This window comes from Mauremys mutica, chromosome 6 (assembly GCF_020497125.1).
Source record: "Mauremys mutica isolate MM-2020 ecotype Southern chromosome 6, ASM2049712v1, whole genome shotgun sequence".
Taxonomy (NCBI): domain Eukaryota; kingdom Metazoa; phylum Chordata; order Testudines; family Geoemydidae; genus Mauremys; species Mauremys mutica.
Genome location: NC_059077.1, coordinates 12,154,893 through 12,299,071, shown reverse-complemented (window position 1 = coordinate 12,299,071; position 144,179 = coordinate 12,154,893). Strand labels below are relative to the sequence as shown.

Sequence of the window (144,179 nt, the reverse complement as noted above, 5' to 3'; positions counted from 1 at the left end):
AGCTCCTAGGAGGATGGGCCAGGGGGCTCCATGCATTGCTGTTCCCGGCCAATGGGAGCTGTGGAGCTGGCGCTTGTGGCAGGAGCAGTGTGCAGAGCCCCCATGCCACCCCTCCCCCTAGGAGCTGCGGGAACATAACAGTCGGAGATGGGTAGGGAGCCTGCCAGCCCCGAGGGTCCTGGCCCCAGCACCCATGGGGGTCCCAGCCCAAGTTTTAGTTAGGGGTATTTTTAGTAAAAGTCATGGACAGGTCACGGGCTGTGAATTTTTGTTTCCTGCCTGTGACCTGTCCATGACTTTTACTAAAAATACCCGTGACTAAAATGTAGCCTTACACATTATCACTTGACTCCAGGAGCTGTGGCTTTAAAGAAAAACACCGGATATCATGAGACTCAAAATTGCAAGAGTTGGCAAGACTGCTGATGTAAGTGAGAGGAGACTCAGGCTCTAAAAGCTTGCTGCTGTTTAAACATCATACCTCCCAGTTTTCACTTGCATAAGGAAAGAACAGTAATACTTACTGCACTCAATATAAAACATACAATTTGGTTACTTTTCCTGTGGAGTCAACTCAGAGAATTTCAGAAACTATTGTCTCATTGTTTCCTGGTATGCTCCCATTGGTCTGCCTGTATCCATCTGGTATCTCATTTTATATTTACATTGTAAGTTCTTTGGGGCAGGCACCATCTTTTTGTTCTGTGTTTGTCCAGCACAATGAAGTCGCTGAATAAGTCTCCTAGGTGCAATGATAATCGAAATAACCACAAACACTATTTGCAGCATTCTCGAGGTAGCAGGGACAATCAAGCATCCGGGAAACACTTTTATTTAACCACTGTATCAACAACATGGTAATAGAAATACCCAAAACACAAGAAGAGGTTCTATAAATGCAGTAGGAGCAAGAGAAAGATGAAGGAAAGTGTTGGTCCACTACTTACTAGGGAAGCAGAGCTAATAACTCACAACATCAAGAAGGCTGAGGTGTTTAATGCCTATTTTGCTTCAGCTCTCACTAGAAAGGATAATTATATCTGACAATTAATATTAAAGGAAGGAACACAAACCAGGAGAGGAAAAGAACAGGGTAAAGAATATTTGGGTAAGTTAGATGTTCGTATTCAAGTTGGCAGGGCCTGATAAAATTCACTCTAGGGTATTTAAGGAACTATCTTCTGAAGCAATCTTGGAACCATTACCAATTATCTTTGAAAGCTCATGGAGGATGGGTGAAGTCCCAGAAGGGCAATTATAGTATCTACCTTTAAAAAGGGGAATAAAGAGGATCTGCGGAATTAAAGAGCCTGACTTCAATACTGAAAGGATTCTGGAACAAATAAACAATCAATCTGTAAGCACCTAGAGGATAATAGAATAATAAGGAATGGCCAGCATGGATCTGTCAAGAACAAATCATGCCAGACCAACCTGATTTCCTTGTTTGACAGGGTTACTGGCCTAACACATGGGGGGAGCAGTAAATGTGATTTATCTTGATTTTAGTAAGGCTTTTGACAGTCCCTCATCAGCAAACTAGGGAAATGTGGTCTAGATGAAATTACTATAAGGTGGGTGAACAGCTGGTTGAAAATCTGTACTCAAAAGAGTAGTTATCAATTATAAGAACATAAGAGAGAACTGGATAGATTCATGGTGGTTAAGTCCATAAATGGCTATTAGCCAGCATGGGTAAGGAATGGTGTCCCTAGTCTGTCTGTCAGAGGATGGAGATGGATAGCAGGAGAGAGATCACTTGATCATTGCTTGTTAGGTTCACCCCCTCTGGAGCATCTGGCATTGGCCACTGTCGGTACACAGGATATTGGGCTGGATGGAGCTTTGGTCTAACCCAGTACGGCTGTTCTTATGTTCTCTTGTCAGTGACGAATGCCAGTCTCTGCACTTCGGGGTGGTTTGTAGTATCCCAAGGTGTCCCAGTGACACCTTAAGGCAGTGGTGCCCAAACAGCTCCTGTCCTGCCACCTTCCTGTTATATCCTTGGGGGGGAGCCGGTTTAGGAAGAAATCAGTTGAGGCCAGAGAGCTGACAGCTAACAAAACCACCATTTTATTTACAGAGACAGAGAGCTCACTCAGCCGGCTGAAGCTGGCTGAGCTAACCCATAATAATCTAACTCAGTTGCCATAGCAACAAAAACCATGACAACCAAATACACAACACTTCCCAGTGATGGAATCTGTCCGCATCCCCACTCCATTGCTGCACAGTTGGCTCAGCAGAGGAGCTTGGGCTGAAGACAGAGCTGGGGACAAAACTGGGGATGGGGAAGGAGCTGAGGCTTCAGGCAGAGCTGGCCTGGGGGTTGGTCTGGGCCCTTCTGTGCACCCCCCAAACATTTCCCCAGGCTCCCTAGGGGGGGCCTGCCGCACGGGTTGGGAACCACTGCCTTAAGGCATAGGGTCCGCACAAGGTTGCGCCAGTTTACAGAAGGGGTGATGTTCCACTGATTTAGTTAAAGCAGCGGTGCTTTGCATGTAGGCACTTTGCCTTTGGTTTAAGCCTTGCTTTCATCAGATGAGCTGCAGGGGTTTAAGGCAGGAAATGGAAGTGAAGTATGTGTGCATATAGCCAGTCTGGCAAAGGCAACGTGTTCTGGCAAGAATGGGTATAGTATTTCTTTCCCCTTCCTGTACCTCAGCTTACCTCTCTGCTGGGGTGCAGACCAGAATCTGGTGTTTTCAGGAGTTTGAGGTTTAGATCTATCTAGATTAGACAGAGAAATCTCTGATGGCAGGAGAGTGACCAAACCTCAAAAGGAAAACATTTACAAAATCCCTCTTGGTCCATGTGACTACATGACAATGTACGTATAAACCAAGAAACAACTATAAATGTTGTCAGCAACAACTCTACAAATTAAACACTTTCAGGGGATTTCCCCCCAGGTTTTAGTACTTACTATAACACATTCAAATGCAGCCTATAATTACTCATGTACATACATATGCTTCCTCTTCTCTGGGAGGATTCACCCTGCTCAGTCTCTGAGAAATGGTGTCCAAACCCTCTGTATGGCACATCAGCTCCTTAAAGGTGGGAAGGAAGTGATAATCCCACAATCGCCTTCAAATTCCCCGTAAGACTTTGCACTGTCAGCCTACGATTTGCACAGCCTGCAGTCGATTCTAGTCCTCTTCTTCTCCAGGGGAGTGATGCAACCTGCAGTCTAAAGCCAACAGAATCGGCAGAGTTTCTGGACCACAATCCTTACAGTGGACTCGCCTGGGCTTTGTCAGGGCCGGATTTACACCTTATGCGCCCCTGTGCACAGTGTCTTCAGCGCCCTCCATGCCTACAGCTCACCTTCGTGTTTTCCATAAAAAATGAAACTTTTAACCCACTTTTAACTTTTAGGTGCCCCTAGGTACGTGCCTACTGTGCCTAATTGGAAATCCGGCCCTGGGCTTTGCGCTGTTCTACCACAGAGTGCTTCAGTTGGGCTCCCACTTCTATTTATAAACTCCTTGAGTTCCCATTGGTTCCACTCTCAGACAGTGACTTTGGGCATGTCCTGCCCAGCTGCATGCCCACAATGGAAATCACCCAAGTAACTTCAAACAGCCAATGAGCATGCCTAGTGCCTGCCACACCCAAGTTCTGGATGATTCTGGCCCACCCAGCAGAGTTGCCTCACCTAGCTCCACCAAGTCTGCAGGCACACAGAGCCTCTCAGAATAAAAACAAGAACTGTGTATGCTCACCATTGTTTCTTCCCTTATTTACACCACTAAATGCTTCAACGTAAGCCTGGGGTTATACACACATACACACACACACACAAAGCTGTATCAGTTTAACTTAACCAGTGCAGCTTCTTCGTCTCAAATAAGCCCTATCACCAGGCAGACACTGCAGGATGGAAACGTTCATTCCACTCTGCCCAATAATATCTCATGGCTAAACATCCCCATCCCATCTGTTGGTCTCCTGCTATGTTGCTGTGGGATTTTAGTTAGTGTGACAGGGTGGGGATACCCCATCCAGTGCGTGGTGAGTGCACCTCGTGAATACATCTGCTGGAATGGCCTTGGCCTCAGGGCTGTAAGGCCTACGGCCAGAGTAAAGAGAGTCACCCTTGCTCTCAGGGTTGTAAGGCCTGATGGCCAGAATCAATATGGCTGCCCCCTCTCTCAGGGCTGAGTGGTCCAGCAGCCAGTCGGGCACCAGCTAGAGGTGGGTGACAGCCAGGGTAGGGGGACCTGACTGTTCCTGGGCATGTGGCTGCCTCCTCCCTCTGGGCTACTTCATACCTTGTCCCTTGTAGTTGAGCACCACCAGGTGTCTCCCGGTGACCCTGGGTTCCCACAGACCTCTGCTGGTTTCTGGGTCTCTGCCTGGACTTCATTGTCCCTGGTTCCCACTGTCAGAGCCTCTGGCACTTCCCAGGCTGGAGTCCTCAGCAAGCATCCTTCCTTCTCAGCTGTCAAGTCAGACTGAGCTGAACTGCTCCCTTTTATACAACGGCTACACTTGGAGCATGCCCAGTAGGGTTGAGGGGGTGTGGCTTCCTCAGCCCACAATGCAGAGTTAACTCTTCCCCGTCCATTGGGGGGTGAGTGCACTCTGTCACAGGTAGGTTTAACTTTAAGCATGGGAATAGTCCCTTGATGGGGACCCCTTTGTGTTTGCATCAAACAAACACAAGCGACAGTCCCTGCCTCAAAGAGCTACCATCTAAATAGACAAGACACAATGGAAACAGAGAGACAGAGAGTTAAGGGACTTGCCCGCGGCCACAAAACAGCTCAGTGGCAGAGCCAACAACAGATCCCAGCCTTCCAGAGTCCCACCCCAGTGCCCTAAGCACTGGAGCAGCCTGCTACCCACAGTCTAGCATTGTTAGTTCTCATTTTCCACTGCAGATCCCTGTTTGGGCACTAAATGCAAAAAGGCTTTTACAATGATGCAGCAACATCCCTGCAACAGGGTGAGGCAAAGAGCTGCATTAAATGGGCCAGTATTTTTCTACAAGCTCATTGCTGTTGTACAGGCCATAAATAGGGCTCTCCCCGGCCCCTCCATGCATTAAACAGTTGCTTTGGAAAATGATCACTACCAGGGCTGGCCTTTAAGCAGTTTTCATTTCTTTTGATAGAAACAAAAAGATAGCCCTCTACTGGAAACACCTGTTACTGCACCAGGATTTAAACAGCTTCAGGAATTGAAGTCTGCATTTCATTTGCTAATTACAGCGATCTCAGTGGTTAGTTCAAAGATGCGCAAACTCAAGGTAGTTTTGGTTTTGCGAAGCCTCATTGGTAGGGTGACCCGATAGCAAATGTGAAAAAAATGGGACAGGGGTGGGGGGTAATACATACAAGAAAAAGTCCCCAAAAACGGGACTGTCCCTTTAAAAACAGGACATCTGGTCACCCTACTCATTGGAGCTGTTTGGCTTTTGAAAAACCAGAGTGTCTTGTCCCAATTTATCTCAACTGCGAAAGTCCAGGGCTGCTAGAGCTGGGTAAATGATCCTGGTTTTGCCTCAACTGTAGTTATTTTGGGATTACAGCAGAATCATTTCATGTTACTGTCAGAGTTGGCTGGGCAAGGTTATTTTCCTCCATTTATGGTTATTTTACATATCATATACTCTCCTACTCCAAATCGGTATAAAAACGTATGTGGGGGTTGGTCTCAAATTACTGTCCGAGTAAGGAGCGTTACTTGAGCAATAATGTGTCGAGTTTTCTATTTAAACGTGCCTTTTTGGTTTGGTTGGCAGCTGAACAGAGACTAGCCTATGCAGTCACATTTGGGTCTAGGGCCAGATTCCCAACATCCCACAGCTGCAGCTGTTTGGATTCTTTGACACAGCTGTTCAGGGAGCTCCTTGGGTGACCTTTTTGAGCATGTGGCTGTAAAGGGAACAAGATTTCTGACTGCCCTATCTTCTAGTAAGACGCTACTGCTAACACTTCCATCCTCAACTTTCTGTGTAACCTTGGGCAAGTCACTTAGCTGCTCGGAGTCTTGGTTCCGTATCTGCAAAAACAGGGGAAAACAGCACTTCCCTACCTCACAGGGGTGTTGTGGAGATAAATGCATTAAAAACTGTGAAGCGCTTTAAGATTTACGAATGAGCAGCACTATGTTAAAGCCAGGTATTATTATTACTAAGGTGAGATAGCTCAGGATTGTTATCCCCGTGTCACCAATGGGGAAACAGAGGCACAGGACAGTGACATGCCTTTCCCCAGGTCACAGTAGTAGAGCTGGGTTTGGAAGCCAGGAGTCCTGATCTCCAGTCCTGTGCACCATCCCCATCTTTGTTCCCACTGTTTTCTCTCCCCACCCCCCCAATCTCTCTCTTTGCCCCCACTTAGGCCTTTCTCCTTGCCTTTTCCCACTGGCTCCTCTGTTCTCAGTTGTCCGGTCTCCCACGCAGGCTGCTCTCTCCCTGAATTCCTTTGGCACCTGCCTCCCTCATAACATGACTGGCTAGTGAGGTGGGGATGCTGCTCGGGGCCAGGGGGAAGCAGGGTTGCCTGCTTCTTCCTCCTTACTGTGCTGCACTGAGAAGGACTGATCTGTGGGACAAGGGGGAATATCTGTGGGACAAGGGTCTGGCTGCCTGCAAGGAAGCCCCATGGAGTAGCCTCTCATAGCCAGGAGGAGAAGCTAATGGCAAAATCTTGCTTCCTGCCTGGATTTAAGCTGGCATGAGACAGAGTGAGTGACAGCAGAGATTACTGTGTGACTGTGAGGGACCCTTGGCAGCAATGCAGGGCTTTGGTTTGGCCCATCACAAAGCCACTTGCAAAACATAGGTTTGTGTTCATAAGAACATAGAATGGCCATAGTGGGTCAGACCAAAGGTCCATCCAGCCCAGTATCCTGTCTATCGACAGTGGCCAATGTTTGGTGTCCCAGAGGGAGTGAACCTAACAAGTAATGATCAAGTGATCTCTCTCCTGCCATCCATCTCCACCCTCTGACAAACAGTGGCTAGGGACACCATTCCTTACCCATCCTGGCTAATAGCCATTAATGGACTTAGCCACCATGAATTTATCTAGTTCTCTTTTAAACCCCGGTATAGTCCTAGCCTTCACAATCTCCTCAGGCAAGGAGTTCCACAGGTTGACTGTGCGCTGTGTGAAGAAGAACTTCCTTTTATTTGTTTTAAACCTGCTGCCCATTAATTTCATTTGGTGGCCCCTAGTTCTTATATTATGGGAACAAGTACATAAGTTTTCCTTATCCACTTTCTCCACATCACTCATGATTTTATATACTTCTATCATATCCCCCCTTTGTCTCCTCTTTTCCAAGCTGAAAAGTCCTAGCCTCTTTAATCTCTCCTCATATGGGACCTGTTCCAAACCCCTAATCATTTTAGTTGCCCTTCTCTGAATCTTTTCTAATGCCAGTATATCTTTTTTGAGATGAGGAGACCACATCTGTACGCAACATTCAAGATGTGGGCGTACCATGGATTTATATAAGGGCAATAAGATATTCTCTGTCTTATTCCCTATCCCTTTTTTAATGTTTCCTAATGTCCTGTTTGCTTTTTTGACTGCCTCTGCACACTGCGTGGACATCTTCAGAGAACTATCCACGATGACTCCAAGATTAGTTGTAGCTAAATTAGCCCCCATCATATTGTATGTATAGTTGGGGTTATTTTTTCCAATGTGCATTACTTTACATGTATCCAAAGTTCATTTATCCATCCAGTACATTTATCCATTTGATCAAAGGAACAGATGTCAGTGACAGAAACAGTATGTGTGAGAGAGCATGAGAGCAGGCTTTTCAATGTCCCCTTCCAAGCACCTACGCCTGGCAGCAGCAGGACTGAGAAGACTTGAAAAGAACAGGAGTACTTGTGGCACCTTAAAGACTAACAAATTTATTTTAGCATGAGCTTTCGTGAGCTGCAGCTCACTTCTTCAGATGCATAGAATGGAACACACAGACAGGGGATATTTATACATACAGAGAACATGAAAAGGTGGAAGTATGCATACCAACAGGCAGAGTCTAATCAATTGAGATGAGCTATGGTGAGCAGGAGGAAAAAAAACTTTTTGAAGTGATAATTAAGATGGCCCATAGAAGGTGTGAGAAGAACTTAACATAGGGAAATAGATTCAATTGGTGTAATGACCCAACCATTCCCAGTCTTTGTTTAGCCCACAGTTAATAGTATCTAGTTTGCATATTAATTCAAGTTCAGCATTTTCTCTTTGGAGTCTGTTTTTGAAGTTTTTTTGTTGCAAAATTGCCACCTTCAAGTCTGTCACTGAGTGGTTAGAGAGGTTGAAGTGTTCTCCCACTGGTTTTTGAATGTTATGATTCCTGATGTCAGATTTGTGTCCATTTATTCTTTTGCGTAGAGACTGTCCGGTTTGGCCAATGTACATGGCAGAGGGGCATTGCTGGCACATGATGGCATATATCACATTGGTAGATGTGCAGGTGTATGAGCCCCTGATGGCGTGTCTGATGTGATTAGGTCCTATGATGGTGTCACTTGAATGGATATGTGGACAGAGCTGGCATCGGGCTTTGTTGCAAGGATAGGTTCCTGGGTTAGTGTTAATGTTGTATGGTGTGCGGTTGCTGGTGAGTATTTGCTTCAGGTTGGGAGGCTGTCTATAAGCGAGGACTGGCCTGTCTCCCAAGATCTGTGAGAGTGAGGGATCATCTTTAAGGATAGGTTGTAAATCTTTGATGATGCGCTGGAGAGGTTTTAGTTGGGGGCTGTAGGTGATGGCTAGTGGTGTTCTGTTATTTTCTTTTTTAGGCCTGTCCTGTAGTAGGTGGCTCCTGGGTACTCTTCTGGCTCTGTCAATCTGTTTTTTCACTTCAGCAGGTGGGTATTACAGACTAACACGGCTGCTACTCTGAAACCGTGGTGTCACGGATCCACAGGATTAGTGCCACGTCCCCCAGCTTTGCAACAATCTCTTGGCGGAGCCCCTTCGATGTGCCAAACCCACAAGGGTTCTCGCCCTTCCTTCGGGCCGGCCACACGGCCTCCCTGCGTCCCAAGACGGAACGTTTGGGCCTCAGCTTGCCTTCTTCACACCGTGAGCTCCGTTCAGCGAGTCCAGCTGAGACGAGCTCCTGGGAGAGACTTGTACACGCCTCATGGATTAATGCACCTTACCCCCTATTTGCAGGGACACCCCAGCAGCCTTGTCAAAACAGTCGGGTTTATTAGTACACTGGAACACAGCATGGGAAGTCCTTAGGTGAGCAGAGAGAACTGAAGGTTCAGGTGAGCCCAGAGCTCCAGCCAAGCTGTGGTGAACACCACGTTCAGGCTCTGTGTCTCTCTCTCAATCCAACCCCCTTAGTTAGTTCCCAGGTGAGAGAGCTCCCAGCTTCCTGCAGAAGCCAGCACTTATCCCCCACTGCACATCTTCCAGTCCTTTGTTCCGGAGCTGGGGTCTTTGCTTAGCTTCCCTACCGAGAGGCAGGGAAATCCATTTCCCTCTATGTCAATGTCCTGGAGATTGGGGTTTCCATTTTCTTTTCTGATTTTCCATTGATATGTGGTCAGCCTAGGCAAGTTCTTTTTAATGACCCATTCAGGCTCAGAGAACTAGGCGACACCCTCTCCCCCATGTCTCTTAGCCTACTATGGGAGCCAACATAGTCCTGCCCCCTGCCCCCCACTGTAGCCATGCAAAATATCAGGGAAACTGAGGCACACATAGGCATCATAAACATCTTACCAAAAATTCCCACTTGGTCACACCAGGTTGTGGGAAGAAGGGCACAGGACACCTGCTTCAAGTTGAAGGGATGCACAGGGAATGTGATGGGCTGGAGGCCTGCATGGCTGAAGGATGGGGTGGAGGAGACCTGGGAGTGCATAACACAGCAGGCACGCAAGCAAAAAAGAGACTCAGAAAGGAGCAGAGGAGACCTGGATGGGTTGATGGGAAGAAAGACTCTGTCTAGGGGTAAAGTGTGCTCATGTGATCGAGACCTGCATTAAAGACCTGTAAAAGCAGCAAAGAGTCTTGTGGCACCTTATAGACTGAGGGCTGGTCCACACTAGCTCTTTAAATCGAATTTAGCAGCGTTAAATCGAATTAAGCGTGCACCCGTCCACACCAGGAAGCCATTTAATTCGACATAGAGGGCTCCTTAGTTCGACTTCGGTACTCCACCTCGACAAGGGGAGTAGCGCTAAATTCGACATGGCTATGTCGAAATAGGCTAGGTGTGGATGCTAATCGATCTTAGTAGCTCCGGGAGCTATCCCACAGTGCAACACTCTGTTGACGCTCTGGACGCCAGTCGGAGCTTGGATGCTCTGACCAGCCACACAGGAAATGCCCCGGGAAAATTTGAATTCCTTTTCCTGTCTGGACAGTTGGAATCCCATTTCCTGGTTGCTCATCGGGGCGAGCTCAGCAGCACCGGCAACGATGCAGAGCTCTCCAGCAGAGGAGTCCAGGCAATCTCAGACTAGAAAGAGGTCCCCAGCATGGACTGACCGGGAAGTCTCAGATCTGATTGCTGTGTGGGGCGATGTGTCTGTGCTTTCGGAGCTGCGCTCCAGCAAACGGAATGCAAAGACCTTCGAGAAGGTCTCCAAAGCAATGAGAGACAGAGGATACAGCCGGGATGCAACGCAGTGCCGCGTGAAAGTCAAGGAGCTGAGACAAGGCTACCAGAAACTCAGAGCGGCAAACGGACGCTCCGGAGCCCAGCCCCAGACATGCCGCTTCTACGAGGCACAGCATGCCATTCTCGGTGGGTCTGCTACCACTGCCCCACCAGTGTGCGCGGACTCTGAGGATGGGATAGTGTCGACGGACTGTTCCTCGGAGATGTTCGCGGACGGGGAAGATGAGGAGGACGAGGCAGTCGACGGCGCTTTCCCCGACAGCCAGGATCTCTTCCTCACCCTCACTGAGATCCCCTACCAACCCTCCCCAGCCGTTACCACGGACCCTGAATCGGGAGAAGGATCAGTCCGTAAGTGCTTTAAACAAGTTAACATTTATTTATTAAAAGCAGCTAAGACCAACGAGTTAACATTTTTTTAGTAATTAAACAGGGAGAGACATTAGGAGAACAGAAGGTCTACATACAGGGGGATGGAACTTTTATCTTCATAAGATATCTCCAGGAAACTCTCCTGGAGGTAATCTGAAAGTCTATGCAGGAGGTTCCTTGGCAGAGCTAGCTTATCGTGTGCCCCAAGGTAGCACACTTTGCCTTTCCATGCTATAAGCTGGAACTCCGGGACCATTGCCCTCACGAGCATGGCAGAGTAGGCCCCTGGGTTGTGGTGGCTTTCTTCCAGCATGCGCGCTCTCTCTGCCCGTGAGACTCTCCTCAGGGTGATCTCTCTCGCACACTCCTGCATGAAATTAGAGTAATTGGGGTACTATTAGTAATGGGAGCGCTTAACTGTTCCTTTGCATAACAAGAAGCCTCACTTAACAGCCACGTGCTGCAGTCTACAGAGTGGCAGCATACAGGGATCTTTCCCAGTGAACAGCCGCGAGGGGGTGCAACAGGGGCCGAGTTTATGCTTTCAGGATTGCCTGCATCAAGAGGACAGAGCTGTACATTCACTTCTATGAATCCAAAAGTGTTTGGCTTACCATGCCTTTCTGCTACATGAATTCTTCTTTCCTGCAAAGGTTCTCTGATCTGCAGCCCAATACCCCAGGCAATGAAAGCGCATTCAGAGAAATCGAACTTTCCATTAGTGAGTGCGCATGAGACAGGTATTGTGCATACTCTTGTTCACAGACACCGAGTAGACTATGTTTCTTTGTTTAAAAAATGTATCATTGTAAGAAATTCACTACCTTTTTGACATCACACAGGTGCAACTGTATCACGACCTGATGCACCATGCCCCTCACAGATGATGGCGCAAACTAGAAGGCGTAAGAAAAAGACAAGGGACGAGATGTTTGCTGAACTTATGGGCTGCTCCAGAGCCGAGGCGGACCAGCAGAGCCAGTGGAGGGAGAACCTCAGTCAGCAGCACCGCTCACTCTGCGAACGGGAGGACAGGTGGCGTCAGGAGGACCAGCAGGCGACTCAAACGCTGCTTGGACTAATGAGGGAGCAAACGGACACGCTCAGGCGCCTTGTCGATGTTCTGCAGGACCGCAGGCAGGAAGAAAGAGCCCCCCTGCACTGTATCTGCAACCACCCACCCCTGCCTCAAACTCCAATCCCCCCCTCATCAAAAATAACAAGAAGGAGGGTCACCAGGGGCCGTGAAAACTGTCACTGCACCACAGGACAGTGTTAAATTACCCAAAAGCTATCAGTCACTACATTTTGAAAAGTCCTTCCCTTACTGTGTTGTTGATTATTAAAAGTAGTTTTCTGTTACTTGCTTTTTCCGTCATGGTTTTTTACACAACGCTGTGTTAGATGTCTTGGGTGGGTCGTTGGGTGGTTGAGGGGGTAGTGTAATGCATGGGACAGTCACCTTTAGCAGGGTACAGAGACGGGGGCTGGATCAGCAGCATGTCACACACACAGTGCAGTCAGTAGGCGGTTAGCTGGTATGGGAGGTGGTTTGCAGGTTTTCTTTCGTTGGGGGTAGTACGTGCATTTGTAGCGGGGGAGGGGGGTTACAGATCTCATGCAACGGTCCCTGTAATGGACCACAGAGCCACGCAGCAGAGGAATCTGTATCCGTCCTCCCCCGCAACAAGGCCACATAGCCCCCGCACACAGAGTCCAAAAAAGGAGGGATGGCCGGATCCGTTGAAACAACCAGTCCGGCACTGCTGACCGGTCTGGGAGCGGGAGCATGTCAAACCTCGACTTTAGAGGCGGTCTTTACATGACCACACACCCTACCCAGCACAGTGTGCGTCCCAGTTTCAACCCTTTAACGCAAAGTCATCAATAAAGACATCGTTGTAAAGCTACAGTGGAGCACATACTTTAATTTTTAAATGTGTGTTAGAAGTTGGGGAAGCGGGGTGGACGGGGTATGTAACTGCAGAGGCTAGTCAACAGTAACTTGGTAAAGAAACAGGGGCAGGTTCAGCTTCTCTGTGAAGAAACTGAACAGTCACAGTTCACGCTGCTTGCTGGTACTTGAAGAGTTCCTTGTCGCTGTGCAAGGTGCCTGCATAGGGCGTGACGAGCCAGGGCATTAGCGGGTAGGCTGGGTCCCCTAAGATCAGTATGGGCATCTACACATCCCAAGCGTTATTTTGTGGTCCGGGAAGAAACTACCTTCCTGCAGGCATCTAAGCAGACCAGAGTTCCTGAAAACACGCGCGTCATGAACTTTGCCTGGCCACCCGACGTTGATGTTGGTAAAACGTCCCCCATGGTCCACCGCTGCTCGCAGCACCATTGAAAATTAGCCAAATTTCTCAGCAGCTGACTGCGGAAGAGGTGGACGATAAGTTGCAAGGAGCTGACAGCGGCCACAACTGCAGCGGGATCTGTGCTCGCAGTGCTGTGGCGCCCGCGCTGTCACTCAGAAGAAAAGTGCATGAACAGATTGCCAGCTGGCGCTTTCAGGGAGGGATGCTGGGCGTGATTGACAGTTCAATGATGACAGTTATCCAAAACCACCCTCCACACAATTTCCCCCCCCCCCCAGCATACATTGGTGGGAAATCCCAGCATTCCAATGGGCGGTGGGGAGTGCGGGAACTGTGGGATAGCTTCCCACAGTGCACCGCTTCCAAAGTCGACGCTTCGCCCGTTACTGTGGACTCACACAGTCGAATTAGTGTATTTATTGTGGATACACAACTTCGACTTCATTAGGTCGATTCCAGAAATTCGAATTAAGATGAATCGAAATAGTCTTGTAGTGTAGACGTACCCTAAAAGACGTTTTGGAGAATACGAAGTGGGTATTCACCGACAAAGTGGGTATTCACCCACGAAAGCTCATGCTCCAAAACGTCTGTTAGTCTATAAGGTGCCACAGGACTCTTTGCTGCTTTTACAGATCCAGACTAACACAGCTACCCCCCTCTGATATTAAAGACCTGGATGCTAATCCCAGCTCCCCAAACAACTGAGTGATTCAGGCTTACTGTCTGCAGCAAATGGATTCCTTATTTAGCTGCGGATGTCAGAGGAGAGTCTCCAGATTGGGCTCTGGAACCTGGCATTTGTTGCGGTTATTGCCATGCTACGCAGCAGAGCAGATGACAGGCAGGTATGTAACCAGCAAAACGCTAGGAAAAATCCCAACACATTAACAAAGCACTGTCGGCTGCATGCTACAAAGTCATGTCAGCACTGCACATGCCATTTGCTTTAAGAGCCGCTGACAGGACTGGCCAAGACTGAATCTTACTTTGTAGATTTCGCAGGAAGATTTGCACCTTGCTTTCCTACTTAGCCAGCAGTGTTAGGATCACGACAGCATTCGGCAGGGGAAACGTTTTCATGGTGCTGCAGCTCAAGTCTCATTGCACTTTCTAGCACTGTTCAGACCTCAACAACACCTATCATTCAATCAGCAGCTTATCCTGCCTGCCCATCGATAGACAAGAGGCATGACCACAGAACGCCTCTAGAAATGTCTGCAATGCATGTTTATTGGGTGTGGTTTTGAATTGGGTCCAAAAAAATGTAGCTAACTTTGGCGCCATCTAGTGACTTTCCAAGGTCTATTTCTCGTTGGAGACTTTTTGAGCAGAAATATTGGGAACACAAAGCTGTTGTGAGTAGTGTCAGAATTTGTTGATGATGAGTTCAAGAAGAAGACCTACTAACCCCCAGGCTGGGAGGTTAAACTAAATGAGAGGTGGAACCAGAGATCTTGGACTGTTCCCAACCTCCTAAGCTACCTAGCCCCAGCCTGCTAGCTCTCTTGTCATCAGACAGAGGGTGATACATGAGCAAGCGCAGATAACAGCCGTGTCTCTATCATGCACAGATTCCAGAACTGGATCTACTCAGATGACTTGTGGACAGGAGGGAAGTTGCATCACGTATATATTACATTGAGGAAAGTAGTTTGCTCAAAGGTCTCTTCTCCAATTGCAAATCATTGAGTAATAATTCTGTCGCACTGAAGGATTTCCCATTCACCCGCAAACGCTACCACTTGATGCAAAGCAGAATCCCTGTTATGTGTGCCAGTGTGAAGGCTCTGAGATGACCACTAGAGGGAAACACGCATACACACCTCCTTGGACAATCCGACATGTTAGTGAACAGAGGACACTACTGTATAGATACACTAGCCAGTATATTACAGCCCTGGCCTTCGATGGGACATTGGCTGGTGCTACCTTGGGTGTGGTACATTTATGACCTGAGAATTGATTCTCTTTCTTCAAAAGCAAAGAGTGCTCACGTGAAATCATTGCTTCATGTTTTTAATGGCAAGGATCTGATTCTGTTTTGTTAAAGGTGCAGTGATGCAATGAATTGATGAGGAGAGAGAGAGAGAGAACCTCCATTGACTGGCATCCAAACTCCGGTACATACTAGGGTTTTATATTTCTTGGATTAAAAATGGGTCCCGTAAGCACATACGTCGGCCAGAGCCTCTCCATTCCCTCCCAAATCAGAAGAAAAGAGAAAGGGGGCAGCTAAACTGGGATGGAAAGTAGTCTGAAGGTCTCCTTGTCCTTGATGTTTTCTGCCTCCTCAAAGAGCAAGGAGTCTCAGGCTTCAGTGAAATGCTTTTAGTTAACTCTTACGTCAGCGATGCAGAATTTGAGTGCAGAGTCAGTTGTACTCAGAGTCCCTCAACTCTATTTGGCTTCATGTCTCTCCACTAGATCTGGTTCCAATGAAAAATTTTGATGAAAGCAAAATCGTTTTTATTTTTGTGTTTTCTTTAATAGTTTTCAAGTTTTCATTAAAAATAAAATAAAATAAAATCCAGCATGCAGAAATGGATTTTTTTTTCAGTTTTTGGACAAATTTGTTTGGTTTTCATTGGAAGTCAGAAGAATTTCATTGAAAATGGTCATTTCCTGCTTAAATTTCTATTTTGACCAAGAAAAAAAAAAAGCTGTTTTTCATCTCCTCCCCGTCCCCCCCAAAAGTGTTTCAAATTAAAGTTTCAGCCTGTTCCACTTTTCAGGATGTTTTCACTTTCTTCTGCACAAATGGCCCACAAAGCTGGTGCCCCTGTGACTGCTTAGTGAAAAATCTAAAAGGGAACCTTCAAGAACCAGATCTTGTGGGCCCAGCTGGTGCTGAGAGAATGTAATTGGCATGTATATCAAAACATACTGATGATTGTGTGCCGTGCCATAATAATAGGAGATATACCCATCTCCTAGAACTGGAAGGGACCTTGAAAGGTCATCAAGTTCAGCCTCCTGCCTTCACTAGGAGGACACCAATTTTTGCCCCATCTCCCTAAGTAGCCCCCTCAAGGATTGAGCTCACAACCCTGGGTTTAGTAGGCCAATGCACAAACCACTGAGCTATCCCTCCTCCCATATTACCTATGGAGCTGGGAGAGCAAATCCTGGGGCAGCGGCAGTCAATGACGCTCAAGGAAAGGGATCCCCAGATGATTCTTCATTCACTGTTTCTATCTGGGTTTTGATCTGACGGAGTCAGATGTTGCACTCTGGTCAACAGAATGTTCTCTCTCTGATCATTGTATCCAAGGCATTCTCCCATAGCCTGCACTTGATGTTTTGTTTCTTTGCCAGATTCACACTGATACCATAGGCAGGTGCATGTGAGAGTTTACATCCTGCACATAAGGCGGCCAGGCCAGAGGAACAACATGAGAGCCATTATTTTGAGGTGAGAAATCTGAAGTACCATCCCACATCGATGTGTCAGTACAAGATGTTTTTAGAACAAACAGATACATTAAACAGTAATAAGTCCCTAGGACCCAGTAGTATTCAGCCAAGAGTTCTGAAGGAATTCAGATATGAAATTGCAGAACTACTAACTGTCCAGTATATAACCTATTGCTGAAACAAGCCTCCATGCTCGACGACTGGAAGGTAGCTGATGTAACACCAGAGGCAAACCCAGCAATTACAGGCTGGTAGAAGCCTAACTTCAGTACTGGGCAAATTGGTTGGAGCTATAGAAAAGAACAGAATTATCAGACACAGAGATGAACACCATTTGTTGGGGAAGAGTCAACATGGCTTTTGTAAAGGAAATCACGCCTCACCAATCTACTAGAATTCTTTGAGTTTATCAGTAAACATGTGGGCAAGGGTGATCCAGTGGATATAGTGTACTTGGCTATTCAGAAAGCCTTTGACAAGGTCCCTCGCCTGGTACTGATGCTAGGTTTACCAGTCTGTAATTTCTGGGATTACCACCGCTGGAGCCTTTTTAAAAAACCAGCATTACTTTAGCTATCCTCCAATCATCTGGTACAGAGGCCCCCACTCATTGTTGGGCAGGCTTCCTGCTTCTGATGTACTTAAACATTTTACACTTGACTTGCCATGGTGGCATTTTGTTTGTTTTATTTGGGGTATATATTTAGTTTGAGCCCCTGCTATGGTGTTTTGTAGTAGTTTCCATGCAGCTTGCAGGCACTTCACTCTTGTGACTGTTCCTTTTCATTTCTGTTTAACTAGCCTTCTCATTTTTGTGTAGTTCCCCTTTTTCAAGTTGTGACCAGAGTCCTAGGGGGGGCACACTGAGATTGCTCAGTTAGGGCAAACTGCAAAGAACGGGGCAGACAATCCCCAAAACTGTTGGCTATTCTAATACTTAGATTCATCAAGCCAGCAACAACACAGCTTCCACCATAGGTGCCAGCTTCCTCTGGGCACGGGAGGGTGCTCAGCCCCTCACCTTTCCCCCAAACCCCCACTCCATCTCGCCTCCTCCTGCTCCCATTCCACCCCGTGCCCCACCCCTTCCCCTCTGCACACTGCTCCTGCCCAGATCCACCCTCTCCTCCCAGCACGCCCCATCCCCGCTCTGCCCCTCCCTCCCAGAGCCTCCTGCATGCCACGAGACTGCTGATTGCGGCGGGCAGGGGGCTCTGGGCAGGAGGGGGAGACACTGGCCGGTGGGTGGGAGGCGCTGGGGTGGGGAAGAGGGAGCTGGGTGCCAATGGGTGCTAAAACCATGGGTGCCATGACTACCAAAACCTTAGTTCACTATAACAAAGGTACCTCTTCCCACTGAGATGAGTAGTGTTTAACCTCACTGTAGCTAGCTGAGGTCACCCATATACCCTCACCTGTGGCTGTCCTTGACTAGCTACTTGGAGTGCCCTGTCTCCACTAGGATTTCAGAGCTATCTCCATGTTAAAAAACACACTCTCTTTGCAGGTGTAACCCTTCTGCCCGTCTGAGTTGGCAGCAGCAAGGGCCAGGTTCAGTATCTAGGGGTTCTGTTTCAATAACGCAAAGCAACACCGGCTCGAGCCCCCAGCCAGTGACCTGGGACAATTACATACCACCCCCCGGGCGCCTCTAAGAGGCAATACTTCCTCTCTTGCAAGCATGGAGTCTGAGTGTAGCAAAATCCTTTTAATAAAGGAGGGAAACAATGTGGCATTATGTTGGGGAAACACCACAAACAGGATTCATAACACAAACCATGAGCAAAAGACCCACTCCCAAGTAAGTTTGGCAGTATCCTTTTTTCCTCAGGGTCTTAAGTCCAACACCCCAAAAGTCTCTTAAATCCAGCAACCCAAAAATCACTCAAAAGTCCAACAACCCAAAAGCCTGTGTCCCTGGTCAGAGCAGCCCCAGAGTTCAAAAGTTTATCTGCAGAGTTTTACACACACCCCCCAGCCTAGGTAGAAATGGAGGGGGGAGAGAAAGGAGCACGCGGGGTGTTATGGGGCACCTTACATGGTCCGAGGCCGACTGCCCCACCTCTCCGTGGGGTTCTGCTGCAGCCTTCACCATGAGCCTCTCCACTCCACCAGCCGTCCCGTGTGCCACTCCAGCCATCCCACAAACTGCTCCACTCTGCCCCGCTTCACTCCACTTGCCGTCCCGTGGGCCGCTCCAACCGTCCCACAACCTGCTCAGCTCCCCTCTGCTCCACTCGCCATCCGATGGGCCGCTCCAACCATCCCACAAACTGCTCTGCTTTGCTAGCCGCTTAGCAATATATCTTCAGGCTCCTCCACTAGTTAACACAGCACTTAGTGATCTCAGCTCTTAGTGATTTCTGCTTGTAGTAGGTGAGCCCAAGTGCTGGTGCACCATTAGCCAAAAGTAAATTAAGCACAGCAGCCTGTAACTAGACTCTTAATGAAATCAAAATTAGCTCTGCTATTCAACAGTGGAGAGAGGCAGCAGTACAATTGGTGTTTTAGACCCTCAAAGGGGACCCATACCATCAAATACCTATCCCCCCCGCTTTCTTCATTCACTGGCTTTTGGAACCCATGTCCCTTGTCTAGCAAGTGCTACTTAGCTGATGGTGAGTCTCTCTGTCATAAAACAGTTCCACTGGCCTTGAGTCACATAATCAGGGTAACACCACTTTATTCTTCCTGCCCCAATAACAGAGAAACTGGGGATCCCACAGCAGCCAAAGTGACCATTTGGGTGGGCTGTGGGCTCATGCTGGGCAAGGTGGGTGTGCCTATGCAAACAAGACCAGCCCCTGAAGTTCATTTCCACAACTCACCACAATTCACCACCAGATGTCAGGGTAGAGCTCATCCTGACTCTGCTTACACAGGATACACATAGCCAAAGTATTTTGATGCCACTTGGAGCAGCAATAACTCATTAGCAGCAAAAATCTGCATCTTCATAGATTTCAATGAAACTATGGACATTTCAGTGTCTATCTAGGCACACAGGGGCACTTTGCCAACAGTGGGTATATGCAGCTTCTTCTGAAACTAGAGGAGCCTTGGGAAAGTGTGCTGGACATTTCCCTGTGCTGTAGCTAGACTTTACAGACTTAGGTTTTATTATTTTTAGATATAATTTTTACTGATCTCATTCATTTTTAAGCCTGTTTTTCTATTTGGATCCATTTAAATTTCACAGTTGGGCAAAGTTCTAGGTTTTAAGGATTTTTTATTTATTTATTTATTTACATTTTCACGCTTGTGGGAAATTGGGGGGCAGACAATGGAGGGGATCAGACAATAATTCTTTAATAACAGACACTGAGTTTTTAAAAGTTAAAGCTCCATAATGGTTAAAACACAAATTGTCAACATCACATGTCAAAACAGACAAAGTAAATCTCCTGAAAGTAAACTCCACTGAGTTCTCAAGCCGCATTCTGCTTGCTTTGCCTAACTGTACATTTCAATCATCATCAATGGACGCATTTTTTTTCGTCGATTTGTCTGTGTTCAGTGAAATCAACAATTACCAGCAAAAGTCTAATCCTTCCAAGCCTAGCTGTAGTCCAATTTTATCAATGTCGCCCTTAATGGTATAAGAAGTGTTGTTGTAGCTGTGTTGGTCCCAGGATATTAGAGAGACAAGATGGGTGAGGTAATATCTTCTATTGGACCAACTTCTGTTGGTGAGAGGGATGAGTTTTCGAGCTTACACGGAGCTCTTCTTCAGGGGCAGTAACGCCACGTCTTCCCCAGCACAGTCTGCACAGTTTGCCATTCTCTTCACTAGGTGTCTCTAGCTGCACTCTCTGCTGGTTAGTAGTCTGAACTGAAGTGGGGGGAGCAGATGACTACGGGAGAGGCTCAGAAAAGGAGCTGGAAATGTGGGAAGAGAAAGGCACAAGGAGGAAGGGTCAAAAAAAGAGGAGGAAAATAGAGAGGCGAGGGAGAATTTCAAATCACTGTTTCCAGCAACAGCACTTACATAGCGCCCTACAAACTGCCACGGCCTTACTGCCACCCTGAGAGGTAGGCAAGCATTATCATCCCCATTTTAGGGAACCTATTGATTAGCAAAATCAGTCCCTGTAGTTTAGCAACTGTCAACCGTAGGACAGACACTGGGGATGATGCAGTGGGTGTGTTTACACTGTAGTTGGACGAGTAATTCCCAGCTGATCAAGGCAGCAGACTTGCAGCAGTGCAAGCGGTGGGATGGGCCAGTCTGAGACCCTAATGACCAGATGTCCCAATTTTATAAGGACAGTCCCAATATTCGGGGCTTTGTCTTATATAGGCACCTGTTACCCCCCACCCCGATTTTTCACACTTGCTATCTGGTCACCCTACCCTAAGTCTGTACTAAGGGCGGCTAGACCACCCTGTGCAGCCACAGCTACACTACTATTTTAGCACGCTAACTCAATCAAAGCTATCCCTTGTATATGTATCCAAGCTGGAAATTACACTTCCAGTGCCACTGTAGACGTACCCTGAGTCTGTGAGTGTTTGCCCCATTGCTGGAATACAGACACTCATTTTGCTCGTGTCGCACAAGCCTTACAAATGTAGAAACTGAGAGACACAGAGAGGTTAGTGACTTGCCCACAATTACACAGCAAGTCAGTGTTGAAGCCAAGATTGGAACACGGGTGTTCCAAGTTCCCATTCCTGTGGTCAGACCACTAAGCCAGGCCTCTCCAGAAATCTCATGTTTTCTAAACATCAGCTCATCACAAGTACGTGAGTTGGGTGGGGGTTGAAGGAGAGGGAGGACTCCCCCCAGGGATCTGATTTGCTGGACTGTGAACATCACTAGTTTAAAGGGGTATGCACAAGGGCATGGAGCCATAACAAGAGACTGTCCACTACTTGTCTTTCACTAGTAGCCTGTGGGTTTTGTCCTCTGCAGGTAACATGGTTGCCTTTCTTTACGACTCTGACCTTTGTCAGCTTGAAGGGGGCAGCTGGATCCTTCCCTCTGGCTCTATATAAACGGGCTCCCACCTACCACATGCATAGTTCCAGGCCACTGAGCTAGGCTCTGGCTGCTGATGCTTTAATGCGCACACGCTTTCTCTAGAGCAGAAGTGCTCAGTAAGCTCCAGGCTGTGAATCATATTGAGTTATTCCAAATAATGAGCTGTAACAACCAACACCGAGGCTGCAGTGGTTGCTCTTAAGGTTAGTCACAGCTGAGGTGAGAGGTCGTTTAAAACAGATCCATCAGAATCACCTAAGTCTGGAACAATCAGCTCCAGTGGAGAGGGTAGGGGAAACCTTGAAAGAGCAAAAAGCCCAGTGCGGCTCACAGCAGATCCATTGGGGGAAAGGAATTATGTCAACTTTCTGAGACCTTAGATGGCTTTTTAAACCTGATTTGGAGCTTTGAATAATCCCTAAACAGGTAATTCACCTCTGCCTCCAGATTTGCTTGCTTCCTTTTGTTTGTTAGTGTGTTTAAAGCGGCAGTGATGCAGACAGCCAACTCTAGCTCTGGATCTCTGCAAAGGGCAGCTTTTCCTTTAAAATCCATCCGGAGTACAGAAAAGAGCATCAGCCTCTGACAACAAGAGCTACAATTTTAAAATGAGAAACCATGACCAGCAGCTGGGAGGCTGAGCTATTGTTCACCTGAGAAGCCAAACTCCTGGATGAATGGAGAAGCATCACGTGGGTTAGGAATTCAAAAGCCGGGGGCCAGGATGGCTCATGTCATTGGGAACAGGCCTAATCTTGCTCTGCTAATTACTTTAATGGGTGACTCATCTGGTTGAGAGTAGTGACAAAAATCCACTGTACTATGAAGACTGTTCAGTAGCCTGTGTGAAATAATACAGGGAGCTTTTTGTGCATGGATCTCTAAGGACAATCCCAATTTCACAGGTAAGGAAATAGAGGCACAGAGATATTAAGCAAATTTATTAACATCACACAGCAAATCAGTGGCTGAACTGGGACTAGATCTGAGGTTCCTTATCAGCTGAGCTACATTGGCTGACCTCAGAGCAGCTTCCATTTGACAGGTGTTTGCATCATGAACACTAGCCCCATTCATTACACGACAGGATAGTCTCCAAAGGAAAGTGGTGGACGTTCCAGTTGCATGGCACATTGCTACACATAAAGCTTGCACTGGGTTTATATCTATTTAGCTTAATTATCCCCTGTGTAGCTACTCTGTGGCTGACGGTCACGTTGTCTGGTGATCTCCATGGAGGTTGTGAGGCCTCTCGTGCTGGAAGAGACAGCCTCCTCTCTTAAGGGAGTTTGTGCCACAGAGAGTCAAGCGCCATTCACCCTTGTAGGTTCAGATGCATTCTGCTGCTGTATCTTTGACTCCCTCTCAGCCAGTAGAGTTGTTGCAAATGTGCGTCTACTCAAGAGCTAGGCACCTTTTTTGAAGGATGTCAGCATCAGCAAAGGAGCAGAGGTCGGCTTAGATCATTGTCTTTGAGTGACCACGTTACAATTTATACTCAAAAAGATCACGAAGATGGACCAAAAGGCTGTTCTAGCGATAGGGAAGTTTGAGGACAAAGAAACACAGATCAGATTGCACTTAGCAACCATTCCAGGGTTCTACAGGACTAGGCTGATGAAAGTCTAGAAGACTGGAAAAGCAGTAGAACAGAGACCCTGGACTTCAGAAAAGCAGACTTCGACTCCCTCAGGGAACTGATGGGCAAGGTCCCCTGGGAGAATAACATGACGGGGAAGGGTGTCGAGGAAAGCTGGCTGTATTTTAAAGAAACCTTATTGAGGTTGCAGGAACAAACCATCCCGATGTGTAAGAAGAAAAGTAAATATGGCAGGCGACCAGCTTGGCTTAACAGTGAAATCCTTGCTCGTCTTAAACACAAAAAAACAGCTTACAAGAAGTGGAAGATTGGACAAATAACCAGGGAGGAATATAAAAGTATTGCTCAGGTATGCAGGTGTGAAATTAGGAAGGCCAAATCACACTTGGAGTTGCAGCTAGCTGAAGATGTTAAGAGTAACAAGAAGGGTTTCTTTAGGTATGTTAGCAACAGGAAGAAAGTCAAGGAAAGTGTGGGCCCCTTGCTGAATGAGGGAGGGAACCTAGTGACAGAGGATGTGGAGAAAGCTAGTGTACTCAATGCTTTTTTTGCCTCTGTCTTCACAGACAAGGTCAGCTCCCAGACAGCTGCACTCTGCAGCACGGTATGGGGAGGAGGTGACCAGCTCTCTGTGGAGAAAGAAATAGTTCGGGACTATTTAGGAAAGCTGGACGAGCACAAGTCCATGGGGCCGGATGCGCTGCATCCGAGGATGCTAAAGGAATTGGCCGATGAGATTGCAGTGCCATTGGCCATTATCTTTGAAAAATCTGGCGATCGGGGTAGGTCCCGGATGACTGGAAAAAAGCTAATGTAGTGCCCATCTTTAAAAAAGGGAAGAAGGAAGATCCAGGGAACTACAGGCCAGTCGGTCTCACCTCAGTCCCTGGAAAAATCATGGAACAGGTCCTCAAGGAATCAATCCTGAACCACTTAAAGGAGGGGAAAGTGATCAGGAACAGTCAGCATGGATTCACCAAGGGCAAGTCATGCCTGACTAACCTAATTGCCTTCTATGATGAGATAACCGGCTCTGTGGATGAGGGGAAAGCAGTGGATGTGCTATTTCTGGACTTTAGCAAAGCTTTTGATACAGTCTCCCACAGTATTCTTGCCAGCAAGTTAAAGAAGTATGGGCTGGATGAATGGACAGTAAGGTGGATAGAAAACTGGCTAGATGGTCGGGCTCAACGGGTAGTGATCAATGGTTCCATGTCTAGTTGGCAGCCGGTATCAAGTGGAGTGCCCCAAGGGTCGGTGCTGGGGCCGGTTTTATTCAATATCTTCATTAACGATCTGGAGGATGGTGTGGACTGCACCCTTAGCAAGTTTGCAGTTGACACTAAACTGGGAGGAGTGGTTGATACACTGGAGGGTAGGGATAGGATACAGAGGGACCTAGACAAATTAGAGGATTGGGCCAAAAGAAATCTGATGAGGTTCAACAAGGACAAGTGCAGAGTCCTGCACTTAGGACGGAAGAATCCCATGCACTGCTACAGACTAGGGACTGAATGGCTGGGCAGCAGTTCTGCAGAAAAGGACCTAGGGGTTACGGTGGACGAAAAGCTGAATATGAGTCAACAGTGTGCTCTTGTTGCCAAGAAGGCTAATGGCATTTTGGGTTGTATAAGTAGGGGCATTTCCAGCAGATCGAGGGATGTGATCATTCCCCTCTACTCAGCACTGGTGAGGCCTCATTTGGAGTACTGTGTCCAGTTTTGGGCCCCACACTACAAGAAGGATGTGGATAAATTGGAGAGAGTCCAGCGGAGGGCAACAAAAATGATTAGGGGGCTGGAGCACATGACTTATGAGGAGAGGCTGAGGGAACTGAGATTGTTTAGCCTGCAGAAGAGAAGAATGAGGGGGGATTTGATAGCTGCTTTCAACTACCTGAAAGGGGGTTCCAAAGAGGATGGATCTAGACTGTTCTGAGTGGTAGAAGATGACAGAACAAGTAATGGTCTCAAGTTGCAGAGGGGGAGGTTTAGGTTGGACATTAGGAAAAACTTTTTCACCAGTAGGGTGGTGAAGAACTGGAATGGGTTACCTAGGGAGGTAGTGGAATCTCCTTCCTTAGAGGTTTTTAAGGTCAGGCTTGACAAAGCCCTGGCTGGGATGATTTAGTTGGGTTTGGTCCTGCTTTGAGCAGGGGGTTGGACTAGATGACCTCCAGAGGTCCTTTCCAACCCTGAGATTCTATGATTCTATGACTGGTCAAACTGGAAGAAAACGGTATTGAAGACAGCATCGGAAGTAGCAGGGCTCCAAAGAGGGCAGAAGAAAGAAGCATGGATTCCATCTGGAGCATGGGCTGCAATTGACAAGCAGAAAGCTCTGAAGGCAAAAAAGGAAGAGTGTAAGACCCAGGCAGAACTCTTAGGCCTGGTCTACACTAAAAAGGGGGTTCGAATTAGGGTACGCAAATTCAGCTACGTGAATAGCGTAGCTGAATTCGAAGTACCCTAATTCGAACTACTCACCCGTCCAGACGCGGCGGGGTCGAACTCCACGGCTCCAAGGTCGACTCCGCCACCGCCGTTTGCAGTGGTGGAGTACTGGAGTCGACCGCGGCGCTTCCGGAGTTCGAACTATCGCGTCTAGATCAGTCGCGATAGTTCGAACTCCGAGAAGTCGAACTCACCACGTTGACCCGGATGGTAAGTGTAGACTAGCCCTTAGAGAGGTGGCTGTAAGTGTGATACTTCCTGGGGGCACCCAGGGCTATGAGGCACATCACTACCACCTGCCTTTAGCATGAGGAAGCTTTCTCTTGCATGACAGGGGTCGGCTCCCCAACTGCACCATCCATTGGCAACACGAGCACTCCCCTCTAGGCCAATGCAGGCCCTGCTGTTTCTCTAGGCGATAGGCACCCTCCAGTCTCCTGGGACAAGAGACAACAGTCTGTAACGGCATAAAAACCAAGGAGAGGGGACAAGATTTAATCCTTCACCGAGGAGGCAAAATGACAGTGTGGTTGTTTCATGAATAGAGGGCCACAACCAGCCTATTCTATAGGACAGCTCCATAGAATAGTGAATGGCATCTCAGGAAGACCCCGATCATCCCAGGTAATGCCCCTCAGAGACGCGCAGAGACAGATGTTGAAACCACATGAAGAACAAGCCAAACAATGAAAAGAACATTTTCCTCCTGTCCGGAGCTGATGACCACACACAAGTGTGAGAGAAAAGCTAATACTAATTTAGAAATAAAAGAGGGACCAATAACACTCAATGAGATTAAAGCTGCCATCAAATGCCTCGCGCAGGCTCCTGGAGGTGACACAATTCAAGCAGAGGAACTAAAGGCAGGAGGTGAAATTCTGACTGAGCCGCTAACAAAACTCTAACAAACTACAGGTGAAGGAACATGTGCTACAAGAGTGGAAAGTTGGTATCATCATGGCATTGACAAAAAAGGGAGATCTTACTCAGGCCTGGTCTATGCTACACAGTTAGGTCGACAAAAGCCGCCTTGTATCTAACACTTACATTTGTCTCCCACTGATCTAAGCTCTCCTTTACAGCAACACCATGTCCCCAAATGGCATTATGTCATAGTCAATGTTCTGAGGTCAACACAACACGAATATAGACACTGTGTTATCTATGTCAACCCTAACAGTCCTCCAGCAGCTGTCCCACAATGCCTGACACTGACTGCTCTGGTCACAACTGTGAACTTCACTACCCAGGGTTATGCAAACCAGAAGATTCCCACTTCCCTCACTTAAAGGCCCAAGAATTTTTTTAATGCCTTTTTCTGATTGTCCAGCTTGGCGAGCACACCCAACAGCATGCCATTGTTGTGTGCAACTGCCCAACTGCTCATACTAGAGGAGGAGACCGGAGATACTGGATCTCCTGGGCCTGTGGGAAGAAGAAGCTGTGCAAGCACAGCTACAGACCAGCTGTAGAAATGTGGACATCAATGAGCAGAGGGCACAGGGGATGCAGGAGAAGAGGTACACCATGGATCAGCAGTAAGGCTGCAGGAAATCAAAGGAGTTGTCAAGTATATCAGAAGGCCAGGGAGGCCAGTCGATCTTGTGCTAAGCTGCAGACCTGCTGAATGCAGTACTTAGCGGAGATGCTACCACTGACCCAAGCACCACCGTGGATACCTGCAAGAAGCCTGACTCACAGGCCCCTGGCATGAACAGCAAGGATGAGGAAAAGGAGGAGGATGGGGGACTCCAAAAAACATTTCCAACCTCAGTTAGTGAAATGGCTAGGGCCGCTCCTGCCCCAACACCTACCTGCGTGGGGTTCTTACACCCTCCTCTGAAACATCTGGTGCCGGCCTCAGTCAGAGATGGGTTACAGGTCTAGATGGACCTGGGTTCTGCTCCGAAGTTCTGGATGAATTGGGGCGACTAAGGGAAAGCTTCTCTATTCACTATTTGTCAATGTGTTCACATATAATGAGCATCTGTTTATATTGCACCAGTGCCCAGAGGCCAGTAACGGGTACAGTTTTCTAAATCAAGCACCTGAACAAGGGTAAATGCTCTCGCCTCTGAAGGGATCCCTAATGCAGAGGGACTCTCTCACTCATTTTGCTGAAACTTACCCTGTCCTCACACACATGAATTTTGAGGTCTTAGAGCAGTAGTTTTCAACCTTTTTTCATTTGCAGACCCCGAAAAAATTTCAAATGGAGGTGCGGACCTCTTCGTAAATCTTAGACATAGTCTGCAACCACCCCAGGGTTCGCGGACCACAGGTTGAAAACCACTGCCCTAGAGTCTCCTATCTCTCCCTTCTTTTTCATAGATAGCTGCACCATTTAGGCTCCAGAGTGCAGAGGGAGGGGCTGGACAACAGCACCAAGAGAGGGAAAGCTTTGGAGAGGGAAAGCTCTATATGTTATGCAGCCTTTTCATTCTGTCTGGGCCTGCCTGAGACTCCAGTTCATCTGTAGTACAGCCCCTCCCTCTCCACTGGGTCCTGGCCCAGTCGTGAGCATGGTCACCACCCAGTCACCAGGGATTCGTCCACAATACGCTGACTTCCCTCGGGTGCGAGGTACCACTCACTCCACACCCCGGGGCCACTTCCTATCGTGGGTCTTGAAGCCGGGGTCCATTCACCATCAGGGTCTCCAAGCTCTTTGGCGCAGGTAGCTTGTTGGGATTCCGACTCCTGTCAACTGGCTGTGGGCAACCGGTCTCTGGTCTCTGCTGTCAGGGGCTGAAGTGGCTCCCATGCTGGAGCCTCCATCAAGCGTCCTTCTTCCCTGGCAGCCAGCCCGGAATAAGCTGGGCTGCTTTTCTTTATACTAGTGCAGCATTTGGAGCATATCCAGTCTGGTCTAAGGGGTGGGATTTACACCACCCCTAGTATGAGATTAACACTTTCTTGCCTAGTGCGGGGTATGCATGTCCCATCACGGGGCTTTTTACATATATACTTAATGGCATGACCGCTCCTGAACTGCACTTCAGACAAATAAAAGGAAGTATTTCTTCACACAATGCAGTGTCAACTTGTGGAACTCATTGCCAGGGGATGTAAGGCCAAAAGTATAACCGAGTTTTTAAAAAACGGATTAGATAAGTTCAGTGTCTATTAGCCAAGATGGTGAGTGATGCAACCCCATGATCTGGGTGTCCCTGAGCCTCTGACTGCCAGAAGCTGGGACTGGACAACAAGGGATGGATCAATTGAAATTGCCCTGTGCTTTTCATTCCCTCTGAAGCATCTAGCACTGGACACTGTCAGAGATAGGCATCTGGACTAAACTGACCATTGGTCTGACTCACTATAGGTGTTCTTATTTGGTTTGGAATAAGACATTGAAACATTTCCACAGCATATGAATACATGTTATGCTTTTTTTTGGTGGGTGCGTGCTAAGTTTCTCAGCTGAAATACAAATTTATGCTAAACTGTTCTATAAGGAACTGTGCAACAGTCTTTTGAGTTGCTCCGCAGAGCATATGCCATAGGAAAAAGACACTGCTTCTTCAATTATTGAAGAGAAGGCATCTATTTACTCTCTCTAGTTTAAGTAATACATGATCATTCGAGCAGCACACACTGTCTTCCAAGCCAGCATACATCAAAAAGCTCAAGGCTTTGTATTTATTTATTTATGTATTTATTTGTTAAGGCAAAGGACTCTGTTAAAGTTATTTACCAGGCAATGCTGTCTCTCTGTGCAATGAGTACTTTGTCTATTTATTTAACATATTCCAGCATTGCCAACTCCAGAAGTTCCAAAATCAAGAGTCAGGCCCTGCAAAATCATGAGATTTTAAAACAGAAGAGTTGGGTTCTTTTTCTTTGCCTTCTCGTTCTGAGCCTTTTGGGAGTGCTCAGGCCAAGTTTTAAGGCTACTCTCCACAATGGTGAGGCCTAAAAATGCACCATGACAAGGCAGGGCTTCTCCCCAGCTTGCTGAGGATTCACTGCCACTCCCACAGTCTCTTTTAGACATGTTTAGTGTCCAAACAAAGGAGTTCCTCAGTGTCACCCTTTACATTTTAGGCTCACTGCCTTCCCTACCAGGGGACTCTGGTGGCATTGGCAGCAGCAGCAGTTGTGGTGGTGGTGATAGTTGTGTTGGTGCTGCCTCAGCCAGTTGTGACTCACTGGTGCTTTCTCTCCCTGTATTAGTTCCCAACATATGCTGCAGAATGGCTAGTGGTATTGAAAGCACTCGCTTTATAGCCCCAGGTGCAGCCCTGCCCCCTTAATTGCCCTGACTGGGAGCACCTGTTCTGGCACAGGACCTACTCCAGTTACAGGGGCCAGCCACCCTGTGACACTTACTTTTTACTTAAACTTGAAGCAGAGATTCTCACATAATCACATGACTCCAGGAGATGAGGATTTAAACAGAACATTGAATCTCATTAGCATAATTGGTGTTGCAGAGTCTTCCTCCTTTGGGCTCAATTCCCACTGATATCAATGGGAGCAGTATGAGGCCCTCAGTTATTTCTACCACCTTTCCCACGGGTTCAATCAACACGTAGCAATTTGCCACAAAAGCAAAATAAACTAATCTGTAGATGGCCGTGAACATAGGATCTAAAGGGATAAGATTTCCTACGTCATGAAGGAGGATACCAATAATATGAGTCTGTCCAATGAATGAAAGGCTCCCATTTCTGAAGCATCAGGCAGTTTTTAAGTCTGTTGGTAGCACTTTTTCAGCATACCTAACCTATCTGCTACCCCCCTTCACCCCAAACATCTAGCTACATTCACATGGCGATCTGGTACCTGCAGAGAACTGTACTGTCCAACAGGGTTGGAGGAGTCTCAGAAGGTCTGGAAGTTCATTTCAGCTGAGCACACAGAGATGTTTGCTGCCTCTTCAAATCTCTGCACTATCTGATCCTCCTAAATCTGCAGAATTAGGATGGAAATCTTGCTTGAACAGTCTTTCCTTGGCAACACTTACCTTTCCAGTGACAGATGGAGCCAGACGCCGTCCTAACAATAAAACATACTGGGAAATTAGTCCACCCTGCTGTCCCGCCTCTCTGAAACAATCCGGTTCAGGGATAGTTCCAGTTTTGAATTAAGCTTCAAGTTGATTATTAATTTAACTAAGTAGCCCATGGATGGTATCCAGAGTCTCTGGAGGGGGGAGGGAAGAGTCAGCCATCAACTTCCCATAGTCCCCATGGCCAGACTTTCATTGACACTCACTGGGGATTACATTTTCAAAACAGCCCAATATTCCCAGTGACAACCTGGCCATTTTATTTCCGTGCCTAATGCAGCATATGTAGACATCCCTCAGCTAGCTTTAAGCTAGCTACTGCCGGGTACTAATAGCAGCAAAGCGTGGGTTTCAGCATAGAGTCTACAAGCTTGGGCCCATGAGTGCATGCTCGGACAGCAGCTGGGCTGCCACAGCTTCACTGCTATTGGTACCCAGCAGAGCTAGATTAAAGCTAGCTCAGGTATGTCTACATGTACTTCAATCACTCTCTCTCTCTCTCACACCCCCCCACACCAATTGCAGTGTAAATTGACCTTAAGAAAAGAACTGCAGGGTCTCAATGCATGGATGAGACGATGGTGTAGGGAGGAGGGGTTTAGATTTATTAGGAACTGGGGTCAACCTTTTGGGAAATGTGGAGCCTATACAGGAAGGGTGGGCTCCACCAAAACGGAACCAGATTTCTGGCACTTAAAATGTAAAAGATTGTAGCGCTGTTTTTAAACGAAGGGTTGGGGGAAAGCCGACAGGTGCGGAGGAGCACGTGGTTTGGACAGAGACATTCCTTAGGGGAGGATCTATTAATGGACATTCTCTATGTCCTAGTAAGGAAGAGAGGATAGAAGATAAAATATGGGTAGGATCTGATGAAAAAAAGTCCCATTCAATTACATCACGTAATGGCAGACAGCTAAAAAGTAACAATTTTTTAAAACTGCTTATATACAAACACTAAATGTCTAAATAATAAGATGGGTGAACTAGAGTGCCTCGTATTAAATGAGGCTATTGATATAATAGGCATCACAGAAACTTGGTGGAAGGAGGATAATCAAAGGGACTCAGTAATACCAGGGCACAGAATGGAAGGACAGAACAGGTCGTGCTGGTGGGGGACTGGCACTATATGTGAAAGAAAACGTGGAGTCAAATGAAGTAAAAGTCTTAAATGAACTAACCTGTACCATAGAATCTCTATGAATAGTAATTCTGTGCTTGAATAATAAGAATATAGCAGGAGGGATATATTACAGACCCCCTGACTAGGATGGTGATAGTGACTGTGAAATGATCAGGGAGATTAAAGAGGCTATAAAAATAAAAAAACTCAATAATAATGGGGGATTTCAACTATCCCCCATATTGACTGGGTACACGTCACCTCAGGATGGGATGCAGAAATTAAGTTTCTTCACACCTTAAATGACGGCTTCTTGGAGCAGCTAGTCCTGGAACCCACAAGAGGAGAGACAATTCTTGATTTAGTCCTAAGTGGAGCACAGGATCAGGTCCAAGAGATGAATATAACTGAACCGCTTGGTAATAGTGACCACAATATAATTAAACTTAACATCTCTGTGGCGGGGAAAACATCACAGCAGCCCACCGGGTTAGCGTTTCATTTCAGAAAGGTACAGTGCCAAAAGGGAAATCTCTGCAAGCTGCATGGAAACTTTTTAAAGAAACTGTAATAGAAGCTCAACTTAAATGTATCCTCCAAATTAAAAACCAGTAAGAGGAACAAAAAAGTGCCACCGTGGCTAAACAACAAAGTAGAAGCAGCAGTGAGAGGCAAAAAGGCATCCTTGAAAAAGTGGAAGTTAAATCCTAGTGAGGAAAATAGAAAGGAGCATAAACTCTGGCAAATGAAGTGTAAAAAATATAATTAGGAAGGCCAAAAGAGAATGTGAAGAACAGCTAGCCAAAGATTCAAAAAGTAATAGCAAAAAAATTTTAAGTGGATCAGAAGCAGGAAGCCTGCTAAACAACCAGTGGGGTCACTGGATGATCGAGATGCTAGAGGAGCACTCAAGGACAATAAGACCATTGCAGAGAAACTAAATGAATTCTTTGCATTGGTCTTCATGGCTGAGAATGGGAGGGAGATTCCCAAACCTGAGCCATTCTTTTTAGGTGATAAATCTGAGGAACTGTCCCAGACTGAGGTGCCATTAGAGGTGGTTTTGGAACAAATGCATAAACTAAACAGTAATAAATCACCAGGACCAAATGATATTCACCCAAGAGTTCTGAAGGAACTCAAATGGGAAATGTTCAGAACTACTAACTGTGGTATGTAGCCTATCATTTAAATCAGCTTCTGTACTACATGACTGGAGGATAGCTACTGTGATGTCAATTTTAAAAAAAGGCTCCAGAGGCAATCCCAGCAGTTACAGGCCAGTAAGCCTGACTTCAGTACCAGGCAAACTGATAATTCTGTTCTTTACTATCGTTTCAACTAGACACATAGATTAACATGATTTGATGAGGAAGAGTCAACATGTTTTTTGTAAAGGGAAATCATGCCTCACCAATCTACTAGAGTTCTTTGAAGGGGGCAACAAGCATGTGGACAAAGGTGATCCAGTGGATACAGTGTACTTAGATTTTCAGAAAGCCTTTGACAAAAGGTCCCTCACTAAAGGCTTTTAAGCAAAGTAAACTGTCATGGGACAAGAGGGATCAGTAACTGACTGAAAGCTAGGAAACAAAGGGTAGGAATAAATGGTCAATTTTCAGAATGGAGAGAGGTAAATAGTGGTATCCCCCAGGGGTCTGTACTAGGACCAGTCCTAGTCAACATATTCATAAATGACCTGGAAAAAGGGGTAAACAGTGAGGTGACAAAATTTGCAGATGATACAAAACTACTCAAGATAGTGAAGTCCAAAGCAATGAAGAATTACAAAGGGATCACACAAAACTGGGTGACTGGGCAACAAAATGGCAGATGAAATTCAATGTTGATAAATGCAAAGTAATGCACATTGGAAAACATAATCCCAACTATATATATATAAAATGATGGGGTTTAAATGATCTGTAACCACTCAAGAAAGAGATCTTAGAATCATTGTGCATAGTTCTCTGAAAATATCCACTCAATGTGCAGCAGTAGTCAAAAAGCTAACAATGTTGGGAATCATTAAGAAAGGGATAGACAATAAAACAGAAAATACCATATTGCCTTTATATAAATCCATGGTACGCCCCAGATCTTGAATACTGCATGCAGATGTGGTCCCCCCATCTCAAAACACACACACACACACACACACATATATATATATATATATATATATATATAGGAATTGGAAAAGGTTCAGAAAAGGACAACAAAAACGATTAGGGGTATGGAACAGCTTCCATATGAGGAGAGATTAATAAGATTGGGAATTTTCAGCTTGGAAAACAGATGACTAAGGGGGGGTGGATATGAGAGAGGTCTATAAAATCATGACTGGTATGGAGAAAGTAAATAAGGAAATGTTATTTACTCCTTCTCATAACGCAAGAACTAGGGGTCACCAAATGAAATGAATAGACAGCAGGTTTAAAACAAAACAAACCAAGTATTTCTCCACACAATGCACAGTCAACCTATGGAACTCTTTGCCAGAGGATGGCCAGAGGAAGGCCAAGACTATAACAGGGTTCAAAAAAGAACTAGATAAATTCATGGAGGATAGGTCCATGAATGGCTATTAGCCAGGATGGGTAGGGATGGTGTCCCTAGCCTCTGTTTGCCAGAAGCTGGGAATGGGCAACGGGGGATGGATCACTTGATGATTACCTGTTCTGTTCATTCCCTCTGGGGGCACCTGGCATTGGCCACTGTCAGAAGACAGGATACGGAGCTAGATGGACCTTTGGTCTGACACAGTATGGCCATTCTCATGTTCTTAAGTGGGAGCCGAGATCTTCTGCAAATCTGCTCTGAAAAGTCTCCTGTGGGTACTGTCCTAACCCTCCCTCCCCCACCCCCTAGTCAAAACGTTCTCTAATGCCTTGTTTTCACTGGGGAACAAAAAGTGTATTTCAACGCTGGTTAGCTGGTAAACCCTAGGCTTCTGCTGCGGATTTACCTGGACCAGCTAACACATGTTAAAATGGCAACTGCTCTTGTCCACATGAGGCTTTTAACACTTGTTAGTTAACCTGTGTTAAAAATATACAGTTTTTCCTCATGTGGACATGGAATTATTCTTCATCTTGGGTTTTATCCCATCACTGCAACACCTAAGCACACTCCTCTGGATTCCCTTTTCCTTCCTTCACTTTGAAAAGCTTTCCTGGTGTTTCACTTTGAAAATCTGACCACCCTGTGTCTCCCTGACATTTAATATTCATTCTAGGATTGGAAAAGCTCACACTAGCAGCCCATTGCCAAGACCTTGATACACAGAAGAAAGGTGTTAAAAAGATGAGTGATTCGACAAAAAACACGGAGAGCTGTTATCTTTTTCTTCTTCGCTTGTTTCATTCAGCTTCATCACATACAGATGATGACGACTTCAAATACTACTTTTAATGCTAAGATCCCAGTTTTGCCACCCTAAGTCAGGGTGCGCTGCCCCCCACTCTGTGCATAAGCTCTGTTGATAATCCACAGGTGGGACACAATCATGAAGCTCCGAGAGGATGCAGTTGTGCCCTGCATCTCCTCATTCAACACTCCAATGATATTTACAGGTACTCCTCCTGTGTATAAAAGCTAGGTCATCCAATCAAAGAACAGAAACCAGAATCTAGCTGAAGCTTGACAAATTCAGACTAGAAATAAGGTGCAATTTTTTTTTAATCAGGGTGGGTCATTAATCACTAGAACAATTTACTAAGTCACAAAGTGGATGGTACCATGGTGGTCCATCACTTGTAGTCTTTAAATCAAGACTGGATGTCTTTCTAAATGATATGCTATAGCTCAAAGGGAAGTTAGGGGCTTGATACAGGAATTACTGAGTGAGTTTCTATGGCTTGCATTATGCAGGAGGTCAGATTAGATGAGCATAATGGTCCCTTCCAGCCTTAATGTATATGAGTCATGTGATTTAAATTACTAATCACACAGCTCAGTATCTAACCCCAGATACTCAGAAGAGTCCCCCGTGTGAACTGTTGGCCCAAATCATAGAATATCAGGGTTGAAAGGAACCCTCAGGAGGTCATCTAGTCCAACCCCCTGCTCAAAGAAGGACCAAGCCCCAGACAGATTTTTGCCCCAGATCCCTAAATGGCCCCCTCAAGGATTGAACTTACAACCCTGAGTTTAGGAGGCCAATGCTCAAACCACTGAGCTATCCCTCCCCCCAATCTATTCTGAATAATAAGCAAATAAGGAAGTCGTCACAATCTGTTCAGGGACAATGCACAACCAGAAGAAAACTCCACAAAGAAAATCGCTTGTAATGAGTAGTCAGCCAGTTGTCTGCATTGTTAAACAGGGCTCCTCTTTGGCTATTTGTGCAGGTTACAGAACCCATTAAAACTGTAAAATGTTGCCAGGACCAAGGTGTTACTAAGATGTCTGACAATAGACTGCCAGTGTTTAGCTTGTGATTTGTAGCTGGCTGCTCATATCCCGTCAAGGGGTATTTTTATTAGGTGTTTTTGTCACACAGATCTCAGGGAGAGTGTTAACAAAGGGCCCCAAATGGGAAGTGTAATCATGTGGAAAAGCAATACAATTATCCTTTCATGAATCCCTCTCATGTCCTGCACATCCGCTCGAGCAGGTGAGAGGAGCTTAGAGTAAGAACACATCTCATAAAGCAGTATAATAGCACCACATTGCTCATCCGGCTCTTAAAAGCATAACTCCAAGCCAAATATCTGACACTAACGCTCCCCTTTGGGTTCATATAATAATGAGGCCATCACCGGAGCATAATACAAAGGATAACAGAAACACATCCCAATATACTCCCGCTGGAGAATTTAAAATGTATACCTGCTGTTACAAAGTCAAAGTTAGTCCTCAGCCTTATCCTGGAGCTTACAATTTGCAGAGCTTTAGGGTGTTCCAAAGGATCATTAGGAGTACTGGGATTTAATCGGGCTATTTAAGGCTATCATTAAAATCTGAAAGATCTTCCCAAAAAATGGCAGGAAGACTATTGCTTACTCATTTAAAACATGCCTGACAACACATCATGAGGGGAACAATGGTTTTGTGATTAGGACGCTGGACTGGGATTCAGGTACAAATTTGTGGCTCCACCAAAAACTGCCTGTGTGATCTTGGGCAAGTCGCTTCATTTTTCTAGCTCTCAGGTCTCCGTCAGTTATGTAAAGACTTTGGGGCAGGGACTGTCTCCCTTAGGTGTATGTGCCATATCTGGCACAAAGGGGCCCGGATATTGAATGGAGCCCTTACGGCAACTACGGTAATACAAATTATCATCATCCAAACTAGAGGGGAAAGTTCTATTATGTTATCTGTCCATTTCCCCAAATAGCACCCAGAGTAAACCCAGGATTATTCTAGTATTTAAATAAGAGAGAATAAACTTGCAATGGGCAAGGGATATAACAGATGACGTTAGGCCTTTTCCACCTCTTTCAACTAACGAAGTGGAAGGGCTTGACATACTTATTTTAATAAGGTGAAGGCCAAATGAGTGAAAAGCTACATCTGCTGAACAGGAAGCGATCTATCTAGGTTTCTACATTACATTCATGGCCATAGTACGTGAATGCCTACTGGAATAGGTGAGCCCCTACACACAACTATAAACTAAGTGTGGAAACAGATGCTGTAATTTTCTGCATCTTCACTTGAGGATTATGGTTTAAAAAAAGAGGGAAGTGGAACTTCAGCAGGTCTGTGTGAGATTGGCGGCTGGGAGGATGAGGGAGTCTTGGAGAGAAAGCAGGGGGGTTGAACTGCCATGTATAATAAGCACCATTTTCCAACAGGCACCATCTATATATATATAAATAGATGCCTCAGTTTTAAACAGGGCTGATGCTTTTTTCATCATGGCCTTCAGCAGCTATGTTAGCTCTTGAATGTGTGTTTTTAATTTATTGTCTCAGACATACAGTGCTCATGAGAGGTATCCAATGGACATGCCTGCAGATCGAACTCCTTTATTTAGCTACAGCAGAGATACTGCCAGCTTCCTTACGTTGCCTCTCCCCTCTCCAAAACATGCCTCAATCCTGAGCTGGAGGGACCCACCGCAGAGAATGAGAAGATAATTTCATACCAACAGAGGTGCCTGCTGTGCTGCAGATACTTATCAGTTAGGAACTAGACGGAGACCGTAACTCCCTTCACATTGGCTGTCCAACAACCAGCAAAATGACTTTCAGTTACTACCACCCTAGTGGGATTCAAACAAGAATCTTAGGTAATAGGCTCCATATCCATTTACCTTTCCCTAGCCACTGAACACACAAGAAGCACCTTTAAATAAAATCTTTAGGCAGTAGGACAAAATAGAGGTCCCGGGAGGGCAGCAGTTTAAACATGATGGAAAGGACAGGACCTTCAGTAGGTAAGGAACGTGTAGCAACTCCCTGATGGATGTCACGCTGTGATGCTCCCTTTCTTAGTGTTCTGCAGAACTTTGCTTTCTAAACCTTCAGTCGAATCAGGGCTTCCCACTGGAAGCAATAGTATTTCAAACACTTAAGATTTTTCATCAGGAACTTAGGAAAAACAACATGTGTTCTAGTTCTTTTGCCCTTTCGTCTCTGGCATGGTTTCTCACTTGCCTCTTGCCAATTTCTCACGTGCTATCCCTAAATCGGCAAATCAAGGCAGTAACACGGGAGGTTTATCGGGGGTTAAATGAGTTCATTGGGTTTACCGCTGCCCATTTCACTCCTTTTGCCCCCTTAGATTTACCCTTTGAAAAATGCCATCCCCCCATCAGCAGCTGGCAGCCAATTTTAATTTTAAGCTGAATTGTAAATACAGCTGAATAACCATCTCCAAGAGAATGCAGGCAGGGTGTGCGGGGGTGTTTGCTACACATCAGTGTTCTCGAGTCTGTACAGAACACACCCATCTGCTCAGGAACACGTGAATTTTGCTCAGCCCTGGTCTCAAGACAGACTCAGGGCTCTGAACTCCTGGACTTTGCCATCTGATTTCAATATTAGATGGAGACTATTCTTCTCTTTACCTGTTCCAGACCACTTTAAATGCAGGACCTGTTAGTAGTAACCCAGCCTTTGGTGGAGTGCTATTCTTTTCCCAGTGTAAACTGTAGTCATAATTCATTGATGCTCTGGGAAACAAAGCGATAGCAATTGTCATTCAGCCTATGGTATTAAGGCGGCGGGAGGGAGGGGAACGGCATTTCACCAAAGGATACAGAGGTATTTACAAATGCTACTGTGAAAATAGACCACCTTTCAATCCATTTACTTTCAATTCCCATTTCATAGCAGATGGAACAGCTTTTCAGCCAAGAAATTAATTTGCATCCAGAAGATCCGGGGGGATGAGGGGGGCTGGGAGGGGGAGTGAGGAAGGGAAGGAAAATCAGGACCGATCTATTGGCTCTTGTGTTGTCCCAGGAATCATGATTTTCAAAAAGCAATTGGAAGTGGATCAGCTTGAGCCAGGAGAAAGAGGTAGGTGACTGGGGTGGAACTTCAGAGGCTGTATATTTCAATTTATGAAGGCTTAGTTTATGATACCTTCTGGGTGTGAAGAAAGCAGATTTTAAAAATATAAATGATAGAAAATGGTTAGAAACATATCCAGCCTGTTACTGAAATCTTTCAAAATAAGCATCAATATCAAAGCAGGAGCTGAATGACTTGCAGGTGCACCAGTTGTCCTCTCTAGCTTTACATCAAACTCTAAAGTGTCAAGCTCTCTTCTGATGCCCGATGTGAAATTAGTTGGAGTCCTCTACCAGTGTCCACCACACATCACCACCACCACAATTTGTAATTTCAATACTAAGGCGTGAATGGGTACGAAGAGTGAACTACCCTCAGCACCCCTCCCGATTTATCTTTGTATTTAGTATATATGGCACCTAGAGTAGTACCACCTTGCACTCTCATCTAACAAAAAGACTGATACTAAAACAAAACTCCTCCTCTACCCTCTTCTCCTGCAGGAATAGTTTGAAAGGTAGCAGATTTCTTTTCTTTCCCTTCACTTCCCTCCTATGCACAAGCAGACTGAAAGGTCATGGGAAAGTTTAGTCAAAGTAAGGAACTTTGCATTTAATTCTGAATGTGAAGAGGCCCATGTCATTCTTATCTACTGCAGGAGCAAGTTCCATAGTCTGGATCGGGGATCGCAACCTTTCGCATGCGGCCCGGCCGAGCCGGTTTGTTTACCTGCCGCGTCCGAGGGTTCAGCCGATTGCGGATCCCACTGGCCTGGAGCCGCGAACCGCAATTGGCCAAACCTGCGGATGCGGCAGGTAAACAAACTGGCCCGGCCCACCAGGGTGCTTACCTTGGCAGGCCGCGTGCCAGAGGTTGCCAGTCCCTGGTCTAGATCCAACTCCAGGGGAAGTTTTGTCTCCCACATTCAGAAGTCTCCCCCTATTGGTCAGTTTCATGGTTCCAATAGAACATGGCTGACATGGGTGGTCACAGAGGAAGAGGTGTGACCCCCAGGTAGCTGGGGTGAATCCTATGGAAGGCTTTGAGTATCAGGACTGAGACTGAATTGGACATGGTATTCTCATCCCTACAGGTGGCCCCTGCTGGTAAGGCTTAAAGCACATGGTAGGAATAGTTTGTAGAAACCTGTCTTGCTGGTACCCATGGTGTACCTAGGTCCTATCAGTACTATAAATCCCATCCCATCAGTGCTGTAATCCAGAATTGTTGTGCTGGACCAAGTCTTTGAAATGCTGGATAAAGGAAAGCTTTTGTGGTGAAGAAAAAATATTTAACATACTAGACAAACTGAATGTCAGAGAAGGGAATAGTGCTGAATTCTAAAAGTATATAACCCACTCTCAGAGCTTAAAGGCTTTATTTTGGAGGCACTTCAAATATCACAGTATTAAATGGAAGTGGAAAAAAACTCCCACACAAGGTAATATTGTTTAAATAATACACTCTATTTTATTTTGTCTTAAAATAGTTTAACCTTTATGCTACAGACTTGTTTCAAAAAACAGAAGGTCTCATCTTGCACCAAAAATATATATATATATATTTATTTTTATATATATATCTATATAACACTCTTATTATTTTTTTCCTCCAAAGACCATTAAATACTAGATGGAAAATGAGAACTAAATAATGAGTGTCAAGAACCACCAATTTTTTTTAATTTTTTTTTACTAGAGTTGCACATTTTAAACATTAAATTCTAAGCAATGATTTGTCTCCACTGCAGAAGATTCCAAGTTCAAACGCTAGAACTGCTGAACCATAAAGGGCTTAAGACAGTGCTCAGTGAAGTCAATGGAAAGCCTCCGATTGCCTTCAGTGGGCTTTGGGATCAGGCCCCAAGTGCATTGGTTCTTAGCCATACAATGGCTAACATTTCACTTTCCTGTCGAAAAGAGCAAAATTGTCCAGGCACCTTTTGCTCTCTTAAAAAAAATCCCCCAAAACAAAAGAAGAAATACTTCCTAGCTATCCAGTGATTGTGGTTTTTAGATCACTACCCTTTAAAATTTGTTAAAAGAATAAAAGAAATGTGTAGTGTTTTAAATAAAAGAAAACCAGCATCAGACTAAAATACATGATTTGTTTAAAACAAACACAGTGCACAATTGAAGGAAGTTTGGTTAGGATGCAGTCATTTTTATATATACATGGAAGTCACATCATATACAAACTGAGAAACAGAAAGTCTGTTTGCAATTTTTTAAATGGAAGGACTACAAATGGGTCCCTGCAGCTTTCTTAGAAACTGATCTTTTAAAGACAACTTCATGAAACAGTAAAAAGCAGCCACACTAAATCATCTTTCCCAGTTAACCTACAGCATGGTGCTAATCTGCTAAAATGATGGATGAGTTATGTAATTAACCAATTAGGAAAAAAGATCAATAGTCACTATTAATATAGTGTACCAATATTACAGGACAGTTCTCTATTGCAATGAGTATGGATTCCATTCACTACACTCCCTCCCACCCCCAAACAAAGAGACCAATTACTAGAAGCACCAAATACATCTTACAGGTTATGGTCATGCAACACGCTGATCACCGTTTAATGTTTTAGAATCTTTTAAAACAGAACATAAATCCTTTACCTAGTTGCTCTTTAAAGTGCAGTCACAACCTTTCCACTTTTTGAAGCAAAGCAAACTGTTTACTATTAACATTAGAATCTTTTTTTTTTAAACAAATCTGTGCTACCAAAGGCAAAATTCTTATCCATACAGCAAATTTTTGGAAGCCACCCTGCACTCTTGCAAATTGACACCAAATCAACCAGATCAGGACTCATGGTGTCCTTTCTATTTGCTGTGTAACCCTAGCTGGTAAAAATTCTGTGTTGGAACTGTAGAAAAATTCCATTAAATGCATTTTGAATACAAAAGGACACATTTCAATTGCACAATAGAAATTTAAAGTGAACATCCTCTTGTTTTGAAGTTTAGTCTTTGGTTTTTACCTTGAACAGGAGCCAGTGTGAGTGATTAAGGGCTACTTCAATACTTACTATAGGTTACTAGAGTGTCTAGTCCAATTGATTTCACTGTGGTAAACACCCAGCTTTGGTAGGTAAGTGTTTGCAGGATCAGACCCTAAGAGAGGTTCAAACACAAGGATAGAAAACATGACCTAAGAATAGGCAAATGGGGCAGAACTACTTAAAACCAAAGGATAAGCGTAGGCCCTGATCCTGCAAAGTACTTAAGCACATTCACAGATTTAAGCATTTGAGTAGCCCCGTTGATTTCAATGGGGATACTCTGGTGCTTAAAATTACACATCTGCTTAAGTGCTGTGCTGGAATGGGGCCTGACAGAGTAAGTTTTTGGAGAAGATGACTGAAGGAAAGAGGTGAAGTACAAAAGGAACCTTTCAGAAGGAAGAAGATTGAGAGGCATGGTTTAAAATAAAAAGCAGGATCCTATAATGCAAGGGATTCAGATCCCTTTAAAATGGGCAGGGATGCTGGGTCTTTTTATTACTATTTTCTTATGCTTTTGTGCTGATCAGCTGCTATTAAGTCATTGCTATTTGGAAAAAAAATGTAACATGCTGTGGCAAATGACTAGTAAAACACTGTAGCCAAGAAAGACAGAAGACACAGCACTGAACAGAATGTAAACTATAAATTACATAGAAAACAACAAACCTTTAATTAAAAAGTCCAGTGCACATGTTATGGGCCTTTCTATAAAACGACAGTCCTGCTGGTGAAGAAACCAAATCAAATTGGGTAAATACTGTTGGTCCAATTTTCAGAAGGGCTGAGCACTTGCAGTTCCACTGAAATCAATGGAGGGGGCTCAACGCCTCTCAAGATCAGATCACTGTCTCTGATGCTCACACAGCAAAAACACTAGCTTCTACAAACAATAAATTTACTGGTAAATTAAAATAATTTTGATATCAGTGGTGGGAGAGGATGGGAGCGTGTATCTGTCTTCACAATTATTTCTTTAGATTAACACACACAATGCATAACGGTAGGTGTCATTTAAATTCAGTGCTATCAAGTTTTCATACTAGGAAAAATCCTCCTTTGAGAAGGTAAAATATTTGAAGCAATATTAAAATGACACTGCATTCTGATGGAAAAGGAAATTCTCCAGGAGTTTGAAGTCCACAGGCTGCTGAAGCTGAAGCTAAAACAATGAACTTCCGTGCCATAAAGAGGGGAAGGGATCGGGGGCAAAAACACAGTGACATTGCATTACAGTAGATATTTGCGTCTGGTATCCTCGTCCAAAGTGAGATCAACTACTTCTGGGGGTGAAGACCAATTCTGCTGGGGGGCCACCGCTGTCCATGACTGTGTTTGCCGAGTGCTAATGTACTGCGAGCCTGAGCCATGCTTCCAGGAAGAGACACTCTGAATCACACCTCCCCTAGGATGGGCACATCTGCAACAAAGAGCAAAAGCATAAACACTACTGTCAACTCCCCATACAAGATCCTTAGTTGCAATATTTCAAGGTGTTAATTTGCATCCGATTAACAGGTCTCTCTTCAAAATTTGCTCGTGCCTTTTCCATTTGTGGAGTCCATGAAGACCTGCCAACATGACTTACTACAGATTTTATACACACTGAACAGTAAACCCTTGAACTTGAGCTCACAAAATCACAAACAATGTAAAGCCTAGAATGAAATTTCCCTGCACTCAGTTACTGAAATACAAAGGATCAAATTCTGTCAGGGGAAGTGAGTGAAGCTCCCAGGAAGTCATGCGTCCCCGGCTCCCAATATTACAGGGAGAATATGCTCCATAATGTGTAGCATCATGTACTGTTGAGATAACTGCATTGTAGTGGGGGAAAATAGGGTATTTTTTCTGCTGGGAATTACAGCCATTAGTCTTTTTACAGAAGAAATTTTTCAATAGGAGAAACCTTCATGAAAAAAAAATTGTATGAGACCAGATTCCCATTAACAGAGGAGCTGATACGTGCCTTACAGCGATTATAGTAGACATCTACCTATATTTTGTACAATTTTTTTTTTAAATTAAGCCATTATACTTTATTTCCTTTGGAGCCCAGTGGGCCAGCATACCTGTATTATATTCACTGCTTTGTATTATATTCTGCTTTATTATATTCAACAGTATTGCAAGGAACCTACAGGATTGTATCTTGTAAGACATTGGCTTCAGCAGTTAGCATGAGGATTGAGGCCTACGAACTTTGGCATAGATAAATTTAGATAACTCGTTAGTTTTGGGGAACTGGCAGTAGAGAGTAGGGGGGGATTGGGTCTATAATGACATCAGCCAACAATAGAAACATGCACCAGCTTCTGGAAGGTTTTGGACAGAACATCCAACCGCAAGAATGCCATGGCAACAAACTGACCTACCTGATGAGTTAAAATCATAAATATACTAACCTATAGAACCTAACATTGGTAAGGGGAGGAAATACAAATAAAGAAGAGGGGAAAAACTCCTACTGAATATGCATTAGACATGGTAACATCAGCGTAACATTATAAAATTGGCATCCCAGCATGTGGTCAGTTGGGGGGGGGCGGGGGGGAAGAGATGTAGCCCTCGGGAGGGGCCAGAATGATGGCCACTGGTGAAGATGAAGAAGATGATGGTGATGAAGATAATGGCTAACATTTCAGGCTGTTCTGCAAGGGATGGTGTGAGTATGGATGTTCAGATTTACTTTCTGTATTATCTTTATTTACCTTACTGAGTTAGAGTGTGTGTGACTTTGATAAGTGTATTAATAGATTATTTATTTGTAAATATAAGAGTTCCTATAGTGTGAGTGTTGCACCTGTGCACATTGGGGTTCCCAATTATTACTAATTTTAATAATACAGGGCTTGATCTTGGGACAAGAACCTGTCTAACTTTAAGGTGATAACTGGGCATTCTTCTTCATAATCGATCGGATCAGGCTACAGATTGGCGCCCGAACAGGGACCCCAAGGGCATACAGCCATAATCTCTCTACCTGGCATAGGTAAACTCATCTCTGGTAAAATCTAAATTAAAATCTAGGTAAACTCTCAGTCACAATTTGGTTCCTGTCAAAAACGCTCATTGTAACTCACCAGGGACTTCCTCTTTTCCCCCTCAGCTATTGTTCCTCTTTTCTAGTTCTTTGCCTCTTGTCTACTATTTCTGCTTTTCTTAGCAAGAGGCGGGAGGGTATGCCCTCCAGGAGGACAGTAGTAACACACACTCACATCAAACAGAGGAGCACTCGATTTCTTGACCATCAGATTCACTTGGCATACCAGAGGCAATGTAGGACACTCATGGGTAACCACTTTTCTCCCACCATTAGATGCCCATGGAAACTAACTGTGTAAGGCTGCAAGTGGGTGATGCGGGACATCAGCCTGATTGCACTCCTCACTGGGTATTATTGACTAGTCACTGGGTTTAGAATCATGCAAGGAGGCGATTCCTTTATACACGTGTTAAGGGGGCTTTGTAAACTGGTTGTAATTTTGAGATATCTATAAGAGTTACAATGGCAATTGCATTTGGCCCAATGACCCACACTTTGAGGTGGTGCCAAGAGGCCATAGCGGCTCAGAACTTGTACAGTCCGGGATACCTTATTTTAGTCCCCGCAGCCTCCCCCTTGCTGCTTTGTAGGTCCCAACTGAGTAATTACCTCTCGATTAGCTAAAAGCACATTAGCCATCGAGGGAAGACAGAGGGAGCAGAACCTCCATCCCCTCCGCTTTTCTTGAGACTTGTTCAAGTAATTGTTCAAACCGGTTCAGGGGTTAATTATTTAAGGAGGGACGCTTCTACATCTGTACAGTGCTACGTGCTTATTGTGCAGAGTTAGGATGAAGCTAGCTAGTCAAATTTAACTGAGCTTCTTTGAAGTAGGAGTTGAAGGTAAGTGTGGTAGAGTCATCTCAGAAGTCTGGTTGTGGTCAACCAAAACATAGCATACAAACAAAGGTTATGGAGGAGGTTTCATACTAATGCAACATAGTCAGGCTATTTTTTAATCACCCTAACTTGTGGGTTCGTTCATCTGATCATATGTCTAATGTAACATAACTACTAATGCTTGTCAGTGGGCAATGACTCAAATGGAGAAATGAGAAGCAACAAGACAGTAAGCACAGCTGTAAGTACAAACCCAACTTCCACCAAAGCAGGGTGTTAAAATCCCAGCAGACTAAAACAAACAGTAATATAAAGGAATGGTTGAATAAGAAGCATCAAAGGAACAAGGAAAAAACCCTGACTTACCAGAAAGTACCGAAAGCTTCATTTTAGAGACCTTGTAACTATGCATTTAGCCCATACCCTGTAATCCACCAAGACAACAGGTTCTGTGCCTTTAACTTGTAATTTCTAAGTAACCCTCAGCAGCAAAATCACTCAGGCTTTGACCAGCAACTAACATGTTGCTGAAAGGGGGAGTACTTCTGCACTCTGCTTGGGAGGAAAAGGGGAAGTAGGAAAAGAAAATTGCTTCTAACTTGAATTTGGCAGAATATTAAAAAGTAGGGACCCATAAAACATCTAATTATATATATATTAAATATATATATCCCATAAATTAAGAGATAAGGTTCGGCATCCTTTAGACATGCTAGACATAACCTTGTCTAAATGTGCATGTACCAGGTAAAGCAAACTCTGTTTACTACTCCTCTAACCTGTAAGTGGTGGGGGAAGCAGTGCATAAGAATGGCCACACTTGTTCAGATCAAAGGTCCATCTAGCCCAGTTTCCTGTCTTCCAACAGTGGCCAATGCCAGGTGCCCCAGAGTGAATGAACAGAACAGGTAATCATCAAGCGATCCATCTCCTGTTGCCCATTCCCAGCTACTGGCAAACAGAGGCTAGGGACACCATCCCCACCCATCGTGGCTACTATCCATTGCTAGACCTATCCTCCATAAGAAAAAGTAGGGAAAGGAGTGAGGTAACGCCTTTAGGGAATAGTCAAGCATTAAGTATTTATACTGTTTTGTTACTTGCGTGTTTGTATTAGATATATTCCTAATTTAACTGATGGGTTGTGCATTATTATTCCAAAAATAGGTATCAAGAAAGCTGCAATTTCAGACTTACCCAAGATGGTAAAGGAAGTCAGCAACATATCCTTCTGCTTCACACAGGAATTATTCTTTTAAGGAACTATCAAAGCCTCTCACAAGTGACAGGTAGAAAACTTTGCTACCACAATATAAATCATGATTATTTTAGGTCCTAATTCACAAAAATAAAATGTTGAATTTATCTAATTGCAATTTCCCCTTTATATTTCCTAACTAAAGCATGTGTTAATATTTTTCTTTTTCGCTCATTTCTGTTTTAATCTAGGATCTAAAGATTAAAGAAAAGCAAGCTCCTGACTAAATCATTAAACTTATTTTATAGACAAACCAAGGATGTAAACCCAGGGCAATTAATAAATTTCAACCCTTAGGTTTCCTGGACCTGCTCTGAACAGCAATATTTAATCCATTGGTGGTATGGTTTGTGGTGTGTTGGGATTACTTGTTTGGATTTATTTTTTTGTTGTGTCACATGACTAGGTTATGATTTTTCATACTTTTGTTTTTATTGCAACAACAATCTTTTTGGTGCAAAGGTGTAAATAATAATAATATAATCAGTAACACATTTTTCTTTGTGGTACCACGCTATTTCAGTATTAGAATTAAAATCTAATTACAATGGGTGTGTCCCTATATGATAGCTGGGGTGGTTCAATCTTTGCAGAAATCAGTCAAAGATAGGTATGTTTGTCTCAATGAATAATTTAATTTTAATATATATACACACACACAATTTTGATTTGGAGTTTGTCAGGCAACGTGGCCAGTTTGGCAGAACCCAGATTGAAATTCAGAAGTTCATTGAGCAAACCACCATCATACTAATATAGGATCAATAGCTATCTTACAGCTACAATGCAGCAGTCTTACGTCCCGACAGTTTGTTCAGGGAAGCACCTGGCCAATCACATGCAGACTCTCAAGCTCCAGTGTTTGTACCATGTGAAGGAAGCAAAGAAAACAGACTTTGTTGTAAACCTCCAAATGATGACCTCTAACGCTGAAGTAACTATGATCCGGAGTCAATGGCAGCGGCCTGGTATAGGACACTCTTTGGTGCACTGGTATCATCTTCAAAGCCATATGACTTTGTCCCCAAATGGCAGTATACTGAACTTGGGGAGGACTAATTATCATGGAACAGTATTGAATTTATTGCCTGAACTGATGGTATCAATGTATATATGTACTAGAAAACAATATGTACAATAACTCCTCACTTAATGTAGTTATGTTACTGAAAAATGCGACTAAGCACTCAAGGTGGTTTTTCCATCAGTTCTCTCAAATCTTTAGGAGTTCTATATATCTACTAAAGGTTCATTATAAGAAGAAGTTTGGAGCTCTAGCTAAATCTAGGATTTTTTTTAAGAAATGCCTTTAATAATAATTTACAAGACAAGACAGTGGCCAAAGCAGAAAGTATCTCATGATGCTTGAGTCTGCAAGATCATAATAGTTATGGTGCATCGTTCCAGTGTAAAATGACAGTCCCCTGGGCTTGTCTATACTGAGTGCTAAATCGGCGCTGCTGCAACTGATGCAGCGGTGTCAATTTAGTGGGTCTGGTGAAGACACAATGAGTCAAAGGGCAAGTGTTCTCCCGTCAACTTCAGTACTTCACCTCTCCAAGAGGCGGAAGGTAAGTCAGCAGGAGAGCATCTCACATTGATATAGCGTGGTGTAGACACTGTGTTAGGTCGATGTAAGCTACATTGCTCGGGGTGTGTGTGATTTTTTCACACTCCAGAGCGACGTACCTTATATCTACTTAAGCGCCAATGTAGACCTGGCCTTTGGGACCTATGCAAAACTAAAAGGTAACTTTTCACCCTGAAGATAACAAAAATCTAGCTATAGATTACTACGTGGAAATGATTCCTAACAAAAATTCATATCCTTGAACAAATCACACACTTCTGCTAATTGCAGAAGGTTCAATCAAATATTAGCTCAAGAAACATGCTTGACAACCTGAGCATAAGGTGAATACATCATGAAGTAAATGTAACAAAACCAAAACAGAAAAGGAGAAACAGAGGAGGATTTATTTTTTAAATACATGCATGGTAGGAAATCCATTCAACAAAATTAAACAAAAAACAGCACATAACTACCAAAAGGATTCAGTGCTCTAAGTAAATGCCAAAGAGTTTCTAATAATGAAAAACGTAATCAAATCACTAGAATCTAAACTACCACAAATGAAAGACAAAAGACGGTTACTCACCGTAGTAACTGTTGTTCTTCGAGATGTGTTGCTCCTATCCATTCCAGTCAGGTGTGCGCGCCGCGCGCGCGCACGGCTCTCCGGAACATTTTTACCCTAGCAACTCCGGCGGGCCGGCTGGCGCCCCCTGGAGTGGCGCCGCTATGGCGCCTGTTATATACCCCAGCCGGCCCGTCTGCTCCTCAGTTCCTTCTTGCCGGCTACTCCGACAGTGGGGAAGGAGGGCGGGTCTGGAATGGATAGGAGCAACACATCTCGAAGAACAACAGTTACTACGGTGAGTAACCGTCTTTTCTTCTTCGAGTGATTGCTCCTATGCATTCCAGTCAGGTGAATCCCAAGCCTTACCTAGGCGGTGGGGTCGGAGTGAGACGTCGCGGAGTGTAATACTGCGGAGCCGAAGGCTGCATCGTCTCGTGATTGCTGCACCAACGCGTAGTGGGAGGCGAAGGTGTGGACAGAAGACCAGGTAGCCGCTCTACAGATGTCCTGGATGGGGACATGAGCCAGGAAGGCGGCCGACGAGGCATGCGCTCTCGTCGAGTGAGCAGTGAGTCGGCATGGTGGCACGCGAGCCAGCTCGTAGCACGTCCGAATACATGCCGTAACCCATGAGGAAATTCGTTGCGAGTAGACCGGCTCGCTCTTCATGCGGTCGGCGACTGCTATAAACAGCTGGGTCGAACGTCGGAAGGGCTTCGTCCGCTCGATGTAAAAAGCGAGGGCCCTGCGGACGTCCAGGGTGTGAAGCTGTTGCTCACGAGGTGAGGCATGCGGCTTCGGGAAAAAGACCGGGAGGAAGATCTCCTGGTTGAGGTGGAAGGCCGACACCACCTTAGGGAGGAAGGCCGGGTGTGGCCGAAGCTGCACCTTGTCTCCGTGGAAGACGGTGTATGGTGGAGCAACCGTTAGAGCACGGAGCTCAGAGACTCGTCTCGCTGATGTAATTGCGACGAGGAAGGCTGTCTTCCAGGAGAGGTAGAGCAGAGAGCACGTGGCTAGAGGCTCGAAGGGGGGGACCCATCAGCTTGGCCAGCACGAGGTTCAAATCCCAGGTCGGGGCAGGACGCCGCACCGGCGGATACAAGTGATCCAGGCCTTTAAGGAAGCGGGAAACCATCTGGTTGGAGAAGATGGACCGACCTTCCACAGATGGACGAAAGGCGGACACTGCTGCCAGGTGTACCCTCAGGGAGGAGACCGCAAGACCTTGCTCCTTAAGGTACCAGAGGTAGTCCAGGATGGTAGGGACAGGGACTACGAATGGATTGAGACCTCGTTGGTCACACCAGAGTGCGAATCGCTTCCATTTTGCAAGGTAGGTGGAGCGAGTGGAAGGCTTTCTGCTCTCTAGCAGGACGTGCTGTACTGCCGCCGAACAGCCCCGCTCTGCGTGGGTCAACCACGCAGGTACCAGGCTGTAAGATGGAGGGACTGCAGGTTCGGATGGCGGAGTCTGCCGAAGTCCTGTGTGATGAGGTCCGGCCACAACGGAAGGGGGATGGGATCCCGAACGGAGAGCTCTAGCAGCAGGGTGTACCAATGCTGCCTCGGCCAGGCCGGAGCTACGAGTATGACGTTGGCTCTGTCCCTCCGCAGCTTCTGTAGCACTCGGTGCACGAGCGGGAACGGAGGGAAGGCGTAGAGGAGGTGATCCTTCCAGGGATACAGGAAGGCGTCCGACAGGGAGCCCGGCGAGTGACCCCGGAACGAGCAAAACAGGTGGCACTTCCTGTTCGCCTTGGAGGCGAATAGGTCTATCCGGGGAAACCCCCACCTCCGGAAGATTGTGTGCACGACGTCGGGATGGAGAGACCACTCGTGGGAGAGGAACGACCTGCTGAGATGGTCGGCCAGCGTGTTCTGCACTCCCGGAAGAAAGGACGCTTCCAGGTGAATGGAGTAGGTCACGCAGAAGTCCCACAGGAGCATCGCTTCTTTGCAGAGGAGGGAGGAGCGGGCTCCGCCCTGCTTGTTCACGTAGAACATTGCCGTGGTGTTGTCCGTGAACACTGTCACACAGCGGCCTTGCAGGCGGGTGCGGAAGGTGTGACACGCCAAACGGATCGCTCGCAGCTCGCGGACGTTGATGTGTATGGCGAGCTCTTGGGGTGACCAAAGGCCTTGGGTGTGTAGGTCGCCCAGGTGAGCTCCCCAGCCGAGCGCTAAGGCATCTGTGGTCAGAGTGGCGGATGGACGAGGAGGGTGAAACGGGACTCCCGCACACACGACCACCGGGTCGAGCCACCAGCGGAGGGACTCGAGGGTCGGCTTGGTGATCGTGATCACCATGTCGATGGGATCTCGATGCGGCCGGTACACCGACGCGAGCCAAGACTGGAAAGGGCGGAGGTGGAGCCGCGCATACGCGGTGACATACGTACACGATGCCATGTGGCCCAGGAGGCGGAGGCAGGATCGCACCGTCGTGGTCGGGAAGGTGACTAGGTCCCGGATGATGGAGACCATCGTCTGGTGCTGAGATCGCGGTAGGCAGGCGCGGGCCAACGAGGAGTCGAGGACCGCTCCAATGAACTCCAGCCGCTGCGATGGAATCAAGGTGGACTTCTCGGCGTTGATGAGAAGACCGAGTCGCTGAAAGAGGGACAGGATTTCTGTCATCTGGCCCATTACCAGCTGTCGAGACTGTCCGCGGGTAGACGTGTATATGACGACGGCGGAGGGCTGCGGCAACCACTGCCATGCATTTGGTAAACACCCTCGGTGCGGTAGAGAGCCCGAATGGTAACACGGCGAACTGGTAGTGGGCGTTGTTGACCACAAACCGGAGGTAACGTCGATGAGGAGGATAGATCGCGACATGGAAGTAGGCGTCCTTCATGTCGAGGGCGGCAAACCAGTCTCCCGGATCCAGAGAGGGAATGATGGTCCCCAGGGTGACCATGCGAAACTTGGGCTTGAGCAGGTATTTGTTCAGCTCGCTTTGGGGATGAGAAAATAACGGGAATAGAATCCCCTGCCCCGCCTGTTGTGAGGCACTGCCTCTATGGCACCCACGCTCAACAGAGTCTGGACCTCTTGTAAGAGGAATTGCTCGTGAGAGGGGTCCCTGAAGAGGGACAGGGAGGGTGGGTGGGAAGGTGGGGGCGAAACAAATTGAAGGCGGTATCCCGACTGGACTGTTTGAAGCACCCAGTTGTCCATTGTTATTTGGGACCACGCCAAAAAGAAATAGGAGAGGCGGTTGTAGAAGAGAAGGGTAGGATCCGGTAGGGAGAGTGATGGGCCGTCCTCGGGCGTCCCATCAAAAGGCCTGCTTGGACCCCTGAGGGGCCTTGGAAGGGGCCTGGGTCTGGCTGCGCCTGCTGCCGGATGGTCGACGGCGATTCGGGCCTGGTCACCTGCTGTTGTACGGACGGTATCGTTGTTGAGGGAAAGACCGAGAGGGTTGCCGCCGGAAGGACCTGCGCTGTGGAGCCGGCGTGTGCATCCCGAGGGTGCGGATGGCGATGCGACCGTCCTTCACGGTCTGGATCCGGGAATCAGTTTTCTCGGAGAAAAGACCCTGGGTGTCAAAGGGCAGGTCCTGCAACGTATACTGCACCTCCGGTGGCAAGGTGGAGGACTGCAGCCAGGAGATGCGCCGCATCGTCACCCCTGAGGCCAAGGTCCGAGCTCCCGAGTCCGCAGAGTCAAGGGCGGCCTGGATGGAGGACCTGGACGATTTCTTCCCCTCCTCCAACAACGCAGAGAACTCCTGGCGGGAGGCTGTTGGTAGGAGCTCTGTAAATTTTGCCAGGGACGCCATGATGTCATACACATACCTGGCGAGGAGGACCATCTGGTTGGCGATGCGAAGTTGCAGGCCGCCAGCCGAGTAGACCTTGCGGCCTAACAGGTCCATTCGCCGTGCGTCCTTTGACTTTGGCGCAGGGGCGGGTTGACCATTCCTCTCCCTGTCGTTGACCGACTGGACGACCAACGAGTCCGGGGTTGGGCGAGTATACAGATACTCGTAGCCCGTGGGGGGGACTGAGTACTTGCGCTCAACCCCACGGGCCGTAGGAGGGATGGACACAGGTGTCTGCCAGAGCGTGGTGGTGTTCTTCTGTATCGTCCGAACGAACGGTAATGCCACGCGCACTGGAGCCTCCGCTCCAACGACATTGGTTATAGGGTCCTCGTCCTCCTGGACCTCTGCCACAGGGAGAGCCATGGCCGTCGCCACGCGGCGAAGCAGGTCTTGGTGCGCCCTTAAGTCTATCGGCGGAGGATCCTTGGCAGATGCTCCGGCCACCGCCTCGTCAGGTGAGGACGACGAGGACAAGCCCTGGACGACAGCCTCCGTCGATGGACCTGCTGACTGCTCGTCGGCTGGGTCGGGCTGCGTGTGCCTCTGGGGGCCAGGCAGTATGGAAACCGCGCCCGGTGGCGAAGGGGCCGGTCGGCTGACGGTCGCCTCTGGTACCCTGCGCTCGGAGGCAGGGGCTCTCGGAGGGAAGGGCACCCCCTGAGTCTCGTACTGGCTCCAGGGAACCCAGAAGCCCCACTGCTGTGCCCCCTGAGGTTGGCCTTGTGGGGTAGGTGGCAGGTGCCCGTTGCTGTCTGCCCCGGAAGCAACCGACGCGGGGCGGGATGGCCATGGAGGTGCCGAGGCGCTGACGGATTGCGCCGTCGAATGAGGCAGTCTGTCCCCGGACGGTGCCGAGGATCGGTGCCGGTCTGCACGGTACCGGGATGGTGACCGAGACCAACGTTCGCTGCGGTGCCGGGAGCTCGACCGGTGCCGGGAGCTCGACCGGGATCCGGACCTGCGGCGCCGGGAGCGGCTACGCGAGTCGCGGTGCCGGGAACGGTGCCGGGACACAGATCTCCGTCGGTGCCGACGCGAAGGCGATCGGGACCTGGAGCGACGCCAGGAGTGCGACCGGTACATCGATGTCGAACGGTACCGGGACTGCGACCGGCGTCGGGACGGCGACCGGTACCACGATGGCAAGTGGTGCCGAGATCTCGAGCGACGGGACGGTGACTTGCGGCGGGACCGGGAATGTGACCGGGACCGGGAGCACCGTCCATGCCGTCTGTCCGGAGAGGGGGGCCGTATCATCATTGCCGGCTTTCCCGCCGAAACGACAGCCCGCACCGGCGGTGCCGGAGGCTCGGTGCCTCTATGAGCTGTATAAGCTCGCGCGCCGAGGAGAATGTCTCCGGCGTAGATGGCAGCCGGAGCTCAACCGCGGTCCGTGCCGGGGAGCATGACGGTGCCGGACTCGACGGCCCTTGCGGCGCCAGAGTCAACGGCCCGGTGCACGTCCTGTGCACAGCCACAGCGGGGACCGCAGGTGGCGCAATTGTCTTGGCTGCTGGGCCCTCAGCGTGGGACTTGGTACCCGCTTTCGCCGGCTTGCGCTTCCTTAATGGCGAGAGGGAGCGGTGCCGGGCCTTCGGTGCCGGTGGCTGAGGTCGCGGAGTCTCGGTGCCGGAACGGCCCGGGGCCGGCGGTGCGCTCCGTACCGAGGAAGCCTGCGGCGCCGGCGCGGATGGTGCCGGGGGCTGGAGCGAAGCCTCCATGAGGAGCTGCTTTAATCTTATGTCCCGCTCCTTACGCGTCCGGGGTTTGAAAGAGGAACAGATAGGGCACTTATCTGCCCTGTGACTCTCGCAGAGGCAACGGAGGCAGGAGTCGTGCGGATCCCCTACTGGCATAGGCCGCTGGCAAGATGCACAGGGCTTAAAGCCCGGTGCCTTGGGCATGAGCCCGCACCGGGGGAGGAAAGGGAGGGGAAACCCCCCTTAACCTTATCCTAAAAACTAACTATCTATACTAATCACTAAACAAACTATATACACAAAAAAGTAGCGAGAGCTAGGGTTGTGGAGGACAGAGAGCACTCCACAGTTCCAACTGGCCGTCACGGGCGGTAAGAAGGAACTGAGGAGCGGACGGGCCGGCTGGGGTATATAACAGGCGCCATAGTGGCGCCACTCCAGGGGGCGCCAGCTGGCCCGCCGGAGTTGCTAGGGTAAACTTGTTCCGGAGAGCCGTGCACGCACGGCGCACACACCTGACTTGGATGCATAGGAGCAATCACTCGAAGAAGAAATTCAAGTTTCACAGCCCACACCAATCCAGCAACACTACAGAGTATGACGCAGAGAAATGTAGTGCGAACAACAGAACTGAATCCAATCATACAAACTAAGCATGCAAAAAAATACTGATCAAAAACCTAAAACCTTTTCAACATGACAACCCTGCCAGAAGCCCATCAATACTTCATAACGGCAAGCCTAGACCTGCAAGGGAAATAAAATTCTAAATAGGAAACAACCAACCAAAAGGTGCAAGTTTCAAACAGAACTGATGAGAGATGGTCTCCCCAAAGACGGCAAAATAGTTATAACCACAAAGGAAAACACAGCTGAGGATGACTTAAGAAAAACATGCTGGAAAAACAACATCCTCTCTCCTTCCTTTCTGAAGTGCAGGAAGTATTTCCACATTAGCAAGCCTATGTCCACTAAAACTAACTTTCCACTAGCAATTGTGCATTGAATTTAGAAAGGTTTGCATTTTAAGTATTACTGAGGCAAACAACTTAGAAAGTTAAAAAAAGAGAAAGGGATGAAAAATGAATGTAATTTGTGTTAGCATTTACACAAACAAGTAGTGGAGGACAAATAAATTTAATTTACAATGGAGGAGAAAGGTCTTCTAAATAGTAGGTCTGCAGTATATAGAAACCATGTATTCCAATGGCTCTCAAATGTTTTTACTGGTGACCCCTTTCACATAGCAAGCCTCTGAGTGTGACCCCCCCTTATAAATTAAAAACACTTAAATATATTTAACACCATTATAAATGCTAGAGGCAAAGCGGGGTTTGGGGTGGAGGTTGACAGTTCGTGATCCCCTAGGTAACAACCTCATGACCCCCTGAGGGATCCCGACCCCCAGTTTGAGAACCCCTGATGTATTCCAAGTGAGATCGTCTTTAAAAGAATTATCAATATTCCATAAGATAAGGCTCAACCTGCACACAAAATGTCATCCGTCTGTCATCATCCCCCAATCCCACAGGGCTAGGTTGTGCCTCAGTCCTACGGCGTCACACCGAGTAAGGCCTCCTGCATGACTACAAAGGACTGAGATCTTGGGTACTGCATACGTCATACGTCCCTCCTCCCACCAGTGCATAAGTGGTGAAGGAGCAAAAAGGGTGAAGAGTAGGTGGAGCCAGGATTCTACCGCCCCACCCCCAACATCAGACAGCAGAGCTATGCATGTTCCAAACGTAGCTTTGTGTGGACAACAACAACTGATTTGTTTTCCCAATTTAGCTTCCCAGAATACAGGAACGTCTCTATGTGGGCCTCAATCTGTTAATTACTTCATAATACCTGAGATTCCCCAAGCACTTCCAGCAAAACACACTGTTTTAGGTAAAAATATAAAACAAATTTATTAACTACCAAAAGGTAGATTTAAGTGATTATAAGGAATAATGTACAGTAGATTACCATAAGAAATAAAACAAAAATGCAGTCTAAGTTGTCTAAACTGGATAGGATTTGAATCTCACCCTGTTAGATAGTATAAACAGTTCACCAAGCTTCCATACACAGGCAGGCTTCCTTCTTTCCCGCCTGGGACCCCCTTCCCCAGTTCAGTCTTTGTTCCTCAGGTGTTTGTAGATGTTGTCTTGTAGGGGGAGGGAGGCCTAGTGGTCATGCCACCTTCCCCTTTTATAGCTTCTTCCATGTGGAGGAAACTTTTGTTTCAAGCCAAGCCCCAAAGTACAAGCAATGAGATGAAGTTCAGTATCACATGATTTAATCACATGCCCTTGCATGCTTGGATGAGTAGTGGCAGCCATTACCTATATTTTGACTGAAGCATCCACAGGAAAGCTTATCAGGTGAGGCCAAGCTTTTCCCATGGCTCACCATCTTCGCTGATGAGCCATTACCTTGGATGGCCCCTTCGCAATGTGCTAGCTAGACTGGATGTAACCAAACTTTGGGGGTGTTACCCAGGAGCAAACACATTTGAAATACAGATGCACGGTCAACTCCAGATACAAAAATGATACATGCATACAAATAGGAAAGTCATATTCAGCAAACCATAAACTTTTCCATTGACCCCTCATGACATATTTTGTACAAGATGCATCATAATTATATTATAACCATATCATAATCATATCACTATGGTGAATATGAAATGCAGTGTCATAGTGAGCATCCTGACATCTAGCACATTGACCATGCAAGTATTTAATGGTCAATGTTCTTAAAATGGGGAATTAAATCAAATATCCAAGAAACCATTTCAATACTGAAATGCAGTAAGTGCACATTTTTAAGGGCACTGTGTACATACATGGTGGAAGTCCTTAAAAACACCTATTTTTTGTAAGCCTATTAGTGTGTTCAGTTGCACATGGATTAAGCATGTGACATCAGTATCAAGTATACCTAGTGTATCAATATATTTGATATAGAAATCACATGCGTAATCTGTGTACATCTGAAAACATGAATAGGCTAAAAAAGATAGGCAACTCTGATATCCCAATGATAGGTAGAGCATAAGAACCTAAATAAAACAGTATATATTTTGCATGTTTGGCACTGGTCATGGCTGAAGAAATGTAACATCAGAAGTTAGGCAGCATTTTCCTTTTTCATTTATTTTGGCTATTTAAAGAAAAAATAGAATAAGTACCTTGCATGTTCTTGAACTCCCACAATCTCTACTTCACTGTCAGAAGAGGCAATATTAATTTCTTCATTGATCTGTGCATTGCCAGAAGAGGTTCTCTCACTTGCTAGGAAACCTGGATCCAGATGACCTGCATAGAAGAAAAAATGCAAACACAACCTGAGCCTAAATAACTCAGGAAACCAATGCTGAAAGATACTTCCCATCACACTAACCACAAATAATCAATGAATCTGAGAATCTATTAGATCATCTCATGCAACCCCCTCCTACTGCAGGACTAGTTGATACTGTATATTGAAGTGATTTGTTCAATCTTGTTTTGAATGACTCAAGTCATAGGGCTGTCGCACAAAAGGTCATACCCAATTACTGTTATGAGAGCTTTGTAACTCTAGAAATAATTAGATTCTTTACCTGTAGTACTTCAGAAGTGCCTTAAGAGGCAGACTGCTCCTGACCAACCCTGAGGTAAAGCCAAATGAAGGCCAAACTATGGCTTATCCTAGAGAAAAGTAAGTTCCTTCAAGTCTGTTACTGAAGTAGCAAGAAGGAAATTTACAATTGTTTTCCTTGTACCTTTTCTTAAGATTAAGCCATTTACTCTAAGAACTATTTTTTGAATGCAACTTCCAGCACAAGCAATGAATGCATGAAAATCACTAGACAAGGAATTAGCAGTGCCATAGTCATAAGCCCAAGCTAACCCATCACTCAGAAAAGGAAACATTACTGTCAATAAATCAAGAGTCACAGGTTAAGCAGAATAAAATCTTCTGTGGTGTTTCAGGTTTATTTTTTAAAAGCCGGGGAAGGGGAACGGGAAATCGTGCAATAAAAAAATATCAGCACAAACCATCAGTCCCTTCTTCATGCAGCTTAAACCCTTAAACTCCAACATGTACAAAAAGCAATGAATAAAAGTCGCTCTTCTGTCAGCAGAGTGCTCTCTCCCTGATTCTAGAAAACAAATTTATCTCTCACATGAAACTAGCCTAGCCCCTCTACAAGCTGACTGCCAGTACCTGATCAGTGAGGCCCTCTTAGGTGGGACTCTGAAACCCCTGCTAGGATTCCATCCCAGGGCCCTATGACATTGTCTTGCTGGACAGGACTTCCCCTAGGAGGCTGCTGGAGAGGGGCGTGTTATGGCAAAAGGCACTCTTCCAGGACATGCCAAATGTTCTGTTCACTGTCACAGACTAACAGGCAGTTACAGTATAAATAGTTTTTCTGGTGACTGATGAGTGAAAGGGTTGGAGAACAGGATACATTCTGCTACTTCTTGCCTATCAGTGAAATCCAGCCAAGGTCAGCAGAGGCTTTTTCCACGTGAGGCTGTCTGGTGGTTTAGGAAGTGAGTTGGTGATCTCTGTCTTTAACTCCCACTGGCCGCATCATAAAAACCATCATCACAATTGGCCCTTATTAGTATCAGCAGAGAGAATGGACATGAAAACGGAACTACTCTCTTGCCCACAGAGATGGTCTCTTTCCAACAGAGTCAAAGCAGAGGGGTTGGAAGTGTGGACAAACTTTTACTGCTATTATCTCTGTGTATCTGCTATGCGGATGATGAAAATTTTGGTCGAAAGGGTACCTTGTCCTTAGAACTGAATTCATTGGGAAAGGATTTGAGAGGAAACATGATGCTAAATACAAGAGGTAGTAGTTGTTGTTAATGATAATACTATTGTAGTTATCAATTTCAAGTTACAAAATTCAGATATTTAAAATACAGATGCCCCCTGAGAACATAAAATACAGTCTGAAAAATACAGAATTGGCAATGGACTCTCCTGAAATGCATCTCCTGTAAACAAACACTATCAGAGAATCTTTTAGAAAAACATTCATGAAAAGATCTGCAGGTGTATACTGTTTAAAGAACAACTTTTCTGTATCATTCACTGGACATTCACTTGAGTGGTTCACCAAACAAACAATAAGGATGTTTTAAAAGCTGTTTTACATACTGTGCCAGACACCACATTGAAGTGGAAAACACTAAATCTTTAGCATAATTTAGTGAAGAGGTGTTAGGTGTAGAGAACCACAAAAAATACCTAAAATAGATACCCCACCAAAAAAGCAGTCAGGTGCTCTGGTGATAAGTTCTCAAGAAAAGTCATCTACTACCAGTGAGTGCTCCAAGGAAAGTTAAAACCTGCATCTCTTTTTAAGCAGCAAAGAATCCTGTGGCACCTTATAGACTAACAGACGTTTTGCAGCATGAACTTTCGTGGGTGAATACCCACTTCTTCGGATGCAAGTAGTGGAAATTTCCAGGGGCAGGTATATATAAGCAAGCAAGAAGCAAGCTAGAGATAACGAGTTTAGATCAATCAGGGAGGATGAGGCCCTGTTCTAGCAGTTGAGGTGTGAAAACCAAGGGAGGAGAAACTGGTTCTGTAATTGGCAAGCCATTCACAGTCTTTGTTTAATCCTGAGTTGATGGTGTCAAATTTGCAGATGAACTGGAGCGCAGCAGTTTCTCTTTGAAGTCTTGTCCTAAAGTTTTTTTGCTGCAGGATGGCCACCTTAAGATCTGCTATTGTGTGGCCAGGGAGGTTGAAGTGTTCTCCTACAGGTTTTTGTATATTGCCATTCCTAATGTCTGATTTGTGTCCATTTATCCTTTTCCTTAGAGACTGTCCAGTTTGGCCGATGTACATAGCAGAGGGGCATTGCTGGCATATATTACATTGGTGGACGTGCAGGTGAATGAACCGGTGATGGTGTGGCTGATCTGGTTAGGTCCTGTGATGGTGTTGCTGGTGTAGATATGTGGGCAGAGTTGGCATCGAGGTTTGTTGCATGGATTGGTTCCTGAGCTAGAGTTACTCTGGTGCGGTGTGCAGTTGCTGGTGAGAATATGCTTCAGGTTGGCAGGTTGTCTGTGGGCGAGGACTGGCCTGCCACCCAAGGCCTGTGAAAGTGTGGGATCATTGTCCAGGATGGGTTGTAGATTCCTGATGATGCGTTGGAGGGGTTTTAGCTGGGGACTGTATGTGATGGCCAGTGGAGTCCTGTTGGTTTCTTTCTTGGGTTTGTCTTGCAGTGCATATTCTTTTTAGTGCATACTGGTGAGTTGGGAGAGGTTGGGCAGCCTTGAAGGAGACTGCTTGCTTTTCCAACTGCCTGAGGAAACAGCTGGTTGTTGCACTAGCTGCACTACACGGTGGGAGTGCCATTCACCCAGAGGAAAAGCACTCAGATAAGAAGGAAGGGGTGTGTTTCCATCTAGCTTGGCTGAACATCTGCTAAACGGACAGAGGAGGGGGAAGGGACATGATAACTTCTAGTATTTGAAAAGATCTTGAGAAATGGTTACACATTAGGGTGATGCAACAAAAGGGCGATTAGGAAGAGCAGGTTTAGGCTGCCCCTCTGCCATGTACATTGGCCAAACCAGACAGTCTCTACGCAAAAGAATAAATGGACACAAATCTGACATCAGGAATCATAACATTCAAAAACCAGTGGGAGAACACTTCAACCTCTCTAACCACTCAGTGACAGACTTGAAGGTAGCAATTTTGCAACAAAAAAACTTCAAAAACAGACTCCAAAGAGAAACTGCTGAACTCGAATTAATATGCAAATTAGATACAATGAACTCTGGCCTAAACAGAGACTGGGAATGGTTGGGTCATTACACTAATTGAATCATAGAATCTCAGGCTTGGAAGGGACCTCAGGAGGTCATCTAGTCCAACCCCCTGCTCAAAGCAGGGCCAAACCCAACTAAATCATCCCAGCCAGGGCTTTGTCAAGCCTGACCTTAAAAACCTCTAAGGAAGGAGATTCCACCACCTCCCTAGGTAACTCATTCCAGTTCTTCACCACCCTACTAGTGAAAAAGTTTTTCCTAATATCCAACCTAAACCTCCCCCTCTGCAACTTGAGACCATTATTCCTTGTTCTGTCATCTTCTACCACTGAGAACAGTCTAGATCCATCCTCTTTGGAACCCCATTTCAGGTAGTTGAAAGCAGCTATCAAATCCCCCCTCATTCTTCTCTTCTGCAGGCTAAACAATCCCAGTTCCCTCAGCCTCTCCTCATAAGTCATATGTTCCAGCCCCCTAATCATTTTTGTTGCCCTCCGCTGGACTCTCTCCAATTTGTCCACATCCTTCTTGTAGTGTGGGGCCCAAAACTGGACACAGTACTCCAGATGAGGCCTCACCAGTGCTGAGTAGAGGGGAATGATCACATCCCTCGATCTGCTGGAAATGCCCCTACTTATACAACCCAAAATGCCATTAGCCTTCTTGGCAACAAGGGCACACTGTTGACTCATATTCAGCTTTTCGTCCACCGTAACCCCTAGGTCCTTTTCTGCAGAACTGCTGCCCAGCCATTCGGTCCCTAGTCTGTAGCAGTGCATGGGATTCTTCCGTCCTAAGTGCAGGACTCTGCACTTGTCCTTGTTGAACCTCATCATATTTCTTTTGGCCCAATCCTCTAATTTGTCTAGGTCCCTCTGTATCCTATCCCTACCCTCCAGCGTATCAACCACTCCTCCCAGTTTAGTATCATCTGCAAACTTGCTAAGGGTGCAGTCCACACCATCCTCCAGATCGTTAATGAAGATATTGAATAAAACCAGCCCCAGCACCGACCCTTGGGGCACCCCACTTGATACCGGCTGCCAACTAGACATGGAACCATTGATCACTACCCGTTGAGCCCGACCATCTAGCCAGTTTTCTATCCACCTTACCGTCCATTCATCCAGCCCATACTTCTTTAACTTGCTGGCAAGAATACTGTGGGAGACTCTATCAAAAGCTTTGCTAAAGTCCAGAAATAGTACATCCACTGCTTTCCCCTCATCCACAGAGCCGGTTATCTCATCATAGAAGGCAATTAGGTTAGTCAGGCATGACTTGCCCTTGGTGAATCCATGCTGACTGTTCCTGATCACTTTCCCCTCCTTTAAGTGGTTCAGAATTGATTCCTTGAGGACCTGTTACATGATTTTTCCAGGGACTGAGGTGAGACTGACTGGCCTGTAGTTCCCTGGATCTTCCTTCTTCCCTTTTTTAAAGATGGGCACTACATTAGCCTTTTTCCAGTCATCCGAGACCTACCCAGATCGCCATGATTTTTCAAAGATAATGGCCAATGGCTCTGCAATCTCATCGGCCAACTCCTTTAGCACCCTCGGATGCAGCGCATCTGGCCCCATGGACTTGTGCTCATCCAGCTTTTCTAAATAGTCCCGAACTACTACTTTCCCCACAGAGAGCTGGTCACCTCCTCCCCATACCGTGCTGCAGAGTGCAGCTGTCTGGGAGCTGACCTTGTCTGTGAAGACAGAGGCAAAAAAAGCATTGAGTACACTAGCTTTCTCCACATCCTCTGTCACTAGGTTCCCTCCCTCATTCAGCAAGGGGCCCACACTTTCCTTGACATTCTTCTTGTTGCTAACATATCTGAAGAAACCCTTCTTGTTACTCCTAACATCTCCGGCTAGCTGCAACTCCAAGCGTGATTTGGCCTTCCTAATTTCACACCTGCATGCCTGAGCAATACTTTTATACTCCTCCCTGGTTATTTGTCCAATCTTCCACTTCTTGTAAGCTATTTTTTTGTGTTTAAGACGAGCAAGGATTTCACTGTTAAGCCAAGCTGGTCGCCTGCCATATTTACTTTTCTTCCTACACATCGGGATGGTTTGTTCCTGCAACCTCAATAAGGTTTCTTTAAAATACAGCCAGCTTCCCTCAACTCCTTTCCCCGTCATGTTATTCTCCCAGGGGACCTTGCCCATCAGTTCCCTGAGGGAATCGAAGTCTGCTTTTCTGAAGTCCAGGGTCTCTGTTCTACTGCTCTCCTTTTTTCCTTGTGTCAGGATCCTGAACTCGACCATCTCATGGTCACTGCCTCCCAGGTTCCCATCCACTATTGCTTCCTCTACTATTTCTTCCCTGTTTGTGAGCAACAGGTCAAGAAGAGCTTTTCCCCTAGTTGGTTCCTCCAGCACTTGCACCAGGAAATTGTCCCCTACACTTTCCAGAAACTTCCTGGATTGCCTGTGCACTGCTGTATTGCTCTCCCAGCAGATATCAGGGTGATTAAAGTCACCCATGAGAACCAGGGCCTGTGATCTAGCAACTTCTGTTAGTTGCTGGAAGAAAGCCTCGTCCACCTCATCCCCCTGGTCCGGTGGTCTGTAGCAGACTCCCACCACGACATTACCCTTGTTGTTCATACTTCTAAATTTAATCCAGAGACTCTCAGGTTTTTCTGCAGTTTCATACTGGAGCTCTGAGCAGTCATACTGCTCTCTTACGTACAACGCAACTCCCCCACCTTTTCTGCCCTGCCTGTCCTTCCTGAACAGTTTATATCCATCCATGACAGTACTCCAATCATGTGAGTTATCCCACCAAGTCTCTGTTATTCCAATTACATCATAATTCCTTGACTGTGCCAGGACTTCTAGCTCTCCCTGCTTGTTCCCCATGTTATTTCCCTATGTTAAGTTCTCCTCACACCTTCTATGGGCCATCTTAATTATCACTTCAAAAAGTTATTTTTCCTCCTGCTGATGATAGCTCATCTCATCTTAGACTTTTCCTGTTGTTATGCATACTTCCACCTTTTCATGTTCTCTGTATGTATAAATATCTCCTGTCTGTGTGTTCCATTCTATGCATCCGAAGAAGTGAGCTGTAGCTCATGAAAGCTCATGCTAAAATAAATTTGTTAGTCTTTAAGGTGCCACAAGTACTCCTGTTCTTTTTAGGTTTAGACTGGACACTAGAAAAACTTTCTAATGGGATTCTATTAATTGTAAAGATCTCCATTAGACGGTGGAATGACCCCTTGGGGAAGCACTGGAAGCAATATCACTTGAGATATTTAAAACTGTTTTAGACAAAGCACAACAGCAGAGAATACACTGAAGAAAACAACCCTGCACTGGGAACAGGGCTGACTTCACTAGATGACCTAATCAGTCTTTCATCCTCAACTTCTATGATGTTATTTGAATGTCCACTTTACCATACCCACTCTGATCCAACCTTCTTGATCACTGCTTTTGGGAAGTGAGGGCCGCCGCCTTGGCACAGCCTCTGATCATATCGGAAGGGGTATGAAAGCGCTGGGCTCAGATGTGGGGTGGGGCCTGCCACCTCACAAATAAAATATGAAGATAAAAGAAAGATGACTTGTCAGCTGAACTTTAAAGGAATAGCAGCTAAGGCCAACTACTTTGACCATTCAAGTTCAACTGAATAACCCTTGACAATTGTTACCAGGCTGTCAGAACTTCTGAGTATTTTGTTATATATATTTCATATGTAATAAAGTGGCAGAGCACACTGTGAAGCATGAAATGGAAGTGCTAAAGAATAGGGCTATATATTACCATGGCTCAGCAATTCACCCAAGAAAGCATGATTAGGACAGCAAATACGAGTAAATACTACAATAAGAAGCTTGGGTACAGGTGAGGGTTGAGGTGCAGAGGCAGACTTGAATATGCAAACTCTTATAGTCACAAATGTCATGCCTAGGCTGTTAGTTTCTCACTTTCACAAGCATCAAACTAACACAAACAGAAGGTATTTTGTTTATCCTCCAAGATCAGCACTTGCAGAACAACCCAAAGTATTTGCATCCCCATCAAAGAGCTGTTACCACTTCCTAGAAGACATTTTCCACTTTAACACAGAGAAAGTTTCTCATATAAGCCCACAATGTATGATCTACTGGACTTGGACTACTTCAATGGAGGATCTAGGTTTTTTGACAAGCACAGTGCAAGCATTTATCCAAAGAAACCCAAAGCTTTTAGAGTACGTCTACACTTACCAGGGATTGACGCTGAGGCGACTGATGCACCAGGGGTTGATTTAGTGGGTCTAGTGAAGACCCGCTAAATCAGCCGCAGATCACTCTCCCATACATTCCAGTACTCCACCAGAACGAGAAGCATAAGGTAAGTCGATGGGAAAGTTTCTTCTGTCAACCCAGTGCAGACACTGCAGTAAGTCGACCTAAGCTACATTATTCACGTAGTTGGAATTGTGTAACTTAGGTCAACTTACCCCCAGAGTGTAGACAAGGCCTCAGATAAAGAGGGGGTTGGATGAAGATGAAAGTCAATTAGGGGAGAAAAGTGTGTTCCAAATTCCCAATCCTGGAGCACAGTAAAGAGTGACCAGTGAGTTTGGAACACACAACCAGCTTACAAAATGTTTGAGGCTTGGAACTCCAAATAAATCCATGAAATGAGTCCTTTATATGCCCTATATGACTAGGGCTTTCCTCCGAAGTGAAGCACAGTGCCCTTCTGCTACTGAAAGGGCTAAAGCTTACAGAAGATCCCTTTAGAAGGGGTAAGAGAAAATACAAATCAATGGTGGAATCATATTGCAAGCTACATTCTAGAACGTGCAAAAAGCCTACTTCGTGAAACAAAAATGAGTCTTCTTCCCCAATGAGACCTCATGGAAGAATGAAAAAGCTCAAGAGGCTGTGAAGGAAAACTAAAAGTGTTTTAAATCTCAGCAAGCAATGCTCCAACAGCAGAATGTTCCGGAGGATTTTAAAAAGCCAAAAAAGATTGCAAAGTAAGAGGTGTCAGCCACCAAGGTTAAAGCCAGAGAAGGCTTATATGCCCATCTTGAAACAAAGGAGAGTGAGAAAGAAACATACAGATTGTGGCAAAGACCCACGATAAGAGTATTCAGGACACTGGTGAGATCAAAGTTAAAGTGGACATACGTTAATCAAGGAGAACCAGATTAAGGAACGATGAAAAAATTACTTTGAAAGGCTTATGAATGAAGAGAATCCAAGAGAACTGAGACATGATAAAACCAAGTCGGCATCTGATGGCACCAGTCTTAGAAGCTCCTACGGCATACCTGCAAAAGTATGGAAGTGCCTGTGGCAATTAAACAAACATATTGACACAATTACTTAATTTCATCATGAGGACTCAGAAGATGCCTGGTACAAACATATTAATACCAATATTTAAAAGAAAAGGAGACATACAAAACTGTGGTAATTACTGGGACATTAAACTCTTGAGCCACAAAAAGATATGGGAGACAGTTATTGATAAGAGACTTGGGAGACAAGTCAAGGTGTATGACAATCAGTGTTGTGTCATGCCAAGTCAACAATGGATACTATCTTTGCATTAAGATTGCTTGTGGAAAAATAGAGAGAAAGGCAAAAAACCCTGCACATAAGTACTAATCAATCTTGAGCAGCCTTGTGACCACATTCCAAGAGAAATCATCTGGTACTGTCTGAAAATGAAATAGATACCTGAAAACAGGGTGAATAAAAATAAACGATTTAAAAAAAAATTTAAAAAGTTTTTATTTAAATCAGATTTTTTAATGCGCTTTTTGAGGAAAAAACCTATCTGAAGATAGTTTTAATTAAGATACATTATGGCTCAAAGATATCGCATCCTGGAATAGGGATTAGAAATTTTAATTCTATAGTATGAGACAATATATTCATGTAATGTTTAAGAAAAGTTTTGTAAATGAGTTCCAAAAGTTCATGGATTAGGAACCCAATCTTACGGGGCTCCAGGGGCGTCTGTATAGATTATTTAGGTTAATCTTTCTATCTACTCAGTGCTCAGTCTAGAAGATACCATCAGAGATACTTAGTTTTGCAGTTATCAAACTGTGGATTTGTGTCTCCAGAGAGAACATGCTTAACAGCAAAAATGTTTTTAAATAAATTAATATATAGAAGTGAGAAATAACAGACCTCAACCTTATTGTCCCTCTGCAAATTTGTGTACACAGAGTCAATCCCTTACCTCTCTCTAAAAGTGCAAAGTTTCAAAAAGTTCAATGAACAGAAGATTGTTGAGGGCAGAATAGATCTGGACAAGGAGAAGTCTAGAGATAAACATGAGAAGAGAGGGACAGGCAGTAGAAACAAAAGTGAAACTGTCTGAGCAGCATATTCCAGAAGTCTTGAGGTCTTGTCAAGTGTAGCCTTCACTAATTTGAGATGTACTATACCATTCTCTCACTAGAAGGGAAAACCTATAATGGCAGCAGGCCACAAAAGAGACCCAGTCTGGGAATATTTTAATGAAGTTCCTCTAGCTGTGGGTAAGACAAGCATGCGTGCAAAATGCAAACAATGCAACAAAGAAATGCAAGACCTGGCTGACCAAATGAAACATCATCATGAGAAGCATTCCTTCTCAGGAGGAAGCTGCGTTGAAGATGATGAAAGGAACATGTCTGATTAGCTGCAGCAAGGCCAGCCTTAGGGAAAACTAAACCCTGGGCAAACTTGTATTTCCCTCCCGCTAATCACTCCATGCCACCCCCCCCGGGCTCCCGCCCACCATCACCTCTGAGCCCTGCTGCCTCCCCCAGTGTTTAATTTGTATTAAAAGAGAAGCCAGAGGCTAGAGCTCAGTCCTGGCACAAATTAAGCACCGGCAGGGCAGCCTGATACTGGCGGGTGCTGGCCGGGCACACAACTCTGAAGGCAACGCCACCACCAGCAGCAACACAGAAGTAAGGGTGGCATGGTATATAGTGTATTGCCACCTTTCTGCATTGCTGCTGTGGCTCGTGGTGCCTGATGCTCGGCATGTGGCTCAAGGCAGGCTTTGTGCTGTCACATGGAGCTGCATCTTGCCAGAGTCCATGGCCCTCCTGGCTCACCCAGAGCACCATTTCTGATTTTGGTTGGGGGGTGGGGAGGAAGGGGGGACTTTAACCATGATTCCAATGACTACTTAGCCACCTGATATCTCTAAGGTTTTGCAAATAATTTAGAAATTAGCTGAAAGGAGTACTGTATCTAACTGTTATATAAAAAAAGAAAAATATATATACAAACTCCAGCGAAAGCCATGTTTACAGTTTACATGTAAAATTAGAACAATAGGGAGATACTACAGCAAGACAGTCCCAATCTCAAACCTTGAGGTATCAGTGCTAGAGCTTTAACACAGACTTGAGTTCTTAGCTTTCAAAGGTGTCATCCAAAAGACCTATACATAGTACATTTCATGGGAGTTATTTTATTTACCTTGGAAGATTGAAGGGTTGAGTTTGACCCTGCTGGGATCTGAACTTTATGGTTACAGATAGTGTGGAGTATATCTAACATAGTACTCACAGGCCTGATTCAGTTTACCCTGGAAACTGATTCCAGCTGTCTTCATTTGTAGCTGATCACATCCTATGTCAGTAGGCCATTTCCAAGCTACTAACTGTGGTCAAAGCATGATGTCAGCATATATCCGCCTAAGTTTGTACATTGCTCATGTGTGCGCACACTTGGCAGCTTGCGTCCTACTCATTAGGAGTGCTTGTGTGGATGTAAAGTGAAGTGCACCACAGGTAAGTATCCCAGTGTGCCACGTGCCACCATCCAGTGCATTGCCTTTTGGGAAATTTTTGCAATGAGTTGGTGGGATAGAAATGACATACCCAGGGATCTAGGAGCTAGAGATTAAGTTCTCAGCATTCAATTTTCTCCATCCCATAATGCCATCCATATCCCATAATTGTCACACTTTTTAAAATCCCACAAACCCATGCAGCATTTTTCCATCTCCGCTACTTCTGACAGAAGCATGGAGCCTGCAGAGCTCTGCGCTATTCTCATGAACGTTGAAAATACAGGATGCATAATTCTCCTGTACTTGCAGACCCGCAGGAAGTACAACCACCGGGGACATGAGGATGTCTTCAAGGGCAGTTTGCTGAGGGACATAAAAAACAATTCAAGGTTGTTGGTAGCATTCAGAGCAGCTGCAGACAGTGGAGCACTGCCTTCGAGGCCCTAGAAATGAGCCCTGACAAGTGGGATTGCATTGTAACGCAGGTATTCGATGACAGGCAGTAGCTGAACAACCTTCGGATTCCAGGAGGTGATTTTATTGTGTCACTGTAACAGGGCACTTATGTCAGCCAGAGGCAAATTTAAACACAGACACATGCACAAATAGGTCGGTGCAAGGTGATTTACATCAATGTAATTTGGTAGTACACACCAGGCATGGGCAGTCCCTTACTCTGTGATGAGTCCATTGATTTCAATGGAACGAGTCAGAGAGTAACAGACTACTCAGCATGAGATAGGATGGCAGAATCTGTCCTTAAATAAGAACAAAGTACATTCAGGACACACCTTTCTTCAACATGACCCTTTAATATCTGATCTGTACTATTCTATACTTTTTATAACTGGTGTCACGCCACATACATGCTACAGCATCAGAGAAGGAAGTTAATTTAGACGAACCTGTATCAGCATTCAGTTCCTCTAGCAGACCTCTGGTCCTCCAGGTAGCTCCTGTGTCCTGGTTTCCTACAGAATTATTGTGCTCTTGAACTACTGCAGCCGCCAATAGATTGTCCACATTTACCACTTCAGAGTCAGAGTTTGTGTCCGATATATCATAATGAGCTACAACCGGAGGTCCATCTGAGGAGGAAAGGAAAAGCAATGGACATAAGATGAATGCATGTTGTGAAAGACACTTTTAAAACAAATCCCTAGCTCTAGGATCATCACATCTTCCTAAACATGTCCTCAAGGAACAGTAAGAGTCATGTATGTTAACTATTACACTTCAACTGGAGGAAGGTCTGACACCAGAGGCATTTTAAATTTTGCATAAATAGAAAAGATACAGAATAACCATCCATTTAAGCTTGCCCTCTCATATCTGCTTATTATATATTATCTTTTACATTAACCCAGCAAATTCTCCATATTTAACAATGTTACATTTATAATACTAAAACGGATAAGTTTCAGTTTAAGGAAAGAAAATCTGAATGACGGGACATTAAGTATGGCAAGAGAAAATGTTTATGGAATTGTACCTAATTTAAATTACAACTTACATTTTTAGGGGTTAATTTGGATAAAACTAACTACTTTTTTTTTTTGTAACTGATCCAACAACAATACATTTAACACCAGGCAAGTTTCCTTACATAAAATCCACCTGCCAAGGACACTGGCATTTGTCAAAACTGCAGTGGCTTTTTTCATATACAAGTGCAAAAAAATGTAAAAATATACAAGCGAATAATACCCTTAAAAGCAAAGCATAGCAACAAGTATGCTTTCAGCACAGTGTTTTCACAGTATGAATCTCACCAAGGAGTTGGGGGAAAAGATGTAAACTTTCAGGATTTTGCAGCAAGAAGAGTTTTGGGGGGAGGGGCAGTGTTTTTGCTTTCCTTTGTTTTCTTGCATAGCACTGGGAACCATATGCCAAATGCCCATTTTCTTTCCTTGAGGGATGAAAATAATGTGTAGCTTGAGGTGGGACCAGAAGCAGCCCATCCTCAAAATAAAATCAAATTCCATTTAAAGGGTCATTTGGAAGCAGAAGAATTAATAAATATAATTAAGAAAGTCCCCATTTTCATTCAAAAAAGCCTGTATCCCTTAATAGCTCTAAGTAACTGATCTAGATAGTTTGGAAGGCATTGTAAAGGATGAAATCTTCACTCCATTGAAATCAACTGTAAAACTCCCATTGACTTCAACAGGGCCAATATTTCCTCCAAAGGAATCATACCTTTGAGTGGCACGTGTACAAATATCTGAATATTCTGGACAAAGACTCAGCTGATGTCAGCATAGCATAGCTTATTTGCAGTAGGAATAGGATACATTGACAAGGCTACTACTACTTTTGTCGTATAGAATCTTCTAAATTATAAAACAACTAAAATACAAATAAAAAAAGCAGTTCTCTAAAAGAAACATTTGTTTCGGAAAACTCTGGCTTATTTAGGGGCATAACATGAAAAGCGTTTGGCACTGAAGAAAAAAAGATAGTGTATAATTAAAGCTTAAATCTTGGGTCACTGCACAACTGATTCCACCAGAGCTTGTTTTGTTTTTACTTAATCCCTCAGAAAATAATCCAACACAACAATTTTAAAGAATTCTTATTCTGCAGTTAGCAACCCACTTCACTAAAGCACATTATGAAGGAATCTTGCTTAAACTGTGCTGAAGATCAGTTCTGCAACCTGACATGAAAAAATTCACAAACCATTTCAAGTCAGAACGGCCCCCAACATCAGTTTCATAAAACAAAGTTGTTACATTACAAATTCAAAACAGACCCAACGTAAAAATAAATGGATAGTTAAATGCCAATGTATAAAAGAGCAAATATGTCACAACATGAAATACTGATGATTATTACTGTGAAAAAAAATCCTGATGACTAGTGGAAAGACAACTGTTTTCTTTTAAAAAGGCAAATCCAAAGTACAAGATTACCAACTTTATGATTAAATTGGTTGTTTCTGAAGGGTTTTTTTTGCACATTTTAGACTAAATTACATGCAGAATTTACAATATAATTGAATGATGCAAAGGCATGTTTTCACAATTTTATCATCAGAGTTCAGTGTGATATGGTATCAATATATTGTGTGATCTATAAAAATAAATACTTGAGTGCAGAAGATACGAGGGTCAAGTACAATATTGACTATTTGACCATGTTTTCAGTAAGAATTACCTATTTAAGGAGCTGTGTATAATTCCTTCAATGTTTGGTTTCTCTTTTGGTTATTACTAATCTTTCTAAGAGCAGAAGCCAAATTTAAATTAAGTAGGCATGTCCACACGAGTCAAATTATAGTTGGAAAATGGCATCAAAAGTCTCAAGTCAAAATTGTACCACTCCTACATGTATAATCATGCAAAAATGTATAATAAATGTATATACATGCAGAGTGATATTCTCTTCACCTACCCATAGAAATAACGTGTGTGAAAGTCTTCATCAGTAGGAAATACAAGCATAAACTTGTTATCTGTAGCTCCACTCTTGTATCTTCCACACTTCCAAACAGCACACCTTATAACTTAGCTTAAATTTAGTATACATCAGACAGACAAATATCTTCAATATAATTTACATTACTGTACAGTAATTTTGTCAATTTGACAGCCACCATTAAAGGCTCTTTAAAAATCCACCTAATCACAAGCGGACTATTTACAAACCATCCACAAAAACAGAGATTTTTGCTTTTCTCAGTCTTGCCTTTCAAAAATCAGATTTGGAAACAAAATCTGCCATGAATATCAGGGCTATCTAAACCTATCATCAGTGAATGACTGATTATGCCAACTTAATGACTGCAAGACTGGAGCAAAATCCTGAGACCGTCAGCATGCGTGAAGCTAGAATATAAGCCTTATTGAAAAGCTGTGAAACCCTTTTAAAAAACAAACAAAAACAAACAACCAACCCAAGACTCTCCTTAAAAAGAACTCTAGGACTAGAGCACTTAGAAGATTTGTACAGCGATAAGTAGCGTTTCCCCCCTCGGTAGCCGTTTTAAATCCAGCTCATATTGGCACAGACTGAAAGTTGCCAGTGGCCTATGTTAAAAGAGCTGGTGTTTTCAGTCTGATTTCCTTGGAGACAGACATACACATGACCAAAGCCACCATTACAAATGGAATCCTTGACGGCAACCTTGACAAACTCCATCCCCTCATCCACGGCAAGGAACAGGGCAGCATGGGGAAGCTAACAGTGCTACTGTCGGTGCTGTACTTCTTTCAAACGGATAAAAAGAATTCTCTAGGTTAGGGCTGTCACTTTGGCATCTGCCATCACAATCTGCATAAAGAAAAAGTTATGGGCTAGATCCTGCAGTGCAGCTGATAAGCACAAAGGGTGACATTAGTGCACCCTCTGCAAAGGGACAAAAGACCTATGCACTATTTAAATCTCCCTTACACTTTATTTTGAGGGCTGAGGCCCAGACCCTCAAAGGGATTTAAGCTCCTAAGTCCCATTGATTTCAGGGACCAAAGAAAAGCTCTGTGAAACTTGAAAGCGTCTTTCACCAACAGAAATTGGTCCAATAAAAAGATATTACCTCACCGACTTTCTCTCTAATATCCTGGGACCAACATAGATGCACCACCACTGCAAATACCCATTTCAATTGAAGTTGGAGCACAAGTACTTTGAGAATCTGGGTCTTACTGCATTGGCCTTGTGTTGGTTCTCTGCACAAGGGCAAAGTTCACCCAGACTGGAGACTGAGGGTGCTTATGAAGCTCTTGCACTAGGTTAGGGCAGCCTGACAGATATGACTCAGCTGCAGCCAAAATGGCACCCCAAAACTGGCACAGTATGAGATGTCCTGGCCACGTCCCCTTTCCTTCAACCTGGCTCTCTTTTCCCAGAAGAAGTGGGAGTTGCATAAGGGCTCCCATAGTGGCTCCAGACCACTGGTGGATTTCCCCCGCTTCCTCCTTACAGGCCAGTTACACCAGCTTTAGTGCCAGTTTACACTGGTGGTGCAATGCAAAATTACAATATAGCACCAGAAAAATCAGGCCATCAGAACATAAGAACGGCCATACTGGGTCAGACCAAAGGTCCATCCAGCCCAGTTTCCTGTCTGCCGACAGTGGCCAATGCCAGGTGCCCCAGAGGGAGTGAACCTGGCCGGTAATGGTGCCCCCTAGTTCTTATATTATGCGAACAAGTAAATAACTTTTCCTTGTTCACTTTCTCCACATCACTCATGATTTTATATACTTCTATCATATCCCTCCAGTCTCCTCTTTTCCAAGCTGAAAAGTCCTAGCCTCTTTAATCTCTCCTCATATGGGACCCATTCCAAACCCTTAATCGTTTTACCCTTTTCTGAACTTTTTCGAATGCCAGTATATCTTTTTTGAGACGAGGAGACCACATCTGTACGCAGTATTCAAGATGTGGGTGTACCATGGATTTATATAAGGGAAATAAGATGTCCTGGTCAGGTCCCCTTCCTATTGACACTAGGAAGGGAATAACAATGAACTTTACTGAAGAAAAATTGTTTTCATTACAATATCCTTATGAAAAGGATGAAAGAAAATTCAACACTCTTTTTCCAGTTTTCTCACAAGAATTAGGCTACTCTTTCAAAGGAGTGGATTGAGTAAAGGGAATTCAAAAGGCACAGAGTTATTAAAGCAGACTCTGGAACAATCAGAAATGATATTCCACATGAGAGAAACAGGAAGATTTTTAGTCAGCTGACAAAAGCTAAACAATTTTTTTTCTTTTTAAAAATCAGACTTATTGAGACTCAATTTAGGAGAAATGCTTAAAAAAGCTAAATTGGTGGAAAGCTTAAATCCATGATTAATGCAATAAACATGGGAAAAGACAAGTCTGAAAATTAACATAAATCAGCAGCAAAATACAGCTGTTGACATTTAATATTAATGCAAAAAAGAGACCAATTTTTTCCTTTCAAAGGCAGAGGCCATCCCTGGCATAAAAACATCAAAGGTCTGAGTCTGTTCTCACCTACTCTGATGTAAATCAGAATTGTCTACACAAGCGTCAATGGAATTTCAACCAGTGTAAAATCAGGCTCAGGCCTCAATTGTCAGTTTTTTATATTTTTTAAGTTTGCAATATAGTTAGTTCACTATCTCACTCATGTTTACTAAATCACTTATAGTGCCTCTCTCCCTGCTGGTTCCCAAAACACTTTGGGCCATATTCAGCCACCCTTGCTCTCTAAGTCCCACTGAAATGGTACTGAGCCTGAGCAAGGATGGCAGAATTAAAATTTCAGTCTTGGGTGATTGTTGTATATAAAATTCAGCCTCTTTGTGATGAAACCCAACAACTGTTTATCGACACATATAATACTGTAGGAGTTTAGGACTAACTAACTAATGCTGTAGGGAGAATTTAGGCACTATGTGTTTATATATAAAACTGGTAGAACAATCTCTCAAAGTGCTTTACATCAGAAGATCTCAAATCACTTTACAAAGGATGTAAGTATCATTATCTCCATCTTATAGATTGGAGAACTTAGGCACACAGCCGTGACTTGCCCAAGGTCAACCAGCAACCAACCTGGGAATAGGTGGTTTCCTGAGTCCTAGTCGATTGCTCCAATCAGGATGCCGGGATAGTTCTAAACAGTAAATTACTAATGGTTAAAAAAATTAGCTTCCAAGTATTTTCTTGAAACAAAAATTAAAAAGGGTGACAAAGTAGTAGGAGAGGCACTCTTATCCTTATTGGTTTGCCATTAACAGACTTCTTTTATTCTTGCAATACAGCAATAATTTTGGATCTTAATCATGGGTATTCATAATGCTTTGTAGTATTTGAACTGCATTACCCTACAGAGGTTTAATTTTTTTTATCTATCATGTGAGGAGAATATTAAAAAGTTTAAAAGAAAAATCCCACAAGAATAAGGTCAGATTCTGCTCTCATTTATATCTAGTATAAATCCAAGGTAACTTTATTTACATCCATGGAGTTGCACCAAAAAATTTTAAAAGTGGCATTTCATAGATTTATAGTTTAAGACCAAAACGTCATTAGAATCATCTAGTCTGACCTCCTGCATAACACAGTCCAAAGAACACATAACATAGGTTATGCTTAAGAATATTGCCCTACATGACTTACAAAATTAATTTTAGGCAATAAATACTAATAATGCCTCTGACACTCCATAGAAGGTTTATTTTTTTTTTTAAGAGTTTGGACTGGATAGATACTTTTTTTGTTTAAAAAAACAAAATACAAGCTTGATATTATTCAAGACATTAGTCAGAACAAGAGTTTCGTAACACATGCATGGTTCAAGTGGCAGTGAACCAGACTAGCTGAACTCTAAAATGACTCCCAAATGAGAGGAAAAAAAATCTTGCCCATTGTCTATAATTTAATAACAAGAAACATTTTATTACTATTTATATTTATTCATTCTAGGTTACAGTAGTTACATTTCAAAATTTACAGGGTTAGGCAAAAGATACACACTGTGAATACAATAAAAACAATAGTGAAACTACATTCTCTCTAAAATCATAAAGTGAACAAAAATTACTATTGAAATTAGTGTTTTTCATATTTTTCCTTCATTTAATAAGATTCTTAATTTAATTTACACCATGGCAACAAAATCAGAAGAAAAGTAAAGGAGTATCTGTTATGAGATTGGATTCAAGCTCATTTTAAGATACTATGCCCAGATGTTCAAGCTTTGTAGAGAAACATTCATACTTTCAGGCTATTTGATGGGTAGATGGAAAATATCTTTTTTTTTTTTGGATAATACACAAGCGATAAAGTCACTTAGTTGTGCTCTGAATAAAGGCACATGGAACATGGCTATGTCCTAAAGATTCTAGGAAATGGTGCATATTGTTTTACAGTGCATGTTTATCTTCTGATGGTATGTTCTGTTTCTATTGTTATTGCATTGTGAGCTAAACATTACAAAAACAATGTCCAGGCACTCTAGCTGGCCAGTCTAAACTTCCATCTGACCTTTTGAGTCCCTTTCAGCCAAGGAAACTATTTTCCATGTGCCCTCATTTTCCCAAGCTAATACTACATGGGATTAATAGAATTTGTAAAAAAACACACAGAAGTGGGTTGGTGACTTCACTTTTTGCTAGGTACTGTCCACCTTTATCAATCAGCCTGAATATTTAGCTTATACAGTACATATCACACAGCACTCTCATTCTAATGATTTCTTATAACTGTAGTGTCATGTTGCAGACCTTTGTTATGCTGAATCTAATCAAGCATACAGTTAGGAGCCTGACCGGTAGACCTTATTCATGCAAATGCCCCATTAAGGTGAATGGGAGTTTTCCTTGAGTAAGAACAGCAGGATTAGCTCCACCATAATTAAAAATAAGGTTTAAATACTGGTTCCATGGAAATCCACCTTTTTCCCCACTGACTTCCATGAAACCAGGATTTCACTCTGTGTTAAAATGGCCAGTAGAGAGACACAGTATGTGATACAGGAAAAGACAATATATAGCTTTAACAAGAAAATCATTTAAATAAATTTAAGGTTGTAACAACTGCCACAAATAATCCCAGAAAATTTTAGGTTCAGATTGATAATCCATCCTTAGCTTTAGCAGCTCTGAAAAATAACCAAAATATTCCTTTCATAGACATTAAATAATATTAGACAAAAAATAGTATTTCTGACCATCTTTTTTACCTACCATTGTTACAAGTCACACTGAGGATCAGTATAAGTGAAAGGTATTGGGCAAAATGTTATTTTTCCTCTATTTTCTCAGGGCTTGTCTACACTTGAAATGCTACAGCACAGCGCTTCAGTGTAGACAATACCTACACCGAAGGGAGGGGTTCGCCTGTCACTAAGTAATCCACCTCCACAAGAGGTGGTAGGTAGGCGGATGGAAGAATTCTTCCATCAACCTAGCGCAATCCACAAAGAGACTCAGGTCGGCTTAACTCTCAGGGATATGGATTTTTCACATCCCTGAGCGATGCATCTAGATCAACCTAATTTTCTAGTAAAACGCAACAAAGAGTCCTGTGGCACCTTATAGACTAACAAATGTATTGGAGCATAAACTTACGTGGGCGAATACCCACTTCGTATTCACCCACGTAAGCATATGCTCCAATACATTTGTTAGTCTACAAGGTGCCACGGGACTCTTTCTTGCTTTTTACAGATCCAGACCAACACGGCTACCCCTCTACTAATTTTCTAGTGTAGACCAGACCTCAATTTCTTTACTTTGACTACACAAAAAGTGCTGTCAGATTCACAGTTTCATGCTTTCACCTGCAGAGTCCCAATAGCCAGTCAGTTTCAGGTATTGCACCTGGCCAGAGTCCTTCTGTGAGTTTTGTGGGTTTACTATCACATTTTCCTATTTATTTTAACAAAAAAATTCACGTTGCTTTGTGACTACACAAACAGGGAAAACTATCTGTCTCTCTTAAAATGACTAGTTTTCAACTTGATGATGTCTCTCTAATAAAATATCTATTAATTAAAATACTAGAAGAACTCTTCCAAAGGCATTCAGCTCATGTAAATGTATGTTTAAGAAAGTTTACTGGTACTTTATGAACAAAGAGGCAGATTCAGGCCTTGGATGTATGTATGGACTTCTCCTCCTAACTTCAATTAGAGCAATGCAAAAGTATCAGAATTCAGTGCATCACATGAAATCATAAGAGTATGATCAGCAGTATCAGCAGTATCATTGGGCATGTCAACCATTTTCCAAATGTGCCTATCACCAGTATATCAAGATGCCTCCTTTGGAGCTCTTGCTGTGTATAAGCAGAACAAAGAGGGTAGACCCTTCACCTGTTGAGAGACCTACTGATTTAACTGGGACTCTATATGGAGGCAAGAGTCTGTTCACACAGATCAGATCTGCAGGATTGAGGCCAAAGGATGCATGTTAAAAATGCATAGCCATTTAATTGGTTTTGTATTTAAATTTAGTTTTTGTGCATTTACAGCAACCATGGCCACATGTCAGATTTTAGTGTCTTACCCAAATTAACCCTTTGTCAAATGTGACTTCTGTAATCAAATGATACTTTGAAGAGATAATAGAATAGAATCTAATAGCATAAAGTTATCAGTGTATTAAAATTAACTTTTTAACCAGATGTTTAAAAAATTACCCTCAGGTGAAGTCAATGTATGACAAATTTCAGCCCAGAGTAAAATGTTTAGAGCTAAATTATGGAGATTGAAGAATATTAGGCTACCTTGCTTTAAAAATACTTTTCCTTCAGTCCTAGAGACAACTATTATGTTTTATAACTCTGGACTTCAGGGTAATGTGTTATGTTACAGTTTATTACACTTTGTTTTGCTGTGTACTTTTTAAAAAAATCTAAAATATTTTAAAGTTATAAACATTTTAAAATAGGACTCTAACGTAAACAATATATAATTTATAAAACATTAAACCAGTGTCAAACTATCATTTGTATGCTAAGTAAAACAGCAACTCTTTATTTAAATAAAAGACTTGTGTAACAAACTAGTAAAAGACAGGAAATGCATAATTACAGCCAGCACATCCTTCTTCACTTACCCCATTTGTGGGGGAGAGAAGTGGCTCCAAGCCTCCATAAGGAACTACAGGAAAACTTGAGCCTGCAATCAACTGAACTCCAAATCCTCTGAGATTTCAAAGGAGTTCTACACATAGACCAATTCCAGTATCTGAATTTTGAATTTCCTGATTCATCAGCTTGACACACATCCTCAGTGGCATTTAAATTAAGTGAGCTTACAAAGATTTAAGTTTCATTTGCACTTTGTTACAAAAATCATAAATGAAGTAAATGTATTTCAAGTGCACAGAAGCACCAATTCCTAGTTCCTGAATTTCCAGTTGTATGTGTACTTTCATTATTCACATGCATAAATGTCAGCAGTATTTTAGGTGTCTTTTTTCATTCAAGATTTTGCATAAACGAGCATATAAAATTTAATGGCCAGTTCCTCATCTGGATTTGAATAGGCACCGTTCAGTGGAGCTATGCCAGTTTATACCAGCTGACAATCTGTCCTAACCTATTTATTCTTTCACAGGATTCTGTAAGACTGAGTAATAATTTTCTTAAGAAACCAGAATGTTTCTTTACTCCATTCTGAAGCAAAAACCATAGGGCAATCAAAGGCAATCTACACTCCAATATGCTGTTCCCCCAACATATGCAGAATTCCTATTGGACTCTCCCACAAGTGTATTTAAACACAACAGTTAATTAAATTTCATTTTTAAAGGCAAGGCTCATATTCTTAAAATAAAAAAAGGCCAGACTATTTTATTAGCAGGACGTCAAGGTGGGGGCCAGACCTTATATACTAAAATTTCAGCTCAGAGCAAATTTTAATTCCCTGAAAATATTAATTTCAAGTCAAAATCTTTGAAAATGGTAGCTTACAGCAGAACCATGACAACCTTAACTGCAGCTGTATGCGTATACCACCATGAAATAAAAATACTTCCAGTTTTCCAGAAATACTTTCAAACTGTATAATGCAACCGAAGTCCAGAACTTCATTGAGTTAAAAAAAGATGTCAAGTGCTGGCATAAACAAATACAAACTCAACACTAATGTCAACGTGAAAAGGTCAGTTTTCCTGTAGCACATCACATCTTTTTAATTCATAATCTAAAGCAGCAAAATAGATACTTTTGTTTAACTATACAACCAAAATGATTGCATATTTTCCAGGAGCATAAAAACAGACCATTCTTTGTCTCAAATATCATATTTATACCAAAACAATGCAAGTGGAGATCCCCGCCGCCCCCCACAGGAGGAATATAATCCTTGAAACCAGAACACAAGCTAATAGGCCAGATCCTCAGCTTGTATAAAATGACATTGGATTTGAGTTCAAGGAAGCCATACTGACTTATGCCAGTTGAAGATCTGACTCAATATGTTTTGGAGGCAGATTGAGCAACTGACCAAACTAAAACCATTTACACATTCCAGATATTTTAAATATTGTGTAGTTCATATGTGGAAATACTGTTAAATTCTACATCTCTAATCTGAAACATTTTCCTAACGATCAACTGGCTGCCTTTGAACTAAGCTACCCTAAAAACGGCACCATCTTAAAAAGCATCATCCCATATGCATCAAAATATGTATGTTCCACCATTATTATTTTCTGATTTGTTAACATTCACAGTAATTTACAAGGTAAAAATCAAGTAACGTTGGTGGTGAAAAGGTTTTTTGAAGCAGAAAGAATATTTTTGTTGTTGCAGGTAGTAACCAAAGCTAGGAATGCTGTTTATTAACACTTAAATTCCAAAGGTCAGTTTCAATAAAAAAAAATCCCATCCAGCTTCAATGCAAAGATTTTTTTTCAAGGTTCCTATGACTTACTCAAGGCACAGAAGTTAGAGAGAAATTTAATTGACTACAACCATTGCAAAGTTATTATCCAGTTACAAGAGAGTTCTAATCAGTATATAAAAGTCTGTATAACAGAGATGAACAAATTTTGCTCAACTCTTAAGGCAATTTGTTTTCAAATGCCTAATTGCTCCATTTTTAAAAAAAAGTAATGTTTCAGAGCATGCTTAACATACTGAATAAGTGACCCTGTTATATATAAAAGAAACCACTCACTGCTGGAAGCAGCTTTTTCATGCACGGGGAAAATTGTAGAGTTGTCATGCTTTAAATATGCTGCTCATACTATAATTCTAAATGTTTATATTATATATATTAAATCTATGAATACTAAAGACTTTTTTTAAATCAGCAATCAATTTTCCCTGAAAGAGCTTAACTTTTAAACAGATGAGGACAAGTTTGTTAAACTGGCTGGGATAGGAAAAATATTTAAAAAACTCCATGGTTACTTTTATTTTTAAAACAAGTTAAAAAAGTTATTAATGTAGGGCTTGATCAAAAGGCTACATAAATTGATCAATTCCCACTGACTTCATCGGGCTTTGTATCAGGCCTATAGAATACACAATGGTATTTTTAACTGGAAGAAAAAGCTTTACTGAAATGATGTAAATAAAAATTCATAAAGCCACCATCGTTTAAAAACTGAAATGCTAAGAGCCCCAAAAGACCTGTTCCATTCTTTTTACTTAAAAGACATCTAGGTAGAAACTTTTAATTCCCATAATTACAGGTTTGACTTTATTTGCATTAGAAACATCTCACCAATACTAAGGGATAATAAACTATATAAATGTATACTTTTGGTAACTAAGGGGAAATTATTCTCTTATGAAGGCCCAACTGTAAAGGCAACAGAAAAACATGTATTCTGGCAATGGTGAGAATTAGTTATTTCTATAATATATAGCTTAATCCTAATTTAAACATCAAAATTTTAAGCCTGATTACTCAGAATAACTAATTATCAGTATAATAATTAAAACAAAACTCACAATGTACAGTTATATTATTTAAACAAAACTAATGCTATGGCATTCTCAATCACAGGTAATCATTTCAATGGCAGTCAGAGAGGTGGCTCAGAAAATGCTCTTGCTTTAAGATCCACAAGCAAACAGTGCATTAAGTCCACCACAGTGTTTACCAATCTGAATGTCAGACATTCGTTTTAAGTTCTTCGCCCAAGACTCAAATCTACCTACAAACTTTGCTTATCTCAGGACTGACACTGCTCTTTTTATTTCAGCATGAAAGACATAGTTTGACCATATACATATACACAAACACAAGAAATCAATGTTTTATTTGTGTGCATATATCGCACACACACAAAATTGTATGTGTATACATAATTATATATGTATGCAAGCATACATACAAAACTGGTGCTTCCCCTAAATATGAATGTTGTATGCAACATGGCCACGTCATTAATAGAAGCTCTTGTGAGAAAATTAACTACCAAATGGGACATGAATATCAACTATTGAGCACATTCAGTATGTATAGCTAATCTTTAAGGTAGGTTTATTTACGACTTCCGCCAAAAGAGGAGGAAGGAAGGTCAATATGTAGACAAGTTTAAGCTGCAGAATTTAGGTATAAAGGGATATTTAAGTATGTATTAATTGTTATTATGTAGTCAGGTTCACTAAGATTCCTTAAGCCTTTAAATTTAAACTTGTATTTCCCTATATAAACTTTTTGGCATGCAAGAGGAACATACAGATGAATACACTGATTGCTTCAACTATAACAAACATAGCTCTACCATTCCAAGGGTATGTAACAAGGATTCTAATTTACATCTTGCCAAACGCTGGTGACAGGAGGTTTTTGTTTTGAGTTTTGCATGTGTTTGTGTATGTGTGCATTTTCCTTTTTTTTTTTTTTTTAAACCACAAGTTTTCTTTAAATAAAACATTTATGGCATAATGTTAAAAACCCATCACAGAAAAAAAAAATACTTGCATGGAGAAAAGCAAATTTTGTTCTGAGCACAATCCAAGGTAATGTCAAGATTTTAAAGACTAAGTTTTTGATTGATTCAAATCATGCTCTGCAATATTCCCATTCTCTGGAAACACAGCTGGAAAATTGTTATTAAAAGTCGCTGGAAACTCTAATGTAGCGTCAACATTTTGATAGCTCACGTAAGAATTAAAGGTCTGCTGTGGAAGTACTTGGCTATCAGGCATCTGCATGTATGCCCCTGACTGTGTGGTAGGGGGAATTCTTTGGCCAACTAGTTGCATTTTAGGTTCCCTGGGCTCCAGTTGTTGCTTGCTTTCTTCATCTGTGTCAAGACGGGTTAGCTTTTCTATCCACATGCGAAATTTCTCCTCTGTCTGCCTCTGCATCTCGGCAAAGCAGTTCATGGCCTCTTCCAGGACATTGCCTATGCAGTTCCTATCCCACACGGTGCCCCTGTCAAGCAATCCTGGAATTTCCCTGGTCGCTCCTCCAGATCCCCCAGCACGACTGTAGCCAGCTTTAAAGACATTGAGGCCATTTGATAAGACAACGTTAAGTAAGAACATTATAGTGTTTATTAAGGCATGCTAACTCAGGAAACAGTATAAACTTTTCTAACTGTGGCCAGATGGATACAATATTGGGAGACCAATCTGCAGCCTCCACATTAACCAGAAGCATTTACTTCAAAGTAAAAACCCACTGGACACCACAGAGTTATTACTTCAAGTTCTTGGCTTTAAAAATATTTCATTCTAGATTTTTCTGGTAACTCTGCTGTCACAATGTGCTTGTAGGTTTTGGAACCCAAATTTAGTCCGATTCCCACAGAAACTTTAGATGCTTTCACTGTTGATTCAAAAATCAAAACATCGTACAATATTTAATGATATAATGCATACCTCCATTAAACTGCAATACAAAAATATCAGATTTTAATGGATAAACCTCAATATATACACATTTTACTTAAATAGTTAGCCCCACCACCACGAAGGGATGGGTAAACACACACAACTATATACATAACAGAGATAGAGATTGATACTAAAATTGTACTGTTTCAAGTAGCAAAACCCAAATTTTAGCCCTGTCAGCCTTTACTTCTAAAACAACACTGGACACTAAAGGAAGAATAAAATGTCACCAAAAAAAAATCCCTGATCTTGCATGTAGTAAGTAACACCATGCTGCTATATGGGGAAAGGAGGAATGAAACAGCTTCTGTTTGTTTCTGATGGCAGGGAAGACTAACCACACCACAGGGGTAATCCATGCAAAGCCCAAGCCTGCCCAAATTGATATCAGTGGCAAAACTCCCTTTGATACAAATACGAGCAAGACCTGACCCTTATTGTCCACAGTATCAGAAAAATGGCATTTTGTTTCTAGGAGACCCTCTTTCCTGGGTCCAGTGAGAAGGAAACTGCTTGCTCTCCCTTCTCAGTGAGGTGCTAAAATGACTGTCATTGGAAGGGTCAGAAACAATCTAAGCAGAGGAGCTCGTCTCAGATTATTTTAGCTTCTAAACAAAAAAGAAAGGCAGCAGTAACCTATGCTTTGGTGTCAGGGGCGGCTCTACAAATTTGGCCGCCCCAAGCAGTCATGCCCGGGAGGCGCCCCCGAGCAGCGGGAGCAGCGGACCTCCTGCGGGCATGACTGCGGAGGGTCCGCTGGTCGCGCGGCTCGGCTGGACCTCCCGCAGCTGCGGGCGGTTCGCTGGTCCGGCGGCTCCGGTTGAGCTGCCGCAGGCATACCTGCGGGACGTCCAGCCGAGCCGCGGGACCAGCTAACCGTCCGCAGTCATGCCTGCGGGAGGTCCACTGGAGCCGCGGGCCGAGCGCCCCTCCGCAGTCATGCCTGCGGCAGGTCCGGTCGTCCCGGGGCTCCGGTGGACCTCCCGCAGGCATGACTGCGGCACCGCCGGCCCAGCCTGCCGCCCCCCCGGGAAAGGGCCGCCCCAGGCGGGTGCTTGCCCCGCTGGGCTCTGGAGCCGGCCCTGTTTGGTGTACAAACTCCTCCAAATGCCACCTCAAAAAGACAGTAACATGAGGATCTGAACCTGTATGAGGAAAAGTCAACAGCGTATACCCAGAACAGTTACATTGTGCTAATACATAAAGGGTTACTTTATTTAGATGTTTTCACAACTAGACAAGGATCACATTAAGCTATTAAAAACAGGTAATTAACCAACAGTTTACATTTAAATTATTAATATTTACTAATAAATACATTTAATTAAGTGACTTTTCATTCAGCTAAATTTCTGGAAGAGTCTGTTTGGATGTTTACAATTTTTTTTTATTTTTTATAAACCTAATGACTTGCTATAGGGATATGGGTGTCCTAGTAAACAAAAGTCATTGTTTACAAAATCCATAGGCTATCATATCTTATCAACAACAGAAAATGCCTTAAAATGCAGAAAAATCACTGGATGACCTAGACCCAGAATTTATTGATAATGAGATACGATAGTAACACATTATTGGGGCTTTATCTTTTATAGAAAATTAGTGTCATTTAAACAATACATTCTCTTTGATATGCCATTTAAAATGAGACATGTAGAAGAATCCTTAAGTTTTGGATAGTTACCAATATTTAAGACTATTCTGTTCTTATTTTCTATTAGCAGCAATACTATAGTTAAGGGTCACATGGCATTTCCACTACGAGCCCCTGTTTTAAGGACTTATCAACTCATCTGTTTTCATATTAAACAGGATAAAACTCAGCATTCAAGTTCTCTATTCAATAGCAAACTGCTTTATAATATTTAGTCTCAATTGCGTGGGCTGCATTTTATGTAAAACAAGGTTGTGATTAGAAAGTATAATTAAAAATGGCATCTTGCTCAACAGATCTGCTTCCTGTGCGTATATTCAGGGTCACACCTATTTACTGACAAAACTTACATTTTCCTTCTTTTTACTTCCAAATATTACTGCAGACCAATACAATAAGAGTAAGCTGAACTCTATGCTTGCTCATCAAGGGCTTGATCCAAAGTTCAGTTAAACAAATGGGAAACTTCAAAGGGTTTTGGATCAGATCCCAACAAGTTGTTAACTAAATTCTAACTGCCCAATCGTTTTTTAGTATTGGTGATGATGGGTAAGAAATAACCCAGATTGATGTTCAAAACCCTGGGATGAGTTTGCAGGATTAGAAGCTAGAAAAAAAACATGCTTTTTTAACTTGTCAGCTGAAGGAATTTGATATGATAGCTGTTGAGACACAAATATGTAATCCTACGTCATTTTTAAAGAGGCACTATTCAGAGTATAATTACACTTTACCTTAATAGTAGCAGCAAATATATCAATCAGTTTGAAATACTTCTTTTGCACTTCTAAGTAAAAGATGATGTATGATTTTGTACATGAAATGTTACAAGAGGCTTGTTTGCAACATGCCTCAGTCAATCTTTCAATTTTATTGGCAGATTTGCATGCCATAAAGTCTAGTTTCAAGGTGCTTTTTTCATGATATTAAAACAACAACATTTATCTAATAGATCTCTCTGCAGTCTAAACTTTATAGCTTTTAAATTTGGCTAGGACACCAAACAGCCTTGTAATCTTTAATGACATAAAGAGATCAGGATATAAATACTATGCCTCATATGAAACATAGCAGCTCCAGCAGAATAACATCCCTCAGTACTGCACTGGGGCAGTGATTTCAACACTGACTTAGAGATTAGAGCACCAGCTATTGAAATCACCAACACTGTCTATCTACAATAGCTTCCTCTTATTAATAATCCTTCGATAGCCAGCAAAGAGTTGCTGTTACTCATCAGTTGCTGATAAGCAGAAAGCAGCAACCAAGGAAGGAAGTTCTGCTGGGGGCAGCAGCCTGGATGCCAGGGCTTTCCATAAGGAGCAGGGGTGCTGGGACCCATGGAGCCACACAGTCTCTCTCCCTGAGCTTCCTTCCCTGTGTGAGGTCCCCTGGTATGGCACAACCCGGAGAGCACAATGGGAGGTACAGCAACTCCAGCATCCAGGCTGCAGCCCCTCCCTCTTCCTGCTACTGCTCTGCCCACAGCTCCCCCATCTCCCGTGAGAAGGCAAGTTTAAGAGGCTGAAGCCCCAGAAGGAACTGCTAGGATGTGGTGTATTTTTGCAGGGCTGCAACTGGAGAAAAGAAGTCCCAGCACTACCTTTCCAGCCTCACAAACCTGCCTGCAGGGGTACTCAGCGCATTTTCGAATTGATGTTAATAGGATGGGATTGGTTCCTAGAAATATGTTGCCATTAACTGGAAGTTGCTAATATCAGGATAGCTATTAAGCGGAATCTACTATGTGCGTTCTTTAGGTCTCCCACACAAGTTACAACTAGGATCAATGTTGTTTAATTTATGAGATCTGGCAAGATCAGTTTAAGATGGTATGCAGCATCTTGTCCCTAGCTATTAATAGTGGGGGTCTCACTTGATACACTAGCCCAATACTTTTAAGGAAAAATTGCATACTTTACAGCAAAATCTTTCCAAACAGACTTTTAAATATATCTGTTCTTGAATAATCATCCTCGGTTACTCTTTGGTTAAAATTCATTCCTTGGCAGAGTGCCAACAAAAGACTTAGGCAGGAAGCTTAGGTGAAATTGAAATGGTTCATATGCTTTGTGCTGGCCCTCTGCACCAATGTAAATTGCACCATGTGTTAGAAAGGCCTGCATACTAAGCATACTAAAAATCCTTATGAATATACAGGTAATTTACATACATGAAATGGCAACTTTTCCAACTTTAATATTCCAGCTTTTAACAATATTCCCCCATATATTAGCCTAAAACATGGATTAATGCTCTTTTTAACATTCAAACTGTTTTTGACTTATAGCAGCGCACAATGGTGTGTGGAATAACAATATTCTGTTTTTATAGTTTAAGAAGAGTCAAATTGTTTTAAGCCAAATATTGATTCCTAGGATCATTTTGCATGCTGAGTTTTCTTCATCCAGAGCCAGTTTGTACGGTGAAATTGGAAATCCACAAAGAACAAAACCCTAAACAATAATAGAAGGGCTAGTGGAAGCTGCTGTATCATATTTTATCAGTGCCCAAAGTGAATGCCATCATGTATCCAAGGATTGCTTAGGAATCTTGTATTTTAAAGCTTGAACATCAATATTGGCATACAATAGAGACATCTTAATTTGCATGAATTAGCAAGCCATTGTGGTTTACTGTACTGAAGCCCAATTCAGTGCCCATTGAGGTAAATTAAAAGGTTCTCACTAACTTCAATGGGTGTGGGATAGTGCCTATACTGCGTAAAGGAACAACGTAAAATATTCAAGAATACTGCCTCACAGAATGTACTTTTGTCATGTATGCCACTAATCTAGTTATAATTGTAATGAAGTATTAGTAATGAAACCTCATCATAACACTTTGCTATTCAGCCTTAGCTGAGAAGAGAAACAAGACTGCTAATATTTTAAATGAAAATTATTGGGTTTGCAGATTAGCAGTGACAATTGAAATTCTATTGCAAAATAGTTTGGTTCAGAAATCATGTGTTTGAGTGAAAGCAGAATAGCTAGTAAGATTGTTTATGTTTATGGCATCATTATGCATTTACTGGGACATTTTTCTTCTTAATAATCATCCCAAACTCACTGCAAAAGCAATCATATTGTGGGGTTCAAAAATTACTTATATCTTCACTCTTAAAACGAAAGATGTTCAGTGAAATCCTTTAGAATTAAAGACCCAATTGTATCCTATTAAGTACATCACTTTAATTTTCAAACTACCCACAAGTTTAAAACAAACTCTTTTTTCCCCTATAACTGTAAAATAATTTTACATGTTCTGACAGAAGATGACAGCAGGAATATTTTACTCTTTTTTACTGCATCTCTACATAGCTGTGCTAAGAAAAACACCTACAGTGAAGTTATAATCTTGGAGCATCTTTGCTGGTGTAGCTATTTTTCATGCTTATGCTAGACATGTCTGCAAAACACCATCTATGGTAAGCTGCTGAGCCAATTTTGAAACAATAACTCATTAGTGCAAGAGCATCCAAGCTTTATGACACTGAGGAGTACAGTGTCATAAGTCATTTGCATGAAGAGGTACAGAATTTTTCAAAATAAGTGAACACATTTGCTCGTTCTTATATTTCCCTTGATAGATGCACAGCAGTTTCTTGTTACTGAAGTTCAGGAGCAATTAAACCTGCAGTTTATCACCCTTTTATCACCAATAGGGGTAAATATTGCTGAACTTGGCCTTCAGGCTGCACTTTGGGCCGCCCTATATTAGTGTCTGAGTGGTCTTTAATTTTTAAAGTCTTTAGAGGGTCCTATTCACAACACAATGTCAACTCGCTATGCTCTCTCAATGCTCTCTATTAAGAGAAATAATTATGAGTTTAATATAACCAGTTCATCCAATTCGAAGAAGGATCAAGCAGAATAAATATTTATTTTAAGTAAAAGTAGTCATGCCAGATCATTAGTGAGCCACCTACAACGGGAGAGTTAGAAACTCAGGTCAAATTCAAGGCTCAAGTACACCTATTAAATCTATTAATTTTCACTAGCCCACAAAGAGCAATAGGATGCATTCTGGATCATCTCTCTCATGACCCTTTTCATTTAAAGGGTAACTGAAATGTGAAAGAATATATTCTAATCACTGCATCCTATTGGCAAGGATTCGTTAAAAACATGAAGTATGTCTTAAAAATCACTTAAAAAAAGAATAGTCAAAGAGAAACCCACTATTTAGTGTCAATCAGAACACATGGGCTATGAAAAAAGATATGCAGGTCAGTGCTGTCCTCTAGTGTTTTGTATGCTCACTCCTTGTGTCACACGTAAAATTAGGCCTTGATGCAATGTCCACTGAAGTCAACGAGAGAGTCCTTCCATTGATTTCAGTGGGCAAAGAATGCAAGCTCTTCAGGGCCAGGACTGAGGGCCAGATTTACAAAGGTATGTAGGCACCTAAAGATGCAACCAGGTGCCTAGTGAGGTTTTCAAAAATTCCTAGGCACCTAACTTCCATTGCAATCAATGAGAGCTAGGTGCCCAGGTGCTTCTGAAAAGCCCACTAGGGCTTATCTGCAACTTTAGGCAGCTAAATACCTTTGAAAAGCTGGCCCTGGTCTATTTATTTGTTCTGAAGGACCTGATCCAAAGCCCACCGAAATCAACGGGAGTCTTCAATGGGTTCTAACTCAGGCCCCAAGTCCTGAGGATGCGCTAAAAAAAAAAATAATGAAACAAGTGACTGTCAAAGTTATCAGTTACGTTGTACTATTTTAATTGGTAAATATAGCTACTGAACCACTATTAAATAAACTTTTTTTTAAAAACCCAGAAAGAACAGAATTAACCACATAATTATGGAAGTCTGTGCCTTTCCCATATCTTCCAATGATAAACTGCATTTCCTGTGTTCAATCTACATCCTAGCAAAGAGATGCAGCCTTACAGAGTATAAGCAAAATATCAGTTTTCAATCAGATAGACCAGCACCATTCACCATTATTAAAGTTGAAGCAGTTACAGCTATTTGTAAAATCATATGTAAATTCATCTTTAGATATTATATACACACACATTCATTTAGCTGTCAAAGTTATTAAGACTGCCATTTTCCTTACATCTTCCTTTAAACTACAGAAATATGCTGTTATTTAGCATGCAGTTTATCCCCCAAATATCCTCTTTAGTTAGCAGAAAGGGGGAAAAGGCAGATCCACCCAGAAAAGACTGGCAAACCAAAAAATTTATTTTAAAATTTTATTTTATTTTTTAAGGTTGCCATACGATGAAGGTTTTGAGGTATAGTATACTGGAAAAATAGTTCACACATAATCCTGACCATGGTATTTGCACCAATTAAATAACGAAGACTCACCAGACAAGAAACTTTAAGAACTTATCTTTCTTCTGCTATAAAAATCATGAGAATGCCCCAATAATTTGCTGCACCCAGCTTGTCAACATGGATATATCGGAGAATTCAGAAATATAAAAATTATAGATTAATATAACACAGAAGGATGGAACTGGCCTACTCCTAAAATTTTGAGACACCAGGAGTGGGGACAATTAGGGGCACGTATAAATAATTCTTATTTATGCCCTAAAGTAAGTGGCCAGCTGCAATTTGCATGAATGTAACTAACAAAAAGGTTAAGTAAACTTATAATTTGAAATGTAGAGCTAGAAAGCACAGCATAAGTGCAACACTGGAGAATTGGGCCTTATGGTAAAATGGGCAATAGATATGCCATGTTATTTCAAACACAGATGCAGAGGTGCTGTTGTAATATATTAAAGTGCGGTTGCCCACTTATAATAATGTATTGGCTAATTAGGCTATTATGATTATTACCGTCTAACCAGCACTGATAAGAGTTCATATAGGTTTACAAAGAAAAATGCGAAAATTCCAAGATTTAAGATAGTCCCTTCTACAATTTGCTGTTGTGCAAAAGCAAACTGAAAACCTCAGAACAGATTTTAAAATTTGCCATGTCTTGTTAATACACTGCAGTCTTCAAATTTACAGAGAGCTGCAGTTCTCCTGGTTTTTCTCAAGTGTCACTCATCTAATCTAGCATGACAGCTGAGAAACGATGTCAGGCGCTTTACAGTTCAGTTTAAAAAACATCCTCTACCTGGTATCTCTGCAGTGATTGTCTTGCTGCTCCCTGAAACCTCTTCATCATCTTCTGATGAAGTCGTGCTTGAGTCACAGGTCAGGTCACTATCACTGGTACTGCTGTCCTGCAGCAGGTTGTATTTCTTGCGAGCAGCTGCCTCCCGCTTCTGTCTTAATAACCGGATTCTTTCTTTGTGCTTTTGGCTCCGATGACCTTTTACCTTGGTGACTCGTCCATTCTGCTTATCACTAGACTGTCGATTTTTCTTGGCAGCCATAGTTGATGTTTCACTTTCAGACCTGGATCGTCTGGATTTTCTCCCAACTGCAGCCCCAGAAACTCCAGAAGGGTCTCCCTCTACAGGAGCTTCAGCCTGACAGGGCTCATTCTCTTCTGCGGAAGACAGCGTATCTGAATCAGCCAAATGCCCACTGGAAGAAGGGGAAAGCATGCAGTGATTAGAAGAGTCACTCTCATAAATTTGGCCTGCTGTTGGCTTATCACTCTCTGTAGAGGCTAACTGAGACTCCGAGGAGTCCCGTCTCAGTTCCATCAGTAAGCACGGCATTGAGGAGAGCACCACAGAATCTGCTACAATGGGCACACCATCTTTCTGAGCACACGTGTCTAGTTCTATAGGTCCATCTTCACCAGGAGCTTCCTCTTGTTTTTCAGAGAGTTTTGGTGAGACTTCTGAGTCAATGAGTTCTTCTACTTTTCCCATCGCCTCCATCTTCATTTCAGAGTTCCAAGCTCCTCCTTGTCTCACAGCATGGAGTCTAGAGGACTGGGAGAACTAGATTAGGTTTTCAACAGCAAAGCAACCTGCATAAGAACAAACAGTAATGACAATTTACTCAAATAGCAGAATCACTTCTACTTTTTTGGTCATGTCCACAATTTCACCCAGTGAGACCACTTCTTTATTCAGTTAAAGCTAGGATGGTACATTACAATTTTGGCTGTGGTACTTTTCTTTAGCTTCTGCCTTTTCCTGGTTAACTCAGTCTGTTACACTGACATGCTTAACGCTTTCCCTTTCTTAATGAAAGATGGCACTATCATTGTACAAAATACACTTCAATCTGAGCTAGTTATCACAACAGATCAGAAATAAATATGACTGCAGTTTCTAAGCTCTTACTTTGGAAAGTTTAAATTAATACAATATAAGCAGATTTTGAACTTTTATCTAGAAGCAATTTTTAATACACTTTAAAGGAAATTTCAGTATTGGTAAAAAGTAACACATTGAAACCCAAAAAACCTGAAGTCCTCTACCTGGGGAGGCCACCTTTAGGGGTGACAACATAGTTCAGTTTCCATGCCAGTGGGAACCCAATGAGTGTTAGCAGTCCACTTCAAGAACTACTAAATCTGCTGAGGGACTGGTTAGTATCAGCCCAGAGAGAAGTGGTGTTGATGGTTCACTTACAGTGAAGTACTAACAATACTTCATACAATATTTAGGTGTTCCTTGAAGGTCTTGGATATGAGTATTGACCCATCCTGACCTGGTTTAGCTGATAAGATCGGTCAAGGGAACAGCATAAAATGGCACAGCTGCTGACAAGAAACATTTTCTATCCACACAAAAAGTTTCAATCCCATCTTTTACTTCACGTTATAGTTTGATAAACAGCACTGTTCCATCTTAAATGTTAAAATCAAGCTGTATAGAAAGCTAACTTATAGGTCCCCAACCATTGTAGTATCTGAGCACCTCCAAAGTATTATAAATAAAAATAGCATTAATTCTTTCACGTTTATCATAGATCACCTACCATCCACATTTTAATTTCAACTTCAACAAACCGTAAAACCGTACAAAAATCTTTCAATTATTATTCCCACTTATATGTAAATTAAAGGGGACAATCTGTTTAGACCTAAAAATTGGCATGTGCTAACAAGATAATTTAACAGTTACTACCGTCAACATTCATTATTTTAAAAAAAATATACAGTGTTATGTTCTAATTTGTGGGAGGGATTTTTAAAGGGAGGGCTTCTATTTCTGTAGGATCTAGAAAAAGACAATGAGTACTTGTATAACATAAGAATGGCCATACTGGGTCAGAACAAAGGTCCATCTAGCCTAGTATCCTGTCTTCTGACAGTGGCCAATGCCAGGTGCCCCAGAAGGAATGAACAGAACAGGTAATCATCAAGCGATCCATCCACTGTCACCCATTCCCAGCTTCTGGCAAACAGAGGCTAGGGACACCATCCCTGTCCATTCCCATAGGAAGAATGGTCTAATGGGTAAGGTGCTAATCTAGACTTGGGAGATCCAGGTTCAATTCCCTGCTCCATTACAGACTTCCTATGAGATGCTGGGTGCCTCTGTTCCTCTCTGTAAAATGGGAATAATAGTACTTCCTTACCTCAGAGGGTGCTGGAAAAAGCTGTAGATTATGTTACCAATCCCTTGAATCATCCTGAATCAAGGGTTTTTATTTTTTACACATATATTTCACTGCTCCCTAAGTGTTATGATTGTCAGATGCTACAGTTATGGGGGGGTTATAAATGTACACCTCTACCTCAATATAACGCTGCCCTCGGGAGCGTTCTATCGAACATGCTTTGACCCACTGGAGTGTGCAGCCCCTCGTCCCCCCCGGAGCACTGCTTTACCGTGTTATATCCGAATTCGTGTTACATCGGGTCGTGTTATATTGAGGTAGAGGTGTACTTCAGACAGATACCAGTGAAGGAAGGAAAGCTTAAATTGACAAAACTTTCACAGTGTTGTGCTGACATTTAATTGTATTGGCTACTTAAGCAAGGAAATAGACTTGCCATATTAGTGTTGGGCAACATGAAAAAACACCAGGATGACAAATCAAGGTTTACTAAATGAGAAAGTGGAAACTTCTAAGAGGAAATCACAATTACAAATGCTAAAGAAGAAAGCATGGTGATGTATATAGAGACAAAGCATTTTACAGTATTTAAATGAGCAAAACTAGTTTGAAACATAGAATATCAGAGTTGGAAGGAACCTCAGAAGGTCATCTAGTCCAACCCCCTGCTCAAAGCAGGACCAACCCCAACTAAATCATCCCAGCCAGGGCTTTGTCAAGCCTGACCTTAAAAACCTCTAAGGATGGAGATTCCACCACCTCCCTAGGTAACCCATTCCAGTGCTTCACCACCCTCCTAGCGAAAAAGTTTATCCAACCTAAACCGCCCCCACTGCAACTTGAGACCATTTCTCCTTGTTCTATCATCTGCTACCACTGAGAACAGTCTAGATCCATCCTCTTTGGAACCCCCTTTTCAGGTAGTTGAAAGCAGCTATCAAATCCCCCCTCATTCTTCTCTTCTGCAGACTAAACAATCCCAGTTCCCTCAGCCTCGCCTCATAAGTCATGTACTCCAGCCCCCTAATCATTTTTGTTGCCCTCTGCTGGACAAAATATGAGAAGGCCCTTCTGAAGTTGGTAATTTCTACAGAGAATTCTTATGGACAATATATAACTGCATAAGATCCACTTTCTCTGCCTCTTTTCAAATGTTACAGCATACATCAAAAAGAAAAAAAAACTTAACTAGGAAAGTGAATATACTGAGATGTAAAAGCATTCTAATACTATAATACTTCCGTGCACTTCACTGTAATATACCTGTTATACAGATGGAAAAACAGAGGCACAGAGAGGTTAAGTGACTTGTCCTAGGTCAAACACAGGATATATTATACCAGGGAACGGATCCCATGACTTTGTCTACATTCGATTTTTTTAGTCTGTAATTCGCTATGGGTGCAGTTCTCTGTCGGTAGCACTGGTCAAAGCAGCAGAGTAGACAAGACTCATGTGGGCTCAGGCATTTTTAACCTTGAGTCCATCCAAGCTTGTCTACATTAATTTTCTCCAGTGCTATAACTGGATAAGCTATACCATATGGGAATTAAGGGTCCAAGAAAACTTTGTGGAAACAAAGTCCATGATTCCCTTTCCTTTTGAGCTAGGGAGTCAGAAGGCAAGCAGCATATGTCTGGGCCAGGGGAAGCTCTGGGAACTTGAGATTTACATAAGGTACAGAAGTCAACAGGGCAAATGGTCAATGATATTCAGCCGTCATGCTTCAGCTCTGTTGATACAGATGCCTGCTGCTTCTCCACTATTTACTTGCACATATGGTAATAAACTAAGTCCCAAAGCATGGTGGTGATTTTGTAATCGTGTTTATGGAAATCCAGAATTTCCATAACCTTCTTGAGCACCATAACCTTCCCTGTTTTCCTCTCACTGGGATAAAAGAAATATGTTCCTGGGGAAGATCTCAGGCAGAGATGTGAAAATTCTGCTGCCTGATCTTTGCAGGTGTATGTATATATTCTTCCACCTCTGCCCCTGAACTGAAGAGCATGAAGATTTTGATACCACTGTATCTCCACTAGACACCAGAAATCACACTACTACATGCCCCTTGCAGATTGGTGATTTTAAAGATTTCATTCTGAAATCAAGATCTGCACCCTGCTGCTTCACAGAAACAAAGATGCTCCAGCTAGAAGCATGAGGACTAGCGCCTTAGAGCACATCTTCACATACAGTACTGCAGCTGTGCCACTGTAGCGCTTAAGTGAAGATGCTCCTACACCAACAGGAGAGATTCTCCCATCAGCATAGTTAACCTACATTCCTGAGAGGCAGTAGCTATGTCAATGGGAGAAGCTCTCCCATCAACATAGCGCTGCCTATACAGGGAGTTAGGTCAGCATAACTATGTCACTCAGGGGTGTGGATTTTTCACACCCCTGAGCAACATAGTTATAACGATATATGTCTGTAGTGAAGACCTGGCATTAGACTTAAAGGCACTGAGATTGAAGAAAAAGCCACTCTCCCCAATCTTAATGTGGCATAAGGGTGGGCAAAGGACTCATGTCCCAGAGCCTTTTCAGCAACCAGAAACACCTTCAGGAAACATGCAACCTCATTTCCCCAAAGAGGACTAATGGAAGATGTACTGGCACAGGGAAAGGATACCAACAATTTCTCCTGGTGGCAGTACCTGTCCCTGCTAGCTGTGGCATGGAGTGAGGAGTAGCATTTAGTCAGTCACCTGTAATTGATAATTTATTAGACTCACTCTTGGATGTACCCACCTGGCCAAGAACAATGCACATTAGGTAGGCTGTGTGGGAAATATTTGTTCCGAGGAGCCAGTTCTGCAGTCTCCACATCTGTCAATCTTTTACTAATACTGAATTTTTTAAAATAAAAGTGTCCCTTGTACATAGCAACCCTGAAAGAGATGTCTGCCAAGATTCAAAGTGTTCCCGTGCTGCAGGGAAGAACACACAGGGATGACAGTCTCTGCAAAAAACTAAGGAAAAACAAATCTTAAGAATTATTATTATTTTAGTTCCACTTGAGAAATATAAAGAGGAAAGAAAAGCAAAAAGGTTATGTTGAAATACTCCCACCCTTTCCTGGAAACATGCTACATAAGTTCTCAAGGTAACCTTAAGAGAAAGGCAAGCAGGCTACTTAAATCAGAAAACCACTGCACTGAAAACTAGTTTTGTGAAACATCACAGGCTCAAATGGATATTTAGTTACACAATGCCCAAGAATTCCATTCAGCCAAAACAATTTTGTCCTTTTTCTTAGTGAACAAGTGTTTGGTTTGAATGTTTGAAGATTAAGAAAACAGTTCTATAAAACAGCGCTATCAGATCCATGTAACACAAAGGACTTTCTCCACCCAACAGTGCATGGAAAATGCACATATGTAAAGACACCTAAATATCTAACATGATCTCTATGAAGGAAGTATTTTCACAGAAATCAACTCATGGGCTCATTTTGACTTCTACTTAAGCAATAAAAATGTATGCATTAATTTACACACTGTCAAATAGGGCACTTTTACTTGAATTACAGTGTATCTTGCAAACAATTCAGGCATTAATCCAGAAGGACTGCGAAACTCAAAGGTTCTGCCTCAATGCATCAACTGCAGGCATAGTAATACTAAGCATTTCTTCCTAACCTTTAATCAGGTTCTCTTAAAGAACTTCAGCAATCTACACCGCACAAGACCGCCATAATACCTGTATTACTGTTTCCATTTTACATATGGGTAAACAGAGGCACAAAAAGTTGTCCAAATACCACACCAAGGCAGTGACAGAATAAAGAATAAAACCAAGAGGCCTTGGTTCTCAGTCTACCGCTCTATTACTCCTGGGGGAAATCTGCACGACTGCATACAGGCAGAATTCATGTCCCCTGCAGATTTCTTTGCTTCCCCACAGAAAAATGACTTTCTGATGGGGGAAGCAAAGGGAAGCTGCAAGAGCAGACATGTGCCCTTCTCCAGCAGTGTGGGTGCACCATTTCGGGCACCTGGAGCAGCCAACAGAGAGGTAAATCACTGGGGGGACTAGAAATACCTAGGCCAGTGGCTCCTACCCTGCATCGGGTTCAGCTGCTAGTCCCTGCTGGGTGGGGGGAAGAGACAGGATGTGCTCTTCCCCTGCAAGGAGTGGCCAGGGCCAGGTCAGACCAGACTCATCCCCAGAAACCTGGCTGAAGTAAGCTCTGCAGGCCTCCCACCTCCCACTTCCTGCCCCCATCATTCCTCAGCCATGGGGGAGGAGTACTGGACAGGGAGCTGCTCCCCCATCTCCCCAACCCCCGTGCATCTGGATGCCCCCATACACAGATCCCCCCCCACCTAGAACCCACCCACCGAGCCCCCATCCAGTTGAGCCTCACCCCGTGCATCCAGAGCCCCTCTCCACTCAAATCCCCCCTTCTGAGCCCTACCCCCTGCACCCAGACCACGCCTGCTGAGCCCCCTGCACTCCAACCCTTACACCAATAAGCCCAAACCCCCCATACCTGGATCCCCCACAACAGGTCCCTCCCACCTCAACCCCCCAACCAGCTGCACCCAGAGCCCTACCCCACCAAGCCTCAAGAACCCAGACCCTGCTGCCGAGCCCCTCCCGTCGAGCCCCATCCCCCGACATCCAGACTTCCCTGCTGAGGCCCAACCACCATCACCCAGATCCCTCTACAGAATCCCATTGCCTCTGCAACCAGCCACCCACTGAGCTGCCCACACAGAATCCTCTCATCCCACACCAAGCCCCTCCACATTTGGATCCTGCCTGCCCACACCTGGTGTGCCTTGCATGGAGAGGTAGGGCCACAGGGTGTTTCTGGGACAGGTCTGACCCTTGCGATGTGCCAGGGGCAGTCTCAGATGTGCCTGACTGAATGAGAGAGACTAGGGGTCTGCCAGACTCTGCATCATGGAGGCTCCCTAACAATCCCTGCCCAAAAAACCCTTGTTCCAGTCTTCTCCCACCTACACCCAACAACCTTTCAATTTAAAATATAGAATATCAGGGCTAGAAGGGACCTCAGGAGGTCATCTAGTCCAACCCCCTGCTCAAAGCAGGACCAATTCCCAAACAGATTTTTGCCCCAGATCCCTAAATGCCCCCCCTCTCATATTCAGGCTCCTTCCCAGCCATTACTTCCTTCTCCCTCAGCTACTCCATTACCCCTGAAACCCCCAAGTGGGAAGTACAGGTCACTGGCATAGGAGATCACCCTGCAGCTGTACTCCCCCCTCCCCTTTTATGCATGGAACTCCCTCCCTCCCCTTTAGTATCAATAGGCCACCCCCTCAATTCAAAACCCTTCTTCACTCCTTTCATGAAGCCCATCAATGATAATATAACACTGAATTCAAGTTTTATATAACTGTTCAATAATAAAAATATCTAAGTAACCAAAGGAAAACAAACAAAACTAAATAAATTCAAATGATCCTATCTCTGCTGGAAATACTAGCCTCCCTCAAGACAGGTGTGCAAGTATGGATGTTTTCCTTCCCACCCACCACAGTCTGTCATTTTTATTGAGCTCTTGATCTGATTTACTCTGCAAGCTCCAAGACTATATCTTTTTATCTGCTCGTAGAAGGTTCCAGGCATATCCATATACATAAAACAGATGACTGCATGGTACTCAGTTTAACTCAAGATGGTGGAGTCACCTTTGCTTGAATTTGAAACCTGGGCTGCTCTAGAATATCTAGCCTTTTTCACACCACTATACCACCACCTTCTGGATATTGTACTACTTTATATAAATGGTCCTTTGAAAATACTCTCCTAAAGCTGATTCAATAGCACGCCATTCTACCTAAGAACATTTTTGGGGAGTGGACTTGGCTGTTTAACCAGTTAATTCATAACTCAGGCCCAGCAGCAATCCTAAAAGGTTAGACACCCCCACCCTTTCCAGCCAATATGGTTACAGAAACATGAGATGAAAGGATTAAACTAAAGCTCTGCTTCAACTAGTTTTGCATAAACAAATGAGGTTAAAAAATAAACTATTTCTATTAAGCCCTCAGATTGTGTATACAAACCATTCAAGACTCAGAAGAAAGGGTACGTTTGTGAAACACCTCTGCAGTCTTGAAAAAGACAGTCCTTTTCCAGCATGAGTAAGCAAGTACTTAGAGTAAAAAAAAAATCCTCTATTTAAAAATATTAATACAGGTGAACCTAAAAAAGGGAGAATATTAAAGAAAACTAGTCAAGACTGACCAGCCAAGATAATCCAAAACATACTTGTAGGACATGAGCCTGCACTCAGCACTCTATACAGCACTCACCAGCTGAAGGGGAACCAAGCAAAATCATTTTCCTTGCTAAAATAAATTCATGAGTTTAATATACAGGAGAAGAGGACAGAAGATAAGGTGTGTTAGCTTTGTTAAGTGTTTCCCTTCCACTATGCCTGGCTGTCCATATTCCATTGTTGTGAGTGGTCAGCATTTTCACATCTACAAGACTTCTTCCTTCTGAATTCAATATTCAAGAGATGGATTTTTATAAACTGCTTGTTTCTAAAAATGGAGACAGAAGACACCAGATCCACAAAGGGACTCAGGTACCCTGCTGGCCAGTTGTATTTACAGCCCCAAGTTAAGTGCCCAGCCTCCCCCTGCATTTTAGGGGGAGAGTTAGGTTCCTAAAAAAGAGATTCACAGAAGCCAACACGCTGAGTGGGGAGCTGCCTAAACTAACCAGTAAGAATTCCAGGAGAGGTGCACTGTCTAAGCACATCCCTCAAAGGTAGCTAGGTGCCTAACTCTAGGCCAGAGGGAAACATCTACCTCTCTCGGGATTCACAGCCACAAACCCCCTCTTGGAGTTAGGCACCTAAGCCAGGTCAGCCCTTGCTCTCTCTCTCACACACACTCCTAACGGACATCTGCCCCACAATAGCTTGGGCATCTGCCCCATAAGAGCTAATAGCCCAGTAGTTAGGGCATTCACCAGGGTTGCACAAAACCCCTCAAACCACTGCTCTGCATAATTTGGAGCAGCTATTTGAACACACCTGGGTTCAGGTCCCTGCTCCAAATCAGGCGAAGCATGGATTCAAACTTGGATCCATCTATCATTGATAGCTCTTGTATGGAAATCTACAACACAGTATGATCAAATAGAACTGAAAGCTCCTGATAACATGTGGACAAGGGGGGATCCAGTAGATATAGTGTATTTAGATTTTCAGAAAGCCTTTGACAAGGTCCCTCACCAAAGGCTCTTAAGCAAAGTAAGCAGTCATGGGATAAGAAGGAAGGTTCTCTCGTGGATTGGTAACTGGTTAAAAGATGGCAAACAAAGGGTAGGAATAAATGGTCAGTTTTCAGAATAGAGAGAGGTAAATAGTGGTATCCCCCAGGGGTCTGTACTGGGCCCAGTCCTAGTCAACATATTCATAAATGATCTGGAAAAAGAGGTAAGCAGTGAAGTGGCAAAATTTGCAGATGCTACAAAACTACTCAAGATACTGTATATACTCGATCATAAGCCAGTTTGTTTAGAAGCCGACCCCCCTCCCCCAAGGTAAATAAGTAAAAATGGAAAATTGTTATAACCCATTCATAAGCCGATCCTATAATTCAGGGGTCAGCAAACTCTGCCTCCCAGGCCATCAGGATAAGCCGCTGGTGAGCCGAGATGGTTTGTTTACCTCGAGCGTCCGCAGGCGTGGTAAACCTAAGTAAACAAAGTGTCCCAGCGCGCCAGCTGCTTACCCTGATGGGCCAGGACAGCAACTGGTGGGGAAATTTTTGTGGGGGGAGAAGTTGGGAGTCAGGGGAGTAAAGCCGGTGACCACCCCCTACATGACCCCACCCCTAGCCCAGGACCCCCACACTCTCCCATCCCGTCCCACCTTATCTGGGGAGGATGTCTCTGGCCTGGCTGGATCTGCTCCAACAGGCTGGGCAGCGCGGCCACAGCCTGCTCTGGCGGGCCAGACCGGGCGGCGTGGCCACAGCATGTTCCAGCAGGCTGGGTCAGGTGGCATGGCCGCAGCATGCTCCAGCGCCCGGGCAGCACGGCCACAGCCTGCTCTGGGGTGCGGGGCCGAGCGGCACGGCTGCAGCCTGCCAGCCCCAGAGCTGCAGCTGTTTCAGAGGCTGCGGGGAGAGCAGCGTGGCCAGAAGCGGAGAGACTCTGGCCCCACCTCTTCCCTTCTGGCTCTGCTGGCTGTGCTGCCTCTCCTTGCTCCCTCTGTTGGGGAAAGGGGCTGTGTCCCACCTCTCCCTCTCTACACCCGTTCATAAGCCGACTCCCTTCTCTGGTGCTTCCCTTTTTTACTAATAAAATTTGACTTATAAACGAGTTTATACGTAGTTAAGTCCCAGGCAGACTGCGAAGAGCTACAAAAGGATCTCTCAAAACTGGGTGACTGGGCAACAAAATGGCAGATGAAATTCAATGTTGATAAATGCAAAGTAATGCACATTGGAAAACATAATCCCAACTATACATATCAAATGATGGGGTCTAAATTAGCTGTTACCACTCAAGAAAGATACGTCGGGGTCAGTGTGGATAATTCTCTGAGAACAAGTACTCAATGTGCAGCGGCAGTCAAAAAAGCAAACAATGTTGGGAATCATTAAGAAACGGATAGATAATAAGACAGAAAATATCATATTGCCTCTATATAAATCCATAGTCAGCAGGTTTAAAACAAACAAAAAAGTATTTTTTCACACAACGCACAGTCAGTCTGTAGAACTCCTTGCCAGAGGATGTTATGAAGGCCAAGACTATAACAGAGTTCAAAAAAGAACTAGATAAATTCATGGAGGATAAGTCCATGAATGGCTATTAGCCAGGATGGGCAGAGACGGTGTTCCCTAGCCTCTATTTGCCAGCAGCTGGGAATGGATCACTGGATGATTATCTGTTCATTCCCTCTGAAGCACCTGGCATTGGCCACTGTCAGAAGACCAGATACTGGGCTAGATGGACCTTTGGTCCAACCCAGTATGGCCGTTCTTATAAATCCAGCAGGATGAATATATAGACCCATCTGTAAAGTGAGTACAGGTGGTACCAGTGCCATATCTTCATCTGAAACCTGACTGAAGTGTCTAAGAACACTGGTAGAGATCAGCTGCTGCTGGACTATTCTCAGCACCACTTTCTTGATAATTTTGGGGCAAGAAGGAAGGTTGATAGCTGGCTTGAGAACTATCTGATTACTGTGCAATTTAGGGTGGTCAGTAGATTGCCCACAATGAGAAACTTTGATAATATTGGTCAATAGAGGACCCAGCTACTCTCCAACAATCACAGGGGTAACAGGTCCATTTCATATAGATCACAGCATTCTATTTAAGAACACCCATTTGTACAATTGGGTCACATAGAAGACCATTTCTAATTCTCAGTTTAGACTATAAACCTTTCAGTAGGGACTTTTATTCCATGTCTATACAGCTCTTAATAATGGGATACTGACCACACTTGAGAACCCTAGACACTACGGTAACAAAATAATTTTGTTGATCCTTTCAAAAAAGGAGGCATGAGAGCTCTTATCAATGAGAGGGACTCTGATCTGAAGCTGTCAACTGCAGTCTGGATTGAGATATTGCAGATGGTGTGGGAGTGAAGATTATTTTGACCGCTAGCACAGTTGCTCTATTTATGACTGCATAAAATTTCTTGTGATGCTAATGGGAGTCCAAGAATATTTAGCACCAGTTGTATTATAATATTCTGCCCATCAGCTGATGTAGATAAGTAGTAAATTATGATAAGCTATGAGGACAAGGCAGGAGAGGAAGAATTTTAGAACTAAAGTTTTGCTGAATGATAGCAGATGATTGTTATGTTTGAACTACACACACTTTGGTTCCATAAATGGATAACATGCTCCTCAGCTATTCTGGCTCAAGGAGGCCCTAGCATGCATGATCAAACCCACTCTCTCACCTCGAGCTGGTAGTAATAGCATCATGGATTGAATGGTAACTCTAAATAAGAGGCATTTAAAATTAATAGTCACTAGCATAGGATTGTTCTCCTGAGTACTCTGATACCTGGCATTGATTATTTTTTGTTTTTGAAGAATAAGGTAATATTGAATTGGCAGTAGGGAAAAGATAGTTATATCAACCTCACACTGTAGGAAAAGAGTAGACAAGCTGGTGAACCTAGCATGTTTAGAGAACAACACTATTCCCTTTAAACATTCACAATCAGACTCATGGACTTTAAGGTCAGAAGGGCCCATCATGATCATCTAGTCCAGTGGTTTTCAAATTGCGGGTTGCAACCCATTACTGGGTTGTGGAACATAAGGCACTCAGTCATGGCTGCTCTGGTCAGCACTGCTGACCAGGCCGTTAAAAGTCCCATCAGCAGTGCTGCCCGGCTAAGGCAGGCTAGCCCCTACCTGTTCCAACACCGCACTGTGCCCTGGAAGCAGCCAGCAGCAGGTCCAGCTCCTAGGCAGGGGGGCCACGGGGCTCCACGCACTGCCCCTGCCCCAAGCACCGGCTCCACACTCCCACTGGCCAGTTCCCAGCCAATGGAAGCTGGGGGTCGGTACCTGCGCGCGAGAGCCACGCAGAGCTGCTTGCATGCCTCCGCTTAGGAGCCAGACCGGCTGCTAGCCACTTCCAGGGCACAGCCCAGTTCGCTGTGCCAGGACAGGCAGGAAGCCTGCCTTAGGAACCCTGCTGTGCTATTGACCAGGAACCGCTGGAGGTAAGCCGGCGCCCCAAATCTTCACTCCAAACTCCTCATCCCCAGCTCCACCCAGCCGGCTGCACCCTCAGCCCAAAACCCTGACCCCATCCCACATCCCAACCCTCTGCCCTGACCCCCCCAAACCCAGAGCCCCCTCATTCACCCCAAACTCCTCATTCCCCACCGCAGAGCCTGCACCCCCAGCCCATTATTAATAATTTTACCATTAGCCTCCACATTTTTATTATAGAAGAGAATAAACAATTACAATACTTCCTCTACTTTTCCTCTTAAAGTGAAATAGTGCTAGTGAAAGGTGCTACCTTGACAGCCTGGAGACTGGGTTTGCTACAGGCATTGTCAGTGTCCCCCTGCTAGCCTGCAGTGTGCTTGACCTGACTCGCCTCTCAAATATTGTAATTTTGATATTAAATACTTCTCTTTTATCAAATGTTAAAGTCAGTCATAGCATGTTTTTTTCCCCAAAAGGCCAGTTTCTGCTTCACTAAGGACAAAGAAAAGTCATCTCTTTGCAGCTATTTTGCTGAATTCCTCTAGTCTTGTCAAAGGTGCCTGACTGGCTACAAGTGGTAACGGAGGCAACCTATTAGATCTAGTCCATCTAACAGCAATGGCATTATATATTCAATAGGTGACTCAACATCTCTTTAGGTTACAAGTTTATCCAAAATGCCTTATACTGAAAGTCAACATGCATATTGTTTGTACTGAACCTGTAGTATTAGGGTTTTTTAAATTATTGCCCTGTACCAATGCCCAATGTTAACAGTCCTTATCAGTGGCCAGCTAAAGAGGAAGAAGAGAAGCTCTGCTTAAAGTAGAAAGTTTGAATTGAACTGCTTTGAGGCCCTGTATTTTTTCTGGGGGAGAAGATTGGTGTTTTGATTCCACACGGTTTATAGAAACTATTACATTAAGTGACCTCAGTTAAAATATTTTAACTTCAGCTATAGTAACAAGCATATGCAATCAGCAGTCAGTCTCCAATCCCCTTCTTGTACTCACCACCTCTTCCCCTAAGAGGCTCTGCCATTACTTGCTATACAGTCATCTTGAATTCTCTGGGAAAGCATTCTCAGAAAAGACAACTGGCAGAGTGGAGTGGGTGGACTGGAAGCTGACAACTGATTAGAAAGCCAAGATAAAACTGAAAAGTTTAGTAGTCTTAAACTGTTTTCCTGCTAACAAATGTCAGCCTGATTCCGCAGCATTACCAGAGATGGATATCAGCATTATGACAAACTAATATAGGGTACATTTAAATATTGGAATAATTGCTTAAGCAAAACAGACAATTATCTAACTTAGAAAAAAGTACAATAGCAATTGTAATCTAACATTTACAGTAGATTGAGTCAGGTCTCCTTGGGCGTATTTCCAGCTCTGCCGCTCACTTTGTAAACTTGGGCAAGTCACTTAACCGCTTCACCGCAGTTTACCCAAAATGGGAACAGTAATGCCAGCTTCTGTGAAAGGAAGCCTTGTACAGTTTTATCAATGACTAAAACACGAGACCATCTGATAAACACTGCTGGAGCAGGCTGGCATAGGAGTTAAATTTCCCATATGTGGTCAGGCTATGTATGTTCACCTTTCTGGAAAGTTTAAGAAGGTACAGCGAAACAATGTCTTAAAGGATACTACTAGAAAAAGAGCATTTCACCATAAATACCCCAAGCCATAATTTCAGTAGCCTCTTGAAATTGAAGTGGTGCAAATATACACACTGATACCTACATCTAGCCTTACATAAATACCTATTTGTGATTAAAAGTAGCCCGATGTAATCATAACAATGTTTAAGATTTCTCCACAAAGATTGAGCATCAAAAGAGGTATAGTATATCTGTGAAAGTAAATCTCTGTTATTATGCTAAGTGAGTTATGCATATTCTGTTTGAAAGGCAGCTACACAGTTAAATTCAGAGAAAACAGACGATACTGGATCACCCTGGACCTGAACTCAACCCACCACATGCCCTTGGGTGTATTACTTGACCTTCCTGTGCCTCAGGCAACCCATCTGTAATTGAGTAAGAACACCACCTCACTAATTCAGATGTTGTGCCTGGTTTTTAAATCTTGAATGAGTAAATTACTATACAAATGTCAAAAATCTAAGCTGTAGGGAAATAAGGTAACATTAATAGTACAATTGTGTTGTCCTCTTCAGCTATCAATGAAAAATGTATTACAGATGTGTGTGAACAGGGAAACATTCTAACCAGAGAGAGCACAGGACTGGGAGCAAGGTACTATTTAGTTTTAATCCTGGTTATAACACTGACCTGGACTTCATCTATACCACCAGTTCAGTTGCAATCTCTCTAGCTCAGTTTCTTATCTAACATAGGGATAATAATTCTCCATGATGAAGGTGTTACCAGTACTGCAGTTTATCTAACGCTAAACACCAAGTATTTTGTGTTATGGATTTTTATACAAACCCCTATATTTCTCTCAATTACAACAGTACAGTTAACTAAAGGAAGAAAATACTAATTTTGCTGACTTGCTTTTAGGATCGTGTGACTAACGACACACATATATTAGTGAGAATTGAACAGCCTGGTTTGTCAGTCCACCATGGAAATCATCATCACTATAAATAGACTAAGTGAGATAATACTATTTCATTGGAGCAGGCGCCAGTGCTGTGGTAGCTCAGCAACTCCTAGAGCTTTAGATACAGCTAAAAGTTAAATGCAAAACTGAAGGCCCTCTGGGTTGAATGTGGATAAGCGTTTTGCAATACGAACACTTGCTCAGCAGTCCCCCACCAGTATCTGCAGTTTTAGGCCACATTTTTATATTATTACATTACATACCCAGTGCTATCAATACAGACACTTTTCCTGTGACCTTTCAGTTTTAGGAATATTAGAGGTTACTAGTAACTCTAAGCAATAAAGTGTCCAGGGGGATAAAAGTTCACTGTGTTCCTTTAAAAATCTACAATTTTTCAAAAACTTTCACAGGTAGCACCGTAGACTGGGGGGGGAGGAGGGGGAATAAACACAGCCAACAGAGTTCTAACCACCTTCTTCTTTACGCAAATACAACCTGCAGCCACTCCTTTAGACCGTAAGATCTGTGGAAACTACAGGGTCCAAGGGACACAGATGCTTGTGCGATGAAACTTGCATTGTCGGTGGAGCGGAGGATATGGGAGTGGTCACAATAAGACAAAAGGAGATGGGTGAGTAAGAAGACAGAGCCAGGAAGGTCCTTAAAAACAAAGAGCGGAAGTTTGAACTTGAGGCAGTATAACTGGGAAGACAGTGAAGGGATTCAAAGAGGAGAGATGTGATCAGAGCAACAGGCAAAGTTGACAGCAGGTATGTTACTTGCTGCTTTGACCAAACCATACCCTTTTTTGGATCTCTCCATTGTATCCTTCCCTCTTAATCATCAAGGCCATTCAGAATTCTGTTTCTATTCTTTGTTCATCCAGTCTTACTTCATTAACCCTCATCTCCTCTGCATTGTTGATGGTAGCCTTATCTACCAGTCTGTCAGCTTCCCACAGGTGCTTCCATGTCTTCTTTTACAATTCAGGAGGATTTACATGGCATGTGCTGTGACCACTATCATGCTATTCTTAGTTGCCTCCCTGTTGCTTTGCATTTCCTTCATCATCTGTTTGTTGTACCATTTGTTTATCTTATAGATTGTAAGCTCTTCAGAGCATGCAGTCTTTTTGTTGCAGTTTTTACAATGCGTATTTTAGTGTGGGACCAAGTACTACCACAATACAAGCAAACACAAATAACTAAACACAAAGTCACTCTTTTCCTCTTTCAAATCTCTACTCAAAACACACTTCTGCTGAGATGCCTTTAAGAAGTCAGCCAATTAATGATTAGTTTGAAAAGCAGATAGGGATAGCTGGCACTTATAATTAAAAAAATACAAGTGTGTATGTATATAAAAAATGAATCTCAACTGTTATCCTAATCCTTCTGTTCATATGCAGCTACTATATTCAGCAATCATTTTCCAGCATCTTTTCTGCCCCTCCCCCCCATTATTCACTTAACAAAACACTGGCATTATAGGTACACTGGCATTATCATCTGATATTTTACCAGCCATTCAAGTCTCAAAATAATGAAACCCTTCTCTGGATCAGTTTCTTTTGTAAACACCTGACTCTTCCAGATCATTAACCATGCAGATAAACTGTTCAAGAGGACAGCACTCACAAGTTGATCAAGCAGGTCATTATAGTCTTAGGAATGGTTGCTGTGTTGATTGCCAAACTGCACCACATTTCATCTCACTGATTGGGTGATACTGATACGTAGACATGGATCTAAACTCCATGTAGGAAAAAAAGGTTGGGTGCTTGCTAGACCCAAACCACAGAAAATCCTGTCACCCAAAACTTTATTTCAAGCTTGTAAAATGAATTCTAGATTTGCAAGGAGGTCTAAGAGAACAGTTGCCCTGGAGAAGGGGAGAAAGTTGCATCTTCCCCAGACACAGCTCTTGGCACTTAATCACAGGAAAAACAATTACACCTAACATTAGGGCTAGGTGTGGCAAGCACCACAATAGAACTACCTCTGAAGCAGAGGTTCTCAACAAGCAACCCACTTGCAGCCCAATCAGCACACAGCTGCTGCCCATGTGACATCTTCAGGACCATTCAGGTAGTATTGGATACAGCCCACATAACACCTCATGGGCTGCATAACAATAAGAAATAGGTTGAGAACCACTGCTCTGAAGGATGATACTATATTCATTTTCCATCTCACCACTTTTATCTAAAATGGTTAAAGTGATGCTGTCAGATAGTTGAAGCCAAACATTAAGTTTTATAAAGACAAAGATTTAAATAATAAACTGTCAGATTTTAAATCCCTTACTAACAGCCCGGACAATGAAAATAGACTAGCACTTCACTTGTGTATAATCAGTCTAAATAGCATAACATTATTATCTGGGTTGCAAGTACTGCAGAAGAATGGTTAAAGCTAAATAAACTGTTTTCAGAAGATAATAGAAATTTGATATATTTAAAGGAACACTGTTAGGTATTTCAGCAAAGATTTATGCTTGGTTGACTTTAATAGCCAAGATTCACTGATTCCAGTAAAACTAGCATTTCTACAAAGGAGTTCTAACAGTCTTTGAAACAAAGTCAGAAACTTTGCGTTACTTATATATTAACACTAGCTATTATCAAAAGTTTGAAACTTTATAACTATGCTGTTTGAGTTATGACTTCACAAGAAGACTACAAAAGCAAATGTGTAAACTTCTCAGAGCACAAACAATTTGGCTGATTTCTTTCAAGATTAAAAATATTTCAGAAGTGTATTTAAGTTCCATGGGATCAGACAGATTTAAGAATAGTCTTCAGTATTCTGAATAAGAGTGATGACAACTTTGGAAAAGTCTGTCCAAAAATGCCAGAATTTATAACAATGAGTAGGACCAAAAGGAAAAAGCTCAAACATTAGAAAATGTCATCTGAAATACATTCAACATCTTCGATTATGTCTATACTAGAGATATTACAGCGGCACAGCTGTTCCAATGCAGCTGCGCTGCAGTAAGATCTCTCATACAGCCACTCTATGCCAAGGGGAGAGAGCTCTCCTATCAACATAATTAAACCACCCCATCAAGCGGCAGTAGCTACGTCAGCAGAAGAAGCGCACACCACGACTTATGACAGCATAATTTATGTCACTTGGGGCAGGGGTGGTGTTTTTTTCACACCCAAGTGACATAAATTGCAGGCATAAGTGGTTGGCTAGACATAGCCATAGTGTCTCTCTTAAACCAAGCAGGATAGTGAAGTTGTATTTTACAGTATTTTCAAAAGGTCTTTATACTTAAAGCTTCGAGACAAGTCCTACTGTCATTCAGTAGAAACTCCTATTAAAGTCAATGGGAAATTTGCCTAAGTAAGGAAAGCTCAATCTGAACTCATCACAAACTCTGAACTGGAACTTTTGCGTAAATTTAGAAAGGTCTACTACTTATTACATAGATTAGGCATGCACTTGTTTCAAGGGACTTTTCAAACAAAACACATTATGGTATCAAATTATGTAAATTTCTTTCTAGAACTATTTAAGTTAAGTAACCAAAAATGTGCTTCCCAGTGTTGTCAAGATAGATTCAGCGAGCTAGAGTAATCAAGTCACAACCGATTATGGGGCTATAAAGAACTGGAAAACTTGAAAGTTGAGCTTTTATGTCAAGACATCAATGAACACAAAACATCACATCAGTGCTCACTGGCACTAATCTAGTAAACCTGAATACCAGGAACCATTATTTCAGTTACGTCTATGTATTCTCTCTGTCCTCGGTAATATTGATTTAAAAAAACATGGTAAGTAAGATACCTAAAGGCAGATAGGATGAGCATAAGAGTTTGTAACTAGAATGGCTAGGCAGCAGAGCTGGAGCAGTGGTGGGGGAGGGGGGTGGGGGAGAGGCACCTGGCCACTTTTTGACTTGGCCAAACCTGAGGGCATTTTGAGCCCACACTCCACGTTGCAACACCACTCAGGACACTCCTCTGTGATGACCAAGGGGCAGTTGAACCAAATCTGAGTGAATGGCATCCCCACCTGGCACACAGGGTTATGGCAGCACTCAGGTTTGCACCAGGGTCACAATGCCATCTACTCAAATTTGGCCCAGTCACCCCTCCATCATGATGGAAGGGCAACTGGGTCAGACCTGAGTGGTTCTGCAACCTCACATGCCAGACTGCAGCATCACTTGTTCAAATTTGGAGAGGATGCATGTAGGGGCTCATGGGCAGGAAGACCAGGTTGCTAGTGGGTGGGGTGCCTGAGCAAAGAAGAGAAAGGTCAGGCAGAGGAGCAAATTCTATTGGCCCCCACTTCAAACAGCGCTACCCGGCCTTGACTGGAACAAGTCCAGACACACTAAAAGTCTCTAGTGGGCTTCTCTTGAAATCAGAAGTGAAGTGTTGCACTCCCACACTTCCTGCCATGTGGTAAAATGGGCAGGAGTGGGGGAGAGAGATACATCTAAGGGCTTCTGAAACGCCACCCCCAAAACCTAGAAGGTTCTTTAAGAGTCATTCCTCTGGTGCGCTGAATTGCGTTACCTGGAGCTCAAGGGTGTGGATGTGACCTCCCACCAGGGTGCCCGGCATTCACACACCACACGGGCCCTGGGATCCTAGAACCACCCCTAAGTCCCGTCCCCCCCCCCCGCAGAATTCACCCTGCGCCTTGGCACCAGCGGGCCCCTCCCGGCCGCCCGCGCTGCGCACTCTAAGGGTGCAGGCCCGTCCCTCCTCAGCGCCTCCTCCCGGCGTCCCTTCGGGGCCCAGCCCGGTGCAGCGCGCCGGGACCCGGGCCCTGCCTGCGCTCACGGGCTTCCTCCCCGGCCCCGAGCGGGGCGGATTCTTCCCGAGGCCCGCTCCTGCCAGCCCCGGCGCGCTGGGGGCGGGTGTAGGGGCCCCTTCCTCCCGCGAGAGGGAGGGAGGGAGGGAGGGGGCCAGCGAGCCCGGATCTCGGTGAGGGCGGCCGGGCGGGTCCCCCAAGACTGGCTCTGGAGAGGGGCCCGAGCCCCCAGCGGCTGAACGCGGGTCACTCACCAGCGCAGCAGCCGCCGCCGCCACCGCGGCTCCTCCTCCTCCTCGCCTCCCCCTCGCGGGGGAGCAGCTCGGACATGGGGGGCCGGAGCCGAGGCCGGGTCTCCTCCGCCGCCGCCGCCTGCCCCGCTCCCCGCCCTGCGCGCCACTGAGAGAAAATGTCACCGGAGGCCGCTCGGCTCCGCTCGCGGCGTCACTTCCGGCGGCCGGGACCGGGCTGCCGCTGACCGCCGAGCGGCGCACAGAGCGGCCCCGCCGCTGGCCCCTGCAGCGCCACCTGGCGGCCCCTGCGGCGCGTCGCCCCTGCCGCCCCCAACCTGCTCCCCGGAGACTGGGGAGGGGGAACCGGCCGAGCCCCTCCCCCAGCCCCCCATAGGGATGGGGGAGCAGCCAGAACCCTTCCTTCCGGCCCCCAGCAGGGCCCCCTGGGGAAAGGAACCAGGGAGACCCCTGATCCCTCCTTCCCTAGATCCCTCCCTCCTCCTCTGGGGAGTCAGGAGGGGGAATAATCCAGAGCCTCCCAACGAGGGTCTGTATGGGACCCAGAGCCTGTTCCCAGCCCCCCTTCTCTCCACACTCGAGCCCAATGGGTGAGACCCAGAGCCTCACCTGTCAGCTCCCTCTCCCTGTGGGGCCACATGGGAATGGCTTGTGAGCAGTGCTTGTGATATCACCCTCTGGAAGCAGCAAAGAATCCTGTGGCACCTTATAGATGCATCTGACGAAGTGGGTATTCACCCACGAAAGCTCATGCTGCAAAACGTCTGTTAGTCTATAAGGTGCCAGAGGATTCTTTGCTGCTTCTACAGAACCAGACTAACACGGCTACCCCTCTGATACTTGACCCTCTGGAAGGGCAGGGCAGTGCTGGCAATCCCATGATGGATGGCCGCCCTGTCTGAAACAGAGGAGGTTTGGACACAAACAAGTTAACACCGCAGTCCCATCCTCACAGTCATGTCCGGAGCTGGATTTGGGGTGCCAGACAGCAAGTGTGAAAAATCAGGACGGGGGTGGGGGGTAGTAGGCGCCTATAGAAGAAAATGCCCCAAATATTGGGACTGTCCCTATAAAATAGGGCTATCTGGTTACCCTACTCCGGTTGCTGTTTTTGTTGTTAGTGACAAAGGGAAAAATAGAATGTTTGAAGTAAAATGTTTCAGGTGTTCCGTGCGCAAATTCATTTTTCACTCACCTCGTAGAATGTTCTGGACCTTTGTAGAACCTCGTGCAACCTTCCAGATTTTTTGAGAACTACATTTTCTTTGAACCTCCTCGAATGTTGTCAGCCATGCCCTCATTGGTATAGAAGGGGTAGTGCGTTGCTAGTCAGTAAGATACAGAGTGAAGTGAGAGCCCAGCTTCAATATTGTGTAATTGTGAAAGTGTACTTGTGTTTTAAGACTTGAAGAGTGTAAACAGTGACTAGTAAAGGACTATTTAACGAGACACCAGAGATATCTCTTGAACCCCTATCTATGCAACAATATAAAAGAAATACTGTTACTTCTTTTGCCATACTTAACACAATGTTCAATGCCTTTCTAAGACTGCAGAACATAGACTTTTGTTCTCCGTAATATTGTCTGTTCTTCCCCATAGAAAATAAAAGATGCCCCCAAAGAAGCTTTCAGGAGCTCAATATAGGAAGCAAAAAGTTCAATTGCAATCTCGTTTGAAGCAAGAGGCAAGTTTGATGGGAAAATATCTGAAACACAACAACACAAACCAGGCTTTAGGCAATAGTGATTGTCCCAGTGCAGAAGAAATTGAGGAGCAAAGTGTAAATGATGGAAGTCCTATTACTAAGGAATTAGCAGATTTACCTGATAAGGAATGGAAATGTGAGGAAAGTGATGAAGAATCGACCAGATTTCCTGGCGGTGTAAAGGAGAGTGATGATAAAGAAAAATCTGGTTTACATGAAAAGGAGAGAAGCAATAGAAAAGAATCAGCCTCACATGATGACAGAAACAGCAGTTAGAAAAATTGCACCCCACAAATAAATACATCAGATTCTGCTTTATTGCCAGCGATCCTAAACTCTGCTGATACTGATCATAAAATTTTGAATGGACCAGGCTAATTCGAAGATATGTTTCCAATAAATGAAAAGTGACACTTCTCAAAGTCACACTGCGAAAAAGTACTCAAGAATGTTAAGAAACTGAATTGGCATTGGCTAGTTTACTAAAAATCAACTGACAATGTGTTCTGTTTTTATTGCAAAATATTTGACAAGAATGTCAAATCATTACTTGTGCTTTTGGGGTACAATTACTGGCATAACTTAGCTGATGCATTGAAGCAACATGAAAAGGCATCTGGCCATTTTATGGCCTACTCCAAATATATGGAGGTCCAGTCCAGGCTCAAACTGAATAAATGCACAGATGCAGAAAACCAGCACATTATTAATGTAGAAATCCAGCACTGAAGGAACGTGCTCAAACCTCTGATCTCAATTACCCTCTTCCCTGCAAAGAATAATTTGCCTTTCTGGGATTCGGATACGTTGTTCACTGAACATAATGGTAATTTCCTTGGTTTGGTAGCGCTCCTTGGGAAATATGACAATATCATGCATGAGCACTTACATTGAGTAGTTTGTAAAGAAGCTATGAACCATTACTACAGCAAAACAATTTGTAAGCAGGGTCTGAATGAGTTCTTCCCTGACAGCTAGTTGGAGAGGGAGAGAGACTTCAGGAGCAAACTGTATTTACATTAACACATCTACCCTGCATAGATATCCAGCAGACAGGAGCTATGTAGCTCCAAGTGATCAACTTTGGCTGGTGTTGGGTAAAAAATCACTTTAGTACTGAATGCAGGGGTAGTGAAATGAGATAAAACTAGCTAGAGACATAAAGGGAACAAGAAAACATTCTACAAATACATTAGAAGCAAGAGGAAGACTGAGGACAGTGTAGGCCCGTTGCTTAATGAGGGCGGGGGAGACAATAACAGCAAATGTGGAAATCGCAGAGGTACTTAATGACTTGTCTGCTTCAGTTTTCACCAAGAAGGTTGCTTGGTGATTGGACATCTAACATACTGAATGCCAGTGAAAATGAGGTAGGATCAGAGGCTAAAACAGGGAAAGAACAAGTTAAAAATTACTTAGACAAGTTAGATGTCTTCAAGTCACCAGGGCCTGATGAAATGCATCCTAGAATACTCAAGGAGCTGACTGAGGAGATATCTGAGACATTAGTGATTATCTTTGAAAAGTCATGGAAGACAGGAGAGATTTCAGAGGACTGGAAAAGGGCAAATATAGTGTCAATCTATAAAAAAGAAAATAAGGACAACCCGGGGAATTACAGACCAGTCATCTTAACTTCTGTACCTGGAAAGATAATGGAGCAAATAATGAAGCAATCAATTTGCAAACATCTAAAAGATAATAAGGTGATAAGTAACAGTCAGCATGGATTTGTCAAGAACAAATCGTGTCAAACCAACCTGATAGCTTTCTTTGACAGAGTAACAAGCCTTATGGATGGGGGGAAGTGGTAGATGTGGTATATCTCAACTTTAATAAAGCTTTTGATACCATCTCACATGACCTTCTCTTAAGCAAATTAGAGAAATGCAACCTAGACGGAGCTACTATAAGGTGGGCGCATAACTGGTTGGAAAACCGTTCCCAGAGAGTAGTTATCAGTGGCTCACAGTCATGATGGAAGGGCATATCAAGTGGGGTCCCTCAGGGATCAATTCTGGGTTGGGTTCGGTTCAACAACTTCATCAGTGATTTAGATAACAGCATAGAGAGCACACTTTCATTAAAAGTTTCTTTTTTACACTCAGACTCTGTGCTGGCGAGTGGGAAAGTATTGCCTCTGAGAGGCGCCCAGGGGTGGTGTGTAATTTTTCCAGGCTACTGGGTGGGGGCTTGAGCTGGTTCTGTGTTGTATTGTAGAAAAGGAACCCCTAGATATTGAACTGGTTGCTGCCAGCTCCACCTGGCAGAAGGGTTACAAATTCAAAATGAATTGATTGACCTTATGGCAAGGAAGGCTCTTGATAACATATTGATGCGACTTGGAAAAGCGAAGTACTATGCCATAATGGTGGACTGCACTCCCAACATTAGTCACAGGGAAAAGATGTCATTTACAGTAAGATTTGTTGATGACAAGCATGGCTGTATCCAAGTAAAGGAACACTTCATCTGTTTCCAGTCAGTGGATGACACTACTGGAAAAGGCCTAACAGAACTGTTTATGAACGTTTTGAATGAGAATAAGGACTGCCGCTGCCAAGACTACAACAACAACGTGAATATGAAGGGAAGAAACAGTGGTGTCCAGGCAAGAATCCTTATGCTGAATTCAAGAGCTTCCTTCATGCCTTGTGGTTGTCATTCCCAACCTGGTTGTGTCAGATGCAGTGTCTTCTTCTTTAGGTTGACTAACTCTCTTCAGAGTACTGCCAGGGCTATATATCCTGTTTTCAGCATCAACTATCAGGTGGAAAATCCTCAAGGTCATGGACAATGCTACAAATCTGACTGTGAAGCCGCTAAGTGACACTTGCTGGGAGAGCCACATTGACAGTGTAAGGCCAGTGAGATACCAAGTTTCTGAGGTATACAACACCCTCATGGAACTGGTGCAGTCAAGTAAAGCCAAGGCCAGAATCCAACACAGGTTGCAAAGTCTGGAAAACCAGATCACTGACTTCAAATTTCTGGTCTCAATTATGGGCTGGCACAATATCCTGTTCCAAGTAAAGATTGTAAGCAAGGCATTACGAACTCAGTTGCTGGACATTGTGACCACTACTACTTCGAAGAAAAGCTGCCTTGATTTCGTTGTGGCCTACAGAGACAATGAATTTGAAGGTGTCATCACTGCTGCCAAAGAAATGGCGGAAAACTTTGGAGTTGAGCTTGTCTTCAAGGAAACTTGTATTCATCAGAAGAGATAGTTTGGTTATGAGGGCAGGGATGGGAAGCTTGGAAGAAAAATTAAAGAGGGAAGTTTTTTGCTCACTCATTTACACTGCTTTAGAGTCCATCAAAGAAAGGTTTGGACAAATGAAGCACCACAAAAGGACCTGGGGTGGTTGTATTACCTTAGTAACATTCTTGAACAATTGTACAGACCTTCACCAGACACTGACACATGGGGAATGTAATGTTCAGATGCAGGGCCATCCTTAGGCATACACAGCTGCCTAGGGCACTGTGACGATGCGGTTCTGGCGGGACCCAACTGAGAGTGCCAATTCAGGACCAATCGCTTAAAACGGGGCAGTCACAGCCCAAGGCTGGGGTTTTTCCACCTCTAAGGCAAACCAAACCAGCCAGACAAAGAGGACTTTGGTCTCACCCCATTGGCTAACCACAAGTCACACAAGCAATTCTCTTAGACACTCCAGTTTCCCAGTATCACCATCAGTCCCACTCGTCCTGGGGATGAATGGTTATGAAAACCAACACCCCAATACAAGAAAAAGGTTCTCTCGATCCCAAAGACTCAAGCCCCAGACCCAGGTCAATATACAAATCAGATCTTACCCACAAATCACGCTGTTGCCAATCCTTTAGAATCTAAAATCTAAAGGTTTATTCATCAAAGGAAAAAGATAGAGATGAGAGCTAGAATTAGTTAAATGGAATCAATTACATACAGTAATGGCAAAGTTCTTAGTTCAGGCTTGTAGCAGTGATGGAATAAATTGCAGGTTCAAATCAAGTCTCTGGAGCACATCCCCAGCTGGGATGGGTCATTCAGTCCTTTGTGTAGAGCTTCCATTTGTAGCAAAGTCCCTCCAGAGGTAAGAAGCAGGATTGAAGACCAGATGGAGATGAGGCATCAGCCTTTTATAGGCCTTTCCAGGTGTAAGAACAGCTGTTTGTTCATACTGTGGAAAATTACAGCAAAATGGAGTCTGGAGTCACATGGGCAAGTCCCTGCATACTTTGCTGAGTTACAAGGCGTATCTGCCTTCTCTCAATAGGTCAATTGTATAGCTGATGGTCTTTAATGGGCCATCAAGCAGGCTAGGCGGAACTAACACCAACTTGTCTGGGATGTCACCCAGAAGCACAGCATAAGTTTAGAGCCAATATTCATAACTTTAACTAAAAAATGACACATACATACAGACAGCATAATCATAACCAGCACCCCATAACCTGGTCTTAGACACCTTATATGACCCCCTTTACATAAGATTTGGTGCCATTACAGGACCTTGGTTGCAACCATGTTCTATATGGTCCCAGATTATATTAATAACGTCACAGGCACCATGAAATTTGGGGCACCAAATTGCCCCAAATTTCATGGTACCCTAGGCAGCTGCGTGCTGCATACGTGGCAGCACCAGCCCCGGCGACCAGCCCTATCCCTCAGCCGGCCCCCCTGTAAGGGCAGGGCCGTTCCTAGCGGGATGTGGGGCCCTGAAAAACTCCCTCCGCCCTGCCTCTTACCCTTCCCCCAGTTCTGCCCCTGACCCACCCCCATTCCACCTGTTCCCTCAGAGACCCCGCCCTCACCGGCAGTGGTGGCAAGCAGAGCAACCCAGCCCCAGCCTGCTCTACTCCGCCAGCTCCCAGCCACGGCGCTCCGCTTCCCGCCACCGGTGAGTGCAGGGAAAGGATCGCCCCCCACACACACTCACCAGCGACGGGAAGCAGAGAGACGCAGTCCCAAACCCACTCCGCTTCCCTTGCCCTGACCCCAGCCATGTCGCTCGGGTTGGGGAAAGGATCGCCCCCCTGCACTCACCTGCGGCGGGAAGCAGAGTGCCGCGGCTGGGAGTTGGCGGAGTAGAGTGGGCTGGAGCCGGGCTGCGCCGCTTCCCGCCGCTGCCAGTGACCGGGGGATCGCTTCCTCCAAGCCCCCTCCTCCGGGCGACACAGCTGGGGCCAGGGTGAGGGAAGCAGAATGGGCTGCTCCCGGCCCCCCACCACTCCCCCGGGCCACTCTGGGCCTGTGGGACCCCCAAAAGTGCCCCCCCCAGCTCCTGCCTCCCAGAACCTGGGGGGGGGAGGCCTAGGGCCCCCACACAGCCCCCCTGTGCGGCGTAGGATACCCAAATGGCTAGGGACAGCCCTGTTCAGACATCAATGATAAAGATCTCTATGTTGAATCGAAGAACATGAACATCCATCACATTTTGCAACACGGGAAGCACTCTCCACCCCAAATTCTCCAATTCATTCATAATGCAGAGCTGAAGGACACTTTTCCAAATGTGTGGATAGCTTTGAGGATTCTGTTCACTCTGCCAGTCACAGTCGTAAGTGGTGAGCACAGCTTTTCGAAGCTCAGGCTCATTAAAACCAGGGGCGGCTCCAGGCACCAGCACGCCATGCGCATGCTTAGGGCAGCAAGCCACTGGGGGCACTCTGCCGGTCGCCGCGAGGGCGGCAGGCAGGCTGCCTTCGGTGGCTTGCCTGCGGAGGGTCTGCTGGTCCCGTGGCTTGGAGCAGCAAAATGCCTAGAGCCGCCCCTGATTAAAACATATATTCAATCAACAGTAGCTGATGAGAGACTGACATTGCTTGCTATTTTATCACTTGAAAATGCCATTGGCCAGTCATTGGATTTCTCTCTGATGCTGTGGTTCAGTTCGCAAGGGCAAAGGTGACAAAAGTGACCTTTTGAACTACAGGACTAGGGTCAACATTCCAAGGTTGTCACCTACTGTAACACGATTTAATACCAGTCTACCCAGTGTTGAGGCACAGTTCCATTTCTTGATGTTAGTACATTTCAGTTATTCTTAAAATTAAAAAGTTTCTATAACCTTAGAGTAAACTAATTTTTGTATTTGCTTATATATGGCATGAATAAATACAGATTTACAGATCCTAGCGTTCAAATGTATCACATGGTGAGGATAACTCATGCATGCAAATCGTGCATCAAAATCATGAAATGGGCTACAAATGCAATTAAAAAAAGAAGATATTTGAAAGTTTAGCAAATGGAGAGAGGGCACGGCAGAAGCTCCTCATCCAGGGCTGGCCCTAGTGATGCCTATAAAACAATCAGGCATTAGCAATAGCCTAAGCCCCCTAGAGAGGGCTTGGAAGGATTAGATTTTTATGAGTGTCAGTAAATGTCTATTTCATGGTACACACACAAACCCACAAAATATATTTCCAGTGATAATAAATGAAATTTACAGATAGGCAACATAAAAAAAATGCAGCTGGGGAACTTTGATTCAAAATCCAGTGATTTAGAGAGTGAATTAGGCTTGTTTACAATGGATTAGCAAATGAATAGGAACAACAAGGATATTTACTGTGTATATTTTAGCATGTGACACTGACAGTTTGTGTTTAATGGTTTATAAAACTTTTTTATTCTTAACATCTACTGTCAATAAGTAGTGGTCTTACCCTCCCCCATAATTCACACAACTGTGAAAATTTGTATCTGTAAAAATAAATGTTAAAAATAATAAATATCAACCATCAAAAGTTATTAAAAAAAATCAAATTCTGCCAATCCTAAAGCTAAGTGGCTTTTTATAACCAAACTCAAGTGTCTGTATTATAGGAAGTGCTTGCAGCTCAGCCTATTTATTAAGATTGCCCACTTCCCATGATATGACCCTGTTTCATTGTTTATATAACTTTGCCAAACTTTAACCATTTAGGCTGAAATTTCCCATGCTGGGTGTCTGCCTCATGATGAATTGTTTTGGAAAGTTTAAGCCAAAATGGTTCCACCGTTTCTGAGAATGAGGTTAGGGAAAGGCCATGTTAGAAGTTTCTTAGTCTTTTTGTTGGTGAGCTCCAATGCTCCCATGCTTTGGAGCAATGACCTGAAATTTGGCTGGGGAGTTGTCTGCATCTCAGCAATGTGCCTTTTGCTGTTCTTATGAAAATCCACCCAGATTTGGCGAAGTTATAAACCATTGAAGAATTGCTGTTTGCATATGCTCAGTAAAGACTTCTCAGAGCTTCACAGCTAAAAGACTCTCTCCGCACCACGCATGCTCGAGCCCTTCCCAGGGCATTATTTTCCCAGTTTACTCATAGTCTTAAATGCACAATTAAAAATCCATCTAAATTATCAAATCACTGTGCTATTTTTCTCACAATAGACCACACTCAAATTAGGCGACAACCTCTTTCATACCCACAACCTAGATCAGGGGTGGGCAAACTTTTTGGCCCGAGGGCCACATTGGGGTTGTGCAACTGTATGGAGGGCCAGGTAGGGAAGGCTGTGCCTCCCTAAACAGCCAGGCCCCTGCCCCTTGACTGCCCCCTTCAAAACCTCCAACCCCCCCCCCCGCTCCTTGTCCCCTGACCACCCCCTCCTGGGACTCCCCACCCCTAACTGTCCACTGGGATCCCACCCCCATATCCACCCTGCCCGCTCCCTGTCCCCTGACTGCCCTCCTGACCCCTATCCACATCCCCACCCCCCGACAGGCCCCCCGGGACTCCCACTCCCAACCCTCCCTGTCCCCCATCCCCTGACCGCCCCCCAGAATCTCTGCCCCATTGAACCCCCCCCCTCCTCCCTGACTGCCCCCCAGGACTCCACCGCTCCCCGCCCCCTTACCAGCAGCAGGAGCCAGCTGCACTCCCCATGCTGCCTAGCAGGAGCGGTGGGCCAGAGCGTGGCCCGGCTGCGGCATATGGGGAACAGCGGGGGAGGAGCCGGGGAACAGGCTCCCCGGCTGGGAGCTCAGGGGCTGAGCAGGATGGTCCCACGGGCCAGATGTGGCCCAGTGGCTGTAGTTTGCCCACATCTGACCTAGATAGACTTTCTAAGGACATGGCCACACTTGCAAGTTAGAGCGCATTAAAGCAGCCCAGTGCGCTCTAACTCACAACGCGTCCACACCGGCAAGGCACGTAGAGCGCTCTGACTCCACGATTAGAGCGCTCCTAGTACTCCGCCTCAGCGAGTGGAATAACATTTGATGCGCCCCTGCTGGAACGCCGCAGCGCCAGTGTGGACGCCCTGGTCTGTTAATGCGCTTTGATCAGCCTCCAGAAGTATCCCACAATGCTTGTTCTAGCCACGCTGGTCATCAGTTTGAACTCTACTGCCCTGCCCTCAGGTGACCAACTGTAAGACTCACCCTTTACATTCTCTGGGAATTTTGAAAATCCCCTTCCTGTTTGCTCAGCCAGGTGTGGAGCACTCTCAGCAAATCTTTCCAGGTGACCATGCCTCCACGTGCCAGGTGATCCCCAATATGGAGCAATGGACCTCATCAGTGTTTGGGCGGAGGAAGCTGTCCAGTCCCAGCTGCGCTCCAGCCATAGGAATTACGATACTTTCGGGCAGATATCAAGGGACATGATGGAAAGGGACCATGACAGGGACGCACTACAGTGCAGGGTTAAAGTGAAGGAGCTGTGGAACGCCTACCACAAAGCCCGCGAGGCAAACTGCCACTCCGGTGCTGCCCCCAACACCTGCCATTTCTACAAAGAGCTGGATGCGATACTTGGGGGCTACCCCACCTCCACTCCGAGTATCACCATGGACACTTCAGATCCCAGTTCAACAAGGCAGGAGGAGGAGGAGCAGCAAAGCGGGAGCGAGGGTGCTGAGGAGGAGAAACACACTCTGGAATCCCTAGATGCATGCAGCCAGCAGCTGTTCTCAAGCCAGGAGGAAGGTAGCCAGTCACGGCGGCTGGTGCTTGGGGAAGGACAAACACCGGAGGAGGTTCCCAGTAAGCAGCTTTTATTTTGGGAAGGAAGTTATTCGGTGTGGGCTCTTAGGGCGAGGAGGATTAGGGCTGTATGCATGCCTAGATGCAGAATAGGGCATTGATATGCTCTTTCACATCGCGGTAATCGGCCTCGGTGATCTCTTTAAAGGTCTCAGCCAGAACTTGGGCAATGCGCTTGCTTAGGTTTATTGGGAGAGGCACTGTGGTCCTTTTCCCAGTCAGGCTATCTCGCATCTGGAGTATTTTCAGCTGTGTGACTTTCATAATGTACAATACCAATGATGAGGGATCTCTTACTATTTTGTAAAGCAACATGTACATTTACAACACTATGTAATTGAAGAACTGAGAACTCGTTAAAAATAAGTGTCAAGGTCTAACATTTGATTTTCACCGTACTTACTGAAAGCTGAACTGTGCTGTGACAACGGGCATCTGATTCATGTGACTGCAGCAGATGGCTCAGTTCTGGCACAGAGCTAGCACACAGCTGTTTGATTCCCCCCACCCCCGAGACATTTCCTAGCAGTACCAAGTAGGATAGCAATCCAGCTATCTTTGGACAGTAGCACTGAAGTCAAACTCCAGCCCCTGCTGCTGCTGTCAGCCAATACCAATGTATGTAGTGTGGATGCTTGGGTAGGTTCTGCTGCTGCAAAGCCAGATGTGGAAAAATGAAAGGTTGCTGTGTACTGTACTAAAATCAAGGGCTTAACTTAGCGCTGAACTGAATAAAGCCTCACTCAAGTATTATTCCCAGCTAGTCCACTGCCGCACTCTGTCCAGCAGATTGATGTTCCTGAAGCCTCTGGGTCCTATTAGCTGAACCGAGAAAGAAGTGAGACCATCTACAAGGGTAAATAGCCCTACTCCTGGCTTATTTAACATTACCATTTAACAGCCAAACCACAACAGTCCTCTCCTCTGGGAAGGTGAGATGGTCCAGAAAACTCCCATGAGATTCAGCTCACAGAGCTTTCTCTAAATCATCCCCTTGGGGAAAGGTTTAGGGAGAACCACAAAGGAGGTTGAAAGTATAGAACACCAGCCCTGTCGTTCTGCTGCTCCTGATCACACACATAATCAAGAGCACCATGGCCCTAGATCCCATGCTGGTATTGCATCAAGAGATATTGCAATACCAAGGTGATGCATGGAGTGGATGGAGCAAGCCCCTATCCCATCTCCCCATTCCAAAAATCTATTTGATATAAAGCTCTCAGTGAGAACATATCAGATATCACACTGATAAGAACAGGTGCTACACTACACTACAAGCAGGAACAAGGTCATGGAGAAAGTAGATCCTCATATAGATCCAGCAAAGCCCAATCCCTGCTGTGAATTGAATGGGGGAGTGCAGCTCAAAGAGGGGACAGTAATTGGCATGCAGTGGTGACTAATGTAGGCAATGAACTCTTCTCCCCTTATTTGCCTGCTCATTCAGCCGTTGCTTGTATTTCCACATTCTCCAGGCTCAATACACCCAAAGCTTAGGTGCTCCCAGAACTAGAAGAGTCAATTAGGCACCTATATCTTTTTTTCTATCACTTTCCTCCTCATAGTTGAACTACAGCAAGTTCTCTGGAGTTTCTTCCATTGATTTAGTATTAATCATAATGTACTAAAAAGATCAAGGAAGACAGCAAAGCCTTAACCCAGTGCAAACCTCACAGTTGAGGATATAGTCTAATTTGATTAGACTCCAGGGCAAGTAGAGACCCTCCTGGGGTCAGTATTAGGAGATTTCAGCTGTAGGTCACTGATTCAAATCCAACCCAGGTGAGCAGTGAAAGCTGTTGCCAGCCAAAGGCTGTTCAGTGATCGATATGAAATGAGGAACTGAGCTCAGGGTGATGGCAGGCAGCCATCCATCCCACCAAAAAAGGCATTCTCCTTGTTGGCTGGCTCCAGGGCTTGAATAGGCTATAGTGTGCTTCTACTCTACAGCGGCCTTACTACTCTCAGTCACTTCAATTTCTGTCTGCAGCAGGCACCTGTTATGTTAAAGTGGGGAAAGTAATTAAGCTTTGTCTTAACAGCTAGAACTCTACACTCATTTAAAAAAAGGATTTGAAGAGAAGAAAAAAGTGATTGATGCTGGGTGAGGAGACTCTCATCTCACAAGACGTAATAACAAATGCTGTCTAGTTTCCCTTGACTCACCCAATAGAGGGCTCTTCTAAGGCTAGAGATCCAGAACCTGGCAGGGGAGAAGAAGAGACCAAGACTAACCAGAGAGCTTTCTGTCAAGTCCCAACTCCTTCCTCCCTCCCTTTTCCCCCAGTTGATCTAATTTAGTAAAACAGAAGATATCTAGTACAGAAATTTAACCAAACATGAAACTGCTTGTTTGCTGATTAGGTCACCATCTGGAGGTCATTTACCAGTTTTAGCTCATACTTATAAAAATGGACAGAGGAAAGAAGTCTTGTTTTTATTATTCAGTCTTACAGAAAACAGAAATATACATATTTTTTACAAAACCAAAGCTATGAGAAACCATCAGAATCTGTGTGCTTGGAAGAAAGATGGCAAGTGTGCAGGCCCCAACAGTGAGGAATACACCACCATGTTTAGGAGTGCAAAAAGTCTGCCTTAGAAGTCCTTTTCCCACACAGTTGATGTCAGGTAAATCGGCGTTTGCTGGGCTCTGGTACTGACAGTGCCATCATGTCCACTTTACTGGAGAACTCAGCCTCAAGAGCATTCTAGAGGGAGAAAGAAACAAGAGAAATAAGTGGCAATGCAAATAACTTTTTACATCACTGTTAGACAAATATGTCTCTAATGGTCAACCCCACTGGACATCATTTGTATGCATTAACCCAAATAACTGAAAGCGCATTATTGGTGTGGGATGTTTACCAGTACTCAGTACAATGCATGGTTAGTTGAAAATATAATAGGTGACGCAGCATTTAGCAGCACATGAACAGAGAAAAATGAGTCACCATAAAAAGCCAAAAATTAGCATTACTAATCCGAATGATGACCCAAAAAGATATACAGTATTCTTTAATATTATGACAATGTTACATTGTTCCCACGACAATCTCCAAATATCAAACCCTAATAAAGCATCCACTGTTATACTTATAGTCCACAAACAAACAAGTCTGGCTTGTAACATCTAGAGAGCTTATTGCTGGTAGCTAAAAGGCTAAATCGCAGTAATTATTTCCAAACTGACACCATTGGTTCACGTTGTGTGATCCTCATGGTCCTTGGAACGCAACATTTTTAGAACCAAGCAGCTGGTGAACAGGGGGTGAATAGAGAGTCCATGACACAATCTCTTACAATGTGATGCACAGAACAGGAATATTGAAGAACCATGTACTCTTGTTTTACTGAGATTAACATACAAATTCCACACGTATGCACAAAAATAGCAAAATGCTAGTCACATGTAGTGGGCTTTCCATCATGCTTGGAAGGGTTATTAGACACAGATAGGCTGCCAAAGCATATTACTAAGGTGAAAAAACTCTCACCTGAAAAAGCCCTACCACTGGTGAAGTGGGATCAAATTCATGAAATAAGTGCCTCACCATTGATCCTACTGGTACAGTCCAAAGAGATGGATGGTCTCATAATTGAGATCCTGACTGTTTAGGACCTTAATGATTATCAACATCTTCAATTGCATCTAGAAGCAAATAGGAAGCTAGTGCAAAAACTGAAGCACAGGATTTATGTACACACTGGTCCATGACACTCAGGAGAAGGGCGGCTGCAGTCCCATGTGGACTTCAAAGGCAACCCTATATACAGCACTTAACAGCAATCAAGCCTGCAGGAGACAAATGCATGGATGACCTTTGTGCAGTCTATTTTAGAGAGAAATGGCCATACTCCTGTCCAACTGCTGATTAAAAAATGCATTACAGGCCACAACTACCATCTGAGAATCCAGCAGCAGTGATGTATCCAAAAGGGCCTAGAGATTGCAAAGCGTTTTAGCAAAAAGCATCCTTGAAAGGTGATACAAACACTTCCGCACAGTTCTTCAGAGCTATTTAGGTGATTAACTTCCACTCATTGCAGTGAGACTACAGCATCTAAATAACTCTGAAAAGCTGGGCCATCCTTCAACATGTTCCTCCCTATCAACAAGAATCCCTTCCATCTAATCTGAGCCACATTTTTACCCAGATCTTTATCTCTGGAGAGCATCAAGATTAGAATCTGAGGCAGATAAACCCGAACCTAACCATCATCAATGTTGGAGTTTTGGAATTTTTTTGGGGGGGGGGGGGGGGAGGGAGGGAGAGAGCGCCAGGGTCCAATTAAATCTCTGTAAGCAACAAAAGCCCCTACCAGCTCCCGCTTTGCTTCTTCAATCTTCACTCGAGCAAGGGAAGGATTCTAAAAGAAAGAAAAATGGCATGTTAACCGCAAGTAGCGACAGTCCTACTTCAGCTTGAAACACAGGGTTTCTCCTCACCCAAACTATTTTAATAAAGGGTAGGAGAGGAATGGGCAATAATCAAATGGTCTCCACGTGTTCCCCCAAGATGCAAAAAGTGCTGCAATTAAAGACACAGAACAACCCAAAATTTAATGGATTTTGAAAGAGCTTTTACAAAGCCTAATGTTAAAAGAAACATTTGCATGAAAAATTCACAAAGCTCTTTACCAAGATAGCCTGGCTTTAAGCATTCCCTGCAGTGTTTGCAGGCCAGACGCTGAATAGGAAGGTGCCCACATGTGCACATAGCCTGCTTGTAGGAACACTCCTCTCCCGCTCAGCATCTCAGGCACTCAGCCAGTGGTGAGAGAAGCACAAAAGCTAAGGGGCAGGGCTGAGCCTTCCACATTCACTGAAAGCAAGATAGGGAAAATGGGAAGAATAAAAGCCAATTCTGGTGTCTCGAGTCCCTTGATAGAACCAAGCAAACTGCCTCTGGGGACTAGGATAGAGGGGGGTATGCAGAGGTCTTCCAAAGAGTATATCAACTCATCTAGATATTTGCCTAGTTTTACAAAAGGCTACATGAAAAGCTCTAGCAAAATCAGAACAAACTAATATTTCATATTGACAATGACTTGTTTATACTGCTCTATGTGTTATATCAGTGTTTCACAATTAGGGGGGAGGAGAGGATTGCTATTTAGTTTATAATTACATGGTAAAAAGGAGAAAGGAAGCAATTTTTCAGTAATAGTGTGCTGGGACACTTCTGCATTTTTATGTCTGTTTTTTAAGCAAGTAGTTTTCAAATGAGGTGAAACTTGGGGTATGCAAGACAAATCAGCCTCCTGAAAGGGGTCCAGTAGTCTGGAAAGGTTGGGAACCACTGATCTAAGGTGAGGGAGTCAGGCATGCAGCAAGGATGTGTGTAGTAGGGGAACTCACTGCAAGGAGCGGGTTGGTGAAGACAAGAAGGATGGTCCAGTGGTTAGGGGCATTAGCTGAGGACCTGGGAGACCTGGATTCAGTTCCCTGTTCCAGCACAGCTCCGCATGTGACCTTGGGCAAGTCACTTAATGGCTCTGTGCCTCATTTCCCCATCTGAGATAGGGGATAATAGCACTTCCCTACCTCACAGGGTGCTGTGAGGATAAATACATTAAAGATTGAGAGGCATCCAGAGATTACAGTAATGAGGCCAGATAAATACGAGAGGTAGAACTGTGAATCTCGACACATAGGTTCATTTAATAAATCACAATGCTACCCCCCAATTGTGGCAACATCTTCCCTATGTCCAAGAGGGAGAATCCCTCACTACTGATTTGAGAAAGGAACATGAATTTTGTGTTTCATCCACTTTTAGAGGAGCTCTGCAAGTGCTGCAGTTAGATTGTCCCCCAAACAACACATACAGGTGACCTGTCCACTTCATGCAAAGACAGGGTTTGGATACCTCTCACTTTGTGGATTAATAAACTACTGTTGGCTCTAATCTCTTTGAATTACTGTACAGTTGTTTACAGAGGTTCCCTTCACTGAACTCCAACTACTGCACAATGCTGTAACCGTTTATACTGCTACATAAATGATTAACAGTAATGGTGGTATGTACCAGCAGATTCAAAGTTTGATGTGTATACCTTTTAAAATGGTTGATAATCTTTGGAAAATAATTGTGCCACAGATTTTTGTTTTCCTCTCAACTTTTCCAGATAATTCACCTGATGCCTAGCTTATCCAACCAGTTTATTTGGGTTCAATTCCCATGCATTGTGGTAGGAGAGAGCAAAATCTACCTAGTGGAACTATTTAAACATCCTTCTATTTAAGCAAAATCCTTCGTCTAGACAATTCATTAAGGGACGTACACAGAGTTTGGAAACAGCATAACTGTGAGCCTGTCAATTCATTGCAACAGAATTCATTTACATTTTGATGTCTATATATATCTAAAATATTTCAGCTACACAACATCCCCTGATGTTAATTTGACAGTGAAATTAATGCCTAAGTTATAGCACCTAAAGAGAAGCAATTCCATTTTCATATATATATATATATATATATATATATATATATATATATATATATATATATATATATATATATATATATATATATACACACACACACACACACACTTAGGATACCAGAAGATAGTAGTAGTAGAAATAATTACAGGAGTTAAGTCCAAGTAGGACTCCAGTTTCTTCTTCAAAGGCACAGTCTGTTGCTTTAGTTCAGTCAGTTTCTGTGAAAAGAGCAATGCACCATCTTATATTTCTGCAATCTAATTTGGTATAAGTGATGCAAATCAGTAAAACAAAGCATTTACAAATTTCCAAATGTTTTATACTGTATAGATTTTAAGGGAGCCCATCGTTGCCGTAATTCTGATTAAGGATCCATAACTCTTCCCAGGATTTAATATTCCAACAATTTTATTCAGTCAAATCCAGTTGAAGTTTTATATTGAAGTAAAAATACACATTTTTGCATTACCCTTATGAAAAAAATACGTCTTTTCATACAGTGTACCATTTGGTGGCTGTTCGCTGGTCTGTGGTGATCTCAATCTATGACCCAGTGGACAGGTGTCCACGTCACAGAAAAACACCTTCGCAATGGGCACTATCTGAGACCCTTGCTGGTGATCTCAGCACAGGCCAAGACTGAATAGATCACTAAGAATGAGTTACACACTAACACCTAGAGGCTGCCCTGTCAGAACAGGGCTGAGCCACATAGGTGGGACAGTGTGGGGAACCTTCCACCACCACTTTTGGTGCTGTAACCATTCAGTGCACAAAGAGAAGAGTTAACTTGAGGATTACTAATCAAGCAACTTTCACCATCACTAAAGCCATTTAAAAATCCAGGATAAACCTATGATGCAGTAATTTACACCCCCTTCACCCCAAATATTTGTTCAGCACTCTGCAAAACAGATAAAAGAATACTGTCAAGTCAAACTTGCCCCCATATTTAGGCTCTATTAGATAACAAGTTTTAACAAAACCAAGACCTACATAGAAGTTTCTATGATTTTTTTAAATTTAAGATTTCAGTGGGAACATTTTTCAACCAGCATTTTGCAATCCAAATACTGCCAAACAATGCTAGTTCATGACATCCACACAAAGTGAAAATGACTAGGCTATATTCATCATTCAAACTAACTAATAAGCAAGAAATAAAACAACACAAATGGCAAAAAGCACATTACACATTAGGATTTCTCTCTGTTATAGTAACAGGGTGATATTAGTGTTGTGACAGCAGAAAGAACAGACTCAGACAGACATCATGTGCAGAAGCAAAGAGCTGGAGAATCCACAATTAGAAACACAGGAAACATGGTTTTTTAAAAATGAAAGTAATTGTGACAGTGTCTCTCTCACAAATTACACCATTATCATCTTACAGTATTCACAATTATATCCAAAAATGTTATGTTCATCTAAAACTGGAGGTGGCCTCAGGATGTAAAATTTGTATCAGAGGCATTTGGATGTGGATGTTAGTTTGTGCCTCTCTCTAACATACACATGTACTCAAATATCCATATGAATAAATGTTATTTCTTTAAAACTATCCAAACAAATGCTGATTCACATGCACCACTTCAGAAATGTCCCTCTTGTCACAACACACTCACCTCTGAGAGGCTCACTAACGACTGATGTGTCAAGGAAGGATCCATCCCGCTTGCAGAAAGCTGTTCCTACAAGAGAAAAAACAGTTCACAGTTTGTACAGCACACTCTGCTCCTCTACTGAACAAACAGTGTACAATACATTATTCATAGCAAAACTTTAAACAGAAAATGCATAGAGATATTCTGATGCTTACTTGTATTTTAACATAAGCAGCGAAAAAGAAAAAAAGTCAACTAGAGAAAGAATTTACTGCTGTTTTAAGTGCTAATCTCCAAGCAACTTTAACTGTGGAGTCAGTGGCTAATGAAACATGCATAAGAAGCTCCAAGATGTCTCTAATAGTGAAACCATACATTTTGGGGCCCAATTTGACACGATCACGTATTCCTTCAACAATACTGGTAGAAGACATTTATCACCAACCTCTGCAGCCTTTATCCTGAATTTGAAGTCCTCAGATTTATCCTTCAGGAACTTCATGTTCTGGGTTCGGCTGTCAGCTTTGGCTTTTTCCATTGCCAGATGTTCTTCTGTTTTTTTAAGGTCCCTTTAAGAAGAAAATTGTGGTGAATGTATGTGGCTTACTAACCTTCAGCCAAATTAACACTCTCAAGTAAACACCCACAGGAGGGACAGGGTTTCACACTCAGTCTCTCCACCAGCTTAATTATTGGTGGAATGAAATTTCCATGTGCACAGATACCCCACAGATTCCCAAGACCCTAGGATATCCCTACTGATAGCAGGGCATCTGCATGAAAAGCCAGGACATCTATACAACAACTGATACTAATAACCTGGTGGATCACTATAACAGATTAGTTAGTAGAGAATCTAGGACTACAACTGTTAAGTGACTTAACTAAAATCATGCAGTGTGATAATGGCAGAGCCGAGACAAGTACACAGGAATGCTAGGTCTACGACATTAACTATGCTGCTATCAGTGCCACAATAGTTAGAGTAAACTCCAACGCCCCTCATTGTGTATCCAAGCACTTCAATGTAAATTAAATCTGCATGGTGAGGTTGCTGGTGGACTTAGTGGAATTTTATAATCTTTTGGTTAAAGAAGATTCTTCTTGGGAATCTTTTTTGTTCTAACCCAGTCCCTTATTTTTATCACTAAACCACACTGCTCATGCTCAGAAAAATACGCTCACTTTAAACCTATGCACAAAGTAGTAAGTGGGAGACGCAGGCATGTACTTGTGAGCACTATTCACCCCATAATATTTAATTTCATCATTGTAGGCTTGGGATTTTCAAACCTTTTTCGACTATCTGAAGTAAATTTTCTGCAAGGACCTTGACTAGTGGTTTAAATTGCTGTGAAGTAGAGCAATATTGAACTGAATATTCAGATATCCTTGTTACTGTTCATAGACAATAAAGTTGCTGAGAACAGGAGACCAGCAAACCCCATTCAGCTCTTTCCCTTTTTCCCCCACTACTCACTCTTGGAGATGTTTTTCCAACACCAGAGCTGCAGTTAGCTTTTTCCTAAGGCTGGTCAATTCAAGCTCCATTTCTCTGTTTCTTGATTCCGTCGCATGTAAATCTGAGGTCAAATCATTGATAGCGGGGATGAAGCTAATGAAACAAGAGATTTCATTGATCTGTTTAGAAGTCAACTCCGCCGAAGCTCAGGGTTATATAATCCCTTATTTTCTTTCACATTTTCCATAAACTTTTTGTAGGATTGTTCTCAAATAATGGCAAATCTGATAATAGTTAGGTCTGTCTAAACGATCTTACAATCTAAATAGCTAAGAACTTCTATAAGCCAGGGTTTGACAATGTACACAAAATTCAAAATAGCTTAACATTTTAATTGCTATGCCATACACATTTATACAGCTCCTTTTATCATGAAGCATTTCACAAGCTATAAACATGCACTAACTGAACTGCAACCGCTTTCGGGACAGATCATGGCATGCAGCCTGAGCACACCACACTGCACAACAGCTGGAGTAGGAAGGACAGAAACAGAGGCAGAAAGGGACATTTTATCTAAAGGCACACGCAAAACCCCTACTTTTAGAGCCAGACTGAACCTCATTTTTGTAAGGTTTCATCTGAGAAATCGATGCAGGGTGCACAGCCAAATACTCCATTTAAAACTCTCCAAAAGGATGAGGAGCTGAGCAGACCCTGGCAGGTTTTAGGCAATCAGATTTGAAATACTGAGGTGTCCAACTTGTGGCTCCTGAGGGTGACTACACTAAGGAAACGTCTATTTAATTAAGAATTGAATATGCAACCCCTGAAACCACATCCTGCAATTCTTCAGTAGAAACATCTGAATCAGCCAACCACTGCAGCTACCCACTGAAGCTATCAGTCCTTCTCTGCTGCAAGTGCTCAACAGCACCCCTGCTGGCCGCCTGCACCACCACAGGAATAGGAAGTGAGAGTAACATTGACTATTCCGTTGCCTGCTTCTCGGCTGGCTCTGGGGGCCCCAGGAAGAGCAGGACAGCAGCTAGACTGGCTCCCTCTGGGCCTATGGAAGTGGCTAGCAAAGGATGGCTCCCACTCCCACACACACTGACTCAGAGCAGCCCAAGAGGTGGGAAAAAGAGGAGAAGCTGGGAATGAGCAGCCAGTTACAGCTCCCTGATTCTTTAGCTGAGTCCAGGTTGGAGTAGTCTGGGAGCTGCTGTAAATTGTGCCTGCTAGCAGAAGAGCCCCCAGGGAGGGACCATATGCCAGCAAGGGATAGCTGGAGTGCAGCATCCTTCAACTACTCCCCCTCCCCACCCTTGACCTACCGCAGGGAGTATAGGGAGGGAGGGAGGAGTAGGAGATGGCCATTTCATCTCTACATCCACTGGGAACTCCCCCATCACAGAATTCTGGGTGCTTTCCACTCACTTTGTGCTGCATAAGTGACACAAAGAAGTGGAACAGGGCAGAAAATTGGCCCCAGAGAACTGATTGTGGCCTCAAGCTGAGAAGGTTGGACACCACTGACCGAGACTTCAGCAAACTGTGGAAGAATTACCTTGCTAGGGAAGTGTCCCTTGTTTCAAGCGCCATTGCACTGTCTACCAATGCGTTCAGATAGCTGGTGCCTGCGCTAGAGAGACTGTTGAAGGAAAGATTCACACTCTCCATGAGAAGATCCTGTAGATAGTTGACTGAAAAAAACAAATAGTTACTTTCATTTAATATTTGTCACAGGTGTGCATGGGACTATACACATTTAGAATACAAAGTCTCTGCTTCAAGGTGCTTACAGTCTAATCAGACACAAAAGACACAGTTTAAGGTTCAATGTTCTGTGCTCCATTTTGTAAGTATTACATAAACAATCTATTGGCTGGATCTTAAAAAGAGTCCTACAAAAAGTAGAAACTAGGTCAAACTACAAAGGATGGATATAAACAAATAACACAAGTATGTAGGGACAAAATTAGAAAGGTCAAGGCACAAAACAAGATTAAACTAGCTAGCGACATAAAGGATAACAAGAAAACATTCTACAAATGCATTTACAGCAGTTCTCAAACTGTGGGTTGGGACCTCAAAGTGTGTTGCAATCCCATTTTAACGGGGGTCATCAGGGCCAGCTTTAGACTTGCTGGGACACAGGGTTGACGCTGAAGCCTGAGCACCACCCTCACCCGGGGAGGCGGGAATGAGGCTGCGGCCCCTTTTCCCCATCCCCATGGTGGTAGGGTCAGGCTCCAGCCCTCCCCCAGGGTCATAAAGTAACTGTTGTCAGAACGGGGTGGCGGTGCAGTAAAGTTTGAGAATCTCCGAAGCAAGATGACGACTAAGGACAGGTTAGGCCCATTACTTGATTGGGGGGGAGGGGAGGGGGGTGGGGCGGCGCAATAACAGAAAAGGTGGAAATGGCAGAAGTGCTAAATTACTTTCTTGTTTCAGTTTTCACTAAAAAGGTTAGTAGTGACTGGATGTGAATGCTCGTGAAAATGAGGTAGGATCAGAGGTTAAAATAGGGAAAGAAAAAATTACAAATTACTTAGGCCTGGTCTACACAGGGGGGAATTGACCTAAGATACACAACTTCAGCTATGAGAATAGTGTAGCTGAAGTCGACGTATCTTAGGTCAACTTGCCTCGCAGCCTCACGGCGCGGGGTCAACTGCTGCCACTCCCCCATCGACTCCGCTTCCGCCTCTCGCCGCGGTGGAGTACAGGAGTCAACGGCAGAGCGATCGGGGATCAATTTATCACATATACACTAGACGCGATAAATCGATCCCCGATAGATCGATCACTACCCACCGATTCAGGAGGTAGTGTAGATGTACCCTTAGACAAGTTAGATGACTTCAAGTCACAAGGGTCTGATGAAATGCATCCTAGAATATTCAAGGAGCTGACTGAGCAGATATCTGAGCCATTAGCGATTATCTCTGAAAAGTAATGGAAGACTGGAGAGATTTCAGAGGACTGGAAAAGGGCAAATATAGTGCCAATCTATAAAAAGGGAAATACAGACAATTTAGGGAATTACAGACCAGTCAGCTTAACTTCAGTACCCAGAAAGATAATGGAGCAAATAATTAAGCAATCAACTTGCAAAAACCTAGAAGATAATAAGGTGATAAGTAACAGTCAACATGGATTTGCCAAGAACAAGCTGAACCTAATAGCTTTCTTTGACAGGGTAACAAACCTTCTGGATGGATGCGGGGGAGTGGTAGATGTGGCATATTTTGACTTTAGTAAGGCTTTTGATACTGTCTCACAAGATCTCCTCATAAACAAACTACGGATAGAGCTACTATAAGGTGGGTGCATAACTGGTTGGAAAACTGTTCCCAGAGAGTAGTTATCAGTGGTTCAGTCATGCTGGAAGGGCATATTCAATGGGGTCCCGCAGGGATCAGTTCTGGGTCCAGTTCTGTTCCATATGTTCACCAGTGATTTAGATAACAGCATAGAGAGCACACTTATAAAGTTTGCGGATGATACCAAACTGTGCATGATTGCAAGTGCTTTGGAGGACAGGATTAAAATTCAAAATGATCTGGACAAAAACTGGAAGTAAATAGGATGAAATTCAGTAAGGACACTCCACTTAGGAAGGAACAATCAGTCGCACGCATACAAAAGGGGAAATGACTGCCTAGGAAAGAGTATTGCAGAAAGGGATCTGGGGGTCATAGTGGATCATAAGCTAAATATGTGTGAACAATGTAACATTGTTGCAAAAAAAGCAAATATCATTCTGGGATGTATTAGCAGGAGTGTTGTAAGCAAGACACAAGAAGTAATTCTGCTCTATTCCATGCGGTTTAGGCCTCAACTGGAACATTGTGTCCAGTTCTGGACATCACATTTCAGGAAGGATGTGGACAAATTGGAGGAAGTCTAGGGAAGAGCAACAAAAATTATTAAAGGTCTAGAAAATATGACCTATGAGAGAAGATTGAAAAAACTGGATTTGTTTAATCTGGAGAAGAGAAGACTCAGAGGAGACATGATAACTTTTTATGTACTTGAAAACTGTTGTTACAAGGAGGTGGGAGGTAAATTGTTCTCGTTAACCTCTGAGGACAGACAAGCAGCAATGGCTTAAATTGAAGCAAGGGCAGTTTAGGAAAAACTTCCTAATTGTCAGGGTAGGTAAGCAATGGAATAAATTGCCTAGGGAGGTTGTAGAATCTCCATAAATGGAGATTTTTAAGAGCAGGTTACACAAACACCTCTCAGGGATAGTCTAAAAAATACTTAGTCCTGCCAAGAGTGTAGGGGACTGGACTAGATGACCTCTTGAGGTCCCTTTCAGTCCTACAAGTCTATGATTCATTGGGAGACTACACAGGAAAAAACATATTTTTGGGAGTGATTAGGAAAGAAGAAAAAAAATTCTCCTCCATATAGTATCAGAATTCTTATGATATCATAAACTTATAGAATCCTACCTAATTAAAACCTTGCAACTGGTTTTTATTTAGTATATGAAATGTTAAAAGAATGATTACGGTGCCCTGAGTTGCATGGTCACTCTAGAAATACTGACTGCTGTTCTCCACTTTATCCAATGCTCACTCCCTATGATTAGCTAAGGAGTTGCTAAATAACATCGCTGCTGTTTCAGAATTTTAAATTGCTTCCCTCAGTTAGAGATTAACATTGGCTCAGACACTTGAGATCAACACTAACCCTGACCCCCACCCTTGGCACAGCACTGAAATAGAGATGCTGTATGTACATCTAGTTGGCAGTGTAGGAAGTTCAGCAGCTAAGATGCTTGTCAGCCTTTACAGCCTGGTCAAGTTGATTTAAGAATTGTTGTTGGCCAATCTGATGTTACTGTTGGGAGAAAAGCATTTGTGTATGACAATATATAGCTGGAATTCAGGGAAATCTGAGCCTATTGCTACTTTTTCACACTTCTTATAAAATATTACAGCGAGTAGTAAAGAGAAACCCTATAGGGTCACTTAGAAAAAGGCGCTTTTACTGTAACTGGAGTTTGAAGCACCAAGCTCACCTTCTGACTCATATTCTGCAGTCTTCTGTTTCATGTCATCTATCACGAGGGAGACATCCCTGTCTCTGGTTTCATTGCATTCCACAAGCTCATATAAAATATCAACAGTCCGTGAATTCACTTCGTATTGTGGAATGGGTTGATCCCCAAATGTCCTTTTTAGCCATAAAGTAACCTGCCAGGAAAGTGGGCGTAAAGAAGGTAAATGGTTTAATTTAAGGAAGGCGAATTAAATATCACGCAAGAGAACTGGAATGTAGAGCCACCAGCCACAAATCTTACTCCTGTCTGAGGGGTTTTGTCTACACTAGACTTTTTTTTTGGGGGGGGGGAGTGTGTGCGGGGGTATCTTCTATTGTTGCACCACCATTGGTTGTAGCAATGGTAGAAGCACAAATGTAGACTGGAAGAACAGGGTTCACCCCCAAATACAGTCTGCTGGTTGGATCATTAGCTTCTCTGTCCGGGTACTGACAGGGAGCACGACATGAATGCTTATCCATGTCACCCTTTGCAACCATGAAGAAGCACATGAAGCTCACATGCAAAATGGGGTAAGACTTCAGGACAACGCTCTCACAAGACAATGAAACAGTAGACTACAAGTGGTAAAATCTAACAGTCTGGAATTTCCAATACTATGCAAAAACTGTTTGGCATGCTAACATAGATAAGGCTAAACAGTTTCTAAGGTACGTTGTGTTTGAATTCAGTTCATGGTCAATTCATATTTAAAGAAATTATTTAAAACCATAATTGGCTTTTAGGCAACCCAGTTACCCCTCCAGCAAGTGGTGTTAAATATAGTTTTTCTTAAGCATTCAACTGTAGCTTTGATTAGAAGCTGTTTGGCTGATCTGCTCTAGGCTCATCTGCTCTAGCCAGACAAACAGGCAGAACACATTGTGGCTCCTGTTACCATAGTATCTCAGCATCCCACACTGTTTTGTATTTACCCTATCAACAGCCCTGTGAAATAGGTGGATGTTGTTATTCTTATTTTACAAATGAGGAACAAAGAACCAGATCCTCAAACTCCCTCCAGGGACGTTAGGACCCTAAATACCTTTAAGGATCAGGAGTCTAACTGACTTACCCAAAGTCACACAGGAAGTCTGTGGCAGAGTAGGAATTTGAACCTAGGTCTCTCATATCCCAGAGTAGTGCCCTAACCACTGAACTATTTTTCCTGTCAGCTTAGCCTGAAATGGTTTTATATTGAGTTTAAATGTTGATAACAGACAGATTATTGTGGGACATTAAAGAAGACAAAAGACATTGGTTGTTTTGTCCCTCTCATTCTAAAAACAAGCCATGCAAGTGGATTCCTCCCTTCAGCTGAGCTTGCAGCTCAGAGCACAATGGAGGAGGGGGAGAAAGACACCTAAGAAGAATAAACTGGATCTCTATGCTGCTTAAAGTCTGAGGAACAAGGTTTTCTAAGCATAAACAAGAGGTCCACAGCCTCTTAGCCTGGGTTAGTCCTAAAGCAATAGTTTTCACCCTTTTATTATTTATGGACCCCTAACTAATTTTGAATGGAGTTGCAGACCCCATTTGAAGTTCAACCTGTAGTCCGTGGACCCTACCATAGAAGTCTTAGACTGAAAACTGACTGTGTGTTCTTGGCAGGGCATTTGACGTAGTGTGAGAAAGAGTGCTAAACTGTAGGCTTCTATGGTAATGACAACACTTCCAGGGTTCTGACAATGGGGGGGAGGGAGAGGGGAGGAGTGTGTGTGTGAAGGGGGAAGGATTCACATACTTTTGATTCAAACTTTATTTTCATAGTCACCTTTTGCAGACCCCTTAAATATAGTCTGCGGAAACCCCAGGGTCCGCAAGGGCATACAGAACTTGCTGAATACAGAAGCTTCTATTACCTTTGGAAACTTAAGACTAACTCATTTGGGTGCGAATGTTCACCTGCTTTAATTTTATAAATAACTTGTTTCCTTTTCCTACTTAATATATTTTGTACAGTTTATTATAAGATTGGCTACAAGCATCATCTCTGGTGTAAGATCTAATGGTCTTTGATGACCTGGGATAAGTAACTGATCCTTTGAGACTGGGTGTAACCTGAATATCGCTGTGATTCTTGGTGTAAGGAACCATCTATCACAAAGGTAAGCTTAGCTGGATGGCAAGATAGTGCCCAAGGGGACTGTCTGTGACTGCATGTTAAGGCTGTACAGTAACTCCTCATTTAAAATCGTCCTGGTTAACGTTGTTTCGTTGTTATGTTGCTGATCAATTAGGGAACATGCTCGTTTAAAGTTGTGTAATGTTCCCTTCTCTCATCATTTGGCAGCCGCCTACTTTGTCCACTGCTTGCAGGAAGAGCAGCCCATTGCAGCTAGCTAGTGGGGGCTTGGAACCAGGGTGAACCGGCAGCCCCTGCATCATCTCCCCGCTCCCTTAAGTTCCCTGTGCAGCAGCTGCCCAGCAGGCTAGCAATTGCTGGCAGTTCAGCTGTCCCTCCCATCACTGCCATGTGCTGCTCCTGCTCGCTGCCTTGGAGCTGTTCCCCAAGACTCCTGTTTGCTGTGCAGGGGGGAGGAGAGGAAGAGGGGGGCTGTCAGGGTGTCCCCCACCCCCCTGCTCCCCCCGGCCCCATCTTCCATAGAGCAGGGGGGGGACACATGACAGGGCTCAGGATGGAGGGAGCTTGCTGGCAGCAGCTGGGGTCTCAGCAAGCTGATCTAATTAACAAAGCAGTGTACTTAAGAGTAGGGTCAGCGAAATGTGCATCTCTCTCTCACACATGGTGTGTGTCTCTGTCTCCATTGGCAATGCTATCTCCCCGCCCTCCATTCCTGCTGCCTTGTAGAGTGTGAGAGCTAACCTTGAGGGCTCAGCCAATTGCTAGTTCATCATTTAGCAGTAAGGCATTCCCTGGGAAATATCCCACCCTCTGACTCCTCCACCTCAACCAAGCTTCACAATCATCTCACTGTGTACCAGTATTAAATTGTTTGTTTAAAATGTATACTGTGTGTGTATATATAATATAGTCTTTTGTCCGGTGAAAAATTTTCCCCTGGAACCTAATCCCCTCATTTACATAAATTCTTATGGGGAAATTGGATTCGCTTAACATCATTTTGTTTAAAGTCACGTTTTTCAGGAACATAACTACAATGTTAAGTGAGGAGTTACTGTATAGCATCTGAGCAGCTTACACTTGATAACTGTTTGGTGTAATCTAATTATAGAACTCTCAAACAATTTGGTGTTTGTGCTCTCCTTCCTAACAGTTTGCACTGAGTCTGGTACTCCTGTTTTTGAGTCACTGCAGGCAACTTTACATCAGCAAATCACAATTTTCTGACACATAAGATCTATCTTAATAGTACAGTACCTTAAACCTGAAAAGGCTACCAGCCCAGACATCATTTAAGGCACACTGAATTAGGGCTGACTATTTTTTTAATGGGACTTTGCTTTGTTTTAAGCATTCCCCTTCCTTTTCTTCCAGTTATTATTCACATAATAAGAAAGCAGGGTTTTTAGTTTAATGCTCCATACAAACAGGAGGTAGGAAAGCACTTATCTAGGATAACACAGGTGTACACCAGCCTATGCTACTGAAGTGGGATGCAGAAGTTGCATCCCCTGTTCTTCCTGAGCCCAAATATCTACTTCTCTGCAAACTTTTGTGCAAACCACAATGTCTAGTTAAACATAGCTCATAAGCTACAGAGTTCCTTATGTTGAGAGGGGTCAGGGGGCTTCGAGTAAGCCCAAGTGACCCCACCCATCAGTAAGTAATATACAGAGTAGGATAATTATGAATGTACCCCTCCACATTCCATAGGAGAAGTAGATATTTGCAGCACACTTGGGGAGAGGAGAGGAGAGGAGGGAGGCCCAGAGGAGATTTGGGGCACACAGTGGAGATTTCAGGCACACACCAGGAGCGAGGGAGACCACAAGGGGAGAATATTTAGCACGCACACCAGGGAGCAGGAGAGGCCTGGGATGGGAGAATATTTGGGGCACACAGTGGGGACTGGGGCATGGGCGGGCCTTTAGGGGTTACAGAGTGGAGATGGAGCACAGGCGAACACATGGCAGGGACAGAGGCACAGGCTGGGGGCTCCACTGGGGGCACATAGTGGGGACAGAGACACGGGCCAGGGGTGCCATTGGGGGCACATATCAGAGACAGGGCACGGGCTGGAGGACCACTGCAGGCACACAGCAAGGACTGGGCCACAGGCCCATTGAGAGCACACACCGGGGACAAGGGCATTGGGGGGCACACAGCAGGAAACTGTAGAAAACCCGGGGCAAACACTGGGGCAGGGGGGGCATTGGGAGAACATAGACAGGAGCTGGGGGGCATGGGCTGGGAGGGAAGCGGGGGCAAACCCGGGGGGGGGGCATTGGGAGCGGGACAGGGCCTGGGCTGTGGGGAAGTGGAATCAACCCCCCGGGGGGGGGGCATTGGCAGCGTGCAGCAGGGGTGGCATGGGCTGGGTGGAAGTGGAGGCAAACCGCTGGGGGGGCACTGGGAGCAGGGAGCTGGAGGGCACGGGCTGGTGGGACGCAAAGGCAAACCCTGGGGGGCATTAGGCGCGGGGGGGGCAGGGCTGGGGGGACGCGGAGGCAAACCCGGGGGGGCATTGGGAGCGTGTAGCGGGGGGGGGGCGGGCGGGGGGGACGCGGAGGCAAACCCGGGGGGGGCATTGGGAGCGTGAAGCGGGGGGGGGCCGGGCTGGGAGGACGCGGAGGCAAACCCGGGGGGGGGCATTGGGAGCGTGCAGCGGGGGGGGGGGCGGGCTGGGAGGACGCGGAGGCAAACCCGGGGGGGGGGCATTGGGAGCGTGCAGCGGGGGGGGGGGCGGGCTGGGGGGACGCGGAGGCAAACCCCGGCCGGGGGGGGGAGGCAGGCAGGCACGGGGGATGGGGAAGAGCGGGGGCGCACGGCGAGGAAGAGGCCAGAGGGCACGGGGGGCGCACGGCGAGGAAGAGGCCAGAGGGCACGGGGGGCGCACGGCGCGGAGGAGGGGCCCTGAGGCGGGGGCTCAGGGACGGAGGAGTATCCCGGCCGGGCGGACTCGGGCCGGACACGTCCCTCTCTGTGGGGACCCCCTAAGGACCGTCAGTCGGGGGCAGCGCCCGCGCGGCGACCGTTACCCGTCTGAGCTTCTCCTCCATCCCGGCCTCCGCCGCTTGAATCCCGCCTCCTTCCCGTCAGCCTCCGCGCACTGCCGCAGCCGGCACTGAGGGAAACGAGGCCGCTAACAGATGACCTCAGTGCCGCGGCGCTTGCTGGGAGTTGTAGTTCGCAGCGGGTGTCCGTCTCTCAGACTCCGCCCCCTCCCTAAACCACGCCCAGAAGGGACTGACAGGCTGGTGGCAGCTCCCCTTGTCCTAGAGGCAGCACACGAGAGTCCTGGGCTGTGACCCTCTGTCTAAAACGAGGGGCCTCGCCTTGCTCAGCCTGGGCAAGAAGAATGTTGCAGAATTCGCAAAAGCCCCATGTCACGTTACAGTA

At 44.2% G+C, this 144,179-nt stretch overlaps 2 protein-coding genes and 1 pseudogene across 4 annotated transcripts; all 3 read right to left on the bottom strand.

Moving 5' to 3' along the window:
- Positions 1 to 40,818: 40,818 nt before the first annotated feature.
- Positions 40,819 to 113,601, bottom strand: C6H18orf25 (chromosome 6 C18orf25 homolog). Of its 3 annotated transcripts, XM_045021676.1 has the most exons (6): positions 113,443 to 113,504; positions 97,890 to 98,110; positions 92,783 to 93,592; positions 70,646 to 70,828; positions 58,377 to 58,503; positions 40,819 to 43,799 (listed from the first exon to the last, which is right to left on the bottom strand). In XM_045021676.1, exons 3-6 carry the CDS (start codon positions 93,504 to 93,506, stop codon positions 43,610 to 43,612), a joined length of 1,224 nt encoding a protein of 407 aa, XP_044877611.1. In that variant the 5' UTR covers positions 93,507 to 93,592; positions 97,890 to 98,110; positions 113,443 to 113,504; the 3' UTR covers positions 40,819 to 43,609. The 3 variants fall into 3 exon arrangements, with proteins under 3 accessions (XP_044877611.1, XP_044877609.1, XP_044877612.1); XM_045021674.1 differs by lacking the exon at positions 97,890 to 98,110 and having other exon boundaries at positions 113,443 to 113,599; XM_045021677.1 differs by lacking the exons at positions 40,819 to 43,799; positions 58,377 to 58,503; positions 70,646 to 70,828; positions 97,890 to 98,110 and adding an exon at positions 84,075 to 84,634 and having other exon boundaries at positions 113,443 to 113,601.
- Positions 113,602 to 125,229: 11,628 nt separating this feature from the next.
- On the bottom strand, positions 125,230 to 125,404 carry LOC123373446 (annotated as a pseudogene).
- A 1,134-nt stretch (positions 125,405 to 126,538) lies between these two features.
- Positions 126,539 to 143,960, bottom strand: HAUS1 (HAUS augmin like complex subunit 1). Its single transcript, XM_045020199.1, has 9 exons — positions 143,819 to 143,960; positions 138,674 to 138,848; positions 135,206 to 135,341; positions 133,654 to 133,788; positions 132,619 to 132,742; positions 132,195 to 132,260; positions 130,716 to 130,787; positions 128,440 to 128,487; positions 126,539 to 126,827 (listed from the first exon to the last, which is right to left on the bottom strand). The coding sequence occupies exons 1-9, from the start codon at positions 143,837 to 143,839 to the stop codon at positions 126,744 to 126,746; spliced, it is 861 nt and encodes a 286-aa protein (XP_044876134.1). The 5' UTR covers positions 143,840 to 143,960; the 3' UTR covers positions 126,539 to 126,743.
- Between the last annotated feature and the right edge of the window lie 219 nt (positions 143,961 to 144,179).

What these genes read in the sequence shown, in the direction of transcription:
- C6H18orf25 (XM_045021674.1), bottom strand. Translation starts at nt 93,506, where the DNA reads ATGAAGATGGAGGCGATGGGAAAAGTAGAAGAACTCATTGACTCAGAA. An exon ending in GGAACTGAATGCTGATACAG is followed by an intron (nt 58,504 to 70,645) that starts GTTCGTCTAAAT and finishes TCTTCTATGCAG; the next exon opens with GTCATCTGGATCCAGGTTTC. An exon ending in GGAGTTCAAGAACATGCAAG is followed by an intron (nt 43,800 to 58,376) that starts GTACTTATTCTA and finishes TCTTTGTTGCAG; the next exon opens with ATGTGCCCATCCTAGGGGAG.
- HAUS1 (XM_045020199.1), bottom strand. Translation starts at nt 143,839, where the DNA reads ATGGAGGAGAAGCTCAGACGG. An exon ending in TTGGAAAAACATCTCCAAGA is followed by an intron (nt 132,743 to 133,653) that starts GTGAGTAGTGGG and finishes TTCTTCTTAAAG; the next exon opens with GGACCTTAAAAAAACAGAAG. An exon ending in CGTTAGTGAGCCTCTCAGAG is followed by an intron (nt 130,788 to 132,194) that starts GTGAGTGTGTTG and finishes CTCTTTTCACAG; the next exon opens with AAACTGACTGAACTAAAGCA.